Source organism: Gossypium hirsutum, chromosome D10, assembly GCF_007990345.1.
Source record: "Gossypium hirsutum isolate 1008001.06 chromosome D10, Gossypium_hirsutum_v2.1, whole genome shotgun sequence".
NCBI classification, from domain to species: domain Eukaryota; kingdom Viridiplantae; phylum Streptophyta; class Magnoliopsida; order Malvales; family Malvaceae; genus Gossypium; species Gossypium hirsutum.
Genome location: NC_053446.1, coordinates 57,684,155 through 57,801,547, shown reverse-complemented (window position 1 = coordinate 57,801,547; position 117,393 = coordinate 57,684,155). Strand labels below are relative to the sequence as shown.

At 32.8% G+C, this 117,393-nt stretch overlaps 7 protein-coding genes and 3 pseudogenes across 8 annotated transcripts; 7 read left to right on the top strand and 3 right to left on the bottom strand.

Annotated features, from left to right (window-relative positions):
• The first annotated feature begins 12,112 nt into the window (after window positions 1-12,112).
• Window positions 12,113-19,401, top strand: LOC107915185 (probable choline kinase 2). The gene is given in 10 exon segments (XM_016844342.2): window positions 12,113-12,567; window positions 14,304-14,400; window positions 15,039-15,194; window positions 15,197-15,366; window positions 15,858-15,979; window positions 16,081-16,276; window positions 17,603-17,720; window positions 17,812-17,859; window positions 18,197-18,297; window positions 18,801-19,401. Coding segments are annotated over 10 exon segments (1,488 nt in total). The 5' UTR covers window positions 12,113-12,186; the 3' UTR covers window positions 18,900-19,401.
• Window positions 19,402-22,711: 3,310 nt separating this feature from the next.
• On the top strand, window positions 22,712-26,855 carry LOC107915559 (pEARLI1-like lipid transfer protein 3). Its single transcript, XM_041102003.1, has 2 exons — window positions 22,712-22,882; window positions 26,565-26,855. The coding sequence occupies exons 1-2, from the start codon at window positions 22,712-22,714 to the stop codon at window positions 26,853-26,855; spliced, it is 462 nt and encodes a 153-aa protein (XP_040957937.1).
• A 17,195-nt stretch (window positions 26,856-44,050) lies between these two features.
• On the top strand, window positions 44,051-44,774 carry LOC107916100 (14 kDa proline-rich protein DC2.15). Its single transcript, XM_016845265.1, has one exon. The coding sequence runs from the start codon at window positions 44,124-44,126 to the stop codon at window positions 44,568-44,570; it is 447 nt and encodes a 148-aa protein (XP_016700754.1). The 5' UTR covers window positions 44,051-44,123; the 3' UTR covers window positions 44,571-44,774.
• Window positions 44,775-47,841: 3,067 nt separating this feature from the next.
• LOC107915558 (pEARLI1-like lipid transfer protein 3) lies at window positions 47,842-48,192 on the top strand. The gene has a single exon (XM_016844700.1). The coding sequence runs from the start codon at window positions 47,842-47,844 to the stop codon at window positions 48,190-48,192; it is 351 nt and encodes a 116-aa protein (XP_016700189.1).
• Window positions 48,193-51,740: 3,548 nt separating this feature from the next.
• On the top strand, window positions 51,741-52,439 carry LOC107916026 (putative lipid-binding protein AIR1). The gene has a single exon (XM_016845194.2). It carries the CDS (start codon window positions 51,781-51,783, stop codon window positions 52,225-52,227), a length of 447 nt encoding a protein of 148 aa, XP_016700683.1. The 5' UTR covers window positions 51,741-51,780; the 3' UTR covers window positions 52,228-52,439.
• Window positions 52,440-61,951: 9,512 nt separating this feature from the next.
• On the top strand, window positions 61,952-62,674 carry LOC107916096 (14 kDa proline-rich protein DC2.15). The gene has a single exon (XM_016845263.2). It carries the CDS (start codon window positions 61,993-61,995, stop codon window positions 62,437-62,439), a length of 447 nt encoding a protein of 148 aa, XP_016700752.1. The 5' UTR covers window positions 61,952-61,992; the 3' UTR covers window positions 62,440-62,674.
• A 2,441-nt stretch (window positions 62,675-65,115) lies between these two features.
• LOC107915182 (uncharacterized) lies at window positions 65,116-75,588 on the top strand (annotated as a pseudogene).
• Window positions 75,589-75,846: 258 nt separating this feature from the next.
• On the bottom strand, window positions 75,847-81,438 carry LOC107915179 (putative disease resistance RPP13-like protein 1; annotated as a pseudogene).
• Window positions 81,439-90,624: 9,186 nt separating this feature from the next.
• LOC121203230 (putative disease resistance protein At3g14460) lies at window positions 90,625-94,046 on the bottom strand. Of its 2 annotated transcripts, XR_005919800.1 has the most exons (3): window positions 92,014-94,046; window positions 91,232-91,436; window positions 90,625-91,040 (listed from the first exon to the last, which is right to left on the bottom strand). XR_005919800.1 is itself a non-coding variant. In XM_041103391.1 (2 exons), the coding sequence occupies exon 1, from the start codon at window positions 93,991-93,993 to the stop codon at window positions 92,029-92,031; it is 1,965 nt and encodes a 654-aa protein (XP_040959325.1). In that variant the 5' UTR covers window positions 93,994-94,046; the 3' UTR covers window positions 90,625-91,436; window positions 92,014-92,028. The 2 variants fall into 2 exon arrangements, 1 of the variants encoding a protein (XP_040959325.1); XM_041103391.1 differs by having other exon boundaries at window positions 90,625-91,436.
• Window positions 94,047-94,131: 85 nt separating this feature from the next.
• On the bottom strand, window positions 94,132-96,228 carry LOC121222097 (putative disease resistance RPP13-like protein 1; annotated as a pseudogene).
• Between the last annotated feature and the right edge of the window lie 21,165 nt (window positions 96,229-117,393).

Sequence of the window (117,393 nt, the reverse complement as noted above, 5' to 3'; positions counted from 1 at the left end):
TGATTAACCAAGTGGGATTTAATGGATGTGATCCACAGCATCCACTATCATTATTTTGTGAATGGCTAAATTATCTTAAGGCCATGGTTTAATTGGTTAATAAGGACTCACTCAAAACTTAATCAATTCTTCACATTTAACTAACCTTTCAATTTAGTCACTATACTATTTATTTTATGATTTAATAAATTTAATTACTAGCTAATCCATTTTTTTAATCTTGTATTTAACTCATAATTTTCTCGGTTAAACTTCTCATATAACTCAACTTAAAATTTCCGGTCTGAATTTACTTTTCTAACACTAATGAGAATCGGTTCGTTACAAAAAATCAGAAAAATTATATAGAATTGTATAAAATTTGTTTAATTTTGATGTTCCAAGCTTTTGATATAACAACATTTAAGATAAATTTTGTATGTATTTTATATCCTAATTACTAAAGTGTTTTGCAAAATACTCAAAAATATTTTTTAAATGTGTTTTAATTTATCTAAATATTTTTGAGTTAATATCGAAGTGTTCTAACGTGTTTAAAATGTTTTTTAAGGGACTTTGGTTGTAAGTCTTGAGACATGAAAATTTCGGAGCAAAAATCTAGTTCAGGAGCTTCCTGTCTTGAGACATTGTGTACTATGTCTAGAGGTAATTGGCAAATTGTCTCGAGGCACACTATTCATATCTCGAGATATAACCTGTCAATTGCTATGTACGACTACTTTTTAACCTTCTCTCAAGACGTCTTGCAAAGTCATAAGACATGCGAAGCAATGGCAATTTTTAAGCCTAAAATTAATACTTCCAACTGCTAGAATTCATCCCTAACGGTCATAAACATCCAAAAATTTGTTCCTTGTTATAAATACACTTTCAAGATATCCAAGCATCAAGATCAAGAGAAAACTATTCAAATCTTTATTCTTTCATTTCTCTTGTAAATATTCTCTAAGAGTTTATTGTTAGATCTTTTATCACTCTCATTTTATTTCTTTGAGAGCTTAATTTTTGTAAACACATATCCTGTAGAGGTCTCTTTGTTTAATCTCTTTCACATCACCAATTTTAAATTGAGAAGGTTTTAGTTGAGCCATAAAAACTGTTGGGGATCAACCTGATTAAGCAACGAACCAGTAAAAATAGCGGAAGAAATTAAGAAATTGAACACACAAATTTAACGTGAAAAAACTCCTCCAAAGAGGATAAAAAACCACTGACAAAGATTGTACAACCCAAATTTTGCCCGGGACCAGTACCCAAAACAGAAACCCCAACCCACCTAAAACTAACCTACCAGCCCAGCAAATACACGCCCAACTACCCAAACCCTAATAGCCCAAAGCATCAGCCCAAAGCATCAAATCAGAAAAAAAAAGAACAAGTTAAACCCTAGTGCTACTACGCCGCACCCTAGCCTCCTTCCACCGCCGCGCCACCGACTCTGCCACTGTACGACCTCCCTCTGCCCACCTTCTCCACCTGCAAAATGAAATGAAACACGCAACAAAAAGGAAGAAAATAACAAAATAAAAATGGGGAATCGACTATAAAAGTCGATTTTGATTTGTATTTTGAGGGGGTTCTTTCGGAAATAAAAAGAAACTAATGTAAAAAAATTGAGGAGAAAATCAATACGAAATGAATCGAAATTCTTGAAGTTTTTTTTCTTTTGCATTCGACTTTTTTTTCTCTTTGCATTTTTTCTCTTTTTCTGTCTTTTTATTAATCGCACACACACACACACACACACACACATATATATATATAAAGAAGTAGAAGAAAGGAGAAGGTCACCTCCGTTATTACGCCGTTGACCCTCGTCCGTTCTGTTGAAATTAGAGTTTGAAGGGATCGCTTTTGGGCTGCAAACGGCGGAAGGCTGCGTGGGAAAAGGGGTAGAACACTTAGGTTTTTTTTTAATATTTTTCTTTGCCTGTTTTAAAAAGCTAGGAATGCATCTTTAGGTTTTTTTAGGGTTTTATATCATTGGAAAAACGACGTCGTTTGGGGTCTGTTTCAGTGGCCTCAAAACGACGTCGTACGGGCCTGCAACCAGTGATCCGACCCGATCCAAGGTCAGATCGGTGAGTTTTTGATATTTGGTTTATTTGCGCGAGCAGTCCCTCTGCCTTTCAAGCGCACTTAAACCCAGTCCTGTTATATCCTTTTAAATTTAATCTTTTATTTTATTTTTGTTCCATTTTAATCCACATCAAAGCTGCGCGTTTTGGAGGATGGGGAAATTTCCCATTTGGTCCCTCTTTGTTATTCGCGCACTCGATTCGGTCCCTTTCTTTTTATTTATTTACGGATTTGAGCCCTGAATTTTTGTTTTAAGTTCAAATTAGTCCTTTTTATTATTTTTGCTATTAAATTAATTAGTTTTGATAGTATTACCATTATTTTTACTATTATTTTTTTAATATTACTATTACTATTATTGTATTTATTATTACTTACCTTATTATTATTATAATTATTTACTCATTCATACCTTTTTTTTATTTCAAATTTTGTTATCTATATACACATGCAATATTTTTATAATATACATACTTTTTATAATATATATACGTACATATTTTTAACTTTTGTAAAAATATATATACACATATTTTTATATATTTTTTATATTATTTTATTTTCATAATTTTTATATACATTTATATACATATATATACATACTTACATATATTTTCATATTTTTATAGCTTTATTTATTTTATTCCTTACTATCCTTGTTTACTTGGTGTTCATTTATTTATTTATTTATATGTCCATTATCATTTTAAACAAACATTTTTTTGTTCAACTTGTTTATTTACTTATCTTTTTTTATATGTAATTGCTTTGTCCTTTTATTTTATTTACTTATTATTTTGTTGTTTGTATTATTTATATTTACATCATTAGGTTCATTATTGTTTCGTCACACACATATTTTAATTCATACACATATTTTTTTATATATATTCATTTTTTATTTCTTCTATAAGTTTGTTGTTTCACGCGATATTTGCTTTCTATTTCATGCTTGTTTTATTTGAAAAGCTTATCTGCTTGTTATCTTGTGTAATTAATTTGACTTTTATTTATCTTTTATTTGCTGTGACTCTTATTATTTTTACTTGCATATCATAATCGTTATTCTGTCATATATAATTTTTGCCCAAATTCATAAAAAGAGAAAATTTTGAAAATAAAAGCAATACTCGGTATTTGGGATCTTCGTGAGGATTGAGCCCTAACGTATTGGGTTTCAATTTCTTTCGTTGAATGTAAATAATCGAGAATGCTCTTTAATAAAAGAAAAAACATAAAAGCTCATTATCGAAAATTCAATACGTTGTGTCCTAACGCATTGGATATGACACATTGTTTTCTCGAGATAAGGATTTTTTCTACCAAATAATAATGAAAATATTTTGCATTTGGAAATTCGAGAAAGCATGCCCTAATGTGCTGGGTTTCGATTTCTCGTTTAGCCAAATAGCCAAATACCCTCTTAAAGTTTCAAAGTATGGGTTTTGGAAACCATAAGGTGATCTTGGTTTCGAGAGTTTAAAATATCGTATCCTAATGTGCTGGATGCGATATTCTTTCGGAACAAGAGAATCCTAAATTCCAACCCATATTGTTCGAAAATTTTTAGGATCGTATTTTTTAAAATTCTTCAAAGTTTTCAATCTTCGACACTAAAGACACTAAATAATCAACTAGGTACCAATTTTGGGCATTACGAGGGTGCTAATCCTTCCTCGTACGTAACCGACTCCCGAACCTGTTTTTCTGAATTTTGTGGACCAAAATCATTGTTTTAATAAAAGCAAATCGTTTATTAAAAACAATCATTTTACGAGGTGATCCGATCACACCTCATCAAAAAGGATTGGTGGCGACTCCCATTTTCGTTTTCATTTTCAAAATCCAAGTCGACCCCGTTTTATCAAAAAAATGGTGTTAACAAAGATAATTTTACTATAATGGCAAAAGAATGAAGAGTACAAAAGATGGAGATAAAACTAAACCCCAAAACCTGAAAACAAAGAACCCTTAAAACATAAACACAAAATTCTCCAAAAGTATTATGACTTCTAATATCTAATAGGTGTATTTTCTAAGGTTATAAAATAGCCTATTTATAAGCTAAATTCATAGGTCAAATAAATTATACTAATAAATGCTAAATATATTATACTAATAAATACTAAATCTTCTAGAAAGAAAATAAATGTTATTTAACTTGTCTTGCAATTAATGTCTTATTTGAGTGAAATATGAGGCATACTCAACAAATCTCCACATTGACTCGTATTTCCACAACGCTATCTTTGTCAAAGCCCGCCACAAGCCTATCTTGAACTATGTAGGGAATTAATTGAGTCGAATCTGTGCTTAGAAGCTGGAAGACTTCTAGCATTCAACTTGTGCGCTGCCAAATCAAAACTAACCCAAGTCTAATTTTTATGAAACACAGTACCTTAACTTTTTAAAACATGCATACAAAAGAGAACCTCTCTTTAACGAAACCGTCATACATTTTCCCTCCTATGACCAAGTTGCCTCCGCTCCAAACGAGTTGACTTTGACTCCGTAATGGACGAGTGACGTCTGATTTCACCGGTCACTATAGAACCTTACAGAATATAAAGGTTGCCTACCCTTTTACTTTTTAACAAAGCGACAACCCTATGAGACACCTTAATGCCGCTCGACTCGATGTTAATTTCGCAACCTTTCAAGTCTAAAATACTCAAAGAGATGAGATTCTTTCATAAATCAGGTACATACCTAACATCTGAGAGTGTCATAATCGTCCTATTGTGCATCCTAATTTTAACAGTACCAATACTAATTACCTTACTAGATGAATCGTTTCCTATTCGTACAACTCTACCTTTAATCGAACTGTATGTGGAGAACCATTCTTATTGGGACACATGTGGAAAAAAACACCCCGAATCTAAGATTCACTCGGACGTAAGCTCGGAGCTTGCGTTTGTTGACACTAACAACAAATTATCACCGCTTTCGTTGGCCAAATTAGCACAAGTTACATCTTCCTCGTTACTCTCAGCAGCCCTTTTATTTCGCAGTTTATAACAATATGCTTTGACGTGACCTAACTTCTTACAATAGTGACACCTTTTATCTCACTTCTTTGATGCTACCAAAACGGAAGCTTGTCTATCTACCTTGCTATCCGAACTAAACTCATTTCTGAGTTTTCCTTTACTCAACAAATGACCCTTTACTTCCTCGAATGAGAATTTGTCTTTGCCATAAATCAGGGTCTCCCTGAAAGACTTGTATGAATGGGGTAAAGAACAGAATAATAACATTGTCTGATCTTCATCGTCAATCTGAACCTCAACGTTATTTAAATAATTTAAAAAGGTAATGAATTAACTGATGTGATCTCTAAGAAGCTCACCTTTGTTTATGCGAAACGCAAATAGACGTTGTTTCAACACTAAACGATTAGCCATAGACTAAATCGTAGAAAGAGTTTTTAACCTTTTCCACAAGGCGAATGAAGTCTTCTCCATCAATACCTTCTGTAATACCCTATTAGTGAGGCACAACTAGATTGCAGACATGGTCTTTTTATCAAACTCTTCCCATTCTGACTAATCTAGGTTCTCAAGCTTTTTCCTGGTAACAACCTTTTTCAGGCCAATCTGAACAAGAATTACCATCATCCGAACTTGCTACAAATTAAAATTTGTGACACCATCAAATTTTTCAATGTCAAACCTTGTTTTTACTATCACTGAACGGGCTGATCTGCGAAAATTGAAATATTTTTTATACCACTTATTGGGGATTGACCCAATTAAGCAACGAACAAGTTATAATAGCTAAAGAAATTGAGAAATTGAACACAAAAATTTAACGTGGAAAAATCCCTCCAAAGAGGATAAAAAACTAAGAGCAAAGATAATTTTACAATAATGACAAAAGAACAAAGAGTACAAAAGATTGAGATAAAACTAAACCCTAAAACCTAAAATTAAAGAACCCTCAAAACATAAACATAAAATTTTGCAAAAGTGTTATGAGTTCTAATCTCTAATGGGTATATTTTCTAAGGTTGTAAAAAAGCCTATTTATAGGCTATATTCTAGAGGTGTTCATGGGCTAGGCCGGGCCCAGAAAAAATTTCAGCCCGTGTCCTACGCCCGGGCCTGGCCCGGCCTGAAATATGGGCCTAGAATTTTTTTCAAGCTCGGCCCGGGAAAAAATTTATAAGCCTCAGCCCGACCCGTTTTTTAAATAAACACAAAAAAATTTTAAAAAATAAAAAAGAATTTTAAAAATATTTTAAAAATAAAAAAATAAAAAAAGTATTTTAAAAATATTTTTTTAAAAAAATATATATATATTTATTATATTCGGGCCGGGTCGAGCTGGGCCCGGGCCAAAAAAGTGCTACCCGAGGCCCAGCCCGTCTACTATATTCGTAGGTCAAATAAATTATGCTAATACATGCTAAGTATATTATACTAATAAATATTAAATCTTCTAGAAAGAAAATATGTTTTGTTTAACTTGACTTGCAAACAATCTCTTATTTGACTGAAATATGAGACATACTCAACAAAAACTAAGAAGGGTTCTAGTTTAGCAATAAAAACTAGGAAGATAGGTTCTATCTAAGCTTTAAGAAGAAGATAGTGTTGTAAAGGTTATACTTTCTCCTTGAAAAGTATCAATTCTTATAGTGAATTAGGGAATCTTTAATTAGTGTATACTAAGGTAGTGGAGGTAGGAAATTAGGGTCGAATTACTACAAATCGAATTATTCAAGCTTTTCTTTCATTTCATTATCATTCAGAAAAGTTTGTAAAGATTTTTAAAATACCAATTCACCCCTTCTTGGTATTTTTAGGTCTAACAAAATCTAAGAATTTTAAAAAATATTTATTTTTTTATAAAATACATAAAACACAAAAAAGGATAAAATACAATTTTCAAACAAATTTAGAAAGATCTCAAAATTTTTTAACAAATCATAGAAAATATGTAGTGTTGGAAAAAATCCAGTTCGAAAATGATTTTCTTATAAAGCAAAAAATTATAAAGTTTTAAAAACCGAGGCCTATTTGTGATATTTATAGAAATAAACATTTTCCTGAAATAATACATGTGCTTTAGGCAAGATAGATCCTTGACATTCCTGACTTTCAACTGAATGGTCTTCTCCATTATTCTTTTACTACGAATCGCTTCAAGTGTGGGCTCGAACAATTTTAAATTAAACACATAATCAAAACAAAAATTTCTTACTTTTAATAGGAAAGTAAATCTCTCTCTTATAGAAACCGATAGAACTTTTATTCCAAAAAAATATAATTCATGCTTAGAAATAAATTCTAACTATTTTTGAGCAGAATAGCAATATCTCTTATAAGTTTTGTATATCTTCTTATTGTTTTTTTTTGCCCTATCGGTGCCATTTATTTATAGGGAGAGGAAGTTAAACCTTAATTGTATTAGTAGAATACAAATAATACTTATTTAATAATAATAAAAAAAACCAATCTCTTAGTTGAACTAGGAGAGAGGGGCTGCTAATAAAGTGTCTCCCCTCATATGTATTATGATGGAGGTTGGGGACTTTCTTTTGTTAGGTCTAATGATATGTGTTTCCTAAATTTTTAATCCACAATTTATAATTTAATCCAATTTAAGGCCATTTTACCAAAAAAAGCCCTTTTTTTTCAATATTTACTGAAATGGGCCGGTTTTTTAATTATTTACCGGAATGGGCCATTTTCCGCGAAATCGCGTCCACGTCAGCGCGATGTCAGGGTACGCGCCAGGAAATCGCGTCCACGTCAGCGCGATCTGCTTACGTGGACACAAATCGCGTCCTTGAGGGCGCGATTTGCTGACGTGGCATGAACAATTTATGTTTTTAAGCTTGGAAAACTTTGAAAGGCCATAACTTTTGGCTCGGTTGTCCAATTGAGACGAATTTTTTTTGATTTCGAATAAATTTTCGAGATCTATGCGGTGAAAAATAGCCAAAGGTGGTTTGCCACAGTTTTCATCGAAAAAGATCCTTTTTTGCCCTTAAATTTTGATTTTTTCGGTTTAAAATTAAATTTTGAAACATTCAAATCATTATTTTCCTTATTTATTTGAAGTAAACACCGGATCTTTTTTTACAGAATTGTCTTATATCATCATGTTATAGGTATAAGTCAGCTCATTCCACTTTTGAGAAGTTCCCTAAAATTTTCCATTTTATTCAATTTAGTCCCTAAAACCTAAATAGTCATATTTTCAAATCTAAGCTTCGTTTTTCAATTCAAATTCAAATTCATCCTTCCATAACATTCAAATATTCTTAAATACAAAAATTTCATGCTAATTTTGAAATAATTACACTTTAGTCGCTATACTCGTAACTAACAAATTATACTTTACAAATTAGTCCCTATTCATCTCTAAGCAGTTTGTCAGTGCGTAGATCTCGAAAAGTTATTCGAAATAAAAAAAATCGTCTCAATCGGACAACCGAGCCAAAAGTTATGGCCTTTCAAAGTTTTCCAAGCTTAAAAACATAAACTATTCATGCCACGTCAGCAAATCGCGTCCTCGTAGGCGCGATTTGTGTCCATGTAAGCAAATTGCGCTGACGTGGACGCGATGTCCTGACATGTACCCTGACATCGCGCTTACGTGGATGCGATTTCGCGGAAAATAGCCCATTCTGGTAAATAATTAAAAAACCGACCCATTTCGGTAAATATTGTAAAAATATGGCTTTTTTTAGTCATTTGCCCCTAATTTAATACATGTTTTTCTATTTCCCAAAATAAATTTTATTTATTAAATTTAATTAATTAATTTTTTCAATAAAATAATGATCTCAACGCAATTCAAATTATGTTAAAATCATGACAATATTACCATAAAAGAATCTATGAGAAAATATATTTAATTTCTACATTCAATGGATTCACAATAACCAATTATATGTGCTTCCTAGACTTTTAATACAACACTTTATAATTTATACCAACCTAGTACATATTTTTTTATTTTTCAAATTAAATATTATTTGCTAAATAAATTAATTTCTCAATTAAATAATTTTCTCAACCGAATTATAATTCCTCTAAAGTCATGACAATTTTACTGTCAAAGAATTTTATGAGAAAATATATTTAATTTTCATATTCAATGGATTCACAATGATCAATTACTTTAAATTCATTTTCAAATTTTAATTATTTTATTAAATAATAATTTAAAAAACATAATTAATTCTTAAGTCATTTCCATACTTAGTGAGAAATTATATTAATTCTCGAATATAACACATTTCTCTAACTTTATCATTTCTATCTATTTTTTTCATTTGATTCTATAAGCAATTCATTTCTGGTTTCAACGAGCTACGAATGGACTGACTAGGCATATGTAATTAGGACTCAAATTATTTATAATTAAGTTCTAATTTTTTGCTTATTAATTATAAACTAATTTAGTCATGAAGTCATTCCACTATAGTATCGTGATTGAGCTCTCTCTAGTTACATGCCATTACGAAAACTACTTGATTAATGCTCGTCAAATGACTTTGTCATAAGTGTGTTACCATTATAAGGTATCCTTAATCTATTTGGGATAAATTCGTTCTCTCAATATGATCATATTTTATCTCATGTTAACAATTACATCTTCATTCATAAAAAGTCAATTACTATCAAATAGTAATTAAGTTATTTATCACAAAGACAAACGACCCATGGTCATGTTTACTTTTCTTTTATCATGTAATACCAATGAGAGGATATCATTTACCCATTTCTTGAGTTATGAATTTCACTATTGTGAATGATGCTACATACTGCAGAAGTCATATACTCAACGCACCAGCTTTCTATTCCTTATCTATTTGAACTAAGGCTTTTACTTACATCAAAGTATCTAAGTCGCGCATACATAATCCATCATCTACTCAAGATTAAGGTATGCCACACTATGAATGTCACAAGTGAATAAAATCCATAAACGGATTCATGATCTATTCTACATGGGTCTTGTTCGATGTAGTATCAGTCCAATCAGTCACATCTATGTCTCTATCTTCTGGGAGTTATTAACTTCAATGCTCAAGACAAAGCATCTCCTTAATTGGACTTGATAGATATCATATTAGTTTTTCAATTGGTTTGCTTATTTCTAATTAGACTAAGAACATGTTTAGGTTAATATACTAATACAAGTTGTCTTTTCGTATTACGATTCAACCACATAAAACTAATAGTATTAGTTAAATATTAGATAATTAGTGAGTTAATATTTGCTTTGCTTATAAAAACCATTGAGGATAATATACAAAAGGTATTAAATAATTCATGGATATTTTTATTAAACCAATTTTTTTTTTTAAAATACAAGTGTTCATAGACAAAAATACTACTCTTAAGGCACTAAATCTAACAACACATCTCAGATAAAGTCTGAAAGAAGAAAAGTAAAACCCGCCTCTGAAAGAAACAACCGAAGGTAGAACTTAGGTCTCCCACTAGTAGAATCTGGGCCAAACACTTCGCAGAGATGATGTTACCCTTATGGGATGCTGAATTCATACTTATGATGTTTTGCAAGCAACCCACGATACATTAAAAAGTTATACATCTCTCGATAGGGTGTAGAATATTGATAGCGAAGACTAACAGCATGCTTGTTACTTCTTCTCTCGAACTTGGTTGTAGTAGCCCTATCAAACTTGGCTGTGGTAGTTTTTTTTTTATTTTTCACCACCTCTTTCAACGGAGCACGACCAATATGACCTCCACCTCTATTTTGATTATTTATAGATTGTCCATGTTCTCTAACCATTTTCTCTAGCAAAAATACTAAAAATAACTCTAACGACAACAAAAGAAGAACTACAAGAAGAATAAAAACAAATAGACCCCTAAAGTGCATAAATCGTCGTATTGTTTCGAAAAATGACAAAAATAGTTGCAAAAATTTAAAAAAAGAAGAAGGCAAAGTAACCTCAAAGAAGAAAAACTAGAGAATATATAAATTTATCTCCCAAAACGTATTATTTCGAAGAACAAGCAACACTTAATGGCAACTTACCACCTGTTCCAAAAAGTTATCGATAATCATTATCACAACTCCCTAAAAACACAGATATTAGAGTGAATTTATGACATAATCTTAATGGTTTTGATACAAAAAATCACCTTTAAACAATATCACCATTTGGAGCAATTTGTGAAAAAAAAAGGTTAACAGATCAAAGAGTCTCAAGGAAGGTCACTTTATAAACCAACTACCAGCAAATTAGGAAGACACCAACAAGCCTCCCTTCTAAAATGACCATCCAAACAAATATTAGCCATCTACCATCTGGGTCCCTAAGCTTTCATCGAGAACGTGATATTGTTAGTCACCAAATACCACGTGAGTTCAATTGCTCCATATCATCAAGTTAGAATAAATGTCAGGCTCTGTTCCATTACAAACATCCTCGTCCCATTGAAGACATCCACCCTATATGTTTCATAATATGGTTTAATTACAAGTTCAACATGTTAGCACTATCCTACATGAGACCCTCACCTATAAATACTCCCAAGAACGATGAAGAAAGGATTGGCTCTCTAAGACACCAAGCCTACATTCTACTAACTTACCTTTAGTTCTCAACCTTCATACTTTATTCATCTTCACTCTTTATAATTTCTAGCTCTCTGCCCTAGCTAGGTGAATAGGCATTCACAGCTACAACCACTCTTTCCTTCGTACATCCTCCTTGTTGTATCACTGTATAAATACCATACATAAACTTTGGTTTTGTGCGATTTTATAAATAAAAACTTGATTTTTAATTCAATTTTCAAAAATTACTAATATCATTATCAAATCAACACCGTCTTACATTGAGTATTATGTAAACAAATAATTATATTAATCTAATATGAAAAATAAATATATGTGTTAATTTTTTAACTGTGAACAATTGAATCAAAATTAAAATTTTAAGTATATAATTACACAAAATAAAAATTAATATGTCAAATTATACATGAACAAATTTAGCTATAAATATGATAATTTAACTCTTTCATTTAACCCAAACAATACGGACGCCTACAACCAGTAACGCACAAAAGTGTAAGTGGACGAAACTTGACCTTTATTTTCTCCCAAATGGTGTTTTCGTCATCAAACCATTTTCCCAATTCTTCCTATATTTCTTCTCCATTTTCACCCCGATTTTTTAGCTTATTAAACCCCCAATCCAAACCACCCATTAAAATGTCTAAAATCTTACCCTTCCAAATAGCTAATCCAACTCCCAGAATCTACCCCAGAACTGTCACTTGGATCCTCTCAAAGCCTGTTCTAATCCCTTCAGTTTCAAAATGTTACACTCCCATTTATTTGGCAGGTCTCAGACCCCATCTCCATACCCCAAGCTTTTCGTTTTCATCTCGAGCCTTGGATGATTCGTCGTCTTCAATGGAGACCCAGAATGAAAATATTGGCGAACTATCGGAGATGGAGAAGTATGAGAAGACTAGCGGCCAGGTTTGGTTCATCTCTCTATTTCCCCCTTTTTTATTTGGATTTTTTAGTAGATGTTTGTTTCTGTTCAGATTTCACACTAATTTAAGCTGAATTCAATTAAATTTTCAGCCATTATTTTGTTTGCATAAGGAGTTTATATCCATTTTTTTTATCAACGTTGCTCTTCATTTTCTATGAATTTTATTTTTAAAAAATTACATTCGAAAACAATTAAAAGCTTTGATTTAAGGGTAAACTACACCAATGGTCACTTTTGTTTACCTTAGGTTACGTTTTAGTCACTTATGTTTGAAATGTTACGTTTTAGTCATTTACGTTATCATGTTGTAACATTTTAGTCACTGAGCCATTAATCGTTGTTAATGGTGTAACGGTAAGCTGACGTGGCACGATAAATCATCATTTCAAACAAAATTTTAGGTTAAATTATACAATTGATTTCTATATTTTTTTCGTTTTAAGTAATTTAATTTTTTTTTCTTTTATGTTCTTTAAAATTTTCTCTTTTTTTCCATTCTCTTTTGTTTCTCCCACTATTTTCATACCTTTCTCATTTCTTTTAACATATTAGGAAGTCGAATTGGCAGTGAAAAAAGAAATAAGAAGTCGATTGTCATCATTTGCCTATAACAAAAGCCCATAAACCCATACCATGCTTCTTTCTTCACTACCAATTCGACTTTCTGGTATGTTAAAAGAAATAAAGAAGGTAGGAAAACAGAGAGAGAAGCAGAAGAGAATGAAAAATAAAGAAAAAGAAAGAAAGTTAAAAGAATATAAAAGAATTAAATTACTTAAAACGAAAAATTCTGGGGATCAATTGTATAATTTAACCTAAAATTTTTGTTTGAAATGATAATTTAACGTGCCACGTCAGCTTACCGTTACACCATTAACGACAATTAACAGCTTAATGACTAAAATGTTACAACACGATAACGTAAGTGACTAAAACGTAATATTTCAAACATAAGTGACTGAAATGTAACCTAAGGTAAACAAAAGTGACCATTTATAAAAATATTTAAATAAATAATTAAAAATAATAATTTCGATATCAACTCTTAAAAGGATCACTTAAAAATAAAACAAAAATTTAAAAAGTTCTACACTATAAGTCAATTTCTTTTAATACTGTATCAAAACTTTTTAAATACAATCATTTGGATTGAGTTTTAGCTCGAATATCATAGGTAAATGGGCCGAGTACATAAAACGGCCGGAAAGGTGCAATGGATAATTTTAAGTATTCTCAAAAAGAGCAAATATTATCAATTATAGATTGTTAAAAAAATAATTAATGAAATATTTAAATTATTTTGTAATTTATGATTTTGAGTAAATTAAAATAAAATAATAATCTTTTTGGTAGTCGAAGTATGGATTAGATCAGTTGAATAAAAAATTAATAGTAAGCATATTAAAAAGGGGTAAAATCATACATTTTATATTTTATATAATTTATTTGATGGAATGAATTGGATTGAGGTTTATCGGGAAAAAGGTTGGTTTTCTTTTTCCGCTTAATTTATACTATACCTTCTTCTGGAATTCTTAATGGAAAGAAAACCATATATGAACACGTGTTAATTTGTGGATTGAACACGTGTGCAGCCTTACAGGCACAAGTCACTTTCAACGGAGATTTATCTTTTTTTGTCCTCTACTTTCAACATATAGATTCACTCATTTCAAAACAAATATATTCATTTCAAATTGTTTTATAACAAAAATAGGGAAGATCATCTACAGGAGATCCAACGGCCGTGATTCCTTTACGGACGAACTCCGGGCTCTCCCATCTCATTTCTCCCATCATCTTTTCTTTTTCAGGTAAGCATCATCTCTGTGTTCTTTTCTTTTGATATAATTGATTTATTTGTTATATGTTTTTATTGGATTCTTTTCAATATTCTAATTGCTTCTCTTTTGCTTAATGCCTATTCATATTTTTGCAATTTTTTGGGTTTCGTATTGTTTAGTTTGTTAAACTTTGCTAGAAAGCAAAGGAAATGATTAACAAATAAAATCATTCTTAAGTAAATAAACAAATAAACAAATCATGCATTTGTTGTGTTTAATTTTTTATTTTTAAGGATTTTTGTGTCTAAACTTGCAACTTATTTGGCTAATTGATTATTAATTTCTAATCAAGGACCTGCTTAATTGTGCGTTAAATTCGATGATATCTGTTTATGCTATTCTTGTTAGGGCCATTTTTCCATCAATTGTGCGTGCGCACGCGTGTTTTTGAAGTCGTTATTGTCAAGTATGGGTCTTGTTCTTGAATTTGCTTTATCATAACGGGAATCTGTAGCTACGCATGTATTGATTTCTAATGTTTGATTATATTTCATCTCCAGGCCAGCCATTCCCTTGTTTTCAGATTTTGTTTAACCAATAAATTTGAGCATAATTTTTGTGGAGTTAAGTTTGGTTTGTTGTTATGGGTGCTGCAACTAATGTCGTAGACAATAAAGAGGCAAGGTTGCCACGAGAAGTAAAGGACGCTCTGCAGTCGATGGCGTCTGAGTGGGATGATGTAGTGGATTCAAAAGCTTTGCAGGTGATCCCTCTTAAAGGTGCTATGACCAATGAGGTGTTCCAGATAAAATGGCCAACCAGGGAGATAATGTGTCACAAAAGGTTTTAGTTAGGATTTACGGTGAGGGTGTGGATGTGTTTTTTGATCGGGAGGATGAAATCCGGACGTTTGAGTTTATGTCGAAGCATGGACAAGGACCTCGTTTGCTACGACGGTTCCGCAATGGGCGAATTGAAGAGTTCATCCGTGCGCGGGTACTTTGATACTCGCTCCCTTTCCATACTTCTTTACATATTATTTTAACTTTAGATATGGATATGAAGCATAACTATTCTGTTTTGAATTATGTAAATAAAGGGGATTTGCTCTTCAAGCAGCTATCTTAAATGATTGTAGCATTAAAGTTTCTGATTTATGTAATGATTTATTACCTTTCTATTCACAATGGGAATGAGCTCCTGAATGACTACCATTGCTGTGATTAAGAGAAGATGATCTTTTTAAAAACTTTTAGGCATCTATTTTTTTCTAGTGACTGAAATTGTTCATGTTTGATATGGTTTCTCATTTATTAAGAACTTCAAGTTTTAGTATTACCATGGTAATCACAGTTTCCCATTAACGATTGTAATTAATAGAAGATACTCTCTTTCTTCTTTACGACCTACTGGGGCCATTTACTCATCTATTTATCAAAAATGTTGAATGTGTATTGATATTCTCTTTCTTCCGTATTGACTTTCAGACACTATCAGCATCTGATTTGCGTGATCCAGCCATATCAGCTCTAATAGCAACCAGATTAAGGGAGTTCCATGAACTTGATATGCCCGGTCCAAAGAAAGTTTGGCTATGGGATAGATTGCGGTACATTTTAATAGCTCTTTGGTGAATTATGCTAAATATTATGGATCTCATGCCTATAGCTACTTTAATAATTCAAAGATTCTACCATTGGTTGTGTTCAGAAAATGGCTTAAGGCAGCCAAGAGACTTAGCCCACTGGAAGAAGCCAAAGCCTTTTGCTTAGAATCTTTGGAGGAGGAAATCTCTATTCTAGAAAAGAAACTCTCAGCGAGGCATCAACGGATAGGTTTCTGCCACAATGATTTACAATATGGGAACATAATGTTTGATGAAGGGACTAAATCAGTAACCATCATTGTGAGTTTCTACCAAACTTGCTTGCTTTGTATATACTTTATTTACAGTAATTTTAATAGCAAAACTCTTCTTTATATTTGTCATTGAACTATATGTTAATAGCTTGTAATGGGAAAGTTCTAGACAAGTTGGAGTAACAGGCTGGGCTGTTAGTTGCTTTCTTTTGATGGGAGGATAACATCTGAACCTTTGAGGAAGAATGATTTTGGTCTCAAATTCAAACATAGACAACAGCAGCAGTGGCAGCAGTGATAAAATCATATTTGTTCATATGGTTGCATTATTGGTATTCTTCTGAATAGTGTGATGTTTCCTGAGTAGTGAATACCTAATTCCTGAACTTTGTCCGTGCCTGTTTAGGACCAAGTTGGCTTAAGATAGAGCAGATTAATGCAGTTATCTTAGTCCTTAATTATCATATCAGCAAAATCATTCTATATGCATGAATTTGTTTAAAGGATATTTGTTGTCGCATGATGCAATTGGTGATGTCTGGATGGTATCCAAGTACAGATGCAATTCTGCCTGGTTGAGTGACTTAGAGGACATTGATGGATGTCTTGTGATCTCATGAATTTCTCATTGACTAGGTTAGGTGAAGATAGATATATCAGGTAATAGCATCAGAGAGAATTTACACTCATTATTCCTTGTTTTCACATTGATATGAAACTGGGGTCATCACTCACCCAGACTGTATTTCTATTAAGAGGCACAACCTTTTATTTTTCCGCCACAAAAAGCTACAACTTAAATCCTATGGAAAGCCCAAAAGATCATTTTTCATAGAAGAACATTTTGGTTTGACTTATATACATGTTTTTTCCTGTGGTTAATTCAGCGTATGTTCATAATGCTTTTCTAAGTCCTGAGTATTTTATTATCATTGAGCTCTTTAAGTCCATGCAAAGTTTCTTTTCTTGAGTTGGGCTGTGGGCTGTATTTCATACCACTTTTACTTTTAAATATCCTAATATCTTCTATATTGAAAATTAAAAAGATGTAGTAATGTGTCTCATAGCATCCTTTATTGAAATTTAGTCTTTGTATTTGCTTAATATAGGATCATAAATTATACCAAGCATGTCAAGCTTGATCATGAATGTTATTGGCTAAGTCTTATTTAAGCGTGAAGAGAGCAAGTTGTGCTTGTATGTAAGTTATCAAGCAGAAAGAGATCTAAATAATTTGTGGATGATAGAAATTTCATATGATCTTGAATTTGCTGCTCGATAAGTGATCATTCTATTTTCTCCAAGACTTGTTTTCTCTCAAAGTAATGAATATGTAATTCTCTGGATGTTGATTGGTTGCCTACTTTTATAGGATTATGAGTATGCAAGTTATAATCCTGTTGCCTTTGATATTGCAAATCACTTGTGTGAGATGGCTGCTGATTATCACACAGAAACACCCCATGTTATGGATTATAGTAAATATCCAGGTGAACCTTTTGGATCTCATTTTTTTCTTTTATAAAATGCGCTATATTCCCTGAATGGTAAAAAAGTTTTTTAGTCCTGTGGCATTCATAGGTTTGGAAGAGCGCCTAAGATTTCTGCGTGTATACCTGAATTCTTCAGGTAACTGTTTATTGCTTATAAGACATTCTGTGACTTTTTAATTGTTTACATGGTGGCTGCAATTGTGAGTAGTTCATTTTCTGATAATTCCAATTTTGGTTCTGCAAGCATGATTGGCATAGCGGCTTTTACGTTTAAACTGTCCATAATTATTGTATTCTGCTGCCAATTTAGCTTATATACTTTGCCAAAGGACTAATTTAACACTTATTTTCTTGTGTTAAAAAGAAGTTAAGGCAATTCTTTCAATTTATATATTCGAACTTGATGTGTGACCATAACTCTGAATTTAATATATAGTCAGGGATCCGTGATATTATCCATGTTTTTATTGCAGGTAAGAAACCTAGAGACTCTGAAGTGCAGCAGCTGCTTCAAGATGTTGAGAAATATACTCTAGCGAGTCACCTCACTTGGGGTGTGTGGGGAATAATATCGGTAATTTTGGCCATCTCTACTATCCCAAAATCATTTGATGATAATGCATGTACTTGGTGTCAGTAATGCAATCTTTTAGCTTGGTCCTTAGCTACCTATAAAATACCCTGCAGATCACTGCCCTTTCTCAACGATCTGTATGATTGTGAATTGTTAATTGTAATTTTATTAAAACTATTGCTTCTGAAGAGGACAATCAATTTGGAATTGAAGTGGTACAAATTATCACTCAGGTAATCATTAGAAGTTTATTCTTTTCTTCACTTGCTTCTTTGCGATTTTCCTATCATGTTGAGCGCATGTAACCTGTCACAGACGAGCTATATTGAAGTTGTTAGAGATTGAAATGCAGTCATTGACCCAAGAGGGACCAAACCTACAGATACTTTTGACGTGTACTTGTAAAGTAGAAGAGAGATGTCATATGCTTGGAATTTATTTCTTTTACACTGATTGCTTTTTTTTTTTTTTTTTTTTATGTTTTTATCAAATTTCTTCCTCAGGAGCATGTCAATGAAATTGACTTTGACTACAAAGAATATGCCAAGCAGAGGCTTCAACAGTACTGGAAAAGGAAGCCGGAGTTGTTGGGGTATTCTTGAACCCCGACTTTTTGGAGTATGTAGTGGTACATAGATGTTTATGGGTTCCCCTTAGTCTCCTGTAGATATGAAGTGTTTGGAGGAGATATTCACGGTGTGTCCTGAAGCCGTATCACATGAATCATATATGTTTTATGAATGCTCATATTTATTGTTTTCTGTTTTGGTATTGTTTTATTGGTGATAAAGGATATTATATTTTGTTGTATACTTTATATCTGAAGGGATTTCTTGTATGGGGATGACATTTCTTGAAATTGATTGTCTTCATGGAAAGACTCGAGCATTAAAGTTGTGAAGGTGAAGGGAGTTTATGCTTTGGAGGGTTGAAAGGATTATGGGAACTAAAAAGCAATGATATAATGCTTGATTCGGTTCCTTTGTTTTGTTATAATACAGCTGAAAAACTGCTCATTTTCCTATATTTGTTGTAATATCCATTTCTAGTGGGTACATTATAATTTCATAATTTTTATAAAGATTACAAAATAATTTCTTTTTATTTCTATTCTTTTTAAAGGCAAAGTTTTTGGTTTATTGTTAGCTTACAGCAAGGAAGTTTAAATTTCTTAATTTGTAAATTACAGTAGATTCTGGGTCAAAATTCTGCTTTAGTTTAATATTTGTTTGATTAAATCTCACCATGCTTATCATCTCTTGGATATTTATTCTTGTTTAAATAAAATGTTTCTTTCTTTATTTCAAGAAATTAATATATTAAAATATAAAAGCTATCAAAATTAAAATAATTTTCATTATCTTAAAATTTTTTCTAACTAGAATATTTCTTTCTTACATTAATATAGACATGAGATTTGGTGGTGTTTAATTTCATAAATGTTAGTTGGTTTTATGAGCTTTTTATAGACAACTGCAATCATCTACACTAAAATAATATTTTTATCAAAATAATATGGGTCTCAAATTATTTATCAAAATAATATATTTTGAACAATAATATTTTAAGTGATTTAGGATCTCAAAGTAATAAAATTAATATTGTTTAAGTAAATAATTTATTATTATATTAATTTTTTGTCACATCTTAATTGAGTTAGTAGAAGTTAAGTTGGTGAACCATGGGTGATCACATTCTGGGATAAATGTTGAGGTATTATGTTAATTAATTTAATTGGTTGTGGTGGCGAAGTGTTAGTTATGTGTGTCTGAAGTTTTGTGTTTAATTTTCTTTCTTTTGAAATTTTTCTATTAATTTTTGAATCTAAATTCGATTTAGTTCTTAAAAGTTTATTTTATTCTTGTTAGTTTATTGATAAGACTGAATTTATTAGTTTAATAGTGAGATTTTAGCTTATGCAGAGGTCTTGTGTTTGAATGTTGTATGTGCAAAGTAAAAATATTTTTATTATTTCTTGGCAGTATCGCCTATGTGGTAGAAATTGAGTTAAATTTGAATTCTAAAAAATAGGCGGAATTTTAATTCTAAAAAATTATCCCTAAAATGCTTCAAAATTTATCGTCCCTCTCTCTTAATCTCTCTCCATTTTCTGTTCTCTCCCTTTTGTCACTGTAAGTTCTGCCGTCTTTCTCTGTTTCCTTCTCTTCTTCCCTTCTTTTCTTTTTTATATTGTAATTTCAATTTTATCGTTCTTATTTATTAAAGCGACCTTGTTTTGGTCGGTGTTACTATTCATATTATTTAGGTAAATAATTTATTATTATATTAATTTCTAACTCAAAATATCCAAATATAAAGCTAGTTTATTATTTAAAGGTTATAATAGTAAATAAAAAATACAATAGGTATGGTGGTAAAACATGATGATTTGAAGTTGATAGTAATAACAGTCAAAATTCTACTTACTATTTTGTGTACTTAAGGTAAAAAGTATAGTGAGATCACATGTTGTTTTCTCCATTTAATTCTTCATTTTCTTGGCTCTTACGCATCACCTAACTAGCTTTTTAATTTATCTTTTTGGTGCACCTAAGCATATTTACAACTCCATTTAATTTTTTGCTAATACAGAATTTCAATGAGAAAAATTTCAAACGTATGAATGAAACTCGAACAAAAAATAAAGAAATATGACATTATTTCAAGGCGTGTATCCAATTATTATATTTGGTGTGCAGAAGAGTTTCAAACAAATTAACCTCGAAGATACAATAAAGCTGATGACTATTTGCGTTTTGCACTGACGAAAATAATTCATTAAGCAATGTATAACAAAAAACTTATTTTCTACAAAGAAATCTTTGTAGTAATACTTTATGGAATAATTTAATAATACTGAAAAATAGAGGAAGGATAGAATTTTTAGAACTTGTTGGTGTAATTTTTAAATGAAATCTCATTCTTATGTATAAGAATTTTCATGTCTCGCATCTTTCATCAATATGTGTCTTTTATGAATAATAACATGTTTAAAAATACATATAATTATTCATCTAATATTATAATTTTTCGAGTAATATTGTTTGCATGGTCATAATACTTTGTCGTAATATAATTTTTGACCAATAATAAAAAGATTTAACCTTTCGTTCTTTCATTTTATAGTTATGGAAACATTATAAATATTTGAAAATATTTCAACATAAATAAAATTATTATTCAAAATTTAAAAATAAGTTGCCCAAAATTTCATGTTTTTGATTGCTTGCTCAGGTTTCGAAAATACTTCCTCCTTTCATCCTTTAATACTTCACCTCTCATCCTTTAATGCAATCAACTAAACAAAAGCAAATTGAAAATTTTGATTATGTTAGTAAAAAAAATCATCCAAAATGTCAATCCAATGGTGAAAAATATTTTTAAAAATTATGATTTAAGTTTTAAATGTTTAATATTATTATTAAAAATATTAAAATATAACCATTATATATTTAAATATATAAATTATATATTTGAAGTAAATTTCAGTAGAAAGCATTATACTTGAACGCAATCTAAGATAAAATTGGAAATTATTTTTAAAACATGATTAATGGTCACTTTTGATGTAAAAAACGTGAAATTTTGATATTTAAAATCAGTAGTAAGCTTTAAATTTGATTTATGTGCTCGTGAACTTAGCTTCAAATTTTTACAATTTAATCTTTAAACGGATCAATATTTTCAATGCATAAATTAATCCATTAATGATAATGTGCTTAATTAATATATTTATTTTATTTGTTTTTGATATATTTTTAAATGAGATTGTCACAATGGGAGAGAGCAAAATCACATTTAAAAACTTTCATTTCAGTATTTGTTATTTCTCTAATTTGGGAGATAGATATCGTCGCCTCATAAAATTGTATTGATGCCAAATAAAAAAAGAGTTCAATGATTTAATACTGATAGGCGTACAATTGAAAAAATCGATATGATTATTTATTGTATTCAATCTCCCTTCAAGGAACATATTATGTATTATAAGTAACAACCTTGTGCTCATGTTATACATGGGAAATTCCATTCAGTTCCCAATTAATTTCGGCTCTCATTTTTATGTTCATCCCTTTTAATTATATAAACCCTTTGCTCACTTCATGACCTTCAACCAAGTTTTGGCTTTCTCTCAATCACTTCAAACCATTTTCTTCTGAAAAATGGCTTCCAAGATTAAAGCATCAAGTGCTCTATTTTTCTCCTTCAACCTTCTCTTCTTTACTTTAGTCAACTCTTATAATATCGATGATGATTCAAAAGATTCTAAAAACCCTGTTTTTATTCGTCCTGGAGCTGTGTACTCAAACAATCAAGACCAGTTAGCCTCGTTTCGTGTCTGGGGGGTTGGGTGCTGGCGGATGTTAATCTCGAAAACGCACCTACAACACCATGTTGCAGCTTGCTTGCAAGAATGGGGAATCTTGAAGCTGAAGTTTGGCTTTGCACTGCTATGAAAGTCGAGATGTTGGGCCTTCCCATCGACCTTAATATTGCATTGAGGGCCGAACTCAGTGTCTGTGGAAGAGAAGGTGCTCCTGAATACAATTGCAGTGCATTGCATAGACAAATTGCTTTTTATTGTGTATTGACTTGGATTGTTTGCATTTGTATTTAATCATATATTTTTAAAAGTAAATTATATAAATTTTAGTATCCTATCTATATTATTATAAATATCAAATTTATATTGCAATACTTTAATTTTTGTGTGATTCATGATAAAACACAAATTCATTGGTATTTCAATTTTTTCATAGGTAAAATTTAAATTTATCTCCGTTATATAACCCAGTATTTTGCTTTACTTTTGAAATTAGCTGTTTTTTTCTGATGAATTATAAGAAGAGGACAAAGCCTTAATAGCAACACGATTAGGGTTACTCAAACTTAGGCCACATCTGGGGTGATAAACATCTTGACTATTAGGCCAACACATGGGGTTCTTTTTATTTTGTTTCTTAAATCTACGAGTTTGTATTGTTACATGTTTGTATATTATTTATATAATTTATTAAGTAATAATTTTTTTATATATTTATATTTAAAATTTCCTTAGAAATGATCATTTTTAATTGATTTACACGATAGAAATAAATATATAGTACAAAATAAATATTTAAATTTGATTGATAATCATCAATTCGTCTTACATGCTTTTAGATTGTAGGACGAAATCAAGCTCTTATAGAATAAAAGAAAGGAAGAAAAATATATTAAAAACCAATTATTCAACCTGATTTATTATAATCAAAATAAAAATGTATTGGTATTATTAGTTTCGAACATTACGCTTTATTATGCATTGTATATTATTTTTAAATCTACACTCAGTGGTGGAGTTAGAAAATTTTTTTGGGGCAGAATTAAATTGTATATTTTTACGATAGTAAAAATAGAATTTCATTATTTTAATAGCCTATATCTTTATAATTTTTAAAGGATTCAATCAAAATTTTATTATTTTTAGGGGGCCACAGTACAATTTTACCGTTACCAATTTAAAATTTGATAAATTATAAAGGACCTAAATGAAAAAAAATCATTTTAGTAGCTCCGCCACTATGTACACTTATATTTTAAATATGTGATTTTCATACACATGCGTGTGATAAAATGATTGATAACATTAATCAATTAAACTCACTTAAAAAGACCAAATGAAATAGATTGGCATCGTTAGGATTTCACTAAAAACTCACTCAATAACAATTTAACACAGCTATCATACTGCTCATTTTCGGATATTTGTTGTAACATCGAATCTGTCCATTTCTAGTGGGTAAATTATAATTTTATATTTTCTAATTCTTATATTAAGTGCTGTTTAATAAATTAAGTATTGAAATATTAAATATTGAATTTAAATTATTATTTAAAATTAAATGTAGAATATGATTAGACTGTTTGATAAATCTAAAATTAATTTTAAAAATTGTAAAAGTAAAATAATTAAAAGATAATATTAAAATAAACAAATAAAATAAAATAATTAAAAATTTTCACATTAAGTGATAAATAGCTCCTTATTTACTTATTATTTTTCACATTTTTTTCTGAAAAATTCTATAATTTATTTTTTATTTTGAATAACCAAACATGCTTAAAATATTAAATTACTGGAACTATCAATTTTTATTTGATTTAATTTTTCAATGGATTATCAAATAAGGTCTTATTAGAATAACATTTCAAATTATGGATAATATTTTTTCAAATTTAAATAATATTCATATTCATATCTTAAAACTATTATCTGCTATAAATTTTAAGTAGATGCAGATAAATATTCTGATTTAGATAACAAATTCGAATATTTGAAAATGATTAGAATCTTGCAATTGTTTATTTTTTGCGGATTCGAATATCAGTAGAATATTTGTATTTAATTCAGATTTGGACTTGGATTATACAATTCAAATAATTTGTAGATGTGAAAATAGAATATCGATGATGACAGTGTATCGCAAAGAAAAGAAAAAAAATAGAACACATATAGATTTTACGTGGAAATCATTTTAGGAAAAAACAATAGGTAGAGGAGAAGAAAAATTTATAATGTCGAATTCGAATGATACAAGAGGAGATACGACTATGTCTATTTATAGGTTTGTAAAACCATATTCTAATTGAAGTCAAATAGAAGTAATGTAGTAAGGTTAAAACACCTTATTCTAATCAACATCAAATAGAAGTAGTATACTTCTATACGGATTTCACTTGTGCAATCTGTACTGTGCCTTGTAGATCATTTTTATTTTAATAGGAATTTGGGTCACATATCTTTAACAATAAATAATAAATAAATTCAAAATTTAAAGTACATTGAATTTGGATTAACTTCTTGTTATGGCTTATATTTTATCTTTTATTTATATAGATTATTAGTTGAGTTTTGAGTAAATTAAATTTAATATATAATCTTTGAAGGGTATATATATATATATATTAGTAAAGATGATGTTTTTTTAATAATCTTATTATATGTTCTAATTATATCTATTCTTTTTGACACAATGATTAGAACTATCCATAGTCCCTCTCAACCTATAAATAGGAGGATAATGCACTTTAGCCCATTTAAACCCGTGTTCTCCTGTATTAATAACAATATCCATGTTAATTAATCTAAGACTCAATCAACAATATATTTTCTTAGATGAATTCAAAATTTTAGAGGCACGATAAATATAACTTAATTATGCATAATTATATTGAATATGATTATATTAATAAATGTAATGGTTTGTTAAATTGATTTTATATAACCTAATAGAAATACTTTAAAATGTTAAATATAGAAATATATATTATGTTTTGTTTATATTTTTATTTAAAGCTTTGATTGAGTTGGTGTTAAGAGTCTATAGACATTAATTTAATTAAAAAAATTATTAAAATATCTTTATGTATTTAAAATAAATTATATTATTTAAAGGTATTTTAATCTTTTTAATTTAATAAAAAATAAAAATATGAATATAGGTGATTTGAATTCACGCTGATCACATCAATAAAACTTTAAGTTTACTGTGTAACTAAAATTTTATTTTGATTTTAGATGCATTTTAATTTTATTATGTGCACTTTATTAATTTTATTATTATTTATGTTATTATTTAAGCTTTGATTGAATTGATGTTACGAGTCAATTGACACAAACTCAATCAGAAAACTTACAAAAATATTCTTTCACCGTTCAAATAACTTTTATTATTTGATGGTACTTTATGTTTTTATTTTAAAAATAATTAAAAATATGAGATTTGAATCAACCCCTAGATTCAAATGAATAACCTGATAGCAAATAATGATAGCAACGTTGTACTCTTGTAAATATATAAATTATGGTTGATAATTAAAATTTAAAAGTTCGGCTTGGTCCATGTTTGGGATTACGATATATAATTATAATAACAACTCATTCATAGATCTGGGAGATTTGTTAATCAAAGCCAACGAAAACATATCCAAAGTATCCAAATGATATGACTTAGTGGCTTTCATTTTCTAGTTTTAAACCTCATCCTTGTGTTCTATAAAAACCCTTTGATCACTTCATCACCCGCAGTCCATTTTCTCAGTGAAATCATATTATTCTCTATTGGAAAAACGGCTTCAAAGGTTAAGCCATCAACTGCTCTTTTCTTCTCTCTTAACCTTTTCTTTTTTGCTTTAGTAAGCTCTTACAATGTTGATAATAATCCTATGGTTCTTCTTACCGCACAAAATCTCGGAACCCTGTTGTTATCCGTCCCGGATACAAGTTTCCCAACGATGGTAGCGCTCAAAGCTATTATGGTACTTGTAATCCATTGAGCCTTGGTGTGTGTGTTAATCTGTTGGGTGGTTTGGTGAATCTCGACCTCGGCAACGTGCCAACCCAATCATGCTGCAGTTTGATCCATGGGTTGGCTGATCTTGAAGCTGCGGTTTGCCTTTGCACTGCTGTCCGAGCTAATGTCTTGGACATTAAACTCAACCTTCCTATTTCATTGAGTCTCTTACTCGATAATTGTGGAAGAAGGGTGGCTACTGAGTACATTTGCGCTCCATAAATATTGTCGTTTTAGAAAATTTTCTTTGATTATTCTTTTATCGATTGTTTGTTGGATTGTCTCTTTGATTCATTTCATAGCACTTCTCGAATTGTTGTTTTTTCATAAAGGAAAGGCTCTTCAATCTTCCCCTTTCATCTCTTGTAATAATTTCTTTACTTCTTGTCTTACTTTATTTTTGTAATAGGATGCATTAATTTCTAAGTAATAAAATAAGATGTCTGTGAAAATCCCAATCAATTATAATCCTATGAGATAATTAATGGTGATTATAAATTATAGTATTTCCTTATAATAATTTATAAGAATTTGATCTTTTTCTTGATATAAATTAAATTTGGCACAGCTAATATGTTTTGAAAAAAATTAGAATAAAATAATATCTTTAGAAAATGTGGGTACAATTTTTTAATGTTGTGTGAAGCAAGAAATACACTTAAAAGTCCAGAGATAAATCAGAAATATGTTCCATTATCCACAACATAAAGACTCTACTAAGCGAGTTCAACTCTATAAAATTTCAGCATGTCCATCGCACAGCAAACGCTTTGGTACATATTATAGCCACTGAGAATTTGAAGAAAAGGAAAGGGTTTTACCTGGATGGTGCAGTACTAAGTCATGCAATTAAAACGCTGGAAGACGAATGGATCAGAGAACCAAACTGAAGCTTTGTGAGGAAGATAGTGTTTTGCTCCCTAGGAATCAAAACATTGGAGTAAAAATGTTTTGAAAAGTAAATGACTTATTGGAAATCAGGGAGCATTTTTTTGGATGGAAAAGAGAGTTTTGGAAAAGTGAATATTATAATTTATTTTCTTATATAGTTTCAAATTTATATATTATTTAAAAAATTAAGAGAAATCATCATTATCAATGATAGGTAACAATAATTAAAAATACGTTATTCAAAACCCCTAAATTATGCTAGAGCAATTGACTGCAGGTTGATTAATTAAAATTTCTTTCTAATTAAAACAACTATTATCGGATTAATTCGATTTATGGATTCCCCTATTGGATTTGACTCTAATTCGGTAGATTTATGTTGTCATATTTTTAGGATTGCATGCAACTCTATTTAATTACGCAAGATCTACTCTTAAACAGTGTCTATTCCACTTCTGATTGAACCACATCAATTAGGGATAAATAATTTAGAAATATCAAACCAAGAATCAAGCACACATAATTAAGAGCAAGATCTAAGTATTTATTGCGTAAAATAAAAATCAAGCGACAAAATTCATCATAGGGTTCATCTCCAGCTAAGATAATACTCTAAAATGACATACTTTTATGTGTTAATTGCATATATTTTGAGTATGATTCTACTAAATTGTGCTTTTTATGGTTTTTTATCTTGTAGGGACCAAATTGAAGGCAAAAGGAAATTTGGGGGCAAAAAGCATGAATTTAAAGATAAAGTGGGTTAGCATGCGAAATAGGAAAGAAGTTGTGCCAAAAATAAAAAGTGTGAAAGACTTGGGGGCAAAAATTCAAAGAAGAGATTTATAAACAATAAGAATCTATTTAAGTTTGAATTTTATTAGGATTATTGTTAGGATTATTATTTAGATTTAATTTCAGCTTTTATCTTTATTTATCTTTTAGAGTTTTAATAGAAACAAATTAAGTTTTCTGTGTATTATAAATAGGGGATCAAGTGACATAAACACAGACTCATCTTTTTTGTAAAAACTCCCTCTCCCTAAAAGCTCTAGCTTTTGTTCCTTTTATTTTTTCAATAAAATTCCACTTTATTAAACTTATTTTTTTCTCGGAAAGCATGACCCACTAAACTCATCTAGCCAAAGGTTATTGAGATTCCCCAAAAAAGGTTCATGAGGCTTAGAACCTGCACTTAGCCTTCTCAACGAGTATTCATCGTTTCTCCGCATTACAGGACTGACGCTTCTGTCCATGTCCTTCCAAAAGTGATCTTTTCATCTTGTGCAAAGGCGACCGATTTGTATGTTTTGGAAAGGTTACACAGTTGGTTCGTTAGCTTATTGCGTCAATGGTTGTCAAGCTCAATAGACAAAATGGTGTGGCATTTGCCATTGAGATCAAATGATGATCTAGTGTAAGACGGTCCTACAAAAGTGGCAGTTGGCTAGAGTCAGGTTCCTCTAAATCGTAAGTCTAAAATCTAAGTGGAGTTGGTGGTTGTAGGTGTCCTTTTCCACTATATCTAGTTTATTCTGTCATGAGAAGGATCACCTAAAAACCTAGGATTGAACCCAAGGAGGATCGAGATAACCGGAGGCTAGAACCCCTCAAATCGAAGAATCCCTTCTCTGAATTCTATTTATTTTTACAATTTCAATTTTGATTTATACAATTTCAACTCCTCTATATTTTTAATTCTATTTTTTTGTTCAGGTACGCCGCTTTTTCTTGGGCACGACTGTGCTCGGGATCTCGAGGAACAAGAAGTTGTGCAAATCCAGCCCTTGAGGATTTGACCTCACTTCCCTTATACTATTTTTTTCGTTATTTCATAGGGATAGGTTATTTTTGGTGCTTTCAACGACACACCAAATTTTAACACTGTTCTCGGGGATTGATAACGTACTAATCTTTTTTCTTATGTTTCTTATGACCAAATCTACTCCAGGTATTCTTATGTTTGATTTAGAAATAGAGAAGACTGCGAGAGCGAATCGCAAGGAAACAAAACTACGTAAAAATTAGTCAGAGGTGGTAGGGACTCAGAGTAACCCACTGCCAGAAATAGAAGCAGGCAACGAAGTTGAGTCTAGGGTTAACGAAAACCCTACTCAAACACTAGAAAATGAAGGAATAAGAGTCGATCCACCAGAAGAAGTGCTTAACGCTAGGGTGAACTAAAACCCAAATCTAGCACACCAACCTATGGCTCAAACGATTCGACAATTGGCCGAAGCTCTTGCAGAACAATCGCCGTTATGCATTGCGTAGCCTTCTATGGATACTAATTTTGAACTGAAGTCAGGATTAATCCAGTTACTGCCGACTTTTCGCGAATTACAAAATGAAAATCCACATAAACATCTAAAAGAGTTTCATATGGTTTGTCTTAGTATAAAACCTCAAGGCGTAATTGAGGATCAAATCAATTGCGTGCTTCCTCTTTTTCCTTAGCAGATTCTGTTAGGGAATGGTTGTTTTATCTACCTTTTGGATCTATTACAACTTGGACTGATCTTTCCCATTTGTTTCTCAATAGGTTCTTCCCAACATCGCGTGCAGCTGAGTTAAAAAAAGGAGATTGTTGGGATAAGGCAAAAAGATGTGGAGACTCTTACGACTATTGAGAATGATTCAAGAAGTTGTGTGCAAGTTGCCCACAACATGGGATAATAGAATAATCTTTTCTCCAATACTTCTATGAGGGCTTAAAGCCCATAGAAATAAATATGGTAGATGTCGCCAGTAGAGGAGCATTGGTCAACATGACTCTCCAACAGGCAAGGGACTTGATATCCACGATGGCTACAAATATTCAACAATTCCAAGCCAATCCTAATCCCACCAGAAGGGTTCACCAGCTAAGTATTTCAGCTTTAGAAGATAAAGCTGATCAACTTACTAATATCATGAATTCTCTTTTTGCAGTAAAAACAAGACTAACCCGACCATGCGGAGTTTGTGCAACACCCGAACATACAATAGACACGTGTCTTAGTTTGTGTGATGATACTATGGCCTATTTGGATGTTATGGGGAATTTTCTTGGACCACCCCAAAGGCGATATGACCCTTATGCTAATACCTATAACTCAGGGTGGAAAGATCATCCCAACTTGAGTTACGGAGCTAACCCACTGTACAACCAGCTAGACCAAAACCTGATTCCACAACAACCGCAAGATTCAGGTACCTCTCTAGAAACCATGGTCAATAAATTAGCAGCTAATATGTTTGATTTTCTACAGAAAATCGAGGCATCTATAAGAGAATTGACCACATCAATTGAGAAAATGAACTCACAAGGAAAGTTGCCGTCACAAACGGAACTTAACCCAAGACAACATGAAAATGTAGTGACGTTGCAAAGTGGAAAAGTACTGGAACCAAATCCTGACAAGTATCTTGATCAAGATTCCGCCGAGAAAAAGTAGGAGAATGATGAACAGGTCCGAACGAAACCTCCATTGTCCATAATTCAACCTCCGTTTCCAGGACGATTGAACCAACATCGGAGAGGTAAGGAGGAAAAAGTGATCCTTATTTTCAATTGGTCCCTCTGAGTTATTCGCGCCTTTCAATTGGGCCCTCTACCTTATTTTCACTCTCGATTTTTATCCCTATTTTTGATTAAATTTCAATTTAGTCCTTTTGCGCTTATTTATTTATAATTTTAGTCCCCTTTATATTTAAAGGCTTATTTTATTAGGATTTAGGCTCCTGATTTTATTTCAATGTCAATTTAATCCCCTTTTATCTCTGTTTAGGTTTTAATTGTTTTTTCTTGTCATGTTTTATTTATTTTATTTATTAGTTTACCATTTGTTTTGTACTTTATTTTGATTTTCATATTTAATAACGATGCTTTTATTTTATTTCATTTATTTTATTCTTGACTTTCATTATTATTATTATTATTATTTTATGGTTTTCATTATTTCATTTATTTGCATATTTTATTCCGAATTATGTCTTTAAATTTCGTTTATATTTTAATTTGATTTTTTACTTTCAATATTTTCATAAACTATTTTCTCTCACATTATTTATTTATTTGTTTTTTTAGTTGGTATTGTCCTTTTATGTGCATGCTTTGGTCTTGTTACCATTGTTATTATTTATTTTATTTATCTTTTTGATTGTTCATATTAATGTTAAAATAATGCACGTTATATGATTCTCGCAAATTGTCTTTATTATTATATTCATTATTGTTATTTATTAATGCAATATTTCATTCATGTAGTGTTTCAAATATTACACATTTTTTATCCAAATTTGTAAAAATATAAAATTTTAAAAAAGAAGAAAATATTTCGTAATTTTAGAATTTGAGAAATTTTTCCCTAACTTACAGGGTTTCGATTTTTTTGATAAATCCGAATATACGAACCATTTTTCAAAAAATACATTTTTAAAAGTTATCTCGGGAATTAAAAAAGATCGTGTTCTAACTTACGAAATATGATTTCTTTTCTAAAACCGAGACAATCAAAAATTTCTAAAAATAAATAAAATTTTTTGTGTATATTCTCGTTTTGGGATCTAAGACATTGTGTCCTAACTCACGGGACATAATTCTTTTTTTCTCGATTGACGTGAAATACCCCCTTTTTTTTCTTCTAAATTTTAAGTAATTTTAACAAAGTGATCATATTTTAAAATCTCTTCAAAATTTTCAATTTTCAACATTAAGACATCAACTAATCAATTTGGTACCAATTTTGGGCGTTACGAGGGTGCTAATCCTTCCTCGTACGTAACCGACCCCCAACCTGTTTTTTGAATATCGTAGGCCAAAATTGTTTTAATAAATTAAATCGTTACGAGGTGATCCGATCACACCTCATAAAGAAATGATCAGTGGCGACTCCCATTTTCGTTTTCTTTTTCAAAATAAAAGTCGACACCTTTTACGAAAAATGTTTCGATACTACTTTTAGCACTTATCATATTCATGGTCTAGAATGAGCTTAGGTATGATCGTTACACTTTATACTTGTCCAAGTCTGGTTTGACTTGAAGTATGGGCTTAAATTTTTCCCAAACTCATCATATTTACAAATGCCTAACCTAAGTCCATTTTACACTAGTCCATATTATTTTTAAAATATATATTTAAATTATTTTTAATTTAAAATTTAATAATTTTATATATTTTTACTTATTAAAATTTTGTATATAATCATCTTAATATTTTTTTTAATGTTTACATAATAATAATATTATATATTACTATAGATTTATTTTTTATGCCTTAAAAATTACATAACATATAAATATAATATAAAACGTTACAAACTTAAAAAATAGACTAGGTTTCGGCTTTGAATATTCAAGCCCAAACTCGGTCCATATCTTAAATGGATCTATTTTTAGTCCAATCTCAATTTCGAACCTAATATTTTTGTTTAAATCCTCTCAAAATTCTAGATACACCTTCGAATTTGGATGAATATATCATATTCATTTGCAAATATCATAGCAAGGTTGTACTCGTGTAAATATATAAATTATGATTCATAACTAAAATTTAAAATTTCGGCTTGGTTCAATGCTTGGGATTACGATATATAATTATAATAACATCAACTCATTCATAGATCTGGGATATTTCTTAATCAAAGCCAACGAAAACATATCTTAATGTATCCAAATTCTCCAAATGATATGACTTAGTGGCTTTCATTTTCTAGTTTTAAACTTCATCTTTGTGTTCTATAAAATCCCTTTGATCACTTCATCACCTTCATCGTAAGAAGCAGTCCATTTTCTCAGTGAAATCAAATGAGAATTAAGTAAATAATAATATTAATAATAAGATACATAAAAGATTAATCCACCAATTTACGGGCTTTCACTATTCCAAGATTGGTCCAGTGAATTGCATTCTCGTATTTGTCAACGTCACGAACGTGATGAATTAAATTTGTAGCAACAAAGTCTTGGACAAAAGCATTCATCTTTGATTTTAATTGTCGTGCCTTGCTTCGAGTGATTGGACCACTAGGAAAAACAACCCCTTGAGTGTCACCTCCTTGGCTCGTATCATTCTCCCCCTCTTCAAGAAGATTTGTCCTCGAATCTGAACCTACATCAAATTCAAAAGGAGAAAGATCAGAAACATTGAAAGTATCACTAACACCATACTCACCAGGAAGATCAATGCGATAAGCATTGTCATTTATTTTCTCGAGTACTTGGAATGGTCCATCTTCTCGTGCATCAAGTTTATTATTTCTCTTAGAAGGAAATCAGTCCTTCCTCATATGCACCAATACCCAATCTTCAGGTTTAAACAAGACTTGCTTTCGCCCTTTATTAGCTCGATGTGCATTGGACTCATTCTTTTTCTCAATGGCTTTACGAGCCTTCTCATGGATCTCTTTCACTAAGTCAGCTTTCCTTTCACCATCTAAATTAGCAATCTCATTCAAAGGTAAAGGAAGCAAATCTAAAGCAGTAAGTGGATTAAAGCCATATTCAATATCAAAAGGAGTAAAACCTGTGGAAGAATGAACAGAACGATTATAAGCAAACTCAACATAGGGTATCCATTCTTCCCAAGATTTAACATTCTTACCCATTCCGGCTCTAAGCAAAAATCCCAAAACTCGATATAGCACCTCGGTTTGACCATCAGTTTGAGGGTGGCATGTAGTAGAGTAAAGTAGTTTAGTACCTAAATTACCCCATAATACCTTCCAAAAGTGACTAAGAAATTTTGCATCTCTATCGAAAACGATAGTCCTTGGGATTCCATGTAATCTCACAACTTCACGGAAAAATAGATCGGCAACATGGGTTGCATCATCAGTCTTATGGCATGGAATGAAATGAGCCATTTTAGAAAATCAATCCACAACCACAAAGATGCTATCTCGTCCACGCTTTGTCCTTGGTAAACCTATTACAAAATCCATTGAAATGTTAGTCCAAGGTGAACTAGGAACAGGAAGAGGAGTATATAAACCATGAGGCATCACAGTGGATTTAGCTTGTTTACAAGTAATGCAAGTAGAACAAATTTTCTCAACAAGTTTTCGCATGTTAGGCCAATAAAAATGCTCATGTAAAACATCATAAGTCTTAGTGACTCCAAAATGACCCATAAGACCACCACTATGAGCCTCTCGAACCAACAATTCTCGCATTGAACACTTTGGTAAGCATAGTCTATTTTTTCGAAAAAGATAGCCATCGTGCTTATAAAATTTGTGAAATGCACCACGTTCACATGCGTCATAAATGCTTGCAAAATCAGAATCAGTGGCATATAAATCTTTGAGATACTCAAAACCTAATAACTTAGTATGCAATGTACTAAGTAAAGTGTACCCCCTTGATAGAGCATCAGCCACAATATTATCTTTACCTTTCTTATACCTTATAACATAAGAAAAAGATTCAATGAATTCAACCCACCTCGCATGTCGCTTGTTCAACTTACCTTATCCCTTTAAGTGCTTAAGTGATTCATAGTCAGTGTGAATCACAAACTCCTTTGGTAAAAGGTAATGTTGCCAAACTTCTAATGCCCTTACCAAGGCATACAACTCTTTATCATAGGTCGAATAGTTCAAATGTGCTCCACCAAGTTTCTCACTAAAGTAGGCTAGTGGTTTACTATCTTGCATGAGGACGGCACCTATACCTACACCAGAAGCATCACATTCCATCTCAAAGGTCTTTTCAAAATTAGGTAAAACAAGAATAGGAGCATTACACAATTTATCTTTAAGTTCATTAAATGCTAATTCTTGCTTATCTGTCTAATGAAAAGATACATCCTTTTTAATAAGTGCAGTCAAAGGCGAAGCAATTGTGGAAAAGTTACAAACAAACCTGCGGTAGAAACCGGCTAACCCAAGGAAAGACCTTACCTCAGAAACAGTTTTAGGGATAGGCCATTCTTTAATTGCCTTTACCTTCTCCTCATCCACATGGATTCCTGTAGAACTTATCACAAAACCAAAAAAAACAAGCTTATCCATACAAAATGTACATTTTTCAATATTAGCAAAGAGTCGTTCATGCCTTAACATATCCAATACTAATTTAACATGCCCAACATGATCATTCAAAGTTTTACTATAAATCAGTATGTCATCAAAATACACAACGACAAATTTTCCTAAAAAAGGTCTAAGTATGTGGTTCATTAATCTCATGAATGTGCTAGGAGCATTAGTTAAGCCAAATGGCATGACTAACCACTCATACAGGCCATACTTAGTCTTAAAAGCAGTTTTCCATTCATCACCTTGTTTCATTCTTATTTGATGGTAACCACTTTTTAAGTCAATTTTAGAGAAAATGCATGCACCATTAAGCTCATCCAACATATCATCTAATCAAGAAATTGGATGTCGATACTTTACCGTAATCTTGTTGACAGCACGACAATCAACACACATTCTCCAAGAACCATCTTTTTTTTGGAACGAGAAGTACAGGGACCGTACAAGGGCTTAGACTCTCACGAATCAACCCTTTCTCTAAGAGATCTTCAACTTGCCTTCGCAACTCCTTATTTTCTTCAGGATTGCTTCGATAGATTGGTCTATTCAGAATACTCGAACCAGGCACAAAGTCAATTTGATGTTCAATCCCTCGTAAAGGAGGTAATCCCTTAGTCATTTCAGAAGGAAATACATCCTTAAAATCCTGCAAAAGATCAACAAAACAACTAGGCAAATGTGTATTAGGGTTAGTCAAAACAAAGTTTTCCCTAAACCTAATAATTACAAATGTTTATTTTATACAAAGAGCAAATTTGATATCTCGAAACCTAGCGAATAAACTCACTCTCTCATCTCGTGACTTGTGTGTGCAATCACTCACCAATGTTGGGCCTTTAAGTTGGCTTTTAACACTAAGGGTCTCTTTACTCTCAGCCTTTTTCAATGATTTTACCTCACTTCCCTTACCCATCTCATTAGCAAGTTTGAGTTGATCATTGTAGACTTCTTGAGGGGGAAGTGGAGCCAAAGTAAACTTCTTTCCAAGGAAGACAAAGGTATATTGGTTAAGGAAACCATCATGATTTACTCGTCGATCAAACTGCCATGGCCGTCCAAGTAATATGTGCCCAGCTTGCATTGGAACAACATCACACAAAACTTCATCAGAGTATCTACCAATGGAAAATGAAACTAAGCATTGTTTAGATACTTTTACCTCCCCACTATCATTCAGCCATTGCAAGCGGTATGGCCTTGGATGCTTCACACAAGGTAGGCCAAGTTTCTCAATAAGGGAAGAACTCGCCACATTGGTGCAACTTCCACTATCGATGATCAATGAACTAAGTTGTCCACCAATCAAACATTTCGTGTGGAAAATGTTATCCCTTTGTTCGCGCCCTTCCTCTTTAAACTGGACATTTAAAGCCCTTCGAGCAACAAGTGCTTTCTCACCATACTCTAAGTATTCTTCATACTCATCATGAGCATGCACATCATCAGCATCTTCCAAAGGAGGCATCTCAAATTCATTATCAGACTCAAAATCAACCTCGTCATCTTCTCGAATCACCAATGACTTTTTATTAGGGCATTCTCGAGCATAGTGACCCCTTCCTTGGCATTTGAAGCAGGTAATATCTTTTGGCTGCTTAATGGCACTAGGAGAAGTAGAAGAAGAAGATGGAGCTTGATTAGTAGAAGTGGAACCTTTAAATGAATTAGGCATACCTTTATCTTTGGAATAAGTTCTAGGCTCATTTGGCTTGAACCGTGCATCTCTCCCATTCCACAATCTATCATCTTGTTTTTGCCAATTTTCTCTCCAAGCAGGATTAGAAACTGAACTAGCACCCCTCGGTGTCCCTTTCTTTCATAATTGCTTTTCAATGTTGAGTGCGGTTTGAAGCATCTCTTCAACATCCATGTAGTGTTGTAACTCAACTCGATTTGCAATCTCAGGCTTTAGGCCGGCAAGGAATCTAGCCATAGTTACCTCAGCCTTTTCAACAAGATTGACTCTAATCTGAATAGTCTCCATCTCTTTGTAGTAGTCATCCACAGATCTATCTCCTTGAGCAAGATGTTGGAGTCTTTGATGGAGTTCTCGATAATAGTATGGTGGAACAAACCGTTTTCGCAAGATGCGCTTCATTTCAACCCAAGTAGTAACAGGTTGCTCTCTATAAAGAATCCTACTTTTACATAATTGATTCCACCATGTTAGTGCATAATCAATGAACTCAGCGATAGCGTATGTTACCCTTTTCTCATCAGAGTAATTGTAATAAGCAAAGACTGCTTCCATCTTTTCCTCCCAATCAAGGTAAGCATCAGGATCATTCTTCCCTGAGAAAGAAGGAAATTTTGGTTTGGGGGTGTCATTGTTTCGTTCCACCCTTTCTCTAGGTACATACTCGGACTCAAAGTCATCATCACAAACATGGTCCTCCCTTCGTTTAAAAGTTCGATCTCGCGAATTTGATCGGCTTATAAAGGCTTCGTTCAACTTCTTGTAATTATCGGCAATGTATCTCTCTTGAGTTGTAAGTTTTGTATTAAGATACTCCCTTTGCTCTTGTAACATCTGGATCATGCGATGTTCGAATTGAGTTTGCAACTTTTTCATCTCTTTTTGTAACAACTCGACCAAAGGATCATTCTCTCTTTTTTGTTCATCCTCTTCATTTTTACTAGTTTGGGATCTAGTGAGCGGCCTGGTATCTGTGAAAGATCAAACAAACAGGAACAAGAAAGAAAAAAATAATAATAACCTCACTCGTTAGCTCTCAAAAGAATAACTCTCTGAATGATTCAAAACTTGTAAATATGTTTGGAGAGGGTTACTAATCAAGATCAAATAACGGAGGTGCAAACTTTAAAGAAACAATGAAGACCCTAATTGCTCTAAGAGGCCAATAAACTTGACGAGGCAATTTGTAATGGAGGCTACACGGATGAAGGAATTGTGCGTGCCTTTAATATCTGCTAACACAAGAAGAAACAAAGTGTTAGAAAGCGTAAGAGAAACAAAAAAAAAACGTAAACCTGCAACGATCCTTAACTCTAGAGTCAAAGAAAAGCTTTAATAAGAAGAAAACTTAAGAAAACTCAACCCAATTTTAAAAAAACAAAAATAAGAAACGTTCGGTGTCTTAAGATTTTCAAAAAAAATTGAAGCTTTAATTACACTTGAGTCAAGAAAAGAAGGAAAAAAAATTCAATTTTGGAAAAATAAAAATAAAAATAATAATAGGAAAAGAAGAAACCTACGTATGAGAGGTAGACAACTTTTTTTTGCGCTGTTTGCTTTTTTTTTTTACGATTTTTCTCAACTTTTTTTTGCGCTTTTTGCTTTTTTTTATTAACTACTTTTTTAAAAGAAAAATCGATGAAACCGATGAAAAAAATTGACGAAACCGATGAAAAGTGTTTTTGATATTTTGACTCATTTCGGATATGATTTTAGCTTCAAAAATAACACCGAATGGCCTGAAACTGATACCAACTGATGCGGAATCCCGGATCTAGACACAAGAGAAACACAAATTAGAAATAAAAAATGAGAATAAATAAAATTAGTTAAATAATAGTAATAAAAAATAGATTTACCCTATAGAACCCTTGGTTAACTTGTAACCAAAAACGCCAATGATTGATTGAATCCTAATAAAACTCTTTAGAATTATCTAAAAAAATAAATAAATATTAACCTAGCCAATAAAATTACTTAAAACTCATAAGTGATGTGTCCCAACCAATGAGAATTAAGTAAATAATAATAATAAGATACATAAAAGATTAATCCATCAATTTATGGGCTTTCACTATTCCAAGATTGGTCCAGTGAATTGCATTCTCGTATTTGTCAACGTCACGACCATGATGAATTAAATTTGTAGCAACAAAGTCTTGGACAAAAGCATTCATCTTTGATTTTAATTGTCGTGCCTTGCTTCGAGTGATTGGACCACTAGGAAAAACAACCCCTTGAATGTCACCTCCTTGGCTCGTATCAAGTTTGGTGAATCTTGACCTCGAAAACGTACCAACCCAACCATGCTGCAGTTTGATCCATGGGTTGGCTGATCTGAAGCTGCGGTTTGCCTTTGCATAGCTGTCCGAGCTAATGTCTTGGACATTAAACTCAACCTTCCTATTTCATTGAGTCTCTTAATAACTGTGGAAGAAGGGTGGCTACTGAATACATTTGTGCTCCATAAATATTGTCGTTTTAGAAAATTTTCTTTGATTATTCTTTTATCGATTGTTTGTTGGATTCTCTCTTTGATTCATTTCATAACAGTTCTCGAATTGTTGTTTTTTTCATAAAGGAAAGGCTCTTCAACCTTTCCCTTTCATCTCTTGTAATAATTTCTTTACTTCGATGCATTTTCTAAGTAATAAAATAAGATATTTATGAAAATCCCAGTCAATTATAATGCTATGAGATAATTAATGGAGATTATAAATTATAGTATTTTCTTATAATAATTTATTGTATTGTTGTGTGAAGCAAGCACTCATAATATTGTATTTTTTATTGTGAATATCTTTTGTATTTATCATGAATTGTTATTATAATTGTTACATGTTGCTTTATCTTTTTTTTAAAAAAATTAATATTATAATTTATTTTCTTTTATAATTTCAAATTTATATTGTAAATACCTGATTTTGCCCGGGTAAAATGCCCAAATTACAATCGGCCTATATGGCCCAAGCCCAGACAAAACGGATGCCCAAATCAAACCCTAGCCCAAATCAATGCTCTGGGAGCAGATGGAACCCTAGGGCACACCGCACGGCCGCCTCGCACTCCTCACGCAGCCACCTAGCCCGCATCTTCAAATTCATACCTGCACGGCAAGAAAAACAATGAACAATATATGGCAAGAAAATCAGAAGATCGTGAATCAAACAGATACTAGAGAGATTTCTTACCTTATTTTTCTTTCATTATTTACTATAAAGGCACACTCAAATATTGTAAATAAGAGGAGGGGAAATCAATAAGAATAAAGAATTATTTTCACAGCAAATACAAAAAGAGAATTCAATATTGAAAGAATAGAAATCGATCCAAAAGTCTATATTTTTTTTCTCCTTATTTTAGTTTACTGTTTTTTTGCATACAAATAAATATAAATACAAAAGGAAGTGAAACAACTTGTATTCGAGTCCCAATCGCCGTGGACCGCCGAGGAAGTCGCCTTCGAGGATAGACGGCCGAAAACCGAATGGGTTTTTGGGTTTTTGAGGCATTTCTGCTAACCTTTTGAGGGTTTTGAACTCGGATCCAGGTTTGGAAGGGTCGAAAAGACCGGATCTGAGGTTTTCCCCTTTTTCGGCCACCGTAGACGGCTGTGCCGTCACCGGAGACCGATACCCGAGCCCCTAGCCAGACTCATTAATGGGAGAGGATTTTTTAAAAAGGTTTTATTTTTTTTAAAAAGGGTTTAAAATGATTTATTTTGGGAAGTTAGTGGCTTATATAGGGTACCAAAACGGTACCGTTTTGGAGAGGCCCCCAGACGCCCAAAACGGCGTCGTTTTGGGTACCCGACCTGATCCGCCCGTGTTTTATGCGGAGGGGAAAATTGCGCTTTTAGCCCCTCCGCCTCTTAATGTTTTTACAATTAAGTTTTTTTTTATTTTTAAAATTTATCCCTTTAATTTATTTTTAATTTCAATTTAGTCCTCTTTGAACGGTGCCGTTTTAGAGGAGAAGGGAAAATTTCCCTTCCAGCCCCTCTATGTAATTTGCGTGTTTAATTTAGTCCTTTTACCTTCACTTATTTGCGGATTTGCCCCATATTTGTTATCTGCAGTTCAATTTATTTTTTTAATTAATTAAATAATGTAATTATTATTTTTTTATGAAATTATTTTTTTAAAATCTATATATATATGTACATTTATTGTTTCCTTATGCACATATTTATTTTTTCTAATTAAAACTTTTCTCATGTACACATGTTTATTTTTTATTATTTAATTAATTTTGATAATGTAGATATTATTTAATTATTTTTAATATATTTTATGTGTACATATATATATTTTTTCTAATAAATATATTTATATTTATATATATATACCTATGTTTTTTTTATTTTCAAAAATGCTTAAATACATACTTATATTTTTAACACATATTTTATAATTTATATATATATTTATTTATTTTCTTAAATGCATTATGACTTTTGTTTATATAAGTTTATAATCCAAAATTTCATATGTTTTTTTCTTCATAATTTCAATGTGTATTATGTACCCTTTTATTCTTTATATTTTTTGTTTGTTTCTTTCCTTTGTTTATTATTTTGTGCTTTCATTTACATTATTTTATCTTGCTCGTTTATTCAACACTTTGCATGTCATTGATTATTTTCTTTCTTATGTATATTAGTTTCGATTATTTATTTGTTTATATTATTTCTATGCCATTGTTGTATTCATTATCATTATTTGTTAAAGTGGAATTTATACATGCATTCAATCTAACATTACATCATCTTTTTACTCGATTTTAAAAAAATAGAAAAGTTTCAAAATAGAGATAATACTCGTATTTAGGATTTTCAATAAAATTGAGCCCTAACGTATTGGGTTCTAATTTTCTTCGTTAAATCTAACGATCGAGAATTGCTCTTTAATCAAAAATAAAATGAAAAACTTGTTGTCGAGAATTCAACATGCTGTGTCCTAATGCATTGGATGTGACGTGTTGACTTCTCGAGACAAGTATTTTTAAAATTAATAAAGGAAATATTCAATGTTTGAGATTTTAAGAAATTGTGCCCTAATGTATTGGGCTGCGATTCCTTTATAAATTTTAAACATTTAAATATTCTCTTAAATTTTATAACACAAATCTTTTGAGGACAAACTCGTTCTTGAAGAACCAAAATGTTGTGTCCTAACGCATTGGGTGTGACGTTTGTTTTCTTCAAAATGGGAGAGTCTTGATGAATAACTTGATTTAATTAAGAATCAATATTTTTTTCAACTCTCGACATTAAAACATTAATTAATCAACTTGGTACCAATTTTTGGGTGTTACGAGGGTGCTAATCCTTCCTCGTACGTAACTGACTCCCGAACCCGTTTCTCTAAAACTCGTAGACCAAAGTCGTTTTTAGGTGATCCAATCACACCTCAATAAAAGATATGTGGCGACTCCCATTTTTTTTTTCAAAATCCAAGTCAACCCCGTTTTTCAAAAAAAAAAGATTTCGACATATATATTTTTTAATAATTAAGAGAAATCATCATTATCAATAATAGGTAACAATAATTAAAAATACGTTATTCAAAAATTAATTAATTAAAAATTAAACGTATAAAATCACATGAAACCTACTTACATTAGAAATAATTTATTTAAAATAATCACAAAGGCATTTTACCTATTGATACATAATTTGTGGTTTCAAGTAAGGAAAACTCGAATTTAGCTCAACTCTTATTGGTTTATGTTTTAACGACTTAAGTATTTAAGTTAATTAAATTTGAGCAACTTGTGAGACTAATTATTAGAGTGTTTTTAATCTTTAATTAATATTAAAGATACCTAAAGATACAAATTTGCAATATGTCCTGTCTTTTGCTGTGAGCTGGTGACATGATATTTGCAATGCAAAGTACTAAATTTATTGTAGTTATGATAGTGACAACGTTGTGCTCATGTTATTATTTAAAAATTGGCCTATTGGATTCGAATAATCTTCATACAGAGGGGAAATTCCATTCTTTGCCAGCAAATCAAATATTTCTGTATCCCAATTAATTTCACTTAGTGCCTCTCATTTACTTAGTTTTTATGTTCATCCCTTCTTTCTATATAAACCCTTTCCTCACTTCATCACAACTTTTGATTTTCTTTGTCACTTATCACGTCCTAAAAATCAGTTAGAAGAAATTAAATTTGTGAAATTTATTTGATAATCACCAATTTGTCAATATCGAAGATCAATTCGTCAGTTGTTTAGATTTTGGTTCGCAAATAAATATAAATTATTATACATAATTAAAATTTTTATTTAAGTCACTAAGTCATTAAGGTTTTTGTTTAAAAAATTAGTTTTGGCAAGTGAGCTCAAACCAACGATTTGACAATTGATATGGTGGATCAATATCTATCAACGAGTAAAATAACATACCTTACATCCAATGACATAAATAAAAAACTTTCTAATAATTTAATCATCATTTTATAATTTTTTGTAAACTTAATAATAATTTAATAGTTTACCTGAATGATTACAATCTCACACTCACCAACTCATCAACGTAAATAAATATAAATTAAGATTCGTAATTAAAATTTAAAACTTTGGCTTATTCCCATATTTGCAAATAGAAAAAAGAAATAATGATAATTAGACGTGGGAGATTCCATAATTAGAGCCAACGAAACCATACCTTAAAGTATCCAAATTCTCCAAAACATGTGACTTAGTGACTTCCATTTTCTAGCTTTAAAAGCTCATCTTTGCGTTCTATAAAAACCCTTTGATCATTTCACCACCTTCATCGTCTGAGGCAGTCAGTAAGCAATTTTTAGATTTCGTTCATCAAAACAGTCCATTTTCTCAGTGAAATCAAATAATTTTCTACTGGAAAAATGGCTTCAAAAGTTAAGGCATCAACTGCTCTATTTTTCTCTCTTAACCTTTTCTTTTTTGCTTTAGTTAGCTCTTATAACGTCGATAATAATTCAAACGGTTCTTTTTATCCGACAAAATCTCGGAACCCTGTTGTAATCCGTCCTGGATACAAGTTTCCTAACGATGGTAGCACTCATAACTACTATGGTACTTGTAATCCATTGAATCTTGGTGTATGTCTTAATCTGTTGGGTGGTTTGGCGAATCTCAACCTCGGCAACGTACCAACCCAACCATGCTGTAGTTTGATCCATGGGTTAGCTGATCTTGAAGCTGCGGTTTGTCTTTGCACTGCCATTAGAGCTAATGTGTTAGACATCAAACTCAACCTTCCTATTTCATTGAGTCTCTTACTCAATAATTGTGGAAGAAGAGTCGCTACCGAATATATTTGCGCTCCATAAATATCGTCATTCACAGCGATTCTCTTTTATTATTCTTCGATGTACTGAGTGGTTGTTGGGTTGTCTCGCTGATTCATTTCTTATTAGTTTTTGCATAAAGGAAAGGCTCTTCAACCTTTCCCTTTCATCTCTTGTAATAATTTCTTTACTTATTGTTTTAATATTTTTTATAGCAATGCATTCCTAATTAATAGAACAAGATATTTATGAATTACAATGCTATAAGTTTTGTTATGGAACTTGCGATTACCGACCCAATACCTAAGTACTTGATTTGATCTTGACCCACATCTTAAGTTCGCATGTGAAGTATTTGCATTCTTTTATGAGTTCGAACGATGTGATTCGCAAAACCATGCAACCCACATCTTGAAAACACGTGTTAGTCCTAGAGTAAGATATGTGTTAGGATGCATGAGGTACCTACGATGCCGCATCTGTGAACAGTAACCATATTATATAAATAGTGATTTTAACTCTCTTGAAAGTGACACACTCAAAAAAACACTCAACAAGTTTAGTTACAGAAATTATAAATTATAGTATTTTCTTTATTTTTTCACCATATATAAACTAAAATTTGTACACCACCGCTACATCAATATAAGGCTAAAACAAGATGCTTCAAAAAAAAATGGACGAAAATAACATTCTAAAAAAAATGTTGATACTTCTTTTGTAAATTGGCAACTTACATTTTAAATAAATAAAAAACCTTATACACCTATAATTAATTGAGTAAAAAGTATTATTTAGATCAAGAAATGAATCAATTGAACTCGAATAGTGGAAAAGCTAAATTAACAGATTAGTCGTTGGCCTTGTATTCGTAACCATCTTTGTTTAGGTAAGTTGGTATACTGTTTAAACTCATTAAATGATGCTCTTGGTAACATTTTATTGATTATTCATGTTACATATGGTTAAATTGAATGATATATGTTATCATTAGGGGTTATTTACAGTTTCGGGTGCTGATCATGGATGTCCTAGAAATGGTTGATATCCTGCATTTGTTGCGGATTCTCCATAGCTCGTGTGAGTAGCATCGTGTAGCCTAACATCCTGGCCCACAACTCGTATGAGTAGACCCATTTTATAGTTCGTGTGAGCATATACAATTACAGTCACAGCTTGTGTGAGCATTTTTCCGAGTATTCGATGTTATTTCATTTGGTTCAATGGGCGGTAAATGTTTAAACGAATGTATATATATATATATATGAAATGTTATATGATCTTGACATGTGAATTGGAAAATGTTGTTATGAACACTTGAAATGGAAAAGTTATGCTTATGGGATATGTGATGGATGAAATGTGTACTTGATAGGTTTATTATTACATGTTCCATGATATGTTGGAATTATATATTTCATTCTTATACTTACTAACCTTATGAGGTTTGAATATATGCTCATGAGCTAATGAATGAATTTATGCATGAATGGTTTGAATATAAACATGTTTGTAAGTTAAAGTTTACATTATAGGAGCTTACTAAGCACTAGTTGCTTACGTTAATTATTTTCTTTCCTTGTAGATCATCAAAAATATTGATTGATTGGAAGTTCAAGTCAAAGCACACACACTATTCGTTCTTTATCTCGGTAGAAGTTTTGGTTATTTTGATGTTGGGTTATAAATGGTATGTACTATAAGCTTTTAAATTATTTTGCTATGATGTTGTTTAAATTTTGTTTAAAGCATACTTGTGGATGTGTATATATATTTTAGTTTTGGCTTGTATATGTTTATATATATATATGTGTGTGCTTTTGGTTATTTGGTTTATACTTCTTGAAAATGGTTGAGATATGGTAAAATTGTATGTGAATAGAGTGGACAAACTGATATGTTTGGCATGTGTATAACATAAGGGCTTGTGATCTTTGAATGTGAATTTGGTTTGGTGTATGAAATGTGATGCTAATGAGGGCATATTGGTTAGACACTTAGGTTGAATGTTTTGGTATGTTTTAAGCATGTTTGAATGTGTTTTGAAGGTGTGAAATTGGTTGAAATTGGTTTGGCTTGGTACCTAAGAAATGAGCGATGATTTGTCTTGTTTTGAAAGTCATTTTAGGTGCACACGACATGGGACACGGGTTGTCACATGCCGTGTACCACACACGGTCACCCCGAACGGCCATGTAACTTATTTAGTTTTTGTGCAAGTTTTCCCACATGGTCACAGGCCATGTGACCTAATTTCGAATTGCAAACGGCCTGATGACATGACTATGTGACCCTGTATTCGAACTGTATATAGTTTGACCACACGACGATGCCTCTAAACCACACGACCTGGAATCTGTCACACAACCTGGCCACATGATCTGAATAATAAAAATCTTGCACTCAATTTGTAACATCATTTCAAGATAATGAATAAACCAACTCATCAACGTAAATAAATATAAATTATGATTAATAAATAAAATTTAAACCATATTCGCAATTAGAAAAAAAATGATAATAATATCAACTCATTTGTAGACGTGGGAGATTCCATAATTAGAGCCAACGAAACCATATCTTAAAGTATCCAAATTCTTCAAATAATATGACTTAGTGACTTCCATTTTCTATCTTTAAAAGCTCATCTTTGTGTTCTATAAAAACCCTTTGATCGTTTCACCAACTTCATCGTCTGAGGCCGTCAATAATTAATTTTTAGATTTCACCACATGGTGGTTTGGCAGCCCGTCTAGCTCTTGCCCAAACTCGATCCATAGTTTAAATGAACTTATTTTTCGTCTAACCTCAATTTTGAACTTAATACTTTTGTTTAAATTCTTTCAAAATTTTAGATGCACTTTCAAGTTTGGATAAATAACTTGACAAATAACCATAGCAGCGTTTTACTCATGTAAATATATAAATTATGATTCATAATTAAAATTTAAAACTTCGGCTTGGTCCTTGGTTGGGATTACGATATATAATTATAATAACGACTCATTCATAGATCTGGGATATTTCTTAATCAAAGCCAACGAAAACATATCTTAATGTATCCAAATTCTCCAAATTATATGACTTAGTGCCTTTCATTTTCTAGTTTCAAACCTCATCTTTGTGTTCTATAAAAACCCTTTGATCACTTCATCACCTTCATCGTAAGAAGCAGTCCATTTTCTCAGTGAAATCAAATTATTCTCTATTGGAAAAATGGCTTCAAAGGTTAAGTCATCGACTGCTCTTTTCTTCTCTCTTAACCTTTTCTTTTTTGCTTTAGTAAGCTCTTACAATGTTGATAATAATCCTAATGGTTCTTCTTACCCCCACAAAATCTCGGAACCCTGTTGTTATCCGTCCCGGATACAAGTTTCCCAACGATGGTAGCGCTCAAAGTTATTATGGTACTTGTAATCCATTGAACCTTGGTGTGTGTGTTAATCTGTTGGGTGGTTTGGTGAATCTCGACCTCGGCAACGTACCAACCCAACCATGCTGCAGTTTGATCCATGGGTTGGCTGATCTTGAAGCTGCGGTTTGCCTTTGCACTGCTGTCCGAGCTAATGTCTTGGACATTAAACTCAACCTTCCTATTTCATTGAGTCTCTTACTCAATAATTGTGGAAGAAGGGTGGCTACTGAATACATTTGCGCTCCATAAATATTGTCGTTTTAGAAAATTGTCTTTGATTATTCTTTTATCGATTGTTTGTTGGATTCTCTCTTTGATTCATTTCATAGCAGTTCTCGAATTGTTGTTTTTTCATAAAGGAAAGACTCTTCAACCTTTCCCTTTCATCTCTTGTAATAATTTCTTTCATCTCCTGTAATAATTTCTTTACTTGTCTTAATTTATTTGTGTAATAAGGATGCATTTTCCAAGTAATAAATTAAGATGTCTATCAAAATCCCAATCAATTGTAATGCTATGAGATAATTAATGGAGATTATAAATTATAGTATTTTCTTATAATAATTTATACAAATTTGATCTTTTTCTTGATATAAATTAAAATTGGCACAGCTAATATGTTTTGAAAAAAATTGGAATAAAATAATATCTTTAAAAAAGTGAATTTTTTTCAAATTTTAAACAATTCTTTCATGTTTTAAGAATTTCTTTTATGTAGCAAAAAAAAAGTCAAGAGTGCTCTCTCATAGTCTCCCAAAGAAATAAGTCTGCTGTGGTTGAGTCTTGAGTAGGGCGGTGACAAAGATAGCTATGGCGAGGGATGATATCTCTCTCCTGGAAGAAGAATCAGTACATTTGACTGTCAAAAGCTCCCTGGTGGTCCCCAATGGAAAGCTGACTCTTTTAGGGATTGTATGGACAATGAAAACCTACAATCCAGATAGGTTTCGAGCCCAATTGAAGAGTATCTGGAAAACAAAAAAGAAATTTGAGATCAAAATTTCTGGTCAAAACTTGTTCATGATTGAATTTGAAGAAGAGGAGGATCTGGAATTAATACTGGCAGGAAGGCTGTGGCTTTTTAGACGAAATTTGATGATTTTCAAAAAACTGGAAAAGCCGATAGATAAAAGCAACCTTTGTCTGGTTAAATCTCTGTTTTTGGCTCAAAATAGGTCCTTGCCCACCTGAATGTGACAAGAAAGACCTTACACATGCAACACAGAACAAATAATATGCAGCCAAGCTGCCAGAATATAGGCGACAGGTCGCTGTACAGATTACTTCCTCCACATATACGATTCCCACCCCGGTCATAAATACAATATCCATATACAGAAATATCATGCTTAACATGCTTGCGTACAAATAACATATACATATATATAACAGAATAATCAGACATGCATAACGGTGTCCTACTCAAAGCATACTACCAGAATATCAGATCACATAATTTAGAGTTTGGTTAGCCTTTAGCGACTCTACGGTAGGTCCACAGTCAATTGGAACGACCCGTGCAACCTTAGGGAAAATTTTAGAATTTTGGGCCTACATGCCGTGCGGCCCACACGCCCAGATTGGCCTTGCCCGCGTGGTCCACAAGGCCTGGCCCAAAACCCACATGCCCGTGTAGGCTCATACGCCCAATATGGCCTAGCCCGTGTGGCCCACACGGCCACACTCAACCATCGCACGGTCGTGTCTTGAGCACGGCCGCACCTTCGTCAGACACACGACCGTGTCTTGAACACAGCCTACAACACGGCCAGGCACACAACCGTGTGGCATCGACAGAACACTTTTTTGGCTTTTGCCGAAACCCAATTTTCTGCGTTTTGGGAACACACCTGGATTGTTTTTTTATGCGAAAACACTCCCGAGCCACACAACACCTAAAATTGACCAATAAATTGCCGAATTAGTCGCTTAAATTGAAACTAAACCGTAACTACATTGAAATAGACAATCCTTTATTGAATCAAAACCTTTACCTTCGAATGGGCAATGGTGATTTCGTACAACTATAGCACCAATTGGAAGCCCCCAGCCCCTTGATCTTCTCCTAAGCAACAATAACAAACCCTATCAACCAATGATTCACTAACCAAAACATAACCACACTTACCAAAAATGCACGAAGAACACCAAAATATCGAGATGCGAAATTACGACAGCAGATAAAAAGATGAAAAACAAAATCATCGGAAAGGAAGAGGAAGATGAAAATGGTAAAGAATAGGAAGAAAAATTGAAAAACAGGAAATAAAATTAACAAATTGATTACAATCCCAACTCCCCACCAACACTCAATCTCAACTACCTCACAATTTTAGCTATGCTGAAACTCGACCAAACAACCGAGCAAAAAATTTAACATCCATGTTCACACAAGGATTCAAACACAAGAACTCCAACACAACAACCCCTTACCACTCAAACTAGCAAGCTTATTCTAATATAGATTAACAGACAGTTTTATATAAGCCCACTCAACAAGGGTAAGGTTTGGATCTAAAATAGCAAAATTATTAGATGTGAGACTTGAACCCAAGACCTCATACACACACCCAAAACACTTAACCACTGAAACATATACATAATTGTTAAATTTCACAAAAACAGGCTTAAATTAATCAAGGTATGACAACATCCCTAAACTATGCTAATAACTCTTTCAAGAGTAGAGCAACTGACTCTAGGTTGATTAATTGAAATTTCTTTCTAATTAAAACCCCTACTATCGCATTAACTCGATTTATGGAGTCCCCTATTAGATTTGACTCTAATTCGATAGATTTATGTCGTCCTATTTTTAGGATTGCATGCAATTCTACTAAATTACTCAAGATCTACTGTTAAGCAGTGTCTATTCCTCCTCTGATTTAAGTACATCAAATATGGATCAATAATTTAGAAATATCAAACCAAGAATCAATCACACATAATTAATAACAAGATCCAAGTATTTATTGCTTAAAATAAAAATCAAACGATAGAATTCATCATGGGGTTCATCTCCCCCTAGGTATTTAGAAAATTAGTTCACGCTTGAGAATAAAAATATCCCAGAGACAGTATAACCAAAAGAAATAAAGAAACTCATGATAATCTCTTAAGAAATCAACTAGGAATCTTCAATCTTGACAGAAAATTACTTTAGAATCAGCTTCAATGTTGTTTTTCGAGTTGTTTTCTTGAATATTCTATGACGGCTCACAACTATCTTCTTATTTTTGTCATATATAGTTCTCAGAATGCTCGAAAAACCCTAAAAATCACGTTTTTCCACTGTTCGGAGTGCAATTCGCGAAATCGACACGGCCTGTCACATGGTTGTGTGGTAGCCCGTGTAGCTCTTGTCCAAACTCGGTTCATATTTTAAATGAACCAATTTTTCATCCAATCTCAATTTCGAACCTAATACTTTTGTCTAAATCCTCTCAAAATTTTAGGTGCACCTTCGAATTTGAATGAATAACCTGGTTCATGAACATTTTTATTTGCAAGTAATCATAGCAAGGTTGTACTAGTGTAAATATATAAATTATGATTCATAATTAAAATTTAAAATTGCGGCTTGGTCCCATACTTGGGATTACGATATATAATTATAATAACAACTCATTCATAGATCTGGGAGATTTCTTAATCAAAGCCAACGAAAACATATCTTAAAATATCCAAATTCTCCAAATGATATGACTTAGTGGCTTTCATTTTCTAGTTTCAAACCTCATCTTTGTGTTCTATAAAAACCCTTTGATCACTTCATCACCTTCATCGTAGGAAGCAGTCCATTTTCTCAGTGAAATCAAATTATTCTCTATTGGAAAAATGGCTTCAAAGGTTAAGTTATCAACTGCTCTTTTCTTCTCTCTTAACCTTTTCTTTTTTGCTTTAGTAAGCTCTTACAATGTTGATAATAATCCTAATGGTTCTTCTTACCCCACAAAATCTCGGAACCCTGTTGTTATCCGTCCCGGATACAAGTTTCCCAACGATGGTAGCGCTCAAAGCTATTATGGTACTTGTAATCCATTGAACCTTGGTGTGTGTGTTAATCTGTTGGGTGGTTTGGTGAATCTCAACCTCGGCAACGTACCAACCCAACCATGCTGCAGTTTGATCCATGGGTTGGCTGATCTTGAAGCTGCGGTTTGCCTTTGCACTGCTGTCCGAGCTAATGTGTTAGACATTAAACTCAACCTTCCTATCTCATTGAGTCTCTTACTCAATAACTGTGGAAGAAGGGTGGCTACTGAATACATTTGCGCTCCATAAATATTGTCGTTTTAGAAAATTTTCTTTGATTATTCTTTTATCGATTGTTTGTTAGATTCTCTATCTTTGATTCATTTCATAGCAGTTCTCGAATTGTTGTTTTTTCATAAAGGAAAGGCTCTTCAACCTTCCCCTTTCAGCTCTTGTAATAATTTCTTTACTTCTTGTCTTAATTTATTTTTGTAATAAGGATGCATTTTCTAAGTAATAAAATAAGATGTCTATGAAAATCCCAATCAATTATAATGCTATGAGATAATTAATGGAGGTTATAAATTATAGTATTTCCTTATAATAATTTATACGAATTTGATCTTTTTCTTGATATAAATTAAATTTGGCACAGCGAATATGTTTTGAAAAAAATTAGAATAAAATAATATCTTTAGAAAATGTGGGTACAATTTTTAATGTTGTGTGAAGCAAGAAATAAACTTAAAAATCCAGAGATAAATCAGAAATATGTTCCATTATCCACAACATAAAGACTCTACTAAGCGAGTTCAAATCTATAAAATTTCAGCATGTCCATCGCACAGCAAACGCTTTGGTACATATTATAGCCACTGAGAATTTGAAGAAAAGGAAAGGGTTTTACCTGGATGGTGCAGTACCAAGTCATGCAATTAAAACGCTGGAAGACGAATGGATCAGAGAACCCAACTGAAGCTTTGTGAGGAAGATAGTGTTTTCTCCCTGGGAATCAAACGTCCGAGTAAAAATGTTTTGAAAAGTAAATGACTTATTGGAAATCAGGGGAGCATTTTTTTGGATGGAAAAGGGAGTTTGGGAAAAGTGAATATTATAATTTATTTTTTTATATAGTTTTAAATTGATATATTATTTAAAAATTAAGATAAATCATCATTATCAATGATAGGTAATAATAATTAAAAATACGTTATTCAAAAATTAATTAATTAAAAATTAAAAGTATAAAATCACATGCAACGCATTTATATTAAAAATAATTTATTTAAAATAATCAGAAAGGCATTTTACATTTAAAATAAATTCTCGTTTCAAGTAAAGAAAACTCAAATTTAACTCAACTCCTATTGATTTAACGACTTAAGTCTTGAGTTAATTAAATTTTAGCAGCGTGTGAGCCTAATTATTAGAGTTTTTTTTAATCTTTAATTAATATTAAAGATACCCAAAGGTACAAATTTGCAATATGTACTGTCTTTTGGTGTGTGCTGGTGACATGATATTTGCAAAGTGCTAAATTAATTGTAGTTATGATAGTGACAACGTTGTGCTCATGTTATTATTTAAAAATTGGCCTATTGGATTCGAATAACCATCATACAGAGGGGAAATTCCATTCTTTGCCAGCAATCAAATATTTCTGTATCCCAATTAATTTCACTTAGTGCCTCTCAGTTACTTAGTTTTTATGTTCATCCCTTTTTTCTATATAAACCCTTTCCTCACTTCATCACAACTTTTGGCTTTCTCTCAACCACTTCAAACAAATTCCTTTTGAAAAATGGCCTTCTCTTCTTTGCTTTAGTCAGCTCTTATAATATCAATAATGATTCAAAAGATTCTAAAAACACTGTTTTTATTCATCCTCGAGATGTGTACTCAAATAACCAAGGACGGTTCAATACATGCAATCCCCTAAATCTCGATGTGTTTTAAGCTGTTGAGTTTGGTGGATGTTAATCTCGGAAACGTACCTACAAAATCATGTCGCAGCTTGATTGAAGGATTTGTTGATCTTGAAGCTGCAATTTGCCTTTGCACTGCCGTTAGAGTTAATGCGTTAGGCATTAACATCAACCTTCCTATTTAATTGAGCCTCTTACTCAATAAGTGTGGAAGAAACGTTGCTACTCAATACATTTGTAGCCCTTAGATATAGTTCTTCAACAATGTTTGACCACTCTTTACTTTTTATTGTTTATTGAATTTTCATTTTTTTTTGTTGGATTGTATTGTTTGCATCTGTATTCAATAACCCTTCTTTATTATATTACTAAATAATTTGAAATATATTTTTAAAAGAAAATTATATAAATTTTAGTATACATATTTAGTATATCTATATAATTATAAAAACTATTGATTAATAAATATAAATTTATGTAGCCATCGGGTGTGTCTCGTATTCTTCTCCAAGTTAAAATTTGTTACCTTTTGTCAGTTAAATTTTGATTGTTCCATGCATATTTTAATATGATTAGAACTTTAAATTTAGCCTCTTTAAAGGCATTTTGTATCCTTATTTTGAGATACCAATAAAAAAATGGGCTTTTCTTTGGGGGCGAGAAGATGTAACCGCATATGAGTTTTGGTGAGAGGTTTGTGATAATTATGGAAACTATTTTATACACTTTCTATGAGTGTTTTATGAGATTTAGGGTTTTGTTTACCGATTTTCTCTTTGGGATTTTGAGCTTTCTATTCGGGGTTTTGGGTAATGTACAGGTTGTGCATTTAGGTTATCTTCTCCATATTTTACTCTCGTTTGTTTACTCATTTAGTGAAAAGGTGATACCTCCTTTGCCCGTGAATTTTCCCTCTTTGAGGGTTTTTCATGTAAAATATTTGCGTTCGTTTTTCTTCACTTTTATTATCTCGTTGTTTATACAGGTTAATCTCCAATAAATTGTCATCAAAGCTACGGTTCAGCTTCTACAGATTGCCTTGTTCGGTGGCACAACAACATTTTTGGATATCGAGAAGTTTATAGATGACAAATTTCAGTTTCTAGCAGTTTCAGATAATTATAGAGGTAGCTGATATGGCCAAGGACAATATTGATGATTTGTTATTCTCCACACATAATTAGGTTGAAGGTGGGGTCGTGTCAGATGTTAGACATGTGCCTGATTTAGAAAAGAATCTAATTTCCTTTTGGTCTTTAAGACTTGAATGGTTTGCAGATTGTTTCCAGGCAAGGTTAGTCACAAATGGCTGCTGTTAGGTAGAGGGTGTTACTGACCCTTGTTGCATTATACAATTTTGATTTAAAGACTAAAAGTCTTTTAGTTTAGAAGTTTGAGTATATTTTAGCCTTAGTTGACATTCTCCAAAATTTGAGTTAGGCCCATGATAGGGAATGGGAAAAAAAAGGTGTGATAAATACTAGTCAAGATGGAGATTTGAGGGGTGTGCCTTGTATTCTTCTTCCAGTTAAACTATGCTATCTTTTCTTAGTCAAACTCTGATTATTCCAGGGATATTTTAATATGATTAGAACTCTAATCTTAACATATTTAAAAGGGCCTTGTATCCTTTTTTTGAAATGCAAAAAAGGGCTTTTCTTTGGGGGCGACAAGATGTAAACGCATATGAGTTTTGTGGTAATTATGGAGAGTATTTTATACCCTTTTGTGAGTGCCTTATGAGATTTAAGGTTTTGTTTATCAGTTTGCCCTTTGAGGTTTTGAGATTTGTATTTGTGCTTTTAGGTAATGTATAGGTTGTACGTTTAGGTTATCTTCTACATATTGCACTATCGTTTGTTTACTCATTTAGTGAAAAAGGTCAAACCTCATTTGCCCCACTCATAATGATCAACTTTTCGAAGATCCCATTTGATTCTAGATGCTCGTAGCATTGGGCTAGATAAACCCCAATTTATTGCTTCTTCTCCACCAATAATGCCTATCCCTTTAACTCGTTCTAAAAAGTAGGATTTCGCGTAATAAGTTTTGATATTCAACAATTCCTGTTAAAAAAAATCACAGAAATCAAAACATTTATCTATTCAGCCATAAGGTAGACCGGTCGCCACTCCTCCGGTACGAAAATAATTATGCATCATTCTCATATCGGTGGCAGCTTCAAATAGATCATATACTAATTCTCTTTCTCTGAAACTATAGATAAAAAGGGGGGTCTGTGCACCAATAACTACCATAATAGGTCCAAGCCGTAATTGATGAGAAGTTATACGACTCAACTCCAACATAATTACTCTGATATAGTTGGCCCTTTTAGGGACTTGAATATTCCCTAATTGTTCTGGTCCATTTACGGTTATTGCTTCTGTGAACGTAGTGGCTGAATAGTCCCAACGCGTTACATAAGGCAAATATTATATAATTGTTTGGTTTTCCGCAATTTTTTTCATTCTTCTGTGTAAATAACCTAATATTGATTCACAGTCAACAATATCTTCACCATCTAAAATGACAAAGAACACCATGCATTGATGGGCGGTGAGGCCCCATATTGACTATTATAAGGTCTTTTTATTGTAGCTGATAGATTCATAGGTTTTTCCTCAATTCATTCTTACATGAATTGTTGAAAATGAAAATAAGTACATCAAAATGAAAATCTAATAAATCGACTAATTCAAAATTTGCAAATTAACGATTTTTTTATTCTCGAATATCCAACTCACCAATTAATTCTTTAGAACATATTTTATTTGTCTTTGATAAATAAGATAGCAGTCATTGACATTTTCCTAGAATTTTACGTAGACCTCTATGAGATAATTAGTATTTTTTGTGCAGTTTCAAATGTGAAGTAAGTCTTCATATCTTATTGGTGAAACTAACTATTTGCAATTCAATAGATCCCCTGTTTTCTTCTCTGTTTTTCTTGAAAAATAACTAAGATGAATGAAATTTGTACCATAAAACCAAAAAATTTCCCCCCTTTTTTTGAATGTGAATTTTACTAATAAGTAATAATAATACCGGTCATTTTTATATACATGATGATTTTAAGTTCATTATGAACTTTATCATTTTTTTTCAAATAAAATAAATCAATCTAGGTTTTGATTTGATTCGTATAGGGATACAAAAGAGTGAGAGATTTCCACAAAAGAGAAAATTTGAGAGTTCAAATAGGATTTTGTTGATTCATTTGTCGATCTAATTGATATGTATGTCATTAAATTAGTATCGTGTATCAGAATAAAATGTAAGACAATCCTTTTGACCATCTATTTGTTTTCATATGCCTGACACGATACATACATAATATAGGGAAAATGTACCATGAACGAATTTTCAGACGTGGATACATACAGATCCTTATCATATTGAAACGACTGCCGATATTAGTATTAAACCAATATTGATTCATCCAAGCTAAATCTACTAATCGATAATTGGGCCAAAGAAAGAACTTTAATTTAATTAGTTTCTTTTTTTTTTCTTTGAGGGTTTTTCACATAAAATATTTGCATTTGTTCTTCTTTACTTTTATTATTTCGTTGTTTATACAAGTTGATCCCCAACAGTAGCAATACTTTATTTTTTATGGGATTTTCATTTCATTATTCCATAATAAAACACAAATTCATTACTTAAGCTTGGTTGGAATTTGGAACTTATTTCAATTTTTTCATACAATGATGTTTATTATGTGTAAAGTTTGAATCTTTTAACATTTGCAACTTTTCTTTTATCTCCGTTAAAACTTCTTTTGTAAAAAACATAGTATTTTGCTTTGTTTGTTAAATTTATGAGTTTGTATTGTTACATGTTTGAATTTTGACATACATATTATTTATATAATTTATTAAGTAATACATTTGTAATAGCTTTTTTATATATTTATATTTAAAATTTGCTTAGAAATTATTAATTTTAATTTATTGACACAATAGAAATAAATATATATAGTATAAAATAAATATTTAAATCTAATTGATAATCATCAAATTGTCAGTTGTTTGGATTTTGGTTCGTAAATAAGTATATTATTATACATAATTAAAATTTTTATTTAAGTCACTAAGTTATTAAGGTTTTTTTCTTAAAAAAATCCAGCAAGTGAGCTTTAACCAACGATTTAACAATTAGTATGGTGGATCAGTACCCATCAACGAGTAGAATAACATACCTTAAATCTAAATTGATCAGACAGTTAGTGTTGGAGATCAACGAAAAAAATTGTTTAGATTTTGGTTCTCAAATTTTTAACGTAAAAGTTGTTTCATGAAAAAAATTTGAATTGTACAAGAGAAGGAGAAAAAAAGTTTTCAATTGGTGCAGGCAGCGTGAATAGAGATTATCATACAATGACAATTTTAACAATCTAATAACATTAATAAAAACTTTCTGATAATTTAATGATCATTTTATAATTTTTTTATAAAGTTAATAATAATTTAATAATTTAACTGAATGATTACAATCTCACACTGACCAACTCATCAACGTAAATAAATATAAATTATGATTCGTAATTAAAATTTAAAACTTTGGCTTATTCCATATTTGCAATTAGAAAAAAGAAACAATTATAATTAGACGTGGGAGATTCCATAATTAGAGCCAACGAAACCATACCATAAAGTATCCAAATTCTCCAAAACATGTGACTTAGTGACTTCCATTTTCTAGCTTTAAAAGCTCACCTTTGTGCTCTATAAAAACCCTTTGATCATTTCACCACCTTCATCGTCTGAGGCAGTCAATAAGCAATTTTTAGATTTCTTTCATCAAAACTGTCCATTTTCTCAGTGAAATCAAATAATTTTCTACTGAAAAAATGGCTTCAAACGTTAAGGCATCAACTGCTCTATTTTTCTCTCTTAACCTTTCCCTTTCATCTCTTGTAATAATTTCTTTACTTATTGTTTTAATATATTTTTTTATAACAATCCATTTCTAATTAATAGAACAAGATATTTATGAATGGCAATGCTATAAGTTTTGTTATGGAATTCGCCATTACCAACCCAACACCTGAGTACCTGATTTGATCTTGACCCACACCTTAAGTTTGCACGTGAAGTGTTTGCATTCTTTTATAAGTTCGAACGATGTGGATTCGCAAAACCATACAAACAAACCCATATCTTGAAAACATGTGTGAGTCCTAAAGTAGGGTATGTGCTAGGATGCATGAGGTATCTACGATGCCACATCCGTGAACAGTAATTATATTATATAAATAGTGATTTTAACCCTCTTGAAAGTGGCACACTTAAAAAAAAACACTCAACAAGTTTATTCACAGAGATTATAAATTATAGTATTTTCTTTATTTTTTCACCATATATAAACTAAAATTTGTACACCACCGCTACATCAATATAAGGCTAAAATAAGATGTTTCAAAAAAAAATTGGACGAAAGTAACATTCTCAAAAAATGTTGATACTTCTTTTATAAATTGGTAACTTACATTTTAAATAAAAAAAAACCTTATATACCTATAATTAATTGAGTGAAAAGTATTATTTAGATCAAGAAACGAATCAACTAGACTCAAATCGTGGAAAAGCTAAATTAACGGATTAGTCGTCGGCCTCGTATTCATAACCATCTTTGTTTAGGTAAGTTCGTATATTGTTTAAACTCATTAAATGATGCTCTAGTAAGATTTTATTGATTATTCATGTTACATATGGTTAAATTGAATGATATATGTTGATTAGTGATTTTGGACAAAATTATGATGTTGATTAAATTGATGATTATGCTTGGAAAATGTGAAATACATGGTTGTATGTTTGAAATGGTATAATAGAAATGAAGTTAAATGATTCAGATATGTAAAGTGACTTGTATGAATCTCGTGAATACTTAGAATACCAATGACATGTCATTAGGGGTTATTTACAGTTTTGGGTGTTGATCATGGATGTCCTACCAATGGTTGAGATCCTGCATTTGTTGTAGATTCTCCACAGCTCGTGTGAGTAGCATCGTGTAGCCTAACATCCTGACCCACAACTCGTGTGAGCAGTCCCATTTCATAGTTCATGTGAGCATATACAATTACAGTCACAGCTTGTGTGGGCATTTTCCCAAGTATTCGATGTTATTTCATTTGGTTCAACGGGTGATAAATGTTTAAATGAATGTGTGTGTGCATATATATATATATATATGAAATGTTATATGATCTTGACATGTGAATTGGAAAATGTTGTTATGAACACTTGAAACGGAAAAGTTATGCTTATGGGATATGTGATGGATGAAATGTGTACTTGATATGTTTATTATTACATGTTCCATGATATGTTGGAATTATATGTTTCATTGTCACACTTATTAACCTTATGAGGTTTGTGTTATATAAGAAAGAAATATATGCTCATGAGCTAATGAATGAATTTATGCACGAATGGTTTGAATATAAACATGTTTGGTAAGTTAAAGTTTACATTATAGGTACTTACTAAGCACTAGTTGCTTACTTTAATTGTTTTCTTTCCTTGTAGATCATCAAAAATGTTTGATTGATTGGAAGTTCAAGTCAAAGCACACACACTATCTGTTCTTTATCTTGGTAGAAGTTTTGGTCATTTTGATGTTGGGTTATAAACGACATGTACCAGAAGCTTTTAAATTCTTTTGCTATGATGTTATTTAAATTTTAGTTAAAGCATACTTGTGGATGTGTACATATATTTTAGTTTTGGGTTGTATATGTTTATATATATTTGCCTTTAGTTATTTGGTTTATACTTCTTGAAAATGGTTGAGATATGGTAAAATTGTACGTGAATAGAATGGACGAATTGATATGTTTGGCATGTGTCTAAGATAAGGCCTTGTGATCTTTGAATGTGAATTTGGTTTGGTGTATGAAATGTGATGCTAATGAGGGCATATTGGTTAGACACTTAGGTTGAATGTTTTGGTATGTTTTAAGCATGTTTGAATGTGTTTTGAAGGTGTGAAATTGGTTGAAATTGGTTTGACAATGAGTGATAATTTGTCTTGTTTTGGAAGTCATTTTAGGTGCACACGACATGGAACACGGGCTGTCACATGTCACGTACCACACACGGTCACCCCACATGGCCATGTGACTAATTTAAATTTTGTGCAAGTTTTTCCCATGTGGCCACAGGTTGTTACACGGACGTGTGACTCAATTTCGAATTGCAAACGGCCTGACGACATGACTGTGTGACCCTGTATTCGAACTGTACATAGTTTGGCCACACGACCATGTCTCTGAACCACACGACCTGAAATCTATCACACAACTTGGCCACGTGATTTGAATAATAAAAATCTTGCACTCAATTTATAACATCATTTCAAGATAATGAATAAACCAACTCATTAACGTAAATAAATATAAATTATGATTAATAATTAAAATTTAAACCATATTCGCAATTAGAAAAAAAATGATAATAATATCAACTCATTTGTAGACGTGGGAGATTCCATAGTTAGAGCCAACGAAACCATATCATGAAGTATCCAAATTCTCCAAAACATGCGACTCAGTAACTTCCATTTTCTAGCTTTAAAAGCTCATCTTTGTGTTCTATAAAAACCCTTTGATCATTTCACCACCTTCATCGTCTGAGTCCGTTAATAAGCAATTTTTAAATTTCACCACATGGTCGTGTGATAGTCTGTGTGGCTTTTGTCCAAACTTAATCCATATTTTAAATGGACTTATTTTTTTGTCTAATCTCAATTTCGAGCTCAATACTTTTATTTTTTTCGAAATTTTAAGTACACCTTTGAGTTTGGATGAATAACTTGACAAAAAAACCTTAGTAATGTTGTACTCTTGTAAATATATAAATTATGGTTGATAATTAAAAGTTAAAAGTTCGGCTTGGTCCATGGTTGGGATTACGATATATAATTATAATAACAACTCGTTCATAGATCTGAGAGATTTGTTAATCAAAGCCAACGAAAACATATCCAAAGTATCCAAATGATATGACTTAGTGGCTTTCATTTTCTAGTTTTAAACCTCATCCTTGTGTTCTATAAAAACCCTTTGATCACTTCATCACCTTCATCGTAAGCGGCAGTCCATTTTGTCAGTGAAATCAAATTATTCTCTATTGGAAAAATGGCTTCAAAGGTTAAGCCATCAACTGCTCTTTTCTTCTTTCTTAACCTTTTCTTTTTTGCTTTAGTAAGATCTTACAATGTTGATAATAATCCTAATGGTTCTTCTTACCCCACAAAATCTCGGAACCCTGTTGTTATCCGTCCCGGATACAAGTTTCCCAACGATGGTAGCGCTGAAAGCTATTATGGTACTTGTAATCCATTGAACCTTGGTGTGTGTGTTAATCTGTTGGGCGGTTTGGTGAATCTCGACCTCGGCAACGTGCCAACCCAACCATGCTGCAGTTTGATCCATGGGTTGGCTGATCTTGAAGCTGCGGTTTGCCTTTGCACTGCTGTCCGAGCTAATGTCCTGGACATTAAACTCAACCTTCCTATTTCATTGAGTCTCTTACTCAATAATTGTGGAAGAAGGGTGGCTACTGAATACATTTGCGCTCCATAAATATTGTCGTATTAGAAAATTTTCTTTGATTATTCTTTTATCGATTGTTTGTTGGATTGTCTCTTTATTGATTCATTTCATAGCACTTCTCGAATTGTTGTTTTTTCATAAAGGAAAGGCTCTTCAACCTTTCCCTTTCATCTCTTGTAATAATTTCTTTACTTCTTGTCTTAATTTATTTTTGTAATAAGGATGCATTTTGTAAGCAATAAATTAAGATGTCTATGAAAATCCCAATCAACTATAATGCTATGAGATAATTAATGGAGATTATAAATTATAGTATTTTCTTATAATAATTTATACGAAGTTGATTTTTTTATTGATGTAAACTAAAATTCGTACACCGCTATATCAATATGAGGCTAAAAAAAATGTTTTGGACGAAAATAACATTCTAAAAAAATCTTGATACTTCATTTGTAAATTGGTAACTTACATTTTAAATAAAATAAAAAAAACTTATATACCTATAATTTTATTTTATTTTTCATTAGTTTTAATTTTTCTTTAAAAAAACCACAAACTCATTATACATATATATAATATTTTACAGAATACAGAAAACAAATACTTAATATTGGAGATATATAAACATTTACTTGTTTCGATTAAAAAATTCAATTAAATAAATATTGATTTGAGAAACCCTGTTTTTATTCATCCTGAAGATTTATATCCAAACTTGGTACATGTAATCCTTTGAATCTTGGTGTATGTCTTAACCTATTGAGTTTGCTGCAGTTTGATCCATGATCTTGAAGCTGCAGTTTGTCTTTGCACTGCCCTTAGAGCTAATGTGTTAGGCATTAACCTCAACCTCCCTATTTCATTGAACATCTTACTCAATAAAGACTATGGAAGAAAAGCTGCTACTGAATACATTTGCAGCGCATAGATACTGTTCTTCAACAATGTTTGAACACAGTTTGCTTTTAATTGTGCGTTGAATTGGTACTGTTTATTTATTGGATTGGATTGTTTGTATTTGTATTCAGCTATCTTTGTTTATTCCATTACTCAATATCTATGATATTCAATTTGAAGAATATTTTTGAAAGTATATATATTAAGCAGTAATATATATTATTTTGATGATATTTTTATGTTTTATATTTTCTAAAAAAATACTCAATATTTGAATTTAAGATATTATAATTATCATTTTAGCTAATGTCTCTTTTATTTATTTTTTTTTCAAATTTTATAAATATGTTTATTAAATAATTTTAGCTTTTTATTTTTTTTTAAATCTGAGTTTATAAAATCATATGTATTTGAGGTATAATTTATTAAGTAATACATTTGTAATAATTTATATATTTTGTAAAATTTCCTTGGCAAATTATTAAATTTAATTGATTTACATAATAGAAATAAATATAGTGATAAGGATGAAAAAGTTTTTGGGTTAGAATTAGAAACCCCAGGAGGTGGAGCTGAAGTAAGTTCCATTATGGAACGACAGCTAGGTGAGTGGTAAAGTATGAATGATGTCTTTCTGTTTCGAGTAGAAAGGTCCAGTGAATAGTCGTCGGCATTTTCTCAGGTCTACAACGGTCTTTGTTAATAACTTATCGAAAAATATTCACTGGAGATGGCTTAAGAAATTCTTCCTAAAATATGGACGCCTGGTGGATACTTTTATCCCTAAAGAGAGAGTATAAGAGAGTATAAGAGGATTCAGGTTTTGTTTTGTACGCTTTGCATGCTTGAACGATGCAAAAGGTGCTATCTACGGCATGGATGGTGCAATGATATGGAGGCATCGCATTTAGGTGAGCCTTAGCTATTCAAATGTGCTCAAATTTAACTACCGTTACCCATTTAACTATAAAAGTTAACACCGTTAGAAATATTTTTGACTAATCACCAACCAACACGTGGCAAAATGCCACATCATTATTTATATCAAATAATTCCAAAAAATTAAATAATAGAAAATATTATAAATAAATAATTAAAATAATTATATTAATGTTACAAAAATTCCTTCCCCCAACAGTGTCCCTCTCTCTCTCCCCTTCCCTTCCCCTCTCCCTCAGTTGTTTCCTTGCCTTGTATAACTCATCTTTATTGTACGTTTTCTTTTAGCCTTACCTCTCAAGTACTTGTAACAAAAAACAAAAATATTTTCAGACATCTAACGATTCTCCCATGAGCTACGAAGAGCAATGTGTGGTTTATCTACATAAAAAAATGGGATAGCATAAGCAAAAGGTGTAAATCTATGGTGGTGTATCATTTGTTGGTAGGAGCAATAGCTAATGATTATTCTACCATATCTCCTTCGGAGAGGAGAGCGGTGGAGGGGTGAGGAGAGAAGGATGGTGGGGGTAGAGAAGGATAGGGGTGGGGGGAAGGAAAATATTTTTAATATTAATATAATTATTTTAATTAGTAATACAAAATATTAATATATTTTTTCTAATTATTTATTTATTTAAAATTGTTTGAGTTAAATAAAGATGTAAAATTACTTATTTGACATTTTTACCACGAGTTGCTGGTGATTGGTCAAAATTTTTTTACTAAGGATGTTAATTTTTGGGGTTAAATAGGCAATCATAATTAAATTTAAGTATCATATTTGATCAAAGAAAAATTTAAATACTATTTTAAGCACACGAGCATAATTTAGGAGATGTATTTTTAAGTAAGCCAATAATAAAGTAATAAATTTCAGAGCAGCACGTCGTGATACTTTTACCTTTTCTAAGTTCAACATAATATTAAGTTTAGATACCAAAGGGATCTAATTATAAAGTTGAGAGGTAGAAAATTGCATGAATCCAAGATTTAGCCTTTTTTCAATAATAAAGTATTATTTTAATTCAATCCCTAAAAGATATTTTCACCTTATTTAGCTCTGAAATTTTTTGGTGCGAAAATGCTGATAAAAGAAACTTATGGGTTGCGAGTGTGACAAAAATCTGTTTATAATTTGATTGGGGGCCAAATGGGAAGCTTAGGGTTTCGTCCTCCCCAATTTTCCGAGGTGAAAATTTCTTTTCTTCTTCAAGTTTTTTTTCTTAGCAAATGAAGATATATATATTTTCCCTTTATTATTTCTACTTTTAATCTGTTAATTAATTAACATTAATTCTGAGTTTAAGAGAATAAAACCAAATAATTTTGTTGTAATAATAGGAATTGGCTTGGCTTCCAGCTTGTCTTCAACGAATCACAGACTCCGGAGTGCAGCCCAGAAGCCCTTCTCACCAACAAGTTAAGGTTCTCTGTTTTGGGATTAATTTTTACAATTTGATTTGTTCTTGTTCTTTTTGAGCATTTCTTTCATATACGCAAGAAAATAATTTGATTTGTCGTTACCAAGGACGTAAGTTGTTTTTATTATCTATTATTTATGTTTTATAGTATTAGAAAAGAAAATTAGCGTTTGAGTTTTTTTTTTGTTTTTTTGTGTGTGAAATACAAATAACTTTTATCTGTTGGTTAGACTTGCAGAAGAAATTTTGTTTGATAAGATTTTACTTATGAAACATATTTTCATTTAATATTAAAGTTTGCTAGTTACGAACTTGAATTTTTTGAATGGAATTTTTGGCCTGATTGGTATGCATTATGAGTTGTAGGTGCTTCATTTCCGTCTAAATCTGTCATCAGATGGTGATTCACAGTACTACCAAAGTCAACCTTTTAGTGCAGCTTGCACTCAGCATGGCTCTAAAAATGTTTTCCAATTACCACAAATTGAAATACCAGCTGGAGAAAAGAATGACCCAGTACAAAATGAAGATGGTGCTTGTTGGTTAAATGCTTTGCCTATGATTTCCATCCCAAGAGATGTGGAGAATGTTGGAGAAAAGACTGCCCTGATACAAAATGAAGGTAGTGCTTGTGGGGTAAATGCTTTGCCTATAATTTCCATCCCAAGAGATATGGAGAATGTTGCGGAAAAGACTGCCCTGATACAAAATGAAGAGAGTGCTTGTGGGGTAAATGCTATGCCTATAACTTCCAACCCAAGAGATGTGGAGAATGTTGGAGAAAAGACTGCCTTGATACAAACTACAGATAGTTCTTGTGCGGTAAATGCCTTGCCTATGATTTCCATCTCAAGAGATGTAGAGAATTTTGGTGGACAATCATCAAATTACGCCAATGATGGCAGTGAGCATTCCATAGAAAAAGTCACTGTCAGAAACCTCAAAAGTACTGATATTAAAGATGCAGTCGAACTCTCTATTGCCGCATCAGAAGCTTTAGTAATACATGAATTAGTGAAGAGTGACTCAGGTGCAGAAGCTTTGCCTACAGCAGCAGTACTTGAAGCTGCCCTTCAGGTTAAGCAAGCACGTCTGGAGAGCTCAGAAGATGCATTTGATTTCCCAACTGAGACAAGTGATGAGATGGACTTTCTTTCAGACTTGGATGATTTAACCATGGCTGATGCATTTGAAGATGTTGGATTATCTTTTAGTTGCTTTAGTAATCAGCATGCTTGTGGTTCAGATGTATCTTTAGTCAAAGACACTCCTGTATCTGAAGATTGTTTCAGGAGTGGGAATAGAACTGAAAATGCAGAACACTTTTCTCCTCAAAATAAACCTTCTGATTATCCAACTTCTAGCTCAAAAAACTCTGATCCAATTTTGCATGAGATGGTCGAGGAGATTTCACATGTTTCAGCAACTGCAGAGGTAAAAGACTTGAGTGTCATCTTCTATTGACTTCCCCATGCTAAACTCAATAAAGAAGAAAACAAGATATGTAAAACTATTTTCTTTCCCAAATTAGTGGTTTAGTTAAGATGGAGTCTTAGGATTTGTAAGAACTGGATTGACTTTCTACCATTTTTCTTTTGGATGCTTATTCTCGTACACTTTCAGAGAGTTGGCTTTTCAAAAGTGGATGCTTCTCTTCAATCTCAGGCTGATTTGCATTGTTCTGATTTATGTGATCTGAAGAATGCTGGTGAGAATATCTGTATTTTCCCCTTTTTTTCTTCTAAACATATAATTGCTATGTTTAAAGGTCCTTTATTTTCTTTCATTTATATGCAGCAGGGGAAAGTACAAGTCCATTTGTCACCGATGGATTCAGAAGTCGTTGGTTAGGTGGTTCGACAGGGAAGGTACATACTTTATTTTATTCTATTGATCTTTGAATCTCACAGGTCCTTTTGTTATTTAGTTTGATTTTTAGCTTGTACATGTTGTCTTATAAATAACAAAGTTTACAGTTTTATTAAACAGGAGGAAAATAAGGGTTGCTTGTAGCCACTGTATTTTTCATAGGAATTTATCAAAATGAGTCTTGATGCTTTTGGGCAGTATTTGCCCAGTAGGTTCTGAATTATAGGTTGTCTAGAGTGCAACAGTCCTTGTTTTTAGTGTGTGTATGGGTGTTGGGGGTGTTGGGGGGGGGGCTGAAAGTGATACAGAATTTAAGAATAAGAAGCTTTAGAAGAATTAAAGACCTGTCGTGTTGGGAGGGGCAAATAGATAATATCATAAATTTCTTTGAATAAAGGTTGTTAGTAAGATTATTTGATGGCCAATCTGTAAAGTAACTTTGCCGTTCCATATCTAGCTTTCATCAAACTTTGACTCGGTCTAGTTATTGGGATACTAGATCTTTGATTTCCTTTAATTTGCCTACCATTATACATGATGGTAATGCATGCTCTGCTCATCTGTAACTTGCTTTATAAGCATCTCATATGCTTTCTTCTGCACTTTTTGGAGCTACTACTTTTGGTAATTTTGCTTTGTTTAGTTTTTGAGGTTTTATCACTGTATTTGCTGTTTAAATTGGCAGGCTGCTTGTTATTTTGTTATAATCTCTTTTATATCCAAGTCTAATTGTCTAAAATTATTTTACTTTCGTTAGGTTGTCTCTTAATTTTGGGCACGTACATGTATGTTAACTAGGAATTTAATGTTCCTCTCTTTTAATATTTAAAATTTCCTAATTTTGGTGTTTCTTTTTCATTTCTTTTGTTTCTATCTTAAGAAGGAAGCTGATCCTGAACAGCTGAACCCAAAAACCAAAAATATGACTAAGTCTTTTGCTGCTGAGACTAGTTTCTTCTCTGAATCTGCTGATGTTGCACCTGATGAAAACTCATTAGTCAGGAAGTGTGCAAACGAGAGATCTAACATAGCTTCGGATCAAAGCGTACACTTTGAGGGTTTACCTGACCAAGTTGATGGGGGCATTATGGTTTCTCAAGATGTGAGATCCTCTTATCCATCCTTGGTGGATCCCCTTTGTTCTGTTGTTCCTTGCAGTATTTCTTCAGAAAATGCTGGTACTGCATTAGGTTAGAATGGAAATTCTGGAGAAGGTAGTGCGAGAAATTGTCCATTCTCCTCAGTAGGACCTCAGAATGAGAATATGCATGTAGAATCTATATTTGAGACCAGGCAAGACCTGCCGGAATTTGATGGTGAATATTCTGCACCAAAAGTTCGGAGGCAGTTGACCTCACTTAAAATATATAGTAAAGTTTTGCATGAAAATGATTCAATTTTGGGAAGTCCAAGACTTTGTGTTAATCAATTGACCTCTTTACACTTGAGAGACAAAAACAGTGGAATTAGATTTTGTGATAAAAGAAATTCTGAGATGTCCTTGGCTCAAAGCTCCAAACTTGAGTGTACAATTGGTCAAGATGCTGAAGAAAATATTGCTGTGAATAATCCAGATGGAGAAGGAATGAATGATAAGCACTATGAACATCCTAAAGATAGGGCTCAGTTGCAAGACCAGCCATCCATGGGAAAGAGCTCTCTTCTTATTCTACCACAAAGGATGCGCCAACGACTTCAGGCAGCCAAACTTTTGGATTGTGGTTCAAAGGCAAATGCTGAACAGATTGTTGCAGAAGATGTCTCTGTCTTTCATAATTCAGGCAGCAATATTCAAGGGATGCAATCTGAGTGCAATAATGACATGAAGGTTCCAGCAAGAAAAAGGGTACGTTTCTCAGAAATCGAAGTTGACTTTCAGGAAAACAAGGAGCTCACCACACGACAATCTTCACACGAAAAATGTAATACTTCTATATGGAAAACAAACATAGCATTTCCTTGTCCTTCGTGGATTTCTTGAATATTGAATCTTGATTTTTTTCATATAGCCTCTGCTTTGAGACCTGGCAAAAGGTTTAAACCAGATGCTCAAATTGAAGATGGTAAAAGGGGCTCAACAATGCACTTCAGGCATCAGAAGGGTTTTTTATTTCAGGATATAAAATTTCTGCTTACAGGATTTTCGAGAGCAAAGGAAAAGGAAATTGAAGGATTGATCTGGAAATATGGTGGTATTGTTCTGGTTGATGTTCCATCTCCTTCGAACAGGGAAAAGAGATGTTCAAGGCATAAGTTCCAGCAGCTTCCTATCATTCTATGCCCAAAGAAGGTGGGTTGTTAGAACTTTTTTTCTTTTCCTGATCCCTCAGATATTACTTTATGTTTATTTGTTTCAACAAGTGTTGAGTTGGTATAATTTCTGAGAATTGATAAGTATACTGCCATGGTTTAGCTTGTTTCTGACACATATATAGGAAATTGGAGGTTAGAAACTTTCTCTAAGTATTGATGAGTAATACTGGTTTTCAAGGGACTAAAGCTTCTGGCCAGTGCAACTCTCAACCAAAAACAAGAAAAAGTGATTAGTTCCTATTGACCAAAAAACAAGGTGATTAGTTCCTTCGTTAAGATAGTTGGGCACTTTTTATAAAAGAATTCTTGCTTGTTAGTATTTATCTCATAGTACAATCCAAACTGTCAGTTCTGATATAAAACTGAAAAGCCTGCTGAACTCACTCGAAGTAGAACTCGATTTAATCATATAAAGTTAACAACTTGAAACTACCTAACGGAGCCTGAAAAAACCCGAAGTCTGGAACTTGAATCAACTTGGACTTGAATTGATCCAAATTTGATTGACCTGACCAAACTTGAATGATCTAAACCATCCATATTCTAAAAGAATTTGATTTGACCAAATTATTTGTTTAAATTTAGTCTGGTTTTGAATTTAATTAATTGAATCTGAAATGACCTAAATTCGAATGATTTGAACCTTAGATGACCCTAACCTAAATTGAATCAACCTGATTCAAATCTGATCCGGCCCTGCCAATTGACATGTCTATGTACGAACATCAATTTTCTTTTGAGGTTAGTTAAGATGCTTGTGAAGCTCCATTTAACGCCAGTGCAAAGAGGTATGGTACAGCTAAAGTTTTCTTTCAGCATTGAAGGTTATCATCTTGGACCATCTTTTAGGTGTTAAGGAAGTCAAGAAAGAAAGGTGAATTGAGTATGACATCAGAGGAAGTGCTTGTTTGGTAAAAATAAAAATAAGAAAAAAGAAGCACGACAGCCAAAACTCAGGATACATGATGTTATGCCACAAGATTTAAATCCATATTTGTGGCCAGTTGGAAACTAATGCTTGTAGGGATTAGATGTAGCTAAGTACAAACAGAAAGTTGTGCTACATGGAAAGTGGTTCTAATCTGATTTAGTTGTATCCCAATGAGAACATTGATAGAAGTGCTAGTGCTCTAGTTTGGGATCACACTGTAGCTGCTAAATTCCTCTCTATAAGAGCCATGATGGACACTTCTTTTCAATCATCCAAGAGCCACAACACCGTTCAGTTTTTGAACCATGCTATATCAGTGCCGCAAGTGTTCCAAAATCTAACCTAACAGATTACCGTATTTCCACCTTTTATATAACAAAATTGGGTGGTTTAGTCACCTTGTTTCGTTCATAATTTCCTTCATCAATGCTAAGAGATATAGTGCCCTTCTCCAAAAGATCAAAGATTTAATTCTCCCCCCCTAAAAGTTGTTAAAAATCTTGCTAATATAATGTTTTTTTAAGATAATAAATTTTCTTATTTGTTAATTTCGTCACTCTTTTTAGGTTATTATATATATATATATCTTTTCTGGATCTGTTAGCCACCGAGTGAGGTGTTGTTCGAACTTATTAGTTATAATTTGATTGTCAAGTCGATTAGGGCCATCAGACTGTTAGAAGTTATGTCTGCATGATCTTGTTGTGTGTTGGCATTTTGAATGACAATTTTTTTATTTTCTACTACCAGCTACAAACAACCAAATTCCTGTATGCATGTGCGGTGAATTCATTAATTCTAAAAGATAAGTGGCTTACTGATTCAGTTACAGCTGGTTCTGCGTTATCACCTGAAAAGTAAGTTCTTTTATATCTTTGTTTGACTTTCCACTTGTTAATCGTAGGCTTGGTTTTGTGTTAAAATAACATAATTTTGTTTGTGCAACTGCCTTTTAGAAATTTTAGCTTCTTCTGGAACTTTATAATTAAGTACTTTTTCCTTGATTTTCTGTTGTCTACTTTCTTGTTCCTTGGCTGTTTTCCAGGGAAATTTTGGGGCTAACTGGATAATAATTTCTTTACACTTCCCTACTAGTAAATGCTTCATTAAATTATCAAATTAAAATTCAGTTGAATTCTGGCATAAATGGTATCAAAAGAAAAAAAAAATATTTGTGTTAGTGTTCCTGATAAGTTTGCTATTGTGAATATATACAAATATAAATTGGAATTGTTCCTAATAAGCACCTTGGTTCCACAATTGATTCAAAGTAAAACTCCAAGCCTCTAATCAATAATCATGCCTTTTCTAGTAACGTCTGTCATCTTTTAATTTGTAATGACTTATGTTCTTTCCTCTATATTGTTTCTGATGAAAACTTCAATTTTATTTATTTTTCCTGCAGATACATGGTTCTATCAAATCAACCAGAAACTAGGCTTACAAGAATTTGGAAGCCTGTACGTCATGATAACAGTGGCTATATTTTTTATGGAGTAGGAGTTATGCTTCATGGGAAACCACATTTCTGCACCAAATTTGCAAAAGTAATCCAGGTAAATGCTATTTTCAGTTTCAGGTACTTCAGATAGTGCTAACAGCTTTTTGCTTCTAGTTGGTTATTCTGATTCTCTTTTATTAAGCACATTATTGCAGTGACTTGTTCATATTAAAGCTTTTCTCACTAGGTTATATGCTACTTATTGATTATTGATTATTTACTTGAGTCCTGATGAGTAAAACAATTGTTTCACACACTTCTCTTTTGTGTGTGTGTGTGTGCAGAGTGCAAAGAATGATTCATATTTACAAGCATTATTGGTTTTAATGATTAAATGCTGTCTGTTGGTTCCTTAGAAAGGGCAAGAGTCATGCATATAAAGCAGTTTCCTCAAATACCTCTAAATCCCTGGCAAGATCATATTCATATTTGAAGGATACTTCGCAGCAGGCGTTCTTGTAGGAGGGCTCAGTTAACATAGCAGTTTTCTAGTCTTATTGAGAACTTCATAGATTCTTTAACATTTTGGTTAATGTAATGAAATTTATGTGTGCAAATGGTTAATGTTCCATCATGGTTTGAACTATCCTTAAAGAGGCTACTTTTAAAGGTTTCAATTAAATTTGATCACATTGGGGTGCCATATTCCGGTCTTGTGTTCATACATCATTTTGCTAGTCATTCAAAGTTTAGTTTGTTGCAAAAGCTGCTTTTTAGTTGATGTCAATATCGTGTAATAGTAGTCAGGGTGCTGAAATTCTTGTCATAAGTGTGAATTATTTGCTACCTTTTAAGCTTCTGAGCTTATAGAACAATGCTTTGTCATTGGTTTAGTTGCAATCAATTTTAACATATCCTTTTCTTTTTCTTCCACTTCCATAGTTAAAATAGTCTAAAACAATTACCATTTTCTTTTTGGGTTGGCTAGCATGGAGGGGGACGTGTGTTCAAAACTCTCCTTTGCTTAATTCAAAATCTCGATGCTGAGAAAATATCGATGGCAGTTATTGTTTGTGAAGGTGAGAATAGGGTGTCTCGTCACCTACGACAATGTGCTTCAGAGAGAACAACACCCATGATGGTCAGTGCCTCTTTTTCCCCTTCCAGCTTCATTATAAATTCATAATCGTTTGTATGAGTGTCGGTTATCAAGGTAGGTTTGTGGGGAATTAACAGACTGATACAAGGATTATATTAAGCTCTCACAGAGAAACATCTTTTGCAAAAGATATTTAGCTATTCCATTCCACCATTCCCCTTCCATTCTAGTTATTGTTTTGATTTTTTGTTTTATATATATTTGTAATGGAATCCTCTATTTATTGCAGCCAAGTAGTTGGATCGTAAGGAGCTTGTACTCAGGGAAGCTTCTTCCTTTCAACGAAAAGAAGCATACGACTTTGCGTGCTGTGACGACTTCAGATTGTATGATTTCTGATAATTGGAGTCAAGAAATTTGAACCATGCTTGATGTACGTACAATAATATTCTTTTAGCAGTTCCAAGTATCTTTATTTTGAGTCAGAAGTGAATATTTGAGTTGTATATGTTGCAGCATTTCTCCTTATGGAGTTGGGTTTGCGAGCATTTCTCCTTACGGAGTTGGGTTTGTGAAAGAAGGAAATCAAGTCAAAGGACTTGAAGGACACATTTTCTGGTCGGGTATGGTTCCATGGAATGGCAAGAATAGGGAATTAATTGTACATTTGTTTTCATCCCTTGGTTGACCATGTTTCTCTTCCTTTGTCGGAATCTGCCTACCTCAGGTTCGTGAAAATGAATGTAAATTATTGAAAGCTAGTGTAAATTACTTTAACTCCTCCAAGATAGCCTTTACATTGAGAACATACCGTCTTCTTGCAGATTGAAATTTGAAGTATCAAGGTGAAACCATGAACGTGGTCTTTGGTCGTAAGGATGCTGGTTTTAAAAGTTGCCTTTTTCCGACCTGTACGACCCAACCTGAGATCAGATTGTTAACAGTATTGCTTGGAAAGTAACTGTTTCATCACTAGAATAAATGGCCTGGTCTAATGTTGTGTTTCCTCTTACCTCACTGGGCTTCTCTGAGGCATGATCTCAACTTAGTGCAGAGAACATGTATGTTGGAGCTTGATGACTGCAGTGTCCATTTCTTTTTTTTGGTATTCTACAAGTCTGTTTTACGATCCATGTTTGGGGTTTGGGGTTATCTCTCCCACAATGTCATCTCTAAAGTTCAAACTCGCATCTCCCTTTAAGTATGTAATGTCTTACTATTGCACTCAACACTAGTTAGTTTACAGCATCCATCTTTAACACAGTTAAATATAAGGATTACTATCCCCGTCTATGATGCCGAGTTAAGACAACAGAGTATAGCTTCAGCGGAGATGGCCTCAGGTATTCAAACGTAATTGGAGTTTGGAAATATAGATGGTTCGGATATGGCAAAAACTCTGTTGTCCCATCGTTTGTCTGTTTTCTAATCAAATTGCTCTCTGCTGGTTACGCTGTAAGTTATTTGTACTTTAATAGGACATCCCTTAACTCTAATAACCATAATCAAGTATGCTTGACTAAAAGATATTTAATAAAATGCTGAAATTTGTGATTGTGACTTCTTTTGTATACGATTTTTCTTTGAAACCACTCGGAATGAAATCAAACTTGAACAACCTGATATGCATATACTTTGTAGATGCTTGAACTTGCTCAACCTGATATGATGTGTTTCCTCTTTACCTCTCTAGGCTTATCTGAGGCATGATCTTAAGGTAGTGAGGATAACATGAAAGTTGGAGCTCGATGACTGCAGCCTCCATCTTCTTAACAAATTACCAGCACAATCTACGAGGTTGAGTTAGGATAGCGGACTAGATGGCCTCAAGTATTCAAACCTAGTTGGAGTTCAGAAAATAGATAGTTTCGATATGGCAAACACAGTCTCCTTTGATAACCCATTAACTTTCAAACAAGCTTCTGGAGTAGTTCTTGGCTTCTTCCATGGTTTCATTCGGCTGTTTCTATCAAATTGCAGTCTGCTGGTTGTCCTGTAAGTTAGTTACACATACTTTATTTTAAACAGATGTTATACTATGACTAAATTATATTTAAGAAAATGATTCATTTTATAATTGTAGGAGATGGACGACTTCTTATGTATTCATTTTTTTCTTTATAAAAAATGTAATTTTGAGGGTCACCAATACCAAATACTAGACATCAGTGAATCAAAGAGAATTCAGTCTCAGATGTGAAGTTTGTTTTGCAGCTTCTCATGTTAGACATCAGTGAATCAAAGAGAATTCAGTGTTAGATGTGAAGTTTGTTTTGCAGCTTCTCATGTTAGATAATGTTTTATTCTTTATTTATTTTCATAGAATGCTCTGCTCCACAACCGAAGAGATACCAGCATAACTGCAACTCTTTTTTGGTAATTACTATAGCACAAATAGCTCAAAATAATCTAAAAGAAAAAACACAGAAGCAGCCAAGAAGGATCACAAAGCATCAATCACACGAGAAACACCAAAATTTTACGTGAAAAATCCCTTTAAATCAAAGGGTAAAAACCACGGGACTTGAAGAGTATACTCAAAAATTTCACTATAATATAAAAGTGTGGCTACACGATCACAATAAATACATAACTCTACTTTAGCTATCATCGAGAAGTGATTATTCCAAAACATAATAGAGAAAGTTCGAGGAATCCCAACAATAGAGACAGACTTTGATGCCGAAGATCCACAAGCTTTACAGAATTAGAGGCATGGTATGGAAAGAAAAATGCTTTTGGTACAATAGAAGGGTACCCATGTAAAGCTCATCCAAGCAAAAGCCTATGAAATTAGGAGTTGACTCAGCTCAACTTTTTCGCTGGAGAAAAGGTCTGCATTTCCCGAGTCCTGCATGTTTTGGTCAAAGGGCTTTCACTAATTGATAACTAATCAAATGATGTGAAACCCAAGAAAGTTATGAAACACCTATCAATTAAAGCTATATATATATTTGAAACATGCAAATAATTTAGGAAGAAGAGAGCTTATCTAAGTTTTCCTAATTAGCAAATTCTAAAGGTTACAAATAAATTCAGATACCTCAGACATCCTCTTCATTGGATTTCAGCCAAATTCCTCTTAATAACAAATAAATTCAGGAGTATTTCCAATTATCACAAACCTGTGACATCCTCTGATTGCCGGTCAAATTCCTGCTAAACTAACATCAATGATTCATCAGTTTTGCATCATTTGGTTGGAAAGGCTGTTTTGTCACATTTGACGGAGGAACAACTGCAAGAACCAAATATATGAAGGCGTGTTAAAAAAGTTGCATCATAATCTCTCAACTTTCACATGTCCAAATAGCAATATATTAGGATATTCATGCGTAGGTCAGTATCAGAGGAGCAATGCAATTCCTTCATCAGTGCCAAGTAGACTTTTTAGTCCTTTAATATTAGGATATAAACAGCACCAAGGCATTGCCGGCTGGACAATAACATCTATAAATTTGATTCTCACTTCCATTCATAAACTTTTTAGTCCTTAATTTACAGGCCAGAGAAAAGCAAAATCCATACATAGATTCAATATGCCGGTATTTCCAATAGCAGGAATTAATGGTGTGATCCTTGGAATGAATAATAAATGATAGGGTAAAACAAAATTTTGTTGTTTTTTTAGTGCTTCACTTGACTTAGCTATGCAGAAACCATTACAAAAATTAATTGTTCTATTTTAAAATAATAATATTCCTGACCCAGCCAAAGGACAATATTTTTTGTTTTTCTAGTTATAAAATAGGACAATAATTGTAAAAAAAAGATAATAAATAAGATTATTCTATTGTTTCTCTAAAGTTCCTAAATTGACATACCTGCAAATTTGATTCTTAAATTATTGTTTCTCTTAAGAACGTGTGTCTGAACCATCAACAGACTATTATTCCCAAACAGCAACACAAGGTATGTGGGAAATTTTGGACCACTCGGGTCCTTTATCCCTTTTGCAGCGTTCTTCCATCATTGGACACCACCTCATATTTAGCTCCAAAAGCGAAGAAAGCATATTGTTTCCCGGAAGAGTCTTGAGGTTTGGGCAATTTTCGATAGTCAAGCACTGTAGTGAAGTGAGGTTGCGAAAGCCATTGGAGGATAGATTCTCCAGTTTTGGGAAATCTGAGATGAAGAGACTGGTAAGAGAGGAGGGCAGTGTGAATCCTTTCTCATCTTGAGGAAATGACACTGCATCTGGACACCCACTTGATATGGAGAGAGATTTAAGACAAGTGAGTGTATGCAAATCCCTCTCAAGTATTGCCTTCCAGATATTGGGTCCAATTGACAGCGATATGAGAATGGTAGGAATCCCCTCTTCCAGAATGGATTCCACATTTGGACAATCCCATATTTCTAATTCTTTTAGAGCGTTGAGACTGTGCAAATTCCCAGGCAAAGCTTGGAGACCTCTACAAGAGATGAAGCGGAGCAGTTGAAGGTTTGTGGTGGGCAAACCACTCTCTCCTATGGAAATCAAATTTGAACAATTACTTATGTGTAAGCTCGTGAAATGCTTGAGCTTGTTCAATCCTTGAGGTAAACACTTAAGCATATCACAACTAAAGATTCAATAGATTCAAGAGAAGAGTTATCTTGAATTTCTTGGGATATGGACTCTAACTTTGGACACAGGTATATTTCAAGTGTTTTCAGTGTGGAGGGCAACACACTTCTATTTATTCTCTTTAGAGATTCACAACTGAATATATTCAACTTCTGAAGAACACATGCATTGTTGGAGTCAACATCCTCTCCTTCATCCAACAACAAACATTGCAAATTTTGACAACTTTGAATGATTAGCACTTCCAGATTCGAAGGTAAATTGCTCCTTGCAACAGAAGTCAATTTTGGGCAACCGTTAAGCTCTAGTTTCATAAGTAATGTGAGGGAGTACAAGGTTGTCGATAGTTTTTCTAACCTTTCACAATTCTTTATGATCATGTTTACAGTGCTAGAAGGAATCTTCAATTGCATCAATTCTTCTCTTTCCTCTTCTGTTCCTATGGATACAAGTGGCGGACAACTGGAAATTATCAAATATTGGGGGGATATGGACTGAGTTAGCAATCCCCAATTGTTCTCTCGAGAAGAGCACAACTCCTCACAATCACCAATCTCAAACGATTCCACTTTTATTGATCTTAACCTCAAGCATTTTGCTGCCCAACTAAACTTGGAAATCCCTACAAACGAGATTCTTTTTATAGAGCTATAATCTACAAAACCTTTATAAATTACCTCGTGGCAACCATGAATTTCTAATTCTGAAAGCAATGGAAAGTTTTGAATAGAAATTATCAACTTCCCGCAACTACGAATTGCAAGTTTCTTCAAAGAAGGAAGGTAGTCCGGCATACTCCCTAACAATGAGGGACAATATTTAATAAAGAGTTCACGAAGTTTAGGGAATTTCCTAGCTTCCTCATCAACTTCACACAAGTTCCACCTCTCCCAATTAAGCATGTCCACAAACTCTAAAATCTCCAATGAAGAAAATGTGTTGGTCGTATTCTCTCCAAACAACTCAACTCCCACAGTCCTTACACTGCGCAATCCTTTAATACGTACCTTTTTCAACAATGGCAATTTCCCAATTGATGGCAATGACAATAAATTTCTACAATCATCAAGGCATAAAGATTGTAAACAATTGAAGGATGAATCTCCCACCCAATTTGCCAACATTTCTCCACAATAGAACTTAATGCTGAGCTCCATGAGCTTCTTAGAAGGTTGAAATCCATCCATCACCTTTTTCTCGACTTCTTCTCTTCTATTCTCAAAGTCTTTGCTCCACTGCAATTCTAAATTCTCAAGTCTCGACTTATCAGATAATCTAGCCATCCATGCATCTCGAGGCTCAGCTATATTCTGTAATCCTGAAATACAAAGCTCACCCCTGAGATTTGACAAATTCATTAGCTCCCTTATTTTATGTCCCTTCTCTTTGCCCAAAACAAAACTGGAAAGTTTTTGAAGATTAGTTAGCATGCTAAAATTGCTTTCCATGCCTTTTAATTTATATGCACCAGTGATATCAAGATAGCATAGGTTGACCAACTTTTCCATCTCTGACGGTAACTTCTCAAGGTTCCAACACCCCTTCAATAAAAAGGTTTCTAAATTGTAAAGGGTACTAACTGATTCCGGCAAGCATTTAATAACCCTATTCTTAGAAAAGTTTAGGTACCTTAAGAGTTTCAAATCTCCCACAAAATCTGGTAACATGGTGATTTGGTACTCTTCCAAAGAAAGTGCTCTTAAGCATCGCAAGTTTGGCAACAAATTCGTTAGGACATGATTGGTTAGATAGTTATCAGTTCGAAAGACCGAAGAAAACCTTAATGGAAGAAAGGTTCGTAAATGTTGCGCTTCATAAATGCCTTCAAATTTTTTGATGCCGTCAAACCTCTCAGCAATGTAAGATAAATGGCGAGCATGCTTTGAAATTCGTTGACTATCCTCTATTTTAAAGCATACTTCTCCGGAAACTGATTGAGCCAAATCATTAATGAGATCATGCATAACAAATTGAGAATTATTATTGACGCACACTTGCAAAAGGGACCTTGACACTAGATCGTTGAAATACTTGTGACCCAAATCATGGATGCACTGTTTATCTCGTGCTTCTTGTAGAAACCCTTGTGCCCTCCATAACAAGATTATTTCTTCCTTCTCAAACTCATAGTCCTTGGGAATAATGGCACAATACATAAAGCATCGCTTCAAATGTAGAGGAAGATGATGGTAGCTTAGCTGTAGAGCTGGGATTATACTTGACTGATCTTTAGATAGCTTCCATATCTCGCTCTCTAATATATCTTCCCAAGCATGAAGGTCTACATTAGTGCGCAATAAGCCACCAAGGGTTTTAGCAGCTAAAGGCAAACCGTTGCATTTTCTCACTATCTTCTCAGCAACTTCCTTTAGGCTTGGATGTCCTTCAAAGTCCCTTGCTCCCAATGCATGTTGAGCAAATACAGACAAACAATCATCATCTGACAAAAGCTCTAGAGAATGAGCATGCAAGGCACCCATTGTTGATGAAACACCGTAGTTTCTTGTTGTCACAATAATTTTGCTTCCTTGAGTCCTCGTTTTGAAAGGAGATTGTAAGATAGTCCAGTCATGATAATTCTCATTCCAGACATCATCTAAAACAATTAAGAATTTTTTTCCCGGACAACTCCTTCTGTAACTTTTCTTGAACTATATTCAGATCATTATCATTGCATGACACGGAAGTGATTGATTGCAAGATATCTTTCGTTATTCTCAAAACATCAAAATAATCAGAAACGCAAGCCCATGCTTTGAGGTGAAAATGATTTTGAATGGAAGCATCATTGTAAACAAGCTGGGCAAGGGTTGTCTTACCAATCCCACCCATCCCAAGGATGGGAATCACAAAATTTCTTTCGTCGTCACTCTTCAAGAGCAAATCAAGAATTGTCTGTTTGTCTTTGTCTCTGCCATACACATGATTTTCAATCTCCAAAGAAGCAGGCTGCAGTCTTTGTTCTAGTCTTGTGGGTCTTTCGCAATTAGTCATTCGTAACTCTAACTTGTTTCTCTGAGGTTCCAAATCCTTCAATTTGGCAGTAAGATCCCTTATCTTGGACATTATATCTCTGTTAAACAGAACATCATTGAATGAATGAGGAATATTGAGTCTGGATCTCTTACTTGAGCTGCCTCGACGTTCCATCATCAGATTGCGCCTGCCAATTTCGGTTGCAAACTCGTCCAAAACATCCTCCACATCGAATGCCAAGTTTTGGAGGTCGATCAACCAGTCTTTCACCAGCTGCTCTTTCAGCTGTCTCTCTTCAGCATCATCAAGCACCCTACGGATCTGCTTCAGTTCATTCTCCAACTTCTGGATCTCCTCACGAACCTGTTTTTCAGTAGCGAATTGCAGGAGGTCGGATGAGGCGAGCTTGTCAAGGAAAAAGTCAATGAGCTTGGAGACAAAAACTTCTCCAATAGCTGACAAGGCTTGAAGAAAAGGCATGGTTGCGTTGTTGCAAGAAATAAGAGTAGAGAAAGGTTGAGAAAAGAGTGTTGAGCAAAGGTAGATGGAAGTTTGGTATATGATTGTAGGTACCGAAAAACACAAGTGCTATCTTGCTTTTGACCCTTGATTGGGGGAATCTTACTGCATAATTATTTGTACAGAAAAAGCCAACCCTTTTCGTTGTAATTTCTAGCCACAAAAGTTGACAAAGTAAGATAGTTATTTACTTCTCACAAGTGACACAAATGATTACACTTATATAATAAATAATTTAAAATACAGCACGAAAAATTATCTATATGATATAAATAACTAAAGTGTCAAAAATTATGTAAGCATAAATTAAATACAATTATGACTCTAAACCATACACTAATGATCCCATCTAAAAAATTCACTATCAAATAGCTTAATTTCTTTATACTCACTCTATCAGTCCCCATAAATTTATTGAAATAATAATAAATTTTCATTTTAATTCTAATAAAAAATATACAACTTAATTTGCATCAGCAAAATTGGAAATCTGCTTTTGACTGCTAATAAGGGGTAAAGAAATATAGAGTACAATAATATAGTAGCATGCGTTAGTTGACTTGGCTCCTACTGAAACTAATAATAAAAGGTTTGCAAATTAGGTGATGGAGTCAGCTTCGCACTTATCTCATTCTATTTTTTTATTGCTACTCTAATTATATTATTAAGTGACTTTTCAAACACTAACTTAATATTTATATATACTATCAACTTGATTATAATTCTAAAAATGGTTAATATATAGTGTGCCCCTAAATTTGTCTCAAAGTACCCAGTTAGTACCTAAACTTTATTTTTTCAACCTAGTTGATATATGAACTTGTATCTAATCACACAAGTTGGTACCGCATTAACACCGTTAGTTTGTGTTTACGTGATATTGATAGTCAATCCGATGCTGACATGTGGTAGCCGCTCAGCATGCCACATAGTATGGTAAGAGGTTATCACATGTCATCGTCATATTGACTATCAAGTTACGTCAGCACAAACTTACTATGTTAGTTGTAATGCCCAAAAATTTCTAATTTCGTTATTTTAAATCTATGACACAAATATCTGTTAACTTTAGTGGTTATGTATTCTGATAGTGTTTGGGAGGCTTCAAGTTCATGCCTTTGCTTGGGTAAAATTTGGTATTTTGAATGAATTAGGCTTTACTCTTGTTCAGTAAGCTTTTATTTAATTGTTGTGTAAATTACATTAGAATGGATTTGCTGGTCTAGTGGTTAAATAGTGTGTTTTTATGGTGGAGGTCTTGTGTTCAAATTCTTATGCACGTAAGGGTATTTTTTTTTTGCTCAGATTTCGGGATAGAGTTGTGTGATAGGGGGATTCTGAGTAGTAGATGTGTAGTGAGAATTAGGAGAGAAGATTAAGGGATTTTTTGGAGGTTATCAGGATTTTTTTTCACATAACCGAATTTCGACTCTCTTTTCCAAAAAAATTCTGCCGTCTATTCTTCTCCCTCTCCTCTTGCCGAAATTCTCTAAGTTTTTCCATCTTTCTCTTCTTTTCTTCTTCTTGATTTTTCCCTAATCCATTTATTTTCTTTCGTTTTCGCATGCGGTTAGTGCGGATCTCTTAGTTTCGGTAAGTGTTTCTCTTCGTTTCTGTCATGAATATCTTAGCGACTGAAGTGGTAAAATTTTAAAAAAATTTAAAAAAGTATAAATGAATTTTTTTTCATTTTAAGCAATCAGAACTCTTGCGAGTTCTCTGGATTTGCCCCTGTGCTTAAGTAACCCTTTTCCAACTCTTAAAAAAAAAGCCAAATAATTATAATGTTTCATGGTGAGGCATACTTTTTTAACTTAAAATTTTGAACTAAAAATTTGAGTTAAAAAGGTGTGACTTCTATTAAAATCAATGGCACATTTTCACAACATTTCTTTCTTTTTATTGATCTCCTTTTTTCTTTCCACATTATGTATACATATTATCTGTCTATACGTTGTTGTATGTATGTGTGTGTATATATATATATATTATAAATAACATAAAATTATAATAATATGTTTTATTTGAAAATATTTTATATTTTATATAATATAAAATATAAAATCTATATATATTATATACGACAAAACAAAGCATAAAATTGGAAATTTTGAACAAGTCTAATCTTTTGTGTTGATTTGTGTAGGTTGGAACATGAAATCCTCTTTAATCTTCGTAGAGTGCGTCTCACATTTCGAAAAAAAAGAGTCAACATCATGACGAGAAAGAACCGATGTCCCAACGATACGACACACCACGTTCTAATGAGAAGAATTCGTCGTCTTGATGGTGCAATGCATGGCCTCCCAACGAGCTAAACGCGACGTCATTGTATTAAATATGTACTCAATTAAGCTCTTACCGTTAATTAAAAATCAATTAAGCTCCTCCATTAAAGATTTTTGTCATTGATCAAATTTACTGTTAAAATAAATTGGTGCACCAAGCAAATGATGACATGTGGCGACTTCTAATTTAATATAATATTTTTTTCAAAAAATGATAAAAAAATAAAAAATTATGAAAATTGATATAAAGTTATAAAAATTATAAAATTTTATAAATTTTATAAAAAATTCTAATAAATTATAAAATTAATAACAAATATTTTAAATATTGTAAAATTTTATAAAAATGTATTGAATTTTATATAAAAATAAAAAAATTAAATGTATTAAAATTGATATAAACTTATAAAAAAAATAAAAAAAAATTATAAAAATTTGAACTAGATCAAACCAGTTGGTTGGACTGATTAGATTGAAACTGACAAAGGTATTGGTTCGATGAAAGCCATTAGACTAGTTGGCCTGGGAATTAGATAATTAAATCGATTTTTTATAATTGTTTTTTGATTTTTTTATTTAATTGAATTAGACAAATCAGTCAAATAAACAAACTATTGTTTTGATCAGTTTGACTATTGGTTTTGATTTTGAAAACCTTGATTAAAATATGTGTGCCAATAGTTGGATAAATAAATTTTGGTTTGATAAAAATATTTAAAAAAAAACAAAAAAGTCAATTCAACCCCCGGTTCCAGATCAACCGGTTTAATTTGAGTTGTATATGTTGCAGCATTTCTCCTTTATGGTGTTGGGTTTGCGAAAGAAGCAAATCAAGTCAAAGGACTTGAAGGAGATATTTTCCGGTGGTGTATGGTTCCATGGAATGGCAAGAAGAGGGAGTTAATTGCACATTTGTTTCATCCCTTGGACGGCCATGTTTCTCGCTTTATGACAGAATCTGCCAACCTGAGTTTTCATAGAATGCTTCGCTCCACAACCGAAGAGATGCAAGCATAACTGCAACTCTTTTTCGGTTATTACAACAACACAAATAGCTCTAAATATTCTCTAAAAAAAACACAAACAACAAAGCATCAATAGCGAGACACAAATTTTTTACATGGAAAACCCCTTTAAATCAAAGGGTAAAAACCACGGGACTTGAGAGTCCACTCAAATTATACCACTTGATTAATAAAAAAGGGTCATAATTATTCAACTAAATACCTATTGAAAAATTATGTTTATGGATAAATATTTGGGTAGTTGTGTCCTTATGAAGAGACATGAGACCTCCTATAAATAGGAAATGAATTTCATTTATAGGATATACCCAAAAACATAGAAACTAAGTTTCTTTCTATTCTTCCACCATCTTTTATATTCCTAGATTATTTTATAAAGAATTCTTGGATAAATTTTTATAGAAATTGATACCATTACTATGCTCTGCTCAATGCTTAATGGATTATTTTCGCCAGTGCAAAGCGTAGACAATCAATCCTCGAGGTTTATTTGACAGTGACTCTTTTGCTCACCATAACATAGGTGGGTGAGAATAGAACCTTAAAGAAAGTGGCATTGATACACACCTTGAAACTTTTGTTAATTTCTCGTAAGTTTATTTTTATCCCCACGCACCAACAATATAACCTAATATAAATTTTTCATTATTTTGTTTAAAGTAGTTTATAAGGTTAACACATTAGAATTGCCATTAAAGACCCAGAAGCCTAGAATTACTTTGAAACAAGTGAAGCTTTTAACTCCATGTCCAAAAACTTCTTGAAAGCTATTGCATTCAATAGTTTATATTGAAACTTTTGAGAAAAATAGGTAGGGGTTGTTCAGTGGTCTTCGTTAACAAGATTCCCATAAGAATAAAGTGACATGAACTTGGTAGAATTTTCAAATTATATGGCTAAGTTGTGGTATTTTGAGTGATAATAAAAGAGCCAATGGCATTTTGAAATGGATACGAGGAAACCAGTTCTTATTAATCTTTGCGGAAGATCAAATTGTAAAAAATTTGGTGGATTCAAAAAAAAAAAAATTATAAAGTTATAAAGATAAGACATTTCGTAGAAACTATCTTAAAAATTATAGTTTATTTCTCCTCTATCATGCAGGACAATCAAGAAATAATAGTCCGATATACAATATCTTTATCTTGAATTAGAACAATGTAATTGTTATTAAATTGTTCTAATCTTCAATCTAAGGGTCTATTTATACCACATGAATCATTACTTAAATGACCTTTTATGAAGTAATACAACTATTCACAACATCAATGGCACATTTTCACAACATTCCTTTCTTTATATTAATTTCTTTTTTCCTTTCCACATTATATATACATATTATATGTCTATACTATTGTTGTATAAATGTATATATATTATAAATAACATAAAATTATAATAATATATTTTGTTTGAAAATACTTATATAATATATAATACAAAATCTATATATATTATATACTACAGAAACCAAGCACAAAATTGGAGATTTTGAACTGGTCTAGTCTTTCGTGTTGGTTTGTGTAGGTTAGAACATGGAATCCTTCTTTAACTTTCGTGGAGTGTGTTTCGTATTATATTTCGGAAGAAACAAAGTCGATGTCATGATAAAAGAATATATAAATTATATATTTTTAAATTTTAATAAAATATTAGGTTGTTATTATTCTTTTGAAACTAAAAATATATAAAATTTTAAATTTTTTAAATATATAAATTAATTAAAAAAAGTATAAAAAAATTTCAAGGAATTTGAACATGTTGTACAAATTTAAATGCATCTAGACACGTTGTCCAAATTAAAAAGTACTTAGACAACGTGCCTAGATTCGTTCTAAATGTATTTTTAGTGATTTTATATATTTAAATATTTTTATAAATTTATATTTTATATATTTTTCAAAACATTAATAACTTTAAAATTGATATTTTATTAAATAAAAATATATAAATTTACTGAAAAATACATCTAGAACCAATATGGAAAAAAAAGATGCTATTTTTCCAGGTTTTTTCTTGACCTGAAACAAATAAAATTTTTTATTAATTTATATATTTTAGAATATGTTTTGTTTTTTTTTTATTTTTATTTGTCACATAGCATGGTAAGAGACTACCACATGTCACCATCAGATTAACTATTAAGGCCATGTTAGTGCATAAATACCGATCTATATGACGAAATACTTTAGTTACCAAATAGGTCTAAAAAAGTTTAGGTACCAACTAAGTAACTCGAGACAAGTTCAGAAGATAAATTACATAATTAACCCTTCTAAAAGTTCTATAAATTTACTTTATGTATTTTGTAAATTAAGTTTTTCATAGGATAGAAAAAAGTAATTAAAAATTATGTTTCTATAAAAATAGATAAAATATATTTAGAATAAAAATATTATAATTTTAAAAAAATATTTATCAGAACAGTGCCGAAAAGACCCCTAGGAGAAAGAAAAGTAAGATAAAATCTTTTTGCTTTTTGTTTTTCAAACTACTGTGTTGTAAGCTAAAAATGGTGTAGTTTTTCATTATGAGAAATTTCCTGATTTAAGAAAGGTTGAAATGCACCATTTGTGGGTGGTAATTTCCTGAATAATTTGAGGCATGTTGGACAATGTTTGTAAGGGTATTTCATTGTATAGTGTATCCTCTATGATTCAATAAATTTTTTAATTATAAAATAGGAAATAAAAATTTAAAATTATAACACAAAATACTCTGCAAATTCAGAAGGAAGAGAGAATAGACGAGTTGAGAATTCTTTGGGTGTGTAAAAGAAAAAATGAGTCCTGGTATATATAGAAATTTCACTAATTAAAAATAGGTTAAGTGAATTAGTTAAAACTAGTTTAAAAATGGTTCAATGAATTTGTACTTCACTAAAATATATCTTCAATCAAGTTAACCTATTTTTAACTTGACTAAATATAGGTATTATAAGTTAAGACACGAAAATTAATTCAACTTAAAATGTAATATTTTTATAAAGAATCACTCAGGCACCTTTTAATGCTTTATAAATAGAAAATAAGTTGGAGAAATGAAATATAACTCATTCCATCTAATTTGTGAGTAAAACTCTTTTATACAAAAAGTATTCTTTTTTTTTTCTTGATATATATTTAACTTGAGATATGAAATTATTTGTTTATTCAAATCATGATATTAGTAATTAACATTTGGATGATGTGGACGAGACATTATTTTTATTGCTAAAAATGAATGTTTGTAGATGATCATTTAATATAAATAATTTTTGTTAAACAACCATAAGGTAAATGAGTTTTATATATGATTGCATATTTTTTATTCTATGCTATAAAGTTTGGACAACAAGTGGTTTTGACTGTAAATGAAATAAGTCATATGCATATATGTATGGTTAATTTTTCTAGTCAATATAGAATAGTGGAAAGCATTGACTTATATAATAAGATCACTATTTTGGCATGATATCTTCTAGTGAGAATATATAATGTGATAATCATATATTTGAAACTGAGATCGTATTGTGCATATTTATGATGGTGCATATGGTTTTTTATATATGACTTGGTTATGATCTATAATCTTGTAAATTTTGAAAAAAGATCTCGTGAGTATGAAAATAGTAATATGAATGCTAATTGACTCATTTAAGTGATGAACATGATTTTAATCACAACCAAGAAATAATTGATAATGTCCATGGTGAAGGGTGGATAAATGTGTGATTTTATAGTCATTTGATTGGACAATTGATGGTCCTTTAACATGACTATATATGTTACACCATTGTATACATAAGGTGTGTTGAGAAAAATAATGTTATTTGACTATGAATAAAAAATTAATAAAAAAAAATTAAAAGTCATGTGTTGACTTTGAAAAGAAGCTATGACAAATAAAAAATATGTTGTCTAATTTCACCAAGAGATAAGAGGATCTTTACAACAACTTGGCGAAAAAGACATGATGTATGGTTCCATATATTTGGTGATTGTGAAATTAATTTCTTGAATATCAAGAAATAAGTAAAGTAGTCAAATATGAAATTGTCATGATAAGAAAAAAAGTAAAGTGACCACTATAATTTGACAATAGTAGAAATGATATCCTTAATAGCATTCTTTTACGAAAGAATTGATAATGGAACATGGTGGGGATGTTGGTCTTGTGAAGATTCAAGAAAAATAAATATAAAGTTTACCTATGTGTTATAGATAATTAACATAGCTACGTTGGAAAGTTGAAAATTTGGGATGAAATACAAGCCCATAATATTTTAGTTACTCATGATGGAAACTCGACTTAACGTTTGGTATAACATCAAATCTTAAGTTCAATGAGACAAAGTACATCATTAGTATGTGATTGCTAGCACTATAAAAAAAATCATACCAAGATGAAAAATGCTAGGTACCCGTAACGATAAAGGGAAGGATGAGTATTATACTCTTAATAGACCCATAACATAAATGTGTTAGAGTGTTATAATTACGGGAACAGTCTTGAAGGGATCTACCTATGTGAGTGGAAGTGTGGCTACTTATAGAAACTCAAGGGCTTGGCTCTAACAGCACTCATGAAAAGAGGCTATAGACACATGGCCATAATAGTGTCCTTGAAAATTGTGCATTGACTGATGTTGAAAAATTGTACGTGAGATGTGTTTAATTAATCAAATGAATAGTTGGTTCAAAGCATAGCCTACCATACAAACTTTATCATGTTTTCACTAAGTAAAGATTCAACTACAAGACACCTTTATTTATGCAGTTAATTTTCAAAATTACCAAAATCTAGAATATTTTGAAAATGGGGGGAGGTTGTTGGAAAATTTTCAAAAAATATATAGTGTTTCAATAGTTACAAATGAAAAGGCACAAGTGATCCAAAAATAATGTCACTTAGTTATCAAGCGAGAGTTATCACTATACCACTTAATTGTCTCTTGTCACAAAAAATTATACCACTTAATTAATAAGAAATGTTCATAAATTTTCAAGTAAATACCTATTGAATAATTATGTTTATGGATAAATATATGACTATCCATTTGGGTAGTTATGTCCCTATGAAGTGACATGAGATCTCCTATAAATAGGAGATGAATTTCATTTGTAGGATATACCCAAAAATGTAGAAACTAAGTTTCTTTCTATTCTCCCACCATCTTTTATATTCCTAGATTATTCTATAAAGAATTACTGTATAATTTTTTTTATAGAAATTGATATCATTGCTATGCTCTGCTCAATGTTCAATGCTTAATGGATTGTTCCCGTCAGTGCAAAGTGTAGACAATTAATCCTTGAGGTTCATTTGACAGTGACTCTTTTGCTCACCATAACATAAGTGGGTGAAAATAGAACCTTAAAGAAAGTGGCATTGATACACACCTTGAAACTTTTGTTAATTTCTCGTAAATTTATGTTTATCCCCACGCACCAGCAATATAACCTAATACAAATTATTATTTATTATTTTTTTAAAATAGTTTATAAGGTTATGTAACGCTCTGAATAATTCATTTCTGTTTCTATAAATATCTAACACAAATGTGTATTTGTTTAAATGGTTAAGTATTTTGCGTGTGTGTAAGGTCTTGGTTTCAAGTCTCATCTTTGCCAAATTTTGGTTATTCTAGATCTAAGCTTTATCATTGTTGAGTGGGTTTATATAAAATTATTTCTTAATTTAAGAAAATGATTCATATTATAATTGTAGGAGATGGATCTTTGAATCAAAGAGATTTCAGTCTCAGATGTGAAGTTTGATTTGCAGCTTCTCGTATTTGATGATGTTTTACTCTTTATTTATTTTCATAGAATGCTCTGCTCCACAACTGAAGAAGTGCAAGCATAACTGCAACTCTTTTTTGGTAATTACGATAGCACAAATAACTCAAAATAATCTCAAAAAAACACAGAAGCAGCCAAGAATGATAATAAACAAAAATCAATCACGCGAGACACGCCAAATTTTTACGTGGAAATCCCCTTTAAATCAAAGGGTAAAAATCACGGGACTTAAAAGTCCACTCAAAAATTTCACCATAATATAAAAGTGTGGCTACATGATCACCATAAATACATAACTCTACTTTAGCTATCATCGAGAAGTGATTATTCCAAAACATAATAGAGAAAGTTCGAGGAATCCCAACAATAGAGACAGACTTCGATGCCGAAGCTCGGCAAGCTATACAGAATTAGAGGCATGGTATGAAAGACAAAAGCTTTCGGTACAATGGAAGGGTACCCATGTAAAGCTCATCCAAGCAAAAGCCTATTAAATTAGGAGTTGAATCAGCTCAACTCTTTCGCTGGAGAAAAGGTCTGCATTTCCCCAAGGAGTCCTGCATGTTTTGCTCAAAGGGCTTTCATTAATTGATAACTAATCAAATGATGTGAAACCGAAGAAAGTTATGAGACACCTATCAATTAAAGCGATATATATATTTGAACATGCAAATAATTTAGGAATAAGAGAGCTTATCTAAGTTTTCCTAATTAGCCAATTCTAAAGGTTACAAATAAATTCAGATACCTCAGACATCGTCTTCATTGGATTTCAGCCAAATTCCTCTTAATAACAAATAAATTCAGGAGTACTTCCAATTATCATAAACCTGTGATATCCTCTGACTGTCGGCCAAATTCCTGCTAAACTAACATCAATGATCTTTAGTTCTTCATCAGTTTTGCATCATTTGGTTGGAAAGGCTGTTTTGTCACATTTGACGGAGGAACAACTGCAAGAACAAAATATATGAACAAAAAGTTACATCATAATCTCTCAACTTTCACATGTCCAAATAGCAATATATTAGGATATTCATGCGTAGGTCAGTATCAGAGGAGCAATGCAGTTCCTTCACCAGTGCCAAGTAAACTTTCTAGTCCTTTAATATTAGATATAAACAGCAGCAAGGCATTGCCGGCTGGACAATAACATCTATAATATTGATTCTCACTTCCATTCATAAACTTTTTAGTCCTTTAATTTACAGGCCAGAGAAAAGCAAAATCCATACATAGATTCAATATGCCGGTATTTCCAATAGCAGGAATTAATGGTTAGAACCTTGGAATGAATAATAAATGATAGGGTAAAACAAAATTTTGTTGTTTTTTTAGTGCTTCACTTGACTTAGCTATGCAGAAACCATTACAAAAATTAATTGTTCTATTTTAAAATAATAATATTCCTGACCCAGCCAAAGGACAATATTTTTTGTTTTTCTAGTTATAAAATAGGACAATAATTGTAAAAAAAGATAATAAAAAAGATTATTCTATTGTTTCTCTAAAGATCCCAAATTGACATACCTGCAAATTTGATTCTTAAATTATTCTCTTAAGAACTTTGTCTGAACCATCAACAACAACACAAGGTATGTGGGAAATTTTGGACCACTCAGGTCCTTTATCCCTTTTGCACCGTTCTTCCATCATTGGACACCCCCGGATTTCTAGCTCCAAAAGCGAAGAAAGCATATTGTTTCCCGGAAGAGTCTTGAGGCTTGGGCAATTTTCGATAATCAAGCACTGGAGAGAAAGCATATTATTTCCCGGAAGAGTCTTGAGGTTTGGGCAATTTTTGATAGTCAAGTCCTGGAGAGAATTGAGGTTCCGAAAGCCATTGGAGGATAGATTCTCCAGTTTTGGGAAATCTGAGATGAAGAGACGGGTGAGAGAGGAAGGCAGTGTGACTCCTTTCTCATCTTGAGGAAATGACACTGCATCTGGACACCCATTTGATATGTCGAGAGATTTAAGACAAGTGAGTGTATGCAAATCCCTATCAAGTATTGCCTTCCAGATATTGGGTCCACCAATTATAAGCGATGTGAGATGGGTAGGAATCCCCTCTTCCAGAATGGATGTCACATTTGGACAATCCGTTATTGCTAAATCTTTTAGAGCGTTGAGACTGCGCATATTCCCAGGCAAAGGTTGGAGACGACTACAAAAGTGAAGGCGGAGACATTCAAGGTTTGGGGTGGGCAAACCACTCTCTGCTAAGGAAATCAAATTTGAACAACCAACTTTGGACATGATCTTGCAAAGCTTGAGCTTGTTCAATCCTTGTGGTAAACCCTTAAGCATATCACAACTAAAGATACGAATAGATTCAAGAGAAGAGTTATCTTGAATTTCTTGGGATATGGACTCTAGCTTTGGACACCCTAATATTAGAAGTTCTTTCAGTGTGGAGGGCAACACACTTCTATTTATTCTCTTTAGAGATTCACAATAGAAAATATTCAACTCCTGAAGAACACATGCATTGTTGGAGTCAACATCCTCTCCTTCATCCAACAACAAACATTGCAAATTTTTACAACTTCGAATGACTAGCACTTTCAGATTCGAAGGTAAATTGCTCCTTGCAACAGAAATCAATTTTGAGCAACCGTCAAGCACTAATTCCATAAGTAATGCGAGAGAGTACAAGGTTGTCGATAGTTTTTCTAGCCTTTCACAATTCTCTATTTCCATTCTTACAATGCTAGAAGGAATCTTCAATTGCATCAATTCTTCTCTTTCCTCTTCTGTTGCTATGGATACAAGTAGCGGACATTTGGTAATTTCCAAATATTGGGGGGATACGGACTGAGTTAGCAATCCCCAATTGTTATCTCGAGAAGAGCACAACTCCTCACAACAACCAATCTCAAAGGATACCACTTTTATTGATCTTAACCTCAAGCATTCTGCTGCCCAACTAAACTTGGAAATCCCTACAAATGAGATTCTTTTTATAGAGCTATAATCTACAAAACCTTTATAAATTACCTCGTGGCAACCATGAATTTCTAATTCTGAAAGCAATGGAAAGTTTTGAACAGAAATTATCAACTTCCCGCAACTACGAATTGCAAGTTTCTTCAAAGAAGGAAGGTATTCCGGCATACTCCCTAATAATAAGGGACAATTTTGAATCAAGAGTTCACGAAGTTTAGGGAATTTCCTAGCTTCCTCATCAACTTCACACAAGTTCCACTTCTCCCAATTAAGCATGTCCACAAACTCTAAAATCTCCAATGAAGAAAATGAGTTGGTCGTATTCTCTGCAAACAACTCAACTCCCACAGTCCTTACACTGCGCAATCCTTTAATACGTACCTTTTTCAACAATGGCAATTTCCCAATTGATGGCAATGACAACAAATTTATACAATCATCAAGGCATAAAGATTGTAAACAATTGAAGGACGAATCTCCCACCCAATTTGCCAACATATCACCACAATAGAACTTAATGCTGAGCTCCATGAGCTTCTTAGAAGGTTGAAGTCCATCCATCACCTTTTTCTCGACTTCTTCTCTTCTATTCTCAAAGTATTTGCTCCACTGCAATTTTATCTATATAGATTCTCCATGTCTTAGCTATATTCTTATCCTGAATACAAAGTCACCTGAGATTGACAATTCATTAGCTCCTTATTTTATGTCCTTCTCTTTGCCCAAAACAGAACTGGAAAGTTTTTGAAGATTAGTTAGCATGCTAAAATTGCTTGCCATGCTTTCTAATTTATCTGCACCAGTGATATCAAGATAGCATAGGTTGACCAACTTTTCCATCTCTGACGGTAACTTCTCAAGGTTATAACACCCCTTTAATAAAAAGGTTTCTAAATTGTAAAGGGTACTAACTGATTCCGGCAAGCATTTAATAACTCTATTCTTAGAAAAGTTTAGGTACCTTAAGAGTTTCAAATCTCCCACAAAATCTGGTAACATGGTGATTTGGTACTCTTCCAAAGAAAGTGCTCTTAAGCATCGCAAGTTTGGCAACAAATTCGTTAGGACATGATTGGTTAGATAGTTATCAGTTCGAAAGACCCGAGAAGACATTAATGGAAGAAAGGTTCGTAAGTGTTGCGCTTCATAAATGCCTTCAAATTTTTTGATGCCATCAAAGTCCTCAGCAATGTAAGATAAATGGCGAGCATGCTTTGAAATTCGTTGACTATCCTCTATTTTAAAGCATACTTCTCCGGCAACTGATTGAGCCAAATCATTAATGAGATCGTGCATAACAAATCGAGAATTATTATTGACGCACACTTGCAAAAGGGACCTTGACACTAGATCGTTGAAATACTTGTGATCCAAATCATGGATGCACTGTTTATCTCGTGCTTCTTGTAGAAACCCTTGTGCCCTCCATAACAAGATTATTTCTTCCTTCTCAAACTCGTAGTCCTTGGGAAAAATGGCACAATACATAAAGCATCGCTTCAAATGTAGAGGAAGATGATGGTAGCTTAGCTGTAGAGCTGGGATTATACTTGACTGATCTTTAGATAGCTTCCATATCTCGCTCTCTAATATATCTTCCCAAGCATGAAGGTCTACATTAGTGCGCAATAAGCCACCGAGGGTTTTAGCAGCTAAAGGCAAATCGTTGCATTTTCTCACTATCTTCTCAGCAACTTCCTTTAGGCTTTGGATGTCCTTCAAAGTCCCTTGCTCCCAATGCATGTTGAGCAAATACAGACAAACAATCATCATCTGACAAAAGCTCTAGAGAATGAGCATGCAAGGCACCCATTGTTGATGAAACACCGTGGTTTCTTGTTGTCACAATAATTTTGCTTCCTTGAGTCCTCGTTTTGAAAGGAGATTGTAAGATAGTCCAGTTATGATAATTCTCATTCCAGACATCATCTAAAACAATTAAGAATTTTTTTCCGGACAACTCCTTCTGTAACTTTTCTTGAACTATATTCAGATCATTATCATTGCATGACACTGAAGTGATTGATTGCAAGATTTCTTTCGTTATTCTCAAAACATCAAAATAATCAGAAATGCAAGCCCATGCTTTGAGGTGAAAATGATTTTGAATGGAAGCATCATTGTAAACAAGCTGGGCAAGGGTTGTCTTACCAATTCCACCAATCCCAAGGATGGGAATCACAAAATTTCTTTCGTCGTCACTCTTCAAGAGCAAATCAAGAATTGTCTGTTTGTCTTTGTCTCTGCCATACACATGATTTTCAATCTCCAAAGAAGCAGGCTGCAGTCTTTGTTCTAGTCTTGTGGGTCTTTCGCAATCAGTCATTCGTAACTCTAACTTGTTTCTCTGAGGTTCCAAATCTTTCAATTTGGCAGTAAGATCCCTTATCTTGGACATTATATCTCTGTTAAACAGAACATCATTGAATGAATGAGGAATATTGAGTCTGGATCTCTTACTTGAGCTGCCTCGACATTCCACCATCAGATTGGCCTGCCAATATCGGTTGCAAACTCGTCCAAAACATCCTCCACATCGAATGCCAAGTTTTGGAGGTCGATCAACCAGTCTTTCACCAGCTGCTCTTTCATCTGTCTCTCTTCAGCATCATCAAGCACCCTACGGATCTGCTTCAGTTCCTTCTCCAAGTTCTGGATCTCCTCAAGAACCTTTTTTTGAGTAGCGAATTGCAGGTGGTCGGATGAGGCGAGCTTCTCAAGGGAAAAGTCAACGAGCTTGGAGACAAAAACTTCTTTTATAGCGGACAAGGCATCAAGAAAAAGCTTGGTTGCCATCTTGCAAGAAATAAGAGTAGAGAAAGGTTAAGAAAAGAGAGTTGAGCAAAGGTAGATGGAAGTGAATGAAGTTTGGTGTATGATTGTAGGTACAGAAAAACACAAGTGCTATCTTTCTTTTGACCCTTGATTGGGGGAATAGTTTGCTTTTGACCCTTTTCGTTGTAGTTTCCACCCACAAAAGTTGACAAAGTAAGATAATTATTTACTTCTCACAAGTCTTATATAATTAAAACATTTGAAATAATTGAGATAAAAATTCAAAATTCTAAAAACTTTGACAATAAAAAAAAACACTAAAATATTTAGAAATGAGAAATAACTTGACAGTGAGGTACTTGTATAAGGAGAAAAAGGAGTTGCGCATCAGGAAAATTGGAAAACAGCTTTTGAATGCTAATAAGGGGGTAAAGAAATGTAGAGTACAATAATTTAGCAGCATGCGATTAGTTGGCTTCGCTCCCACTGAAACTAATAATAAAAGGTGTGCAAATTGGGTGATGGAGTCTGCTTCGCACTTATCTCATTCTATTTTTTTTACTCCAATTAAATTATTAAGTGACTTTTTAAACAGTACCTTAATGTTTATATATTCTATCAACTTAATTATAATTCTAAAAATGGTTAATATATAGCTTGCCTCTGAATTTGTTAAGTACTTAGTTAATACTTGATCTTTATTTTTTCAACCTAGTTGACATATGAACTTGTATCCTATCACACAAGTTGGTATCGCATTTTACCATTAGTTTGTGTTTACGTGACATTGATAATCAATCCGATGATGACATGTAGTAGCCTCTCAGCATGCCATGTGGTAAACATAAATAAAAAATCTTTAAAATATATAAATTAATAAAAGAAAGTATAACTTTTCCCATAAAAAAATGAACTTGGACAAATTATTGTCCAGAGACATCTGAGTCTAAACACCAATTTGTTTAGATTCATTCCATGTGCTTTTTAGTAAATTTATATATTTTAGTTTTTAATAAAATCTTACTATTATTATTATTATTATTATTATTATTATTATTATTATTTTAAATTTAAAATATATAAAAGTTTACTTTTTTAAAAATATATAAATTAATAAGAAAAGTATAAAAAAATGAATTTAGGCACATTGTCTAGATTCAAATGTAGTTGGACACCTTTGTGTCTAGATTCATTCTAAATGTACTTTTTAGTGATTTTATATATTTAAATTTTTTATACATTTATAAAAATTCAGTTGATTTATTTTAGGGTAATTTTAGTTCTGTTATATACTTGTAATTTTTTAAAATTTTTAATAAATTTATATATTACATTAGCTTTTTTACTCCAATGCACGAGTCTACCTTTTCAACTTAATTGTTACTAGTCCAATAAAATTTAATCACTTATAAATAAATGTCTCAATGTGTTTTTGAGATTTAATTCTTTTAAAATATCAAAAAATTTCTTATGTGGTTTAAGTTTGGCACAACAATTAATTCTCCTTTTCTTTTTCCCTTTTCCGGAGGAAACAAAGGTTCGCTAAATCACGCCTACTCTTTATGAGATGGACTTTTTATGGTGAATTTTAAGTGGAGAGCAAATAATTAACAACAATGCGATTAGTGCGACTTGAACTCAAGCTACACCTGAGGCAATAAATACCCTGACCATCATACCAATACACGTGTTTTAAACACTAACACTTAATTTACGTGATGGACTTTGAGAAGTTAGACCTCGCAGTTTGTTAATCCAATTCAACTAAGGGCCCTGGTTTAGGTACTTCTTGGATCTATCAATCAACCAAGGACTTGATTAAATAAGAATAATAGTGGACAAACTTTCATTAAGATGAGTTGTTTATTATCTATAGTTAAGGTAATTTTTTGGTGAAACCAAATTTTGTGTGATTAATTGTACGCAGATGTTAGTTTTATGGTTTTAGAGTTAGTGCTAAGTAGCATGTTATGAACACTATATATTTATTTAATAAATTTAAAAAAATGTATTTTTATAAAAAAATATGAATTTTTAAATATTTTTTGAAATTTTTAGAATTAAAAATAAATTGATAGAATATGCAAAATTAAAACTTAAATTTTTTTTTAGATTTGAGACTAAATTGATAGAATCTATAAATATTATATAACTAAATCAACCAAGGACAATAAGAATAATAGTGGACAAACTTTCATTAAGATGAGTTGTTTATTATCTATAGTTAAGGTAATTTTTTGGTGAAACCAAATTTTGTGTGATTAATTGTATGTAGATGTTGGTTTTTTGGTTTTAGAGTTAGTGCTAAGTAGCATGTTATGAACACTATATATTTATTTAATAAATTTTTAAAAAATATATGTATTTTTTATCAAAAATATGAATTTTTAAATATTTTTTGAAATTTTTAGAATTAAAAATAAATTGATAGAATAAACAAAAATAAAACTTAAATTTATTAATTTTTTTTTTAGATTTGAGACTAAATTGATAGAATCTATAAATATTATATAGCCAAATTTATTATTATGTTAATAAAAAAAATCAACATTCTATTAATGTCTTAATAGAAAAAGACTAAAATATTAAATATTGATAATATTAGTAAACAAAAAATTAAAATTGATTTATAAAAATTAAAATAGATTAATAAAAATTACCCATAATTGTATACTCACCTTTCTCGAACCGAGTCCATATTGTAAAATAATATTGATGATGAATATGAATATGAATAGAATATATAGGTTGCCATATATTTAACTTGCTCGGGTCAATCTTGGAAAAGATTTTTTTCAATTTAGGTAAGGTGGCTCCGTTCAAATTATTATTTTAAGAATAAAATTTGTAACACCCAAAAATTCAACCTTTGCTTTTTAGATTCTATTAATAATTAAGTATTTGTCTCAGTAGTTTAGGGTTTTAATTGTGTGATAGGATCCAAGGTTCAAGTCTCATTTTTATAAAATTTTGTTATTTGTTTGTCTAAACTTTTATCACTGAGCTTTTTGACTTAAGTTTAATTTTGTATGATTTTGTGTTAAGAATAAGCTTGCTATTTAATGGTTACACTTCTGTATACCTTTCAGTCTTGTGTTGGAGTCTTTGTGTAATCAATGAGGAAATATAATTTTTGTGCTATTTCGTAAAATTTTATTGTTTTAAATTTAACTAAATTGTTTTTCCCCGTTTCCCTCTTCTTTCTTTCTTTCTTTACATCTTTGCCCTTCCTTTTCATCATTTTCTTCTTCTTCGATGTTCTTCTTTTTCTTTTATTTTCCTTCCGTTAATCTTGCTATTGTTCTGTTGAGGGAATTGCGTATTTTGTTGTGTTCGGCTGAAAGGTTATTAGCGTAAGTTTTGTTGTCGAATTTTTGTTGATTTTGCTCTCGTTCTTTATTTGTCAAATTGGGTTTTTTTCTTCTTCTTTCTTTCACTCGTTTTCTTGAGTGTTCAATATGGTCTATTTTAGGCGAAGATCTTTAGAATAACAATCCCCCAATGCTTTAGGTCCATGAATTGTTGTAGCATGCATGGATAAGTGTTTGATTTTTCGAGTTGGGTTTTGGGTCGAAGCTTTTTGACATATCTTTGTTTTTGTATGCTAATTCTAGCAATTCAATTGCGAATAGTTGTTTAATTGGTCACTAGATTGTTGTTTTTAGGTTCCAGATTCATCTTGGGTGCTTCTACGTAGAAATCGTGTCAAGTGTGTAGCGAAAACTCAAACTTTTTGCGAACGGCGAAAACTGGAATCCATGGCTGTCGATGCCACATGGCTGTGTGGTAGGCCTTGCTAGAAACTGCTTTGATTTTGAGTCATACAGACATGGGCATGTGTCTAGGCCGTGTGAGAGACCTTTTTGGATTTTAAGTCAGACAGACGTGTGTTTGGCCATATGTTAGACCATGTAACTCTCTGTTTTGAGTCACATAGTTGTGTGCCAAGCAGTGTGGGCCACACAAGCCAGCCATGTAGGCCATGTGAATCCACATGGGCGTGTGGGCTAAAAATTTAAAATTTTCCCTAAGGTCGTAAACGTCGTTCAAATCGAATGTAGGTAGTCAGTAGGGTCCGTATGATCTAAATTAGGCTATATAACTTCATATCTAATGATTTGATGATGAAAAGTTTGTTATATGTATGTATATCCAATGTGATATATGCTAAGTGAGTATGATCTATAATATCTAAATATGATATGAATTTGTATTATTATGTGTGCATCTCTGTATCTACATTGGGTTCGGATTCGAGTAAAGAAGGAAGTGTAGGTAGTTTAATAATCTGTCAATTATGGTAGCTAAGCCACGTATATATATATTATTCTGGTGATTTATCGCATTTTGAACTAGCAGCTAGTCTACAATTACTCTAAAACATGACATACAATCACTACGCAGTGTGTAAGGATGAACAAGTACTTGATACCCTATTTGGTTTGTAGGGATGGATAGAGGTGGTGTGTAGCGGATGGGGGTAGGAATCTGCATCTGTATTTGACAAGCTCTACATCTACATCTGATATGATCTGCACTTGTGTCTGAAATATTCTAAATTTGATTTTGCATCTGACTATGAGAACTATCTAAATAAGAGAACTATCTGAATAATGAAAACTCGAAAACATATATGATTTACTTCTGCTTAAATGAACACTCAAGTTATACACTGAGTTTGTAAACTCATTTAATCCGTTTGTTTGAATTTTAGGTAACCCACAGACTTAGACAGATTGACGTGTCAAGAGCTCAGTCATTCCGTTTAGCCTTTCTACTATCTTATTTTGGATTTATACTTTTGCAAACTTTTCAGATTGGTCGTTTTGAAAATGAGATTTTCAATGGTTTACTTATAACTGTTTAAATGATTTGGCTTGTTTGAATTCTAATTACAAAAGGTAGGAATTTTCAAAGTAGTTTATCGTAACTCTCTAGATTTGACCATAACATTTAGGCCGGGTTTGGGGTGTTACAAAATTAATATTTTATTTAAATTTAATTAAATAATAATAATAAAGAGTTTTACTATCAAGAATAAGGGCGAGAGAAGGAGAAAAGAAAGAATTCTTTTTTAATAAGTAGGTATATAAAATTATTAGTACAAAGGGTAAACTATATCGAATATCACTAAATTATTAATAAGTTTACATTTTTGTTAGCTCAATAATTATCTTTTAAGTTATTAGATTGTTAAGTTTTTTTTATAAGTTCAAACAACGAGCTTTAAGCAACAATTCGACAAATGGTATAGTGAAATGGTATCTATTGATGAATAGAAGAATATACCTTAGATCCAAATCAATCGGATAGTTAGTGTGAAAAATTGAAGAAGAAAGTTTAGACTTTGGTTAGCAAATTGGTACTAACAGTGCAAACGAAAAAGGTTATACAACAATGATTTTAACAACCTAATAATTTAAATGAAAATTTTCGAATAGTTCAATGATCATTTTGTAACCTCTTGAAATTGAGTAATCAAAGCACGAACTTAATAATAGTTTAATAACTTTAGTGGAGTTTAACCTAGTATAAATTATTATTCACTATTTTTTAAAAAAGTAGTTTATAAGGTTAACACATTAGAATACAACCCAATTTTATGCCCGGCCCATACCAGCAAAACAAAATAGCCCATTTACAAAATTTTAACCCAAAACCTGGAACCCACTACAAACCCAACACCCATGGCCTAACCAAATTGACCCAATTACTACCTCAAGCCCAACTACCTCAGGCCCAAAACCAATTTGTCAAACTAGGGTTTCAGCTTTTCTGAAACCCTAGTACTGCCGCCACAACTCTTCAGCCGCCTCTGACCAACGCCGCACACCCACTTGACCTACTAGCCGCCACCGCCGCGCAACAGTCACCATCGCCCACCTGCCTCGCCCACATGCGCCTGCAAACAGCAAGAAAAGACAGCAACAGTAGCAAAAAATAGGCTATAAAAGCCAAAAGAAATGTAACGGGGGTGGAGGTTCTTCTTTCGTTTTTGTAACAAAAAAAACAGATATCAATAAAAAGAAAAAATTAAGTTTCAAGGTGATTTCTGGCTTTTTTTATTTTCGTTTCCTTAGATGTTTTAACCTTTTTTTATTTTTATTTATTTATATATATAACATATAGAAGTAAAAAGATTTACCATTGAATTTTCCGGCGACCGTGGACGGTGGCCGGCACGGCAGCGACGTGGCGACCCTGTTCGTCGGCTTCTGGGCTCTGGCCGGATGGTTGAAAGAAAAAGGAAGGGTTTTTGAATTTTTTTTGAATGGTATCTGAAATGTTTTTTTTTTGAAGAAAAAGGGGTTTAAATACCCCAAGTAAACGGCATCGTTTTGATCGGGTCAGGAACGCCCCAAAATGACGTCATTTTGGGCTCCTGACCCGAGACCCGACCCGCCTGCTCCAGGGGATCCGCCTGTTTTTGACGGAAGGACTAATTGCAGGTTTAGCTCTTCCGCTTTTTAATGCTTTTTAAATTAGGTTCTTTTAATTTCTTTAAATTTTACCCAGAAATTTATTGTGTTTTCAATTTAGTTCCTACTGGAACTCTGTGTTTTGCAAGAATGGGATTATTTCCCTTTTGCCCCTCCTAGTTTTTCAGCGCGTTTGATATGGTCCTTCCCCTTTAATTTATTTATGATTTAACCCCGAATTTCGTTTTAATTTTTTAATTTTGTCCTTTTGTTATTTTGTTTATCTTCTTAATAAATTTCATATTATTATTGTTATTATTATTATTAGTATAATTGCTTTTATATATATACATATATTTTTTATATATTTTTATATATATACTTATATACATACTTTTTTTGTAATATATATATACATATACACATACTTACATTTTTTTATGTATATTGTATAATTTTTGTACATATCCATATACATATATATATTTTTTATTCTTCATATTTTTTAAAATATGTATTTTATATATGTATTTTATATTTTATGATTCATATATATATATCCATATGTATATACTTTTCATATTTTAATTTACATACGTATATATGTAAATACTTATTTATATATTTATATAATAATTTTAAAAGATGTACATATGTTTTTATATTTTATATTTTATATTATATATATATGTATGCACGTGAATACATTTACATAATATGTTTATACGTACATAGTTCTTCTTTTTACATAAATATATAAAGTATACATGCATATACATACTTTTATATATACATGTTTCTATATATTTCCTTAATTTTATATATATATATATACACATGTATGTCTTTTATATTTTTATAGTTTTATACACTTTCTTTGTTTACATTATTTTGGATGAATGTTTTAATTTTATTCGTTTATATACGTTGTTATTTTGTATGTTGTAGATTTGACCTTTTATTTATTTTATATTGTGTTATTGCTTGTATCATTTTTATACTTTCGTATTCATTATGTTTCTACCATGCATAACGACAATGTAATTTGTTTTCACATTCTTTACTACGACTTCGCATTTTACTTTACTCGGTGTACCAAAATTTATTTTAAATAAATAGCATCGTGTTTAGATTCGAGGAGATCGTGCCCTAACTTACTGGGTTTCGATCTTCACAATACATCTAAATGCACGATTCTATTCAAACTCAAGTTTTTAATAATCTCAGGATTTAAAAAAGGATCGCGTCCTAACTTACTGGTCGTGATCTCGTTTTTTAATCCGAGATAGCTAAAATATTTTTTAAATAAGCATTTTTTGCGTATCGGGAATTCGAGATATTGTGTCCTAACTTACTGTTTATGATTCTCTTTCTAGATTAGCGTAAAATATGCTTCTTTTCCCAAAGATTTTCAACGTTTAATACAAGGATCGTATTTTTAAAATTCTTCAAAGTTTTCAATTTTCGACATTAAGACATTAACTAATCAAGTAGGTACCAATTTTAGGCGTTACGAGGGTGCTAATCCTTCCTCGTACGTAACCGACTCCCGAACCCGTTTTTCTGAATTTCGTGGACCAAACTCGTTGTTTTAAAACTAAATCGTTTATTAAAAACAACCACTTTTCAAGGTGACCCGATCACACCTCATCAAAAAGGATCGGTGGCGACTCCCGTTTTCGTTTTCATTTTTCAAAACCCAAGTCGACCCCGTTTTCATCCAAAAAATGGTGTCAACAGCTTGGCGACTCCGCTGGGGACATAAAATAAGTGAGTCAAGCCACGAGTTGATTACTTTTTGTCTTTTTGTCAAAAATTGAAAATTTTGTTTAAATTTACGATCCTTTCATTGCATTTCATTCGTCTTTATTACAATTTTCATTATTGTGGTTTATGATTGCTGTGTTAGCTTAAATTTTTGCATCTTTCTGCACATTGCATTGCATGACCGTTGGTCACACCTTTTTAAGTGGGAGTGAGAAACTACACCTTCGTGAGGTTTTCACCTCTGTATGGGATAGTGAATCGCTTCCGGGATACATCCGTACCTATGTCTTCGTAAGATTTTCATCTCTGCATGGCCATAGGGAAATGTATTCCCCTGAACTAAACTCAGTCCATATGAGCCTATAATGAGTGAAGATTGAGGAATTTGCTAGTTCAGGTACCCTTACTTTAGAACCAAACCACATGTAGAAGACCTTAGGAGCCCACCCTAGGTAGAACCACTTCAAACCCCTAGTGGTCACTTGAATAGGTGTTCTATTTATTCTTGCTTGCTTTTGTTTTGTACTAACCTGTTTTCTTTTGTTTTGGTTATGATTGCATTGCATTTTCATCATAAAAAAAGAAGTGTTGATTCACGTTCGGTTGCTAAATAGAGAGCTTGTCATAAGAAAATGGGTTTCTGGATAAAGTGGATGACAATACGGTTGCCCGAATATGTTTCGAGAAAACACAACAAGAGAAGGGTGATAGTTTAATAGGGGATTACACAACTATTGCCCCGTTGCTCGAGGATTCAAGATGACAAAGATTATTCGAGAGCCGCTGAACTTTCTTAAAGAGAAGCCAACGAGCATCACGACGATGAATGAGCAATGAGTCACGACCCAGATCAAGCAAAAAGGAGATAGAAGAGACATCCCTTTTAAGAGTTTGTGAGATTTATCTTAACGCTCGAATAAAGAAGAGGATCGAATGTTTTCGCCTATGAGGGCAAAGCCGTATATATATCCGCTTTATGTAAAGAGATTTATTTTATAGTAAAGTTGTTCTAATAAGAATTGAACCAAGAATCAACGTCTCTTTTTTGCATTCATTTCATGCATTTGCATTACATGACATTATATGCATTAACGACCATTAAAATACCCTAATTGAATAAAATTATTTCAGTTAACCTGGAAAACCAACACCCTTACGGTACTCGAGCAAAATCGAAGAACATGGATCAAAGAATGGAAAGAATCGAACAGCTCCAAAAAGAGATGCAAGACCAAATGTAAGAGCAGCTGGAAAAAATTCAGCAAGATCTGGCTGAAAAGATGGTGGAGTCCCAAAAGAGCATGATGACTCAATTAAAGCAACTGTTGGCTGGGGAAAACGATAAAGGAAAGAGCCCTATGGCTAATGCTGAAGAAGAAGACAATGATAGACCCCTCTACCCTCCGGACTTTACTCCCCCACATGTACAGCCCCAAGTCGATGTGCACCCATGCAGATCCTCTGTCACAATCGGGCCTCAGCAGTTTCATACCGGTGCTTCAATTCCAATAAACTTTCAAGTCAGATCAGGCTCTAACCCCGTAATGAACCCTACAAATCCCATAGTACCCGATTTCGATGAAATGACTGAGAAAGAAAAGGCAAAGGAAGAATCTCCAGAACAGTTAGATGAGAGATGTAAATGGCTTGAAGAAAAATTCAGGGCTATGAAAGGTAGCTATAATTACTAGGGAATTGATGCTAGAAACTTGAGTTTGGTCCCGTATCTGGTACTCCCCCATAAGTTTAAGATGTCAGAATTTAAGAAATACAACGGGACCAGTTGCCCCGAAGCTCATATTACCATGTTCTGTAGGCGTATGTCTGAGTACGTTAACAACGACCAACTGCTTATACACTGTTTTCAAGATAGCCTCACAGGGGCAGCGTCTAAGTGGTACAATCAATTAAGCCGTACCCAGATTAGTTCTTGGAGAGATTTAGCACAAGCATTTATGAAGCAGTACAGTCATGTGGCAGATATGGTCCCTAATAGAATCACCCTGCAAAATATGGAAAAGAAGTCGAATGAAAGTTTTAGGCAATACGCACAAAGGTGGAGGGAGATTGCCGTCCAAGTTCAGCCACCACTTCTGGAAAGAGAAATGACAGTGCTCTTTATTAATATATTGAAAGCCCCTTTCATCACACATATGCTAGGAAGTGCCACAAAAAGTTTTTCTGACATAATCATGAATGGCGAAATGATTGAAAATGCCATCAGAAGTGGAAGAATAGATGGTGGAGAGAGTAACAAAAAGTCAGTCTCAAGAAGAAAAGAAGATGAGATGAATAACATAGGTTACTCAAGATCAGTTACTGTAAGTCATCTAGGTAAATGAGTTGCTAGTCAACAAGGCTCATTGAGACAAGAACCTGGAGTGAAACCAGGTACTGAGAAGCTCCAGTTCATACCAATTCCAATGTCATATAAAGAGCTGTATCAAAATTTATTCGATGCGCATGTTGTTTCCCCTTCCTACTCAAAACCCCCACAACCTCCGTATCTAAAGCGGTATGATGCGAACACACAATGTGACTACCATGCAGGAATTACGGGGCATTCAATAGAGAATTACATTACCTTCAAAAAACTAGTTGAAAAACTCATCAACATGGGTTTTGTCAAGTTGGGTGACTCATCTACTACAGAAAATCCGCTACCAAATCATGATTGACAATAAGGTGAATGCGATGTATGAAGAGATGTTGGGAAGTGTTCAAATCAATAACATGTATGAAGACACAACTGAAGAAGAGATCTTATTTGATATTCGCCCTTATAAACTTGAGAGTGTTCTGAATAATTAGACGGCAGAAGAGACCCCTATAGTATTTAGAACTTACTCATAGTAATATTCAGAACACACTTGTTGCTTTTAGCCTACAGGCAATAAGAACTCTTTTGTGAAATAGGCTCATGTTTGAACATCATTATTTTAATGGAATGCATCTTTGCGACCTTTTTTTGAACCAATATTCTTTCATTTCTTATGAATGATTATTTTTATTCTTTTATTCTTTCTTTCAAATAATTAAGGCATTCATAATCATATTTTACATAACTTCATATATTCTTTGTATATTCTTTTGTACTTACAATAGGTCCCTGAATATCAACGACATGAATGACACTGCTACAGACTCAGAATGTCCTTTTGAGCGAGACATGTGTTTAGAGGGATCTCACGACTTTGAAGATGACATAGATTGTAGCCTATCTCTGGACTTATTAAGGATGGTAGAAGAAGATGAAAAACAGATCCTACCCTATAAAGAATCATTGGAATCCACAACTTCTCCTTATGTGGGCATGAATGTCATTGAGCCGATCTTGCCAAAAATTTATGGCGGTCAATAATTCATCTTTGCAGCCATAGATTACTTCACTAAGTGGGTGGAAGCTGCTTCATATGCCAGTGTCACGAAGTCGATAGTCAGCAAATCCTTGAAAATCATATGTCAGCGTGAAATGTCAAAAATGATCATATTTGACAGTGCACTAAATTTGAACAAGAACATGATATTAGAACTTGATAGTCTATTTAGGATTAACATCATGTCGTCCCAAAGTGAATAGTGTATTAGAGGTAAAAAAACTCTGCCGGGGCAATGTCATTCTCTTGGGCCAACCTCGATTCCTTCTCTTCTGAGTTTTTGGACCCAATCCCGATCGAGGAGGAATGTTCAAGGTAATCCATCATGGTCAAATGCGCCAAAAGTAAATGATGCGAGCTCAAAAAAAGTTCGCCCTAGAGAATTCCATGAGAGGGATTTGGTATCGAAGAAGATTTTTCCCACACAAAAAGAACTTCATGTCAAACTAGGAAGACCCTATTTAGAAAAGCTTTGATCTTGATCGGAAGGGATAACAAGGACATGCCTAATCCTATAAGTTCAAATTCAAAAAAAGAAAAAAAGAGGGAAAAAAAGAAAAAGAAGAAAAAAGAAAAGAAAAAAAGGAAAGAGAGGCCAAGGTGAAAACCCGCAAAGGGCGCCTTGAGACCAAAGGGGACTTGAGTTGAAAACCCGAAAAGGGCGACTCAAATTTTGGATCAAATTGGGGCATAAGGCAATCAGAGCAGCTCAAATTTTGATCAGATTGGGGCATAAGGCGATCGGAGTAGCTCAAATTTTGATCAGATCGGGGCATATGGTGATCTTGCTATACCTGAATCAATAGGAAAGGGTAGGCGACATCTTGAGGCATCGACAAAGTCACTGTAGATCTCCTAAACACATGTCAAACTCAGAATGGTATTCAGAAAGTTTGTACAAAGAAGTTCGAGCTGCGATATCTAGGGCACCTAATTTTTATATTATTTAGATTAAATTTGTTGTTCTCAAAATACTTCATTCTTTTCCAAGATACACATTCCCAATCAATTGCTTTATTATCTTTCTATTTTGATAATTTATTCCTTTCGAGCTATGCTCAGAGCCAACTTTATTCTTATCCATTTTTATGACCCTTTTTGCAAGCATGTTGCATTGGAATAATGATTAATGGACTAATAAAACTTTCACAAAGGAAGTGATACGGGGTTGCACGCGGACCAAGATCGAGTTGCCAAGTCACGAGAAACTCCTACGAAAACCCTAAACAATTAGATCTGAAACGAAACAGAAAATTAAAAGATTAGATTTTTGAATTTTCAGATCTGAAATAAAATCCCCAAAACAGTAAAGAATCATATAGAGAATAGAAATAAGTGTTAGGGTTCTTGAAACCCTCAAGGAGATTGTGATTCTGCCCAATTGAACACCAAGATAGTTTTCCCCAAATTTCGACAATCTAATTTCACCCAAAAAGAGTATGGAAAAACCCTAGAAATTGGGGATTTTTGGGCTGATTCCTTAAGATAGAAAAATGCTGAAAACATAATAAGAACAGAAAATAAATTAGATAAAGATTCGGCACAAGCAGAAATAAAGAAAGAATTGACAGTAAGAAATTAAAAGATAAGTCCTAAAAAGCCTTGAAATCTCGAAAGATCTCACAACTCTCTTCAAACGGCTCTAATCTCCGCTCCAAAGAATATCAATGGCAAGAAGAAGGTTGAAGATGGCTCCCACAATCAAAAAGATTGTTAAAACAACTTCTAAAGAAAACCCAAGAGAAAATCCTTGAAGAACTCAAAGAGAATTTTCACTTAAATCAAATCTGAAATTTTCAATGTAATTGTAATGTAATGTAGGGTGGCTGGCCAAGCCATATAAATAGGCCTTTCAAATGTTTTCCTAATTTAATTACAACACTAAAACTAAAACAAAAAAAAAACTCCTAATTATTTTAATATGGAAATTCGGCCAAGGGTCTTTTATTTGGGACTCTTGGACTGAATATAAAAATTTAAACTAAATAAAATAAATAAATAAATAAATAAAAATAAAACTTTACAACTTGGGCCACTTTGACAATTTGGCCTGATTTTCAACTAAGTATGGGTGGATTTCTTGATTGGGCTGGGAATTTGCTTATTGGGCCTCGCCTTCAAGAATTTGGGCTTTTGTGACTCGTATCATTCCCCCCTTCCTCAAAAAGATTCGTCCTCGAATCTGGAAAATCAAATGAACTCGACTTTCCTCTATCGAACGGGACTAATGGCAATTGTGTCCACTGAGAAGAATAGCCATGAGATAGTAAATAGCAACGGAAATAAGCTTGTAGTCCAATCATAAGCATAATAGAACAGGTATAACGCATGTGAATGGACAGATTCAGATTACCATGCAAACAATCTAATTTACTCACCACTGCCTCGTCAAATATTTGAAACAAAGATGGACAAGTTTTAAGGCATTCAGTCGTCTCACATTGTTCCCACAAACCATGAATAAATTGCGAGTAATAAATCAAATGGTAAACATAATCGTCACAAGTAGGTATTTGAAAAGATTCACATGGTTCACAGAGTTGCATAATCATACCATGCATTAATCGACGGTCTATAGATTCACTCACACATGCATTATCAAAAACAAGAATCTTTTTATCAACCATCAAAACAGATAGATCATCAATAAATAAAATAGGACAGTCAAGCACGTTTCGATCTAAGTGTTCATCAACACGATCTTTATCACTATCCGAGGAGTACAAAAGTGTTTCAAATGTTTCAAGCATCTTACCTCGATAAGCAGAAGAATAAGGGTCGATTTTACCTTTTTCATTTAAAACAAACCTTCGCTCATCGGGGGCATAGTGTAGTCGAATCTCCGTTGTTGAGTTAACCTTTGTCAAATGGAACTCAAACTTCATGTACAACCACATAAACTGTTTAAGGCACGAATATAAATTGAAAACAAATTTGGAAAATTTCGTTACCTTATTCTCCAAAACAGATTTGGACAAATTCGAGGATTTTACACAAGGTAAATCAAGAGAATAACAAATCACGCTTCTTTTCGTAATGACTTTATCAACCACAATCGAAGAGTAACAATTAATCGGATCAAAATGAGGGGATCTTTTAAGAACTAAGTCACCAAAAGTTTTATCAATAATTTTCAAATCTGCACTGGACTCGGTTTCTAAAATTTCCTTACCTCGCTTACCTTCGGGATCATGTAGTGTGATTTCATCTTTGCCTAAGTTGATCATATGAAAACGTCTTTCATTTGAGAGGTATTGAAGTTGAAAGTTATCTTTCGGTCCTTCGGGAACCTGAAAAGTAGTAACACAAGAAAAATTCATATCTTGGTTAGTGAAAACATTCCTCACTAGCCTTTCCTCGTCTTTTTCTTTTGTTTCTTTTTCTAACTCATTTTCTCTTCTTTCTTCAACTTCTTTTTCAATTTTCTTTTCTGTTTCACATTCCTTTTCACTCTCAATCTCTTTTTCTCTTTTCATTCTCTTTTTCTTTTTCCTCACTTGTTTTAACAACAGAATTTTTCAGTTTGATTTGTTCCTCATGGACTTGTTCCGGAGTGAGCGGCACTAAGGTGATTTTCCTTCCTTGATACTTGAAAGAATACCTATTGGTACGACCATCGTGAGTGACTTTTCGATCCAGTTTCCATGGTTCTCCTAGCAACAAATGGCAGGCTTGAATAGGCATTACGTCGCACACAACTTCGTCTTGATACTTACCGATAGAAAAGGCGATGCGCACTTGTTGAGTGACCTTAAATCGGCCTTCGTTGCTAAGCTCTTGTAGTTGATAAGGTTGTGGATGCTTGGTAGTGGTTAAGCAAAGCTTTTCCACCATTGTCGTGCTGGCTACGTTCGTGCAACTTTCACCATCAATAATAACTCTACAAAGCTTCCCTTGTACATGGCAGCGAGTATGAAAGAGATGTTCTCGTTGCTGCTCACTCTTTGGTTTTGCCAAAAAAAGTTGCTCACGATCATGAAAATCATCATCCATTCTAGGGACACGTCGAGGGTCGCGCCTATGGGGCTGGTTATCCCTATCTTCATTGATTGGATATCGATATTGAGGTTCTTGATTCAATCGTACCTCATTGATGGTAGCAGTCAAGGCTCGAAGAGCAGCAGCCTGTTCATCCAACTGTTGTTGGAATTTTTTAAATATGTCACTATTATTATCACCTGTAGACATTTTTTTTAAAACCTGCAAAACACTCAACACTCAAAAATAAAAGTTATCAAACCTCACCGTTAATCACTCAAAAAGAAAAAATCAAATTCTCAATGAGGTCGAATTCAATCTTGTGAGTTCTTTATCAGAGTTTATATCAACCAATTAGAGAGTGTGAACCAAACTACCAAAGAATCCTAATTTGCACTAGGATGCCAAAAACTGACGAGACACCAATTGATTCGTGTTGCACCGAGGAAGAAGTTGTGCACACGTTTAAATCCTACTAACACAAGAAACAAGAAGGTGTTAGATAACGTAAAGGAAGAATAAAGGGAAACAAATGAAAACCTACAGCTAAGAATCAATAAAAATTGCTGAAAACAGAAAACCCGAAAAACTGCGGAGTAACTTGACAACTTCGTTCGAGGTGTTCCCGATCTCCAAAAATTACGAAATTAAATCTGGAGTGTCCTTATATATTGAATTTTTGATCTGGAAATTTTGGGCACCAAATTCAACCCGCTGAATATTTTTTAAAATTTTTATTGGATTTCATATTTTTTTCGATTTTTTGACTTTTTTGACTGATTTTTTTGCGGGAATAATTTTTTTTATATTCAATCACAGTGCCACAAATATGTATGTAAAATTTCAAATCAATCGGACAACGTTTACCCACTCAAATGAATTTTTTTTGAACAATTTTTCTGGGTAAAACTGCTGTTTGTGCTTTAAAAAATAGAGATCAGTTTAGAAATAAACCAAGAACACCCAAAACGCCCAAAATCTGATACCAAATGATACGGGGTTGCGCGCGGACCAAGATCGAGTTGCCAAGTCACGAGAAACTCCTACGAAAACCCTAAACAATTAGATCTGAAACGAAACAGAAAATTAAAAGATTAGATTTTTGAATTTTCAAATCTGAAATAAAATCCCCAAAACAGTAAAGAATCATATAGAGAATAGAAATAAGTGTTAGGGTTCTTGAAACCCTCAAGGAGATTGTGATTCTACCCAATTGAACACCAAGATAGTTTTCCCCAAATTTCGACAATCTAATTTCACCCAAAAAGAGTATGGAAAAACCCTAGAAATTGGGGATTTTTGGGCTGATTCCTTAAGATAGAAAAATGCTGAAAACATAATAAGAACAGAAAATAAATTAGATAAAGATTCGGCACAAGCAGAAATAAAGAAAGAATTGACAGTAAGAAATTAAAAGATAAGTCCTAAGAAGCCTTGAAATCTCGAAAGATCTCACAACTCCCTTCAAACGGCTCTAATCTCCCCTCCAAAGAATATCAATGGCAAGAAGAAGGTTGAAGATGGCTCCCACAATCAAAAAGATTGTTAAAACAACTTCTAAAGAAAACCCAAGAGAAAATCCTTGAAGAACTCAAAGAGAATTTTCACTTAAATCAAATCTGAAATTTTCAATGTAATTGTAATGTAATGTAGGGTGGCTGGCCAAGCCATATAAATAGGCCTTTCAAATGTTTTCCTAATTTAATTACAACACTAAAACTAAAACAAAAAAAAAAACTCCTAATTATTTTAATATGGAAATTCGGCCAAGGGTCTTTTATTTGGGACTCTTGGACTGAATATAAAAATTTAAACTAAATAAAATAAATAAATAAATAAATAAAAATAAAACTTTACAACTTGGGCCACTTTGACAATTTGGCCTGATTTTCAACTAAGTATGGGTGGATTTCTTGATTGGGCTGGGAATTTGCTTATTGGGCCTCGCCTTCAAGAATTTGGGCTTTTGTGACTCATATCAGGAAGTTTTGCATGTTACTCTAAAAGTTTCTAAATAATACAGGAACTTGAAACATGACTATTATTTAGAACGCACCAAGTTTAAAGGATGGAAAACTGAGAAGGAAGAGTCTAAATTAAGACTTTCTCTTTAGATTTTGTTGTCAAAAACATTGATTGAGCAAAATGACAAGATGTCGTGTTGGTGGCAAAGCTTCAATGAACAAACAAGCGATGTTCACCAGGTAATAAGGAGAGGTCTTCTGGGAGAAGAAAATTCTTTATTGATGCATAGGCATTTGGTGTGATACCCTGAGAATGGGGAAAGATACTAAGGAGATTCAGATCTATACTCCTGGATTGCAGTAGAGGAAATTTGAGAAAGAGCCAAATCTTATACTCCTAGATTACAGTGGGGACAATCCGGTTAAAGTAAGAGATGAGTGTTACCTGTCGAGCAAGATAGCATCTTGATGTACTGAAGCCTTGATAAGAACGAGCAATAATAACTCAAACATTAAGAAATCATCTTCATGACATCCTGCATTCATTCAAATGTCATTCATACGCGTCTAGTTAGGAGCAGTTGATTCATTCTTGTCATGCCATCCTAATCACTAGACATAATTAGGTTCATAAAATGAATTATACAGGTCATGTTCCCCAGAGAACAAATCGAGGAAGATTGTAAATCCTAGCTCCCTAACCAGCGGTGGAATAGGTGGAAGACTTTAAGTCCTAGCTCCCTGAACAGTAGTGGGGTAGGTTGAAGATAGCAGATATTGCCTTTCTGCATCGACAGTGAAGCAGATCGAAAACACAAGCCTTGCCTCCCTCAGTTGTAGTGGAGCAGGTTGAAGATAGCAGATCTTGCCCTCCTGCATCGACAGCGGAGCAAATCGAAGATGGCAGATTTTACCTCCCTATGACTACAGTGGATTACATTGAAGCCGATAATTCTATCTCCCTGGTTGGCAGTGGAATAAATTGAAGATTACAAATCTTATCTCCCCAAGCAGTAGTGGAGCAGATCGAAGATGGCAGATTTTACCTCCCTGTGGCTACAGTGGAGTACATTGAAGCCGATAATTCTATCTCCCTGGTTGGCAGTGGAATAGATTGAAGATTACAGATCTTATCTCCCTAAGCAGTAGTGGAGCAGATAAAAAATGGCGGATTTTACCTCCCTGTGGCTATAGTGGAGTACATTGAAGCCGGTAATTCTATCTCCCTGGTTGGCTGTGGAATAGATTAAAGATTACAGATCTTATCTCCCTAAGCAGTAGTGGAGCAGATCGAAGATTATGGATTTTACCTCCCTGTGGCTATAGTGGAGTACATTGAAGCCGATAATTCTATCTCCCTGGTTGGCAGTGGAATAGATTGAAGATTACAGATCTTATCTCCCTAAGCAGTAGTGGAGCAGATCGAAGATTATGGATTTTACCTCCCTGTGGCTACAGTGGAGTACATTGAAGCCGATAATCCTATCTCCCTGGGCAGTAGTGGAATAGATTGAAGATTATAGATCTTATCTCCCTAAGCAGTAGTGGAGCAAATCGAAGATGGCGGATTTTACCTCCCTGTGGTTACAGTGGAGTACATTGAAGCCAATAATTCTATCTCCCTGGGCAGTAGTGGAATAGATTGAAGATTACAGATCTTATCTCCCTAAGCAGTAGTGGAGCAGATCGAAGATGGAAGATTTTACCTCCCTGTGGTTACAGTGGAGTACATTGAAGCCAATAATTCTATCTCCCTGGGCAGTAGTAGAATAGATTGAAGATTACAGATCTTATCTCCCTGAGTAGTAGTGGAGCAGATCGAAGACGATGAATCTTACCTTCCCAGGCGGTGTAGTGGAACAGATTGAAGCTACGATGACGAATCTCGCTTCCCCGATATTGCAGTTAAATAGATTGAAGCTACAACAGCGAATCTCACTTCCCTGGCGATGCAATGGAATAGATTAAAGTCACAATGGCGAATCTTGCTTTCCCGACATTGCAATTAAAAGATTGAAACCGTAACGGCGAATCTTATTTCCTCGGTGAACAGATTGAAGATAGCAAATCTTATCTCTCTAAAGTTGCAATAGAGCGGATCATATCAAACCTTATCTCTTTGAAGTTGCAGTAAAGTAGGTTGAAGTAACAAACCCTATCCCCCTGAAGTAGCATTGGGGAAGGTTGAAGATACAAGTCTTATCTCCCTGAAGTTGCAGTGGAGCAGACTGAGCTACCAATCCTACCTCCCTGAAGTCGTAGTAAAGCAGATTAAAATGATGAATCTTATACCTCTGAAGTTGCAGTAGTGGAACAGAGTAAAGCCACTAATCTTATCCCCCTGAAGTTACAGTGGGGCAGATTGGAGCTACAAGTCGAATCTCTCAGAAGTTGCAGTGAAGTGGATCGAAGCGACAAGATACAGTGGAGTGGATCAAAGAAACAAGACCCAGTGGAGGGGAAAGAGGCTACCTGAAGAAGAAAGGCACCAAGAAGTCAAGACTCGGCGAGGCCGGGCAAAATTGGTCTTTCTTAGTCTTTGCTCTGTTCTCGTTACACGACAACGAGCAAAGAGGGGCAGTTGTACAGCCCAATTTTATGCCCGACCCATACCAGCAAAACAAAATAGCCCATTTACAAAATTTTAACCCAAAACTCGGAACCCACTACAAACCCAACACCCAAGGCCCAACCAAATTGACCCAATTACTACCTCAAGCCCAACTACGTCAGGCCTAAAACCAATTTGTCAAACTAGGGTTTCAGCTTTTCTGAAACCCTAGTACTGCCGCCACCAACTCTTCAGCTGCCTCTGACCAACGCCACACGCCCACTTGACCTGCCAGCCGCCACCGCCGTGTGACAGTCACCATCACCCACCTGCCTCGCCCACTTGCGCCTGCAAACAGCAAGAAAAGACAGAAAAAAGTAGCAAAAAATAGGCTATAGAAGCCGAAAGAAATGTAACGGGGTGGAGGTTCTTCTTCCGTTTTTGTAACAAAAAAACAGATATCAATAGAAAGAAAAAATTAAGTTTCAAGGTGATTTCTGGCTTTTTTTATTTTCATTTTCTTAGATGTTTTAACCTTTTTTTATTTTATTTATTTATTTATTTATATATATAACATATAGAAGTAAAAAGATTTACCTTTGAATTTTCCGGCGACCGTGGATGGTGGCCGGCACGGCGGCGACGTGGCGACCCTGTTCGCCGGCTTCTGGGCTCTGGCCGGATGGTTGAAAGAAAAAGGAAGGGTTTTTGAATTTTTTTTGAATGGTATCTGAAATGTTTTTTTTGAAGAAAAAGGGGTTTAAATACCCCAAGTAAACGGCGCCGTTTTGATCGGGTTAGGAAAGCCCCAAAACAACGACGTTTTAGGCTCCTGACTCGAGACCCGACCCGCCTGCCCCAGGGGATCCGCGTGTTTTTGACGGAAGGGCTAATTGCAGGTTTAGCCCTTCCGCTTTTTAATGCTTTTTAAATTAAGTTCTTTTAATTTCTTTAAATTTTACCCAAAAATTTATTGTGTTTTCAATTTAGTTCCTATTGGAACTCTGCGTTTTGCAAGAATGGGATTATTTCCCTTTTGCCCCTCCTAGTTTTTTAGCGCGTTTGATAAGGTCCTTCCCCTTTAATTTATTTATGATTTAACCCCGAATTTCATTTTAATTTTTTAATTT

What these genes read in the sequence shown, in the direction of transcription:
- LOC107915559 (XM_041102003.1), top strand. Translation starts at nt 22,712, where the DNA reads ATGGGGAATCTTGAAGCTGAAGTTTGGCTTTGCACTGCTATGAAAGTC. An exon ending in GACAAATTGCTTTTTATTGT is followed by an intron (nt 22,883 to 26,564) that starts GTATTGACTTGG and finishes CCCGGATACAAG; the next exon opens with TTTCCCAACGATGGTAGCGC.
- LOC107916100 (XM_016845265.1), top strand. Translation starts at nt 44,124, where the DNA reads ATGGCTTCAAAAGTTAAGGCATCAACTGCTCTATTTTTCTCTCTTAAC.
- LOC107915558 (XM_016844700.1), top strand. Translation starts at nt 47,842, where the DNA reads ATGGTTCTTCTTACCCCCACAAAATCTCGGAACCCTGTTGTTATCCGT.
- LOC107916026 (XM_016845194.2), top strand. Translation starts at nt 51,781, where the DNA reads ATGGCTTCAAAGGTTAAGTTATCAACTGCTCTTTTCTTCTCTCTTAAC.
- LOC107916096 (XM_016845263.2), top strand. Translation starts at nt 61,993, where the DNA reads ATGGCTTCAAAGGTTAAGCCATCAACTGCTCTTTTCTTCTTTCTTAAC.
- LOC121203230 (XM_041103391.1), bottom strand. Translation starts at nt 93,993, where the DNA reads ATGGATGGACTTCAACCTTCTAAGAAGCTCATGGAGCTCAGCATTAAG.